This window comes from Microtus oregoni, unplaced genomic scaffold (assembly GCF_018167655.1).
Source record: "Microtus oregoni isolate MIOR12 unplaced genomic scaffold, Mior012 000007F_ref0000211, whole genome shotgun sequence".
Classification (NCBI taxonomy): domain Eukaryota; kingdom Metazoa; phylum Chordata; class Mammalia; order Rodentia; family Cricetidae; genus Microtus; species Microtus oregoni.
Window position 1 is genome coordinate 43,371,933 of NW_024543066.1, and position 132,909 is coordinate 43,504,841.

Below are 132,909 nucleotides of genomic sequence, written 5' to 3' on the forward strand. Positions count from 1 at the left end.
ACATGACCTCAGGGTAGACTGTAACCACACAGTACGTGACCAACTTCACTTGCCAAGTGTGTTTAATCTGTGGAGAAGAGACCAGCTGAGATCCTGTCCTCTCTCCGCAGGCTTTTTCGATCATGTTAAACATACACAGAATTCCCACTGGACACTTACCCTCTTCTGGGAACAGGAGCCGTTCCTAGTTGCAGCAAAATCACGACAATCACAGTTACACATTTTCCCAAATCTTTGGCTGTATTGCAATGCTTGTTTCATTTTGTGATCTCCAACTGAACATTTCCTAACCATGGATTAACAATATAGGTACTGACTGCTTTAACAGTATTTATCCAACATAACAAAATAAACTGCAATTTGTTATACTTTTTTTTTTTACAAAACGTTTTATAAATATTTTTACAAAATGTATACAAAGCAATTTCAAGTGAGACGTACTATACAAATGAAGGTATTTAAGCAAATAAAGCCCACACCACACTGACAGCGAGTGACCGTCCTCTGAGCCAGCCAGCCTGTGAGGCCTCCCTAACCTAACAGAGTCTACTAAGTTCTGCAGAGCTAAAGGATTTCCTTCTCGTAATTGCCAGTTCCAATTTTGCTTCATCTTTAGGCAGTACTTAAGGACACAGAAAATCAATGCGTAATAACAAATCCATACTTTGCCACAACAACAAACAGATTAATAACAAAGGGAAGAAAAGGTGATTTTTGTTACTGAGCGCGACGACTCAACTGACTAATGAACCTGAACCACCAAGGGCTGGCCACTGAGGCAGGGTGCGTGCCTTCACCAGAGGGGGCTCATACACGAGCTATGACCCACGTGGTGGAACCTAATCACAGGGTAAAACACATTCTATAATCTTCATCTGCCATTATCTCGAGTCTTTTCTCCGTGAAAGCGAACTTACATATAAGGACACAAAATTTACAAGTTTCATTTTGGTACGTTAGGCTTTCCATTGTGGGAGCAATGTGAGGGCTCAGAAGCCCTGCGATTTGACAGAGAGAAAAGCTGGGGGTCGGGAGGAAGAAAGAGGTAACAAATATACACGAGACTTTGCTCGTCTCAAGAATTCCACTGATTTGCAATAATTACTGTAATTCATTGTAGCCATGTGCAGGCATCCAGGGGCCATCGTGACTTAGGCAACCAGGAGGCTATGAGAAGAGTCTGTGACATCAGAGGGATAAGGGCAGGCTGTTAGCCCAGGGTGGCCCAAACAGAATCTAACTGGCAAACAACTCATCTTTCTAACGTGTTATAATACAGGAGGGAAGTCAGCAACTTGGACATTGGCACAAATCAGGAAAAAAGGTAACTCTAAGACAGCCCAGATTCTCCTATTCGATTGGCTGGGCCGTGGACTGGGAGAAGGACACTGCTCTGCTGAAGACTGGCTGTCTCACAGGGCTTCTTCCTGTAGTGGACAGTGGGGTGGAAGGGACACACAGTCTGCTGTTGCTCAGTTTCTTTTGTTTTGATTTTAAGACAGGGTGACTTATGTAGCCCAAGCTGGCCTTGAACTCCTGACTCTCTTGGTTCAGCCACCTGACTGCTGGGATTACAGGTGTGTGCCAACATGCCTAGATTTTTGCTCTGCTGTTTGAAAAGAAAAAATCAGAAGCCTTCCTTTCCATTACAGGCCAATCTGGAAAAGAAACGCTCAACATGATGACTGTAGGGGCCACTCCATTCTAGGATCTAGTGAAGTAGAAACCAATGGACGCATTTCTACAGCCAGGGGGACAAACAGAGGGAGCAAACCTTCACAAAAACACAAACAAACTCCAGATCCCAGAGGGTCAAACAGGTGGGCGGGGTGGCAGGAGCACCATGACCTGGCTTTCTCGGCAATGGTTTCCATGATGTAAAGAATGCAAGAAGTATCAGAAACACTGGGCCCTGGGCCAGGCCCACAAGGAGAGAAAACTGGGCAACCTTCCCCAGAAAGGACATAAATAAAGAGGAAGGCTTGCTAACTCAAACATGGGCCACCCGTGGGGGTCCCCCTCTTTCTGGTGGTGACATCTGGCTGCTGCCCTCCCTCGGTTTTCTGTGCTGGGAATGATCAATGCCAGTGTTGACTACTGGTCTCAGAAACAGGAAGCACAAACAAGGCTAAAGTCCCCTCCCAAAGTCTAAACTGATAAAGGAAGCAGTTTCCAGTGACAGCACTCACTGCTGGGCTGTTTGCTGAGGGCAGGGAGACAAAGGTTAAGCAAAACAGAATTCAGCAACAATCAAAAGCACAGGGTGCGTTGACTTCACCCGATTATAAAATGCAAAATTCTTTTAAGTTGCACACTGACCCTGGCGGCTCCAGCAGCCTCCCTAGCCGCTGTCCTTGAACTGGTTCCCGGTGTTCCCTACTGAGCTTGGGTGGACTTTCAAGCTGCATACCTGGGGCTAAGAACAGAGCGTTCTCAGACACAATTCAACATGGACACGCTAAAATTAAAAAAGAAAAACAAAGTTTTGCTTCCTCAGCAGCAGCGTGACGTAAACACTCGGCTGTTCGGCAGGGAAGGCAGGCCTACAAACGGTCTGCGTAGATGCTATGGACGTCTGGGCCAGGGCTGTGGGGTTCCAGGCAGAGCAACTGGCTACCCACTGCTCAGAGAGCACTGAGCCCTGGGGAAAGTCATGCCGACTTCCCTTCACAAATACCCTTTCCCGCAAACAAAAACAAAACCACTAGTTTGAAGCTGCAGTGAGAATTCTGTAAAAAAGTAGCTTCTATAAGTCCTGTTTGATTTTTCTTTAATAAGTCTGTTCTTTTGAAATGACCTATGATTGTCAAAATTTTACCCAGGGTCAAGTGTACTGTGGTCTCGTCGAGTGACAGCGCTAAAAACAAACAAACCACGAAACAAACGAACAACAATGGCCATAAACGCTTTCGGAACACTTGAAATGTGTGGTGCCTATCGGACTGCTTTCTAGCGAGATGGGTTGACTGAGGGTCTCCCTGCAGCCACGACGACGTGTATTGCTCTTCAAAAGAACAGGGTGGAGATTAGAAAGAATAACCTGTGACGGAGGACCAAGCAGGCTGGAGACAGGAGATGTTTCCATTGGCTTTGCTGGGAGCGAATGTAACTGGTCCGGGGTCGGGGAGGGCGGCTGCTACTAACACTCAAGGATACTATTTACAGCTGCTTCTAAAATGGAGTCCGTCTCCACGACGCCTTCACTGTGGTCCGGCATGAACTTTTCCAGGCAGTTTTCTTGCGAAGCCATTGGAGAAAAGCTGGGGAAGTCAAGGTCCACGGCGCCGCTGGCTGCGGGGTCACTCTGTGGCCGCCCCGCCTTCTTGAGCTCCAGAATGTTCTTAAAGGTTTTCTCTAGGCTCTTGGTGAGCTGGAGATCCGGCTGGGGCTCACCCGACCCTTTCATGATGTCTGTGTGTAAAACCTCATTCTTTGGGGAATTCCTCAGGGTTTTGTCCTGGAAGGAGTCGAGGCACGGCATCTCCAGGTGCGAGCTGGCCAGGATGCCCGGGAGCTTGCTCTCGGCGTCATGATCCGGCCTGGCCATAGTCTTGCGGTGGCCATCGGGGCCTGGAGAGCACCCGCTGGCATTGGCAGGGTCCCTCCGGCTGCCCTTGTCCTCAGGTACACCCCGGTATTGGCCTAAGCTCCCTCTGTCATATTTCAGTGTTCTACCGTGGCCTTCCGACTTTTTCAAAACGTTTCCCTCCGCAGAGACCACGATGTGGTTAGGCACTAGATGAAACTGGTCATGATTCGTTGCTTCTGCCATGCCTGGCTTGGCTCGGTCTCTGCTTTGGGCCCTGGGCGCCTGATGGAGCGAGCTGGTTTTGCTGCGATGCTGGTCACTCCTGTCAAGTGGTGTCTCAGGTACAGCCTCGTCAAGTTTGAAGGAACAACAGAAATCGGCCTGAAAACCCTCTGGAAATGAGAGCAGAGAGAGATGAAATGGTCAGAGTGAGGACCAGCCCATGTCAAACCCTCCTAATCAACCCCTAGGCCGCGCCTCTTCCCCTCTGCTCATCCTCCCACCAGCACACCCCACAGGACCACTTCACAGAAACACGCAGAAACAATCTAATGAGGGGCATCTTCTCAAAGTAGCCAAGGCTATGGGGCCAGCTTCCATGTGGGAAGCTTAACCTGGGTTTTGTGCATGCAAAGGAGGTCCTCTATTTACCAAGAGAGCCACACGCCTATCCTCCATTTTTCTTTTGTTAACTGATTTTTTAAATTTTTTTTTAAAAAGATATTTGTTTATAATACATATATTCTGTCTGTGTGTATGCCTGCAGGCCAGAAGAGGGCACCAGACCTCATTACAGATGGTTGTGAGCCACCATGTGGTTGCTGGGAATTGAACCTGGGTCCTTTGGAAGAGCAGACAGTGTTCTTAACCACTGATCCATCTTTCCAGCCCAGCATGTGATTCTCAAATAACTTTTATAGATGGTATAAACACTTATGTTTCATGGACTATGGTGTTTATGATTTGCAGTTTCGAATCTCAGCTACTCGGGACTGAGGCAGGAGCATCGCTTTAGACACATGAACTTGAGATCAACTTGGGCACCTAAGCAAGGCAGAACAAAGTGTTAGAGCTCAGGCTGGTGAGACGGCTCAGAGGCTGAAGTATTTGTCGCACACCTGCCATCCCGAGTCCAACCATGGATCTCACAGAGAACGGAGAGAAGTGACACCCAAAAGCTCTCCTGTGACCCCACACGGGCGCTATGTCCTGGGTGTGTCTAGCCACACAGCCATACATAAATATTCACAATAATGTGTTTTGAAAAAGAAAAAGAAAACTGCTTGTGGGGCTGGAGAGATGGCTCAGTGGTTAAGAGCACTGACTGCTCTTCCAGAGGACCCGGGTTCGATTCCCAGCACCCACATGGCAGCTCACAACTGTCTGAAGATCCAGTCCCAGGGGATCTGACACCTTCACACCAATGCACATAAAATGAGTTAAATAAACCATTAAAAAAGAGAGACAATACATTACTTCTATAACCAGAAAAATTAAACTTAAAAAATAAACTTAAAAAAAGAAAACTGCTTGTTCTATTTATTTTATTTTGAGACAGGGATTCTCTATGTCCTATCTCTTCTAGAACTCACTTTATAGACCAGGGTGACCTCGAACTCAGAGATCCCCCTGCCTCTGCCTCCAAGTACTGGGGTTAAAGGTGTGCACCACCACTGCCCAGACTTTTTGGTCTATTTTAAAATGCTTTTGAGCGGAGTGTGGTAGTATGGTCCTATAATCCCAGCACATGGAGGCAGAGGCAGAGGCAGAGGCAGGAGGATGGAGTTCTCTTCCTTTGGGACCCTCCTCTCTCAGTACTTTTTGTTTGAGACAAAGTTTCACTCATAGCCCAAGGTGGCTAAAAATTTGTAATCTTTCTGCCTGCCTACACCTCCCATTGCTGGGAGTTTGGGGCCAGTGTGATCAACAAAGTGAATCCCAAGCTAGCTAGGACTACATATTAGCGAGGCTCCTGTCTTTAAAAAGAGGAGTGGGCTGGAGATACGGCTCAGCAGTTAAGACCATGTACTACTGGTCAGAGGACCCGAGTACATTTTCCTGAAGCCATGTTTGGTGGATCACAACTGCCTGTAACTCCTGCTCCAGGGACCCAACACCTCTGGCCTCCAGGCACCTTATAACTCAAGTGCACATATCCACACAGGCACACACATAAACACAACTGAAAATTAAGGGTCTGGAAAGATGGCTCAGTAGGTAAGAGTGTGTACTGCTCTTCCAGAGGACCTGAGTTCGTTTCCCAGCAGCTGTCTCAGGGGAGGTCATACTGTTTCTGACTCCAACCCCAAAAAATCCAACACCATTTCTGGCCTCTGAGTATACCCGCACTTGCATAACATAAACATACATGCCCCACTCCCTAATTAAAAATAAAAATAAAATCCTGAAAAAGAGAAAAAAATTAAATCTAATTTAAAAAGGACAGATTTGAAGCTGGGTGTAATGGCTCACACCTTTAACCTCAGCAGACATAGACCCTGTGAGCTTGAGGCCAGCTTGGACTATACAGTGAGTTCCAGGACAGCCAGAGCTACACAATGAGACCTTGTCTCAGCAAACAAAAGCAAGAACGAGGTGGTGAGGGGAGCTCAGGTTTGGGGAAACTCTGGACTGCATGTAGGAGGTGGGACAGAGAAAAGTCTCTGCGTGGGGCACTAGGGCTTCTGGCTCGGGCCCGGGGCCCTGTCTCACTGATGGTTTCCTAACTGTGCCTTTCATTCCCTTACAGGCGGAGAAGCCTCTGGTTTAATTTAGCTCTCAAAGACTAGAACAGGTTTTGAAGTTTAATAGGGGAAACCATCAAAAAAAATTAACTGTTGGTTTTCCCTTCCCAGAATTCACCGCAGGTTGAGTCACTCAGACCCCCAAAGGCCACACTGCTCAGGGACTATTAGCCTCCCCCAACCCCATGTTTCTTACCAGGATCCACGAGCGCCAGACGCTTGTCCCGAGAGAGAGAAGCTCTTTCCTCCTGGTTGAACATCCTGTCGATCATCACAGTCTCGGCAGAGGGGTTGATTCTCTGAGGAGGAGAGAGCCAGTCACTTTGGGTGCTTTGATCAAGGGAATGAAGCACCAAGAAGTGAGTTTGGTGCTCCACATTTGCTGCTGTTTGAAGACAAGGTCCCATGTAGCCTAGGCTAGCCTCAAACTTGGGGTGATCATCCTGCCTCAGCTTCCTCCCTTCCCCCCGGAGACAGGGTTTCTCTGTGTAGCCCTGGCTGTCCTGGAACTGGCAGAGATCCACCCCTACCACCTGGCTAGACCTGGTTTTTAGAGCTAGGGTTTCAATTTGTAAGCCTGGCCAGCTTCAAACTCACAGAGATCTGCCTGCCTCTGCCTCTGAGAGTTGGGATTAAAAGTGTGCCTGGTGAGGCAGTCTTATTAAGATGGCTCAGACTAAGTCTCTCTCTCTCTCTGTCTCTAAAATCAGAAATGGTTGTTGGTGGCTTCTGCCACTGTCACCCTCAGTGATGGCTAACTGGGAAGTTGTCCTCCAACCTCACACATCCCTGCTTTATAAACTATGCTCTGGGTGTGGAAGTCCCTGAACCCTCTCTCTGCGCCTTGGCCTGGCAGACCCACTCAGGCAGCCATGCTGGGAGCACACTTTTACCATGGCGTCTTCTAGGAGCAGGAATCGGTATTTGTTCAGCATCGCTTGGGTCCTTTTGAGGAGCTGAGTGGCAACTTCTTCAAATTCATTGTCCACTTTAAAAAAGAAAAATTGAAAAGAGAAAAACATAGTAAGAGAGACTGGTCTGTTTTCCTGAGACTGGCGGCATGGACTCATTCTCACAGCCTACCCACCCGCAGCAAGGACGTGCTACAGATACCCCCCTTGGATTAGCCTTCTCTGCTCACGCATCCTGCACTGTGCAGTGAGGAACTCAGGCTAACACAGCCCGGGAAACCAACAGCTTATTACCACTGCTCTAAGAAGCCCAGGAAGGAAGGGCACTGCACAGAGCCGACGAACTGGTTCCCTCAGCTCTGTCCCTTCTCAGAAGCAGGGTGGACAGAATGATGGATAAATAAAGTCCATCTGTCTGGCTGGGAGGGACACAAACCAGTCCATGACCCCTTGCAGGTCATGATCTGTGGCTCTGGGTTTTGACTTTTAGTCTCAAGAAATGTCCCATTTTCCAATTCCTTCTGTCTCAGAATCTTCACAGTTTTTTACTGCTGAGCAGGAAGCCACTCATCAGACCTCCCCGGAAGCCCCAGTGGGTCTGGAGACAGAATCTTACTCTGAGGTCAGAAGCCCTGGATCCAAACCAGTGGCAGTGGAGGAAGACGATGTCATGGAGAGTTGGCAGGGGGAGGGAAAGTGGGGTGCTACCAAATCCCTGCAATTGGACTTAGAAAGACAACAGGTACAGGCCAGAATGAGTGGGGTTCTTGGGTTGGAGAAGGGGCCCTGTCCCCAACCTTGTCAGTTTCCTGAAACCCATACAATGACTTAGATTTGCTTTGGGACCTCAGGGAAGTAACTAATTCTTGGGCCTGGTACAACGGCAAGAGTCAAGTTCATGTGCACTGCAAAGTACCTGGAAGAAAGCCACCTCATTTATAGCCAGCAGCCTCACCGTGCGCCCCTTTGGACCAGTCACAGCCCTACCCAGGGGCTGGGGCACTGAGTACACAGCAAACAAGCTACACCGTGGCAAGAGCCACTGGGCTACCGACAGGGGTGCTGTGGGTGGGCAGCGGCGGCTCACCTTTCCGCAGGTCTTCCTCCGTGGGCATGGAGCCCTGGCACACGTGGTAGGACAGCAGTCTCTGCACTGTGTCACTTAGTGATTGGAACTGGCTTTTGTCAGGGGTCACGGCATGGGCTTGGTCCCTCTGCAACTGTTGGAGGATGCTTTCAGAGGAGACAGCGGGTTCAGGTGAGGTCACATCAGGAGAGCATTAGTCAAACCATTTATTAGCAATGCTAGTTCTTTCCTTCCTTCCTTCCTTCCTTCCTTCCTTTTCTTTTTTTTTTATCCCAAGACAGTATTTCTCTGTGTAACAGCCTTAGCTGTCCTGGAACTAGCTCTTACAGATCAGGCTGGCCTTGAAGTCACAGAGATCCACCTGCCTCTGCCTCCCGAGTGCTGGGATTAAAGGCATGCGCCACCACTGCCCGGCAGCAAAGCCATTTCTATAGTACAGTGGCTATGCATTTTCTTCACCTGTATCCTGTACACTATTTCTATGACCCTAACCTCAGAAACACAACGTGTGCACCAGGATCAGAGTGCGGTTGCTCAGAGCAAAAAGAGCAAACAGTGTACTTCATCTGATCTGTTTACTGACTCTGACGAAAGCAAACTGTAGGAAATGATTTTCAAAGTAATCAACATGCCCCACCCCCTGGTGTAAGTGTGCACACGCATCCAGGCACACAGGCAGAGGTCAGAGGACAACCTCACATCTCTCTTTCTGCTGTGTGGGCTCTAGAGACCAAACTCAGACCACCAGGTGTGGTGACAAGCACCTTTCCCTTGCTGAGACATCTCATGGGGCCCTGACCTTGCCTTTTTGAGACTGGTTCTCTCAGTTGCCAACAGCTGGCTAAGCAGGCTAAGCTGGCCAGCCAGAGATTCCCAGGGGTCCACCTGGCTTTGCCTCCCAGTCTGGGATCAGAGGGCTGGCTGCTGTGACTGGCTTGGTTTACACGGGTCAGAGAGTGAACCCTCATCTTCATGCTTGCAGAGCAAGCACTTTGATCTCTCCAGCTCTCACTGTGAGGACCAGGCTGGTCTAGAGCTCACTGTGAGGACCAGGCTGGTCTAGAGCTCACTGTGGAGACCAGGTTGGCCTTTAACTTACAGAAACCCAGAGACCACATGCTGGGATTCAAGGTGTGAGTCCTTCAAAGCCCATTTAGAAAGGCTAACAATAACAGACTCACCATTATAGTAGGGTGTGGGGGTGTATTTAGAGAAAACAAGGGACCCTAAGATACCCTGAGAAAACCCGAGAAGTTTTCCTTTAGAAGCATGACTTACAAAGCTCCTTTAGTCAGCTGTTTGGTGGCGGGCCTCTTCTGTCCTGAATGACCATCCACCTAAAATAAACCACAGGAAAAGTCACAAAACAGATCTAGAGATCAAGGCTGTTGTGCTCCAAGAGCTTCCTGTTATCTATCAACAAATAAGACTTTGAAATGTGTCCTGCTAAAAACCCAAACAAGCCAGCGTGGCCAGCTTCTTTGTAGCCAAGAGCACCAGGGCTAAGTCTACAGGAAGCTGTACAGCACAGCAGCTTCCAGCAGCTTTGGGGAATAAACCAAGGCCTTAGAGAGCTAGACACAAAACAGCTTCCCTTCCTTCATGAGACCAGTAGTTTGAAAAGCCTTGAGATTTACAGGTACAAGATGAGTCAAAGGACCAGGGAAACAGCTGTTTCACGGATTCATAGTTGATCCTCATATACAAACAGAACAAAACAAATCTCCATGTTCGCCATGAACAGACCCACTTTGCTTGGTTTCTGAGTCTTGCTATGAACCCTGGCTGCCCTGGAACTCATAGATTTGTGGGGACAGAACCACCTCTGACAAGACTGTTGTGATTTCCCCTCTGTGCAGTGTTGGGGCCCTTGTGCAAACGCTAGCTACTGAGTGACATCCCTGTAATGGTCACTCTCAACTGTTAACTGGAGAGGATCTAACATCCCTCTGGAAAGAAACCTCTCGGCACATGTGGGAGGGAGTGAGGAGACCGGGCTGAGGTGTGAGGGCAGGCCCTGCCCCATGGCCTAGGGTTCTGGATGAATGAGGAGGACGGGAGCCGAGCACCAGCAATCGCCCTGTTTCCTGACCGCAGAAACAACTCTTTCACACTCCTTTACACTCCGCTACGACGACATTCTTCCCCAAGGGACTGTGCTTTCAAAGTGTGAGCCCCAAACCCCTTCCACCCTTAAGTTGCTTTGTCAAGTATTTTGTCCCATGAATGACAAAAGAACTACAATCCCAACCCTACAAGTGCAGCTTTTTAAGTGTCTAGCATATGTTGGCTGCCGGTGTGTGTGTGTGTGGGCGTGCATGCAGCACTTCTGAAGATCAATCCCAGGGCCTTGCACACACTCCAGGGCCTTGACTATGGTGGATTCATGAGGCACCGGCAACATGTCAGGAACAGCTAAGAAAGATTCATTCTGGAAACATGAATGTGGCCAGCCTGGCCTCCTGGGAAACCTTCAGTGTGGTGTTGCAGCACTTGGAGACTAGCTGTGTGCACAGTGCCTCTGGAGACTGTACACTCATTCCTTTAAAGCCGCGAGGGCACGCAAACACCAGAAGGTCGCCTACCTGCACAGTCGTCTGGCTAGGGGATGATCCAACCGAGTTTTCCTGCTGTGGCTGTGTAGTCCCCAAGGATGCTGGCATCATTTTGCTTCCAGAATCCTGTCCTATTAGGATGAACGCAGAGGACAGTCAGGTCCAGCATGTGCATGAAAGGGCTTCTTTCTTCTTTCTTTTTTCTTATTTTGAGGCAAGGTCTCACTTTATAGCCCTGGCTGACCTGAAACTTGCTAAGTAGACCAGACTGGTCTTGACTGTGCAGTGATTACCCTGCTTCTGCCTCCAGAGTGCTGGGATTAGAGGTGTGGACACCACCCCCAGCCTAAAAGGGATTTCTTGATAAAACCTGTGGGGAGGAAGGGAGCAGGACACTCTGATCTATCAGCTATGGAGGCAGAGATAGGTGCTATTCAACTCTGAGTAGGAATCAATAGAGCAACTTAATCTACGAGAATAAACAGAACTGCACATGCATATGTAGTTCCCAGTGTCTGTGGTCTGAGAACGAGGCCTCAGCCTGCAGTCAGTACTTCAGAACTCCAAATTACACCTGCAGGAAGGAGGCCCAGAGGGGATTCTGAAGGATGCTCAAGCTCCTATATTTGATTATGCACTGAGCTGGCAAGAACGGTTACTATGCGCACAGCTGTGGGCAAAGGCTGCTTTGCCTTAGCACGAGAGGAGTGGAGCAGCTACGGTTAAGCACCATAAGACAGGATGCAACCTACAGGTCTCCAGTTTGGGGGTGGGGCTTCTGAACACGCATGCACATCGCGACATGGGGCTAATGACAAGGTTCTGTGTGTCTTGCTCATCAAACCCAGAGCTCTCCCTTCTCAGAAGCGCCCTTCGCTTTGGGTGGGAGGGGACAGAGGAAGGGGATGACAGGGCAAATTCCAGTTCAGGGAGACTCAGAAGAAAGACTCTGTGAAGACAGAGGGAGGCAGCAGCTCATGTTTCAGGCACTGGGAGGATGGGACAGACTCCGGCAAACTTTCGCAAAGGCTCCTGACCTGGCAGTGCTGTGCTTGAGAGCCCAGGGATCTGCATTGGCCTCAAGCCATCTGTGGTCTTGGACGAGGGAATGGGGGAGGTCTGGTTCAAACACTTTTTCTGAGCCTGTAGACCAAAGAACCAAGAAAAATGTTAGTTTCGCTGTTAAAAGTAGAAAGAGATTGCTTCTTTCTTGAGATGTATTTAATGTGGAAGAGGGCTCTGCTGTGTGCATGTGTTGAGATGTATTTAATGTGGAAGAGGGCTCTGCTGTGTGCATGTGTTGAGATGTATTTAATGTGGAAGAGGGCTCTGCTGTGTGCATGTGTTGTGCACCACATGTGTACCTAGTGGCCAAAGAGGCCAGAAGACATCAGACCCTTTGGAACTGGAGTTATGGATGGTTGTGAGCCACCATGCAGGGGCTGTGAACTGAACCTGGGGCCTTTACAAGAGCAACAACTGCTTTTAACTGTTGAGCCATCTTTCCCGTCCCAATAGATTACTTTAAAATGCCAAACAAGCAATTTGAGGTACTGAACGCCTTTAATCTGAGCAAGAGGGAGAGGCAGGCGGAACCCTGTGAGTTTCAGGCGTCATATACCTCAGATGAAGTTACAGGGAGTGCCAGTCACCAGTCACATGCTGCCTAGGGGACCCCAACTCAGGTCAACCAAATTTTTCTTTCTTTCTTTCTTTCTTTCTTTCTTTCTTTCTTTCTTTTTTTTTTTTTGGTTTTTTGAGACAAGGTTTCTCTGTAGCTTTGAAGCCTGTCTTGGAGCTAGCTGTTGTAGACCAGGCTGGTCTCGAACTCACAGAGATCCACCTGCCTCTGCCTCCTGAGCGCTGGGATTAAAGGCGTGTGCCATACCGCCCAGCCTCAACCAAATTTCTTTCTTTTCTTTCTCTCTCTCTCTTTAAGATTTATTTATTTATTATGTATTCAGTGTTCTGCCTGCATGTATGTATCCCTGTGGGCCAGAAGAGGGCACCAAATCTCATTACAGATGAGAACATGTGGGTGCTGGGAATTGAACTCAGGACTTTTGGAAGAGCAGGCAAAGCTCTTAACCACTGAGCCATCTCTCCAGCCCCATCAACCAAATTTTTTAAAATATTTATTTATTTATTATGTATACAATATTCTGTCTGTGTGTATGCTGCAGGCCAGAAGAGGGCACCAGATCCCATTACAGATGGTTGTGAGCCACCATGTGGGTGCTGGGAATTGAACTCAGGACTTTTGGAAGAGCAGGCAAAGCTCTTAACCTCTGAGTCATCTCTCCAGCCCCATCAACCAAATTTCTTAATGCCTGCTTGGTGTCACTTTCGGGTTAACTATTACAGAAAGAACATTCTAAAAACATTCTTCTATCAAAATGGGAGAGTTTCTGAGTATATCATGGAATTTTTTTTTCTCTCTCTCCCTTCCTCTTTGGTGGGGGCAGGGTCTCACTATGCAGCCCTGGTTGACCTGACACTCACTGTGTAGATCAGGCTGGCTGGGACGTCACAGAGAGATCTGTTTCCACCTGGAGAGTGACATTAAATGCATGTACTACCACACATGCCAATTGTTTTTTCTAAAACAAAACCACGATGCTCCCAGTATCTTAAAGGACTAAATCAGTGCACTGGCCCATCTCAAGCATCCTGACTTCCTGCTCTCACAGCCGTGCAGAGGAGGGGGAGCACTTGCTTCATCTCAGCTACAATGGACCAACCCTGCTTTACCTCACGAGCAGGAAATGAATGGAAAATGATATTTCTTCCTTTTCTTTCTTTCTTTCTTTCTTTTTTCTTTTCTTTTTTTTTTTTTTTCAAAAAACAGCTTCTCTGTGTAGTCCTGGAACTCACTCTGTAGACCAGGCTGGCCCCAAATTCACAGAGATCCACCTGCCTCCCAAGAGTTGCACTCAGCTGGGAAATTATCTTTTATTTATTTATTTTTATTTTTCAAGACAGAGTTTCTTTGTGTAGTCCTGGCTGTCCTGGAACTGGATCTGTAGACTGGTCTCAAACTCAGAGTTCTGACTGCCCCTGCCCCTGAGCGCAGATTAAAGGCCTGTGCCGCCATGCCCAGCCCAGGACAGGATTCTTCTTAGCAGTTCCCGGGTGGGGTCTGTACACAGTTCAAACACCAGGTCTGACCCGATGCCTGTCAACGTCAACATACACTTCTTTTCTGTGTAGAGTGTGCACTGCTCTTAAGCCTGCCTTCTGGTGAAGCCATACTTTGTACAATGTTAGTTTTAGGTGACAAGAAATTAGGATCTGCAAATTCAACTTAATACTAGCCTGAACAAAACAGAATAACAAAAATGAATCTAATCTTTAAACTGTGTCTCCCTCCCTCTGTTCTTTTTCTTCTCCTGTGTTCAGAAAGATTAAACCCAAGGGCCTGCCTGACTACTGCTGGCGACTGTTCCACTCTGAACTCAAGGTCTAAATTACTCCCTCTGACTTTGAATGCGCTCTAGGGCCCAGGCTCCTGCACTCTTGATCCTCCTGCCTCACCTTTATAAGTAGCTGGGATTACAGGTATGTGCTACCCAGCCTGGTTTTCTTTCTTTTTTTTTTTTTTTAAGATTTATTTATTATGTATACAGTATTCTGTCTGCGTGGATGTCTGCAGGTCAGAAGAGGGCACCAGATCTCATTACAGATGGTTGTGAGCCACCATGTGGTTGTTGGGAATTGAACTCAGCCAGTGCTCTTAACCTCTGAGCCATGAGCCATCTCTCCAGCCCCCTTCTTTCTTTTTTCCTTTTCCTTTTTTTTTTTTTTCCCCGAGACAGGGTTTCTCTGTGGCTTTGGAGCCTGTCCTGGAACTAGCTCTGTAGACCAGGCTGGTCTCGAACTCACAGAGATCCGCCTGCCTCTGCCTCCCGAGTGCTGGGATTAAAGGTGTGCACCACCATCGCCCGGCTTTTTTTTTTTTTTTGGTTTTCTGAGATAGGATTTCTCTGTAGCTATGGATCGGAGCCAGTTCTGGAACTCACTCTGTAGACCAGGCTGGCCTTGAATTCATAGAGATCCCCCTGCCTCTGGGATCAGTGTGAGCCACCACCAGCCAGCTTATTTTTGGTTTTCTAAGAGAGGGTCCTATTGTGTAGCTCTGACTATCTTGGAATTCACTGTGTAGACCAGGTTGGCCTTGAACTCAGAGATCTGCCTGCCCTCCCTCGTCCTGGGATTAAAGAAGTGCGCCACAACAATTGGCTATTTTTTATTATTTTTAAATTTATGTGTATGTGTACAACATGCCTCTTCTCTCCTGCATACTTGCATGCATGCGAACACAGTCACAAACACACACGCGCACGCGCACACACACACACACAAAGGTTGGTGTGCTCCGTATTTCATGATTTAACTCTCCTCATGATCTGACAATAATGTACAGGCAGCGCTGGCTCCTGGCTCCCATGCAGACCCCACTGCGCTTTCGTCACAGTTCTCCTTCCCTCCGTGTCATCTGTCTGTCAGCCAGGAGACCCCAGGTCTTGTCTAGTCAGTATGGTAGGAGACGAAGCTGGGGGATGCCATTTTTAAAATTTTTTATAAAAACAAGTTTGCTCCCAGCTGTAAGAATGACCTCACCCACCGCGTGCGCCCCAGCTGTGAGAATGACCTCACCCACCGCGTGCGTCCCAGCTGTGAGAATGACCTCACCCACTGCGCCCCAGAAGTACTACGCTCGCCTCAGGTCACTCATCTCCGCCCTGTTTCTCTCTTCAAGTTTTTTGAGATTTAACTACAACTGCATCACCTCCCCGCCCTCCAGTCCCTCTCATGCTCCTGCCTCTTTGTTCTCTCAAATTCACAGCCTCATTGGCTTAATTCCTTCACTCTCTGCTGCACGCTTTTGGTTGAGGCTGTGGTCTCTCAGCCGTGTTGCTACGCCTGTGTCAGGCCTCCCGGCCTCTCTCGCGCTCCCTCCTATAATCTGCCTTAGCCGTAGCATTCTGTCTCAGCTACAGACAGGGACTAGCACTCAGCCTGCTCAAGTGGGACTAGGCGTTTAAAACTGTGTGGTTTGAATAAGAATGGTCCCCATAGGCTCAGAGATCTGGATCCTTGGACCCCAGGGAGTATGTGGGAGGCGTGGCCTTGCTGGAGGAAGTGTATTGCTGGGGGTGGTTGCAGGATGTGGTGACACAAGCTGTTAACTCCGGCAGAGCCTTCTAGACTAGCCTGGTCTACAGGAGAGCAGTGCTGTGTGGAGAGACCCTGCCTTGAAAAGTTAAAAACTTTTAAAACAAAATAAAACGAACAAACAACAACAACAAAAAAAACACCAAAAAACTATTTACTTCTACTGTATATGTATATGTCAGTGTGTTACGTGTACACATGTGTGAGCATGCAGTGTGTAAGCCTGTGCATGTACTCAGCAGCCAGAAGAGGGCAGCAGGTGTCCTTTCTGCCTGTTGCCTCAAAGCTAGAATTTTCCAGGCTACAAGGGAGCAATCTCCTTTAACGTCAGTTACAGCATGTGACAGACACTAGACTTGTTACTTGGGTACTAAGATTCTAAATCCAGTTCTCAGTTTTGTATAGCAAGTACTCTTAACCACTGAGCCAATTCTCCCCCGTTCTGTTTTCTTCAGAGAAGGTCTTTTTTTTTTTTCCCCGAGACAGGGTTTCTCTGTGGTTTTGGAGCCTGTCCTGGAGCTAGCTCTGTAGATCAGGCTGGTCTCGAACTCACAGAGATCCCCCTGCCTCTGCCTCCCGAGTGCTGGGATTAAAGGCGTGTGCCACCATCGCCCGGCTTCAGAGAAGGTCTTTTTAGAGCCTAGGCTATCCTTGAACTCACAGCAGACCCCTGCCTCAGTCTTCCAAGTGCTGGGATTATAGCCACGACCGACTACACCCAGCTCTTAGTCTATTGCAAGTGACTCTGCACTGCACAGCTCCCAGGCTAGCCCCATCGCACTGCACAGCTCCCAGGCTAGCCTCATCGCACTGCACAACTCCCAGGCTAGCCCCATCGCACTGCACAGCTCCCAGGCTAGCCCCATCGCACTGCACAGCTCCCAGGCTAGCCCCATCGCACTGCACAGCTCCCAGGCTAGCCTCATCGCACTGCACAGCTCCCAGGCTAGCCTCATCGTACTGCACAGCTCCCAGGCTAGCCCCATCGCACTGCACAACTCCCAGGCTAACCCCATCACACTGCACAACTCCCAGGCTAGCCCCATTGCACTGCACAGCTCCCAGGCTAGCCTCATCGCACTGCACAACTCCCAGGCTAGCCTCATCGCACTGCACAGCTCCCAGGCTAGCCTCATCGCACTGCACAGCTCCCAGGCTAGCCTCATCGCACTGCACAACTCCCAGGCTAGCCCCATTGCACTGCACAGCTCCCCAGGCTAGCCCCATCGCACTGCACAGCTCCCCAGGCTAGCCCCATTGCAGGCTAGCTTCCCTCTCTGACTTCTGTGTGTGCTCCCTCTACCATGCTGAGACTGTAGTAGCTTCCCTGCTGACTTCCCTTCTCTGCCTGTTCTCTCCTTGCTCCCTCACAGCCGTGCTGCTCAGTCAATGGCCTTTCGGGCCTCTAACACCCAGCTGTCCTAGGCTGCCTCAGACTTGATGACCACACCTGAAACTCGGCAGCTTCCTTTACAAGTAAAAACTCCCCTCCCTGTTTCTGCTGCTGTCAGCATCTTATGTCGTTCTTAGTCTCCACCACGGCAGCCAATCACAGGTTCTAGCTTCGTTTTAAATCCATGTACTTCCCACCATAGGACACACGAGTCTTCACTATTTCACATTTAGGTTAACACTATGCCTGGACCATGTACAGGTGTGTGTCCATGCCTGGACTATGACACTGACTTTCTTGTTTGTTTTTTGAGACAGGATCTTACTATGTAGCTCTGGTTGTTCTGGAACTCACTATGTAGAACAGGCTGGCCTCAAACTCACCAATATCGTATTGTCACTGCCTGTGTAGTGCTGGGAATGAAGGTGTGTGTCAGAACACCCAGCAACAAGGCTCTATTTTTATTTTTATTTATTTATTTAGGATTTATTTATTTATTTATTTAATTTGGTTTTTCAAGACAGGGTTTTTCTGTGTAGGTTTGCGCAGCCTGTCATGGAACTCGCTCTGTAGACCTGGCTGTCCTTGAATTTAGGAGACTCGCCTGCCTCTGCGTGCCCACTGCCAGCTTTGTTTTGTTTTTTGTGACAGGTTCTCCTGTAGCCCTGGCTGGCCTTGAACTACCAGAAATCTGCCTGCCTCAGCCTCCCAAGTGCTGAGATTTAAGGCGAACCGGGACTGGAGAGATAGCTCGGTGGTTAAGAGCACTTGCTGCTATTCCAGAGGTCTTGAGTTCAACTCCCAGCAACCACAACCATCTGTAATCTGAGATCTGGTGCCCTCTTCTGGCCTACAGGCATACATGCAGAAGGAACACTGTATACATAATAAATAAGCAAAAAAAAAAAAACCTAAAAAAATAAATAAAGGCACACGCTTGGCACAACAACATGGCTCTTAACATGCCAAAGACTAAGACTCGGACACATACCACATACCTTTCCCACCAACATCCTCCTCTGAGCACCTAGGCCTGCTTTCCTTCCCCTATGGTGCATGCTATCTTCTCTCCTGGGCTTTTCTGGACCCTCTGTCTTGTTACCCCTTCCTTCCTTTAGATCAGCAGCCAGTGAGATGGCTTAGCGGGTAAGGCTCCTGCTGCCAAGCCTGAGAGCGACCCACACGGAGGAAGAGAACCAGCTCTTCCAACTTGCATGCTCATGCTGGGACACATGTGGCCACACGCACACACACACACACACACGTTTCTGAAACAGTGTATGTGAACACTTGCTTCTCTGGGTTCCTGCAACAGGGTTTTATCCTCCAGGGACTGCTGTGTGACAATATTCAGTGCTGAGTGTTGATTGAAGTAAACACCTCACACAGACTGGGCTACACACTTGGTGCTCAGTACAGATGGAAAGACAGACACACAAAGACATCAGGGAGGAAAGCAAGGAGCCTGTGAGCTTCTAGGCTTTTGGACGGGAGCCTGAAGAAGTGAGCGACTGAAGCATGGTGGAAAAGGGCAGGCTGCGGTTACCACCAGTGTGGGTTCAAAAGTACCTGTGGGGGACTGGAGACCCCGAGTGCAGGCCATGTATGCTTTCTCCTAGGAGTGGAAAGCTCAGGTCACCGGGCCAATGTTTTAGGATTGGAGTTCTGGAAGCGTGCTGTGAATGAGGGGCTAAAGGCACGTCAATCATTCTGATGGGAAAGCCGTGTCTAAAGAGGCGACATTAGGGCCATAAGGGCTGTGAGCATCAGCCAGCCCTGTGCCCTTCTCCCTCAGCTGCATTTCACAGTCACTTGAGAGTTCTGTAAACACTGGTGCCTGAGGTCCTTGCTCCAGGCCACTTAGATCACAATTTATGGGGATAAGGTCCAGGCATCAACAGTTTTAGAAGCTCCCTAGATGACCTGATTTTTCAGACGAGAAAACTAAAGACGGACAGAGACCACACGCCACTCGCTGACAGGACACAGGCAAGGACGACTCAGCTGGGCTTCCTCACAGAACTCCACTTTCCTGGAGAAGGCGCCCTACAGCCTGCCACAGAGAATGAATACAGAAAAGGAGGGAGGAAAGTACAGTGTGGCGGCCTGTGTGAGCCCACACTGCCTACCGTGGGGCTGCCACAGGAGCGCCGTGTGCACCTCCAAGAAAGGACCAAAAATAATCTGGTTAAGGCCCGGCACCGTCCTGGTTCCTGTCAATATTTCCAACATTCATGGAGTGAACGCATGAGACATTTTCAAAGAAGAATTTAAAGCTGAGTATGGTGGTATACTTTTTAGCATAGGGGAAGCAGAGGCAGGGGGATTTCTGTGAGTCTGAGGCCAACCAGAGCTACATAGTGAGAGACCCTGTCTCAAAAAAATATTTTTTGTTTAAAAACTTTTTCAAGAGAGTTTCTCTGTATGTAGACCAGGCTGGCTTCAAATTCAGAGATCCGCCTGCCTCTGCCTCCTGAGTGCTGGGATTAAAGGTGTGAGACATCACCGCCCAGATAAAAATGTTTTTTTATAGGGTTTGGTGACTTATTAAAAGTATGGGGGAATAAAGCAAGGCCACGGTGCTGGATATCTGCAGACACAGTAAGGCAGGAGAGGGTGGGAACCACAGAGGCGCGGCTGGAGACCTCAACAGACAAATCAGCTCGCTCGCACCTGCAGACACAGTAAGGCAGGAGAGGGTGGGAACCACAGAGGCGCGGCTGGAGACCTCAACAGACAAATCAGCTCGCTCACACCTGCACGCTCATAGACAAGACCAAGAGGGAACATGCTGGCTTTGGTTCTCAAGGAATTTTAAACCTACTACTAAATCTTTTGGAGCACTGAGGAGATTTAGACCCATCAAAGTTTTGTCTGACAAGTTAATGTCTCATAAAAGTCATTTGTTTAATCACTGACTTCATTTCTGATCCATTCACAAGGCAGTGAAAAGCTTTGGAGTTAGTCCTGGCTTAAGCCTCCAGTTCACAGAGCTCCATGAAGGAGACCTGGGTCTGTTTGAGGTCTGGCATTCTCAAACAAGCCTGCAAAGGAAGAAGTGCTCAGCCATGGGAACCTCAGGAGCAGAGGACCTGGCTTGAACTGGCTCCACACAAACTCAGGACAATTTGAGCATCAAAAAGAAGGAAAGCGGGCTGGAGAGAGAACTCAGAGGTTAAGAGCACTGACCGCTCTTCCAGAGGTCCTAAGTTCAATTCCCAGCAACCACATACTGGCTCACAACCATTTCTATCGACATGGGGGCGCACTCTTCTGTTATGGTTGTATTGTATATATAATAAATCTTTAAGAAATAAAAGGAAAGCACGCTAAGTAGGAAGAAACACAACCAGACTGGAGATGCACACTAGACTGCAGATTAGCTTCAAAAGAGCAAGGCGGTGTGTGTGTGCGCGCAGCTGTCAAATCGGTGACAGCAAACAGGAGAGGCAGCCTTGAGGTTACTGGGCCACAGCCAATAGCTAGCTGACTGAAGAGTCAGGCTCATTACAATATTTTGCCTACTTTGTTCAAGGATTTGCTTTATCTTTCTTCTTTTACACTTGTGGAGGGACGAGGATCTCATGCCACAGTGCACACGTGGAGATCAGAGGACAACCCGTGGGACTGGGTTCTCTTTCTATCACATGAGGTCCAGAGATTGAGTTTAGCCTGGCGACAAGCAACTTTACCTGCTAAGCCATCTTGCAGGTCCTTAAGGTTTTTATAAAATGTTGATTACTATTATATTATTGTTTTATTTTTTGAGACAGGGTTTCTCTGTACCTTTGGAGCCTGTCTTGGAACTAGCTCTGTAGACCAGGCTGGTCTTGAACTCACAGAGATCCGCCTACCTATGCCTCCTGAGTGCTGAAATTAATGGTGTGCGCCACCACCGCCTGGCAATTTTTATTGTTTTTAATTATGTATATATGTGTGTCTGTGTGCATGTCAGTGCAGGTGCCCACATAGGCCAGAAGTGCCAGAGCTCCCTGGAGCTGGAGTTAGACAGTTGTGAGTTGTCCCATGTGAGTGCTGGGAGCTGAACTCAGTTCCTCTGCAAAAGCAGCAAGAGTGCTGGGCGGTGGTGCACCCTTTAGTCCGAGCATACAGGAGGCAGAGGCAGGCGGATCTCTGTGAGTTCCAGGCCAACCTGGTCTACAAGAGCTAGTTCCAGGGCAGCTAGGGCTGTTACACAGAGAAACCCTGTCTTGCAAATAATGTTTTCTGATTGAATTTTGAGTGAAAACTATTATGACAACACAGAACGGCAGCAGGTCCTCTCTCGGGAGACGCCTGCTGAAGAAGGGACAGGAGAACAGTCACAGTGTTTATAGAGGACTCTGAGATGGTTCAGAGGAAAAGCCGTGTTTGTATGTGCATGTGTGCACACCACACAGGCACACGGACACAGTACACCAAACAAACACTACAGACAGAGGCTTCGGGGGAACCAGGTGAACGGCTGCTGCGGCCTTCCAGCTTCTGTGGCTCTCGAGTGTCCCCATTAAGGAGAGTGGGAGTGAGGCTCGAAGCCCAGGAAGTCGGCTCCACTGGTCACCCGCGGCAAGTGGTGGCTGGAGAGAGGGGAGGAAAGGACACCTCCCTGTTCTAGGTGAGTGCCTGCGACCAAGCTACTTAAATACAATGCCGAGAAAGCCAGTCCTCTCGAATGTTAAGTGTGTGTGCACGTGTGTGAGTGTGCACGTGTGTGTGGAGGCGAGAGGACACCTTTGCAGAGTGGGCCCTTTCCAGGTTGCCGGGCTTGCTCAATAAGTACTTAACTGCTGAGCTCTCACTGCCCATAATATTAACCATTTATATTATTAAAATTTTGGATTATGGGGCTGGAGAGAGGCTCCGCAGTTAAGGGCACTTACTGCTTTTGAAGAGGACCTGAGTTCAGTTCTTAGCACCGACCCCGGCTGGCTCACAACTGCCTTGGCTCCAGCTTTAGGGGACCAATACCCCTCTTCCTCAGGTACTGGTGCTCATGTGCCCACACAGACTCAAGCATGCACAGAATTAAAAACAATAAGAATAAATCTCTAAAAAGAATACTTGCCAAATTTAAATTTTCACTAATATAAACACTATATGCTTGAATAATGATATTTTGGTTCATTATAACTGCCCAGGATTTCCACAGGAAATTTACAGTGCATTAATAAAGTAGAGAAGTCACTCTTGGTTCTGCACATACATCTGGCAGGTGACCTACATACTACCCTGTAGTGTCTGCCGCCTCCAAAGCCACGTCCTTATTCCTTCCTCCAGATGGAGTTCCTGGAAACTGATGGCAGGAACAGCCTGGGAACCACACCAATGACCTACTTCCCTCATCTTCCTGCATAAAAAGTCACAAAAAACTATTATGGCCAGGCAGTGGTGGCGCACGCCTTTAATCCCAGCACTTGGGAGCAGAGGCAGTTCGAGTTCAGCCTGTGAGTTCGAGGCCAGCCTGGTCTACTGAGTTCCAGGACAACCAGGAATGTTGCACAGAGAAAACCTGTCTTGAAAAACACAAACAAACAAAAAACCCAAAGGAAAAACAAGCAATCAAACAAACAAAAAACAAAAAAAGCTGATCATACATGATAGTAAAGTGTCCACAGTGTCATGAACAGCCTGTCTATTCATGGCGTCTGGCTTTTATGCGCAGAGGTCGCGTGACAGGGAATCTAAGAGCCTCAGGAGGCTGGGGAATGAAGGATTGGTTGCACAGCTCCTGTTTGCTTGTTTAGACCTGAGAAGGGGTCAGGTGGTCTTGAACTTGGAGCACCCACTACTCTCTTAGCAGGGTAGAGGTTGCTGTAATAGCCGCTCCCAGACATCACCACTTCTGGGATGAGGGGACAAGTACCTAGAGCTGAGAGGGCATGAGGCTGACTTCAGTCCCACCACCAGACCCTCTGGGGCTTCATCAGTAGGAGGGGACTCTGTTTCTAGCTCATCATACTGTCTAAAGAGTCTACACTCACACAAACATTTTCACTGAAAATTATCAGCTTTCTCTGAAACTTTTGGAAACCACTTTATTTCTTAAAATTTTATCTTATTTTATTTTGACACAGGGTCTTACTAGGAAGCCTGGCTGACCTGGAATTCACTAAGTAGTCTAAGATCTGCCTGCCTCTGCCTTGAGAATGCTGGAATTAAAGATATGTTTAACCCATCATAATTCTAGAAACATTTGAATGGCTACGTATTATTTCAAAATGTCCAACCCCTTTCTGTACAATTGATATTTGGGATTCTTAGCAAACGTTTTTGCTAGTGAAGGAAGAGCAGGGCCCGAGGTACACACTTACACACTTATAACCTCAGGCGTAGGAAGCTGAGGGAGGAGGACCAGGGCAAGTTTCAGACCAGCCCTGGATATAGTGAGATCCTGTCTCAAAAACAAAAACAAAGAACTTTAAAACACGGCTGGAGATAAGGCTCAGCAGTTAAGAACACTGGCATCCTTCAAGAGGATACTGGTTTGATTCCCAGCACCCACGTAGTGACTCACGCCCATCTGTAACTCTAGTTGCAGGGGATCTGGAGCCATCTTCTGGCCACTGAGGGCACCAGGCACATATACAGTGTACAGACACACATGCAGACAAAACACTGAGGCACATATAAAAATCCTAAAAACAAATGAAGAAACAAACATACAACAGCCTAAAAACAAAGGACACGCTGTCGGAACCTCACTCTGAGTGAGAAAGGGAAGGTGTGAATCTCGGGGGTTTTAGGAAGTACCCAGGTCTCTGTCTGTGCAGTTCCCACTGTGGCCAGCAATGAGATACAAGCAGAAACAAGTAAACTCAATTGTACTTCAACACCAAGGGGATGGGGCAAACCAAATGATTTCCGTATCTTGAGTGGGTCCCACTGTGTGTGCATGGCTCATGTGCACTGTTAAGTAGACCAGCATCAGGTCTAACGAGTACGCTTGTCTTCACAATGGTGAGAACACGGTAACTATAAGATTGGTTTCTGTAAATGCCGGGGTTGAACAATCAATGCACTGTGGCACTGGGATTCTGGCTAATAGGAACGGAATGAAAGCCTGGAAAAGATGGCGGCCTCGTGGGCTAGACCTGAAAGTATACATACAAACTTTCCCATGATACAAACAGAGAAATCCATGTGCAGCTACAAGAAATGGAGCTGACTTATCCTTACATGTGCACAGCCGCCATTTCCCAACTCAGAGAACACCAGCAGCGTGAACATACACACTACTCAGTTTGCTCGGCGGGGCTGGAGATGGAACCCAGGGCCTTCTGCAGGCTAGGCAGGCATGTACAACCAAGCTACACTCCACCTCTCCACACGCATGCACACACATGTCTACCACACTCCCGCAACCAAAGCATCAACTATGCCATATGTGTGCACAGTGCTGGTCACCAAGCCCAGAACTCTATCCCTCTTGACAAGCACTCTGCCGCTGCATCTACTCCCAGCTCCAGATGTCGGTTTTTAGCTACACTGTCTCCATCGGGTTAGGATTCTCCTTTAAAAAAAAAAAAAATCCAGTCAGGTATGGAGATACCAGTTTATAAGCCCAGCACTTGGGAAGCAGGGCTTGGAGGAGGATCAGGAACTCAGGGCTATCTTGACAGTACTACATACAAGTTTGAAGTCAGTCTGGGCTACGTGAGACCTTCTCTCACAGAAAACAAAGTGCTGATTCCAAGGAAGGGGCAGAGGAAGCAAACAACGAACAAGAACAAGAACGGAGTGTTTTGTCAGAAGTTGAAGAGCACTCTAATCATGAAGGACATACGGCAGAAGGCACCGCAGACAATGTGGAGGGAACCATCGGCAGGATCTGGGTGAGCCTGAGATAAAGGCGGCGGCAGCACCAGCGTCTGTGCCCACTGTGTAAAACACCACCAGAGGAGACGGGAAACCACCCAGAGTACAATCACTCGTCAGTGCGGGGCAGCTAGGGATGGGTACTAGGGACGCTGGGTACACTGAACCACCTGGGGAAGCTGCCTCTGGCAGCTCAGGCTAGTGGAGACAATCTGAACAGAACCTGTGTATCTTCAGAGTCTCGAGTATTTCTGTTTTGTGAAAATCAGGATCTGGGGTAGCCGAGGGTGGGTGGCCTCAAGCTCACTATGTAGCCACGGCTAGTTTTGAACTCCTGATAGATCCTCCTGTCTCCATCTGCCAAGTACTGATCACAGCGTGCACCACCACACCCAGAAGAAGGAAACACAATGTAGTGAACACCCAGTGTTCAGAGTTCACGGTACGAGGGACAGGACCAATCACACCAAGAGTTGGGAGCACCCGGCATCTGACAACTCTGAAAATGTACCCCGAGTTTACTCATAGCAATCCAAACCCAGGGCCATTAAAAACACTGCCTCTACTGGGCAGTGGGCATTCAAGAACTCTGTGAGTTCAAGGTCAGCCTGGTCCATAAATCAAGTTCTAGGGCCGAGTGGTGGTGGTGCATGCCTTTAATCCCAGTACTCGGGAGACAGAGACAGGAGGATCTCTGTGAGTTTGAGGCCAGCACGTTCTGCAAGAACCAGTTCCAGGACAGGCTCCAAAGCTACAGAGAAACCCTGTCTCAGCCGGGCGGTGGTGGTGGCGCACGCCTTTAATCCCTAATCCCAGCACTCGGGAGGCAGAGGTAGGCGGATCTCTGTGAGTTCGAGACCAGCCTGGTCTACAAGTGCTAGTTCCAGGACAGGCTCCAAAACCACAGAGAAACCCTGTCTCGAAAAACCAAAAAAAAAAAAAAAAAAAAAAAAAAAAGCAAGTTCCAGGACAGATAGGGCTGCTACACACTGAAACCCTGTCTTGCCCCCTCTTCACACACACACGGACGCACACACAACCACACACATACACAAAAAAATTGTTTCATAGCTTTCCAAAATACAAGGACAAAGAATGATGGGGGAGGGACGTGGTGGCCTATGCCTATAATCCCAGTACTCCAGTACTTAGGAGGCAGAAACAGGACTGCTCAAATCTAAGGCCAGTCTGAGTTACATAGAAAATTTCAGGCCAGTCTAGGCTACCATGTGAGCCTCTGTCTTAACACAAAACACGGGCTCAGCAAGAAAGTTCTGCTTGACGCTGGAGAGATGGCTCAATAGTTAAGAGCTTTTACTGCTCTCGCAGAAGACCAGGGTCTGGTTCCTAGCACCCACATGGTGGCTCATGACCATATGTGACTCCAATTCCAGATGCTAATATTCTCTTGTGGCCTCACTGGGGTGCACAGTCACAGAGGCAAACACCGCACACATAAATAAATGACTCGGCAGCTGAAGGGGCTTGCCTACCAGGACTCGATGACCTGAACTGAATTCCCAGAATTCATATGGTGGAAGGAGAGAACTGACTCCTGCAAACTGTCCTCTGACTGCCCCCGACACACACACACACACACACACACACACATACACACACTCACACAGGAATAAATACATCTAATAAAAACCAGAGTTGGTGAGATGGCTCAGCCAGTTAAGGTACTTGCTGCCAAGCCTGAGCCCCGGTGGGTAAGGGGGAGACTCCCACAGTTTTCCCTTGAACTCCGCGGGTGCTCTGTAACTTATGGTAACTTATGTGTGTCCCACACCCCAAGATAAATGAATGATAAGAAACAAACAGGTACAAACACCAGCAGCGAAGACATGAGACTCTTGTAGGTTTTAAAGCATGCAGTGAGATGAGCCACTGTCTTAGACTACACACACCACAATGAAATGGTTTTCCCTCCCTTCACTATCAGGGGTGTTGCTGAGAAGTGGGACCAACTGTGAACACAGCCTGCATGATCAGGCTTCTTTCCCGATCTGGGAGCTGCCAGGCAAGTGTGGGGAACTGAACTCCAGTCCTTTGCAAAAGCAGTCAGTGTTCTTAACTGTTGAGCCATCTCCCCAGCTCCTATTTTTATGATTTTAAAATCTGTGTGTGTGCCTGTGTATGGATTTGCACACCTGAGATGTACAGATTGGTATCTGTACATTTAAAAGATTGACACTGAATATACTAATATAGAAATGTACGTTCCAGAATCTTTTGCAGGTAGAGAAGGCTGTGGAGATGTGATGGGGGTGGGTGTGTGGGTGGGAGGAGGACCTGCTGTGATCATGTGGACATGCTCTACAGTTGCTGTGCTGAGGCAGGAACCCAGGAACTGAGCCAGGTAAAGCGCACTCTCACTGAGTTTTGTGTCTGACTGAGAAAATGAGGAGGAGAAGAAAGGTAAAAAGCCTGCTAAAGAGAGGACAAGAGCTGAGGATCACATCAAAGTGTTTCAGGAACAATCTCTGTATGGCTTTACCAACTGTGCAGGCTCAGGTACCGGTCAAAGGAGAGTGCTGCTGACCACCCCCATGCCTCCCTCCAGGCAGGGCCAGCGACCACTTCTGAGAGGCAGAGTCTCTGAGCGTCCAGGTGGCTCACAAGCAGCAACCACGTTCATCCAGCTGAAACGTGATGGCGTGGTTGCCAGCTGATGATCCTGAAGGTTCTGCTCTGCCCAATGGATTAACCTTTGATGGATTCATAATCTGATGGGATCACTGGGAGTCTCAGGACAGTACTCGGGGAAGATACCGCTTGTCTCCCAGTAACTCCATGGTACGGCGAATTTATAATTATCCCATTTCACTCACGAAAATGAAGTCCGCAGCATGACTCTACTGGCTGCATGTCATACATCTCATAAAGTCTAGATTCAAATTCAAGAATTGAAAAATACACATACCGCATTTATTTGTGTGTTTATGTGTATGTACAAGTGCATTTATTTGTATGTGTTTATATATGTGTGTGTACAAGTGCATTTATTTGTATGTTTATATATGTGTGTGTACAAGTGCATTTATTTGTATGTGTTTATACATGTGTGTACAAGTGCATTTATTTGTATGTTTATATATGTGTGTGTACAAGTGCATTTATTTGTATGTTTATACATGTGTGTGTACAAGTGCATTTATTTGTATGTTTATATATGTGTGTGTACAAGTGCATTTATTTGTATGTTTATACATGTGTGTGTGTATACAAGTGCATCCTTGTAGTACTTTTATGTCAACTCAACACAAGCTGGAGTCATCTGGGAAGTGGGCGCCTCACTTGAGGAACTGCCTCTGTCAGATGCCTGTGGCATGTCTGTGGGACATTTTCTTAATTGTTAAATTATGTAGAAGGGCCCAGCCCACTGTGGGGGATGCCATCCCTGGGCATGTGGTTCTGGGCATATAGGAAACTAGCTAAAAAACCTTTAATCCCAGAACCCTGGTGGCAGAAGCAAGTGGATCTCTATGAGTTTGAGGCCAGCCTGGTCTCCATAGTCAGTTCCAGGACAGCAAGAGCTATGTAGTGAGACCATGTCTCAAAACAAACAAACAAAGAAAAAATAAAAAGAAAGAAAGGAAGGGAAGAAGGGATGGAGGAAGCTGAGTAGGCCATGGGGAGCACGCCAATAAGCAGCATTCCTCCATGGCCTCTGCACTGATTCCAGTTTCCAGGTTTCTGCTTTGAATTATAACATTGACTTCCCTCAGGGACGGACATGACAGGGAAAGGTGAGCTGAATAAACCGTTTCCTCCTCAGGCTGCCTTTGGTCCTGGTGTCATCTCAGCAACAGTTGGTAAGTCAGTACTGTGTGTCAACATCAGGGGGTGACTTTGTGAGGCAGTTCTCTCCTTCTATGCTGTGGTTGTCAGGCTGACCCATCTCACTGGCCCCAAACCCCAGGATCCTAGGGTCTTCACTCTATACTGCAATGCCCCACTGGCTGGGAGACTCTCCTTAAGAAGGAAAAACAGCCAGGTGTGGGGGAAACTCCACCCAATGGGGGGCATGTTCGCCTCAGGCTAATGTTTACATATAAATCTGGTGACATGAGCCCCACCACTCTTTTTTTTTTTTTGTATCTCCTGCTCATCACTGGATCTCTGGTGTTGTAAGCTATTCCTTCATTAAAATTTGCTGTTTCATATTAAGCTAGCCTGGTTATTACGCCGACTACATTTTGAAATGGTATGTGAATGATTTCTTATTAATAAAGAAACTGCCTAGGCCCATTTGATAGGCCAACCCTTAGGTAGGCAGAGAAAACAAAACAGAATGCTGGGAGAAAAAAGCCGAATCAAAATCGCCATGATTCTTCCACTCCAGACAGACGCAGATTAAGATCTTCCCTGGTACGCCACCTCATGGGCTACACAGATTATTAAAAATGGATTAGATCAATATATAAAAGCTAGCCAAGCCGGGCGATGGTGGCGCACGCCTTTAATCCCAGCACTCGGGAGGCAGAGGCAGGCGGATCTCTGTGAGTTCGAGACCAGCCTGGTCTACAAGAGCTAGTTCCAGGACAGGCTCCAAAGCCACAGAGAAACCCTGTCTCGAAAAACCAAAAAAAAAAAAAAAAAAAAAAAGCTAGCCAATAAGAGGCTAAAACTAATGGGCCAAACAATATTTTAAAAAAATACAATTTCTATATAATTATTTCGGATAAAGCTAGCCAGATGGCAAAAAGCAGTCCGCTGCCCTTATCTCAACAGCCGGGCGGTGGTGGTGCACGCCTTTAAGCCCAGCGCTCGGGAAGCAGAGGCAGGTGGATCTCTGTGAGTTCAAGGCCAACCTGGTCTACAGAGCTAGTTCCAGGACAGGCTCCAAAGCTACAGAGAAACCCTGCCTCGAAAAACGAAAAAAGGTGAACATGAACAATCAATCAACCATAAACTGTGAAGTTAATAGGTAAATTTCACCTAAGGTGAAGCAGCACCTGAGTCAATACAACAGAATTCTGTTTTTCTGTCTCCATGCTGTGGCGGACACTAACCTGACAGAAGAACTGCGGCTGAGCTCCCGGTGTGTTGCTGAAAGTGCTGGTAGGTTTGGAAGAAGAGACGGGAAGACGATGGGGCACACTGACGGGTACCGAAGTCCTGTTTTGTTGTGTCAGCTGGTCTCCCGTAAAGTTTGATCCTGATGTCCCAGACTGCACTGCGGACCCAAGACTGGGATGCGCAGTGCTGGCTGAGCTGACAGCAGGGAACCGGGTAGACCCTGCCATGCTGGTCACCGAGGGCATGGCAGGAAAGCCTGGTCTTCCTTGGGAAGCGCTGCTCTGCCCCGGGGACAGGTGCAATACAGTTGGCGAGGACCGCTGCAAGGGCATCTGCCCTCCGGCCATCTGAGGGGACGCATGATTGACGATCACAGGACTGCCAGAGGTGGCAAAAGTCTGCCCAGACACCAGCTGCACGGCGGTGTTCTGGTTGTTAAGCATCTGTCCAGAGTACGGTTGGTTGGTCCTGAGCATGTTAGAAGAACTCCTATTCAACATGACATGCTCGGAGGCCACTTGGCCAGAGATGAGCTGCGAGGGCTGAGTCTGAAGAAGTTGCCCGTTTATGGTCTGGACATGGTGTACCGAGTTGGAGCTGACGGAAAGGCTTGTAGGTATAAGGAACTGACTTTGGGGGGTGTGAGGCTGGCCCATGGGGGAATGAATGACGATACTGCCCCCTGCACTACTCACGGCCTGGGAGGTGACAGGCTTCCTCGTGTTCTGTTGGTTGACAATGTTCACAGACATGTGTGGACCAACCACGGAGCCCTGGGGCGAGCTTGCAGAGGCGAAGGAGACCCCTTGCTGGACATGGTGCTGCTGAATTCCCAGGCTGTTCACATTGTACGTACTCTGCTGACCCATCTGGATCGGCTTTGGCTGGATATTAATTGGGACTTTATTTGAATTTGGTGCGAGACCCCTTTGAATAATGATGTTATGCACAGGTAAAGATGCCTGAAAATTTGTGCTGTTAAATGGAACGGTGACAGGCTGTGCTACCGGACTGGAAGTGGAGTTCCCAAACAACGAGTTGCCGTTAGGAGTCTGTCTGTGAACCAGAAGTCCTCCGCTCACATTGCTTGGGGTTTGCTGCCCACTGCCTTTTAATATGATCTGCGAGCCATCTAGATTATTAATTGTCATCATGGAAGGCTGATTACCAAATGACCCGATCAATTGTATTTGCCCAGAGCCGCCGATCTGGCTGCTGTTAGGCAAGTGCTGGCTGGGCACGCTGATGCCCACGTGCTGCATGAAGCCATGCTGCACGCCCACTGTATTGCTTGCAAACGACGGTCCCACAGGCACGTGTGTCACCCCGATAGGCTGCAGAGTCTGACCTGAGTAATTAGAAACGTTAGAAGCCTGAGTAAAGGATGCTGATGAAGAAGGATGAAGCTGAGCTTGTGCAAACTGCTGGCTTGAGCCTACACTGGCATCCAGGTATGCCTCTTGGGCCAGCGTCTGCTCAGTGATATTTGCCTCCTGCAAGGACTTCTGAAGAATGTCAAAGGGTTGGTCCTCGCCGAGATCAGGAAGAGGAGAAGACTCAAGTTCATCTTCAAGAAACTGAAGGCTACTTGAAAGTGGCAGTCCATCACTGGGTCCTTCTCCAAGCTGGTCACTTACACCTTTGAGGGACGACTTAGGGTCAGCATTCTGAAAAGCAGAAGCAATGTGTCACAAAACACATGGAACCTTCAGAAGCAAGCACACAAATCTCACGCAGGAATGAATGTAAATACAGCTTAATGAGAGAGGCGGTCAAGGTACACCACGTTTTCGTTTGCTGTCACTTTTAAACAGGTCTTACTCAGGCTGGCCTCGAACCGGCAGTTCTCCTGTAAGACCAACTCTCTCCAAACTGCCTGCCCTGTCTTTCCTATTTTACTTCGTTGCTTTGACAGATTATTTTATAGGGAACATATAAGAAGCAGGATGAGGTGTGGCAAATCACACTTGCAGTCTCAGAACCAAAGCTCAGGACTGCCAAGATTTGAGGTTAGCTTGGACTATGTTAGCAAGTGTGAGGCTAACTGGGGCTAAATTGTGAGACTGTCTCACACATAAAGAAAACCTGGTGGTGGCACAGGCCTTTAATCCCAGCACTCTGGAGGAAACTTCAAGGTCAACCTGACCCATACAGTGAGTTCCAGGTCAGCCAGGACTATAGAGTAAGACTCGCCTCAAAAACACAACAAAAACAGATGCAGACGCGTGGACAGAGATAACAACAAGACATCGTGGCCATCACCTTAATGTTTCTAAGCTACGGCATCATACTTTTCTTTCCGTTTTTTTTTTTTTAATTTTTTTACTTTTATTTTTTTTCTGTTTTTTTTTTTCAAGACAGAGTTGCTCTGTGTAGCCCTGGCTGTTTCTTTTTATTTATTTATTTATTTTTTAAAAATATTTATTTATTTATTTATTATGTATACAATATTCTTTCTGCGTGTATGCCTGAAGGCCAGAAGAGGGCACCAGACCTCCTCATTTCAGATGGTTATGAGCCACCATGTGGTTGCTGGGAATTGAACTCAGGACCTTTGGAAGAGCAGGCAATGCTCTTAACCGCTGAGCCATCTCTCCAGCCCCCTTTTTTTTTTTTAAGATTTATTTATTTATTATGTATACAACATTGTGCCTCGATGTATGCCTGCACGCCAGAGGAGGGCGCCAGATCTCAGTACAGATGGTTGTGAGCCACCATGTGGTTGCTGGGAATTGAGCTCAGGACCTCCGGAAGAGCTCAGTGCTCTTAACCTCTGAGCCATCTCTCCAGCCCACCCTGGCTGTTCTTGAACTCAGACATCCACCTGCCTCTGCCTAAGTGCTGGATTTAAGGAGTGCACCACTACACCCAGCTGGCTTTCTTTTTGGTGTGGGTGTGCTAAAGAGTGAACCTAGGACCTCATGGTATTATATGCAGTTCCAGGAAACTTTGTTTTTGAGATTATTCCCAGACTAAGACCTGAGTGGGACTTAGCCCCAGATCCCATGAAGATGGCAAAGGGGCTTGAGCAGCTCTGGTGTTGCTCTGCTTGCGGTCTAAGGTAAACAAGAAGATCAGACCAGACCAACGTTAGTTCAACGTGACATGGGTGCTGGCTTCATTTCCTGTAAATATTTACTTATCAACACTCAAGTAGTAAGCAAAATTATCTCAAACTAAAAACAAATGAACAAACAAAAACAAACCCAGTTAGCTCAAGTAAAAGCTGTCATTTTCCAGATATGTATGTTTGTGTTAGTTTTGTCCTCAAGGAACCCCTGGGAACAAGCAATCTACATAGAGATTGCAATGCAGACCCAGGAGGAGAAGCTGAAGACACTGACTATGGCCAGTCGTCTTCTGTGGGACAGATGGGGAAAAGCTGTGAGAGAATAGCCATTTAAATAAGAAAAAATATGAAATGCATACACACAGAGAGTTAAGACAGTAATTAATGTATTTATTCATGTTAATTTGCTGCTCTGGGGATGGAACCCAGGGCCTCACGCAAGTGCTCTATCACTGAGCTACCCCTCAGCTTTAGGAAGTAATCCTGCTGTGTGTACTATACTATAATACTAATACTAATACTAATAATAATAGAAAGTTAAAAAATAATTTGATCGGGCTGGAGACATGGCTCAGAGGTTAAGAGCACTGACTGCTCTTCCAGAGGACCTGGGTTCAATTCCCAGCATCCACATGGCAGCTCACAGCTGTCTGCAACTCCAGTTCCAGGTATCCAACACCCTCACACAGACAAATGTGCACATAAAATAAAAAATTAAATATTTTAAAAAAATAATTTGATCAAAAACAAGTATTCTTGGGTGTGATGGTGCACGCCTTTAATCCCAGTCCTTGGGAGGCAGAGGCTAGCAGATGTCTGTGAGTTCAAAGTCAGGCTGATTGACATAGCCAGTTCCAGGAAAGCCAGGACTGTGAATAGAGACCCTGTCTCAAACAAACAAGCAAACAAACAATAAAAAAAAAAGTATTTTGATTTGCAAAATGTTAACAATTCTGAGTCCTTGGCTAATGAGGTGTTAGGGGCCACCTCACAGGGAATCTTCACAAATCACGGGGGCAGCAAGTGAGAGCAACATCAAAGCCCAAGTGGAGCAGCGTGGCTGGCACCCGTGGCTCTAGCATGCAGAAGACGAAGGGCAGAGAACTGCTGAGGTCCTGCAGGAGCGCAGGATGAAATCAACCTCAGCCAAAAAGAGGGGTTGGGGTGTAGCTCAGTGGGGAGAGCGTGTGCCTAGCACACATGACGTCCTGGGTTGAATCCCTAGTACCACAGGAAAAATCAAAAGGTCACGTAGTCACAAGTCTTCCAGTACATGAGCTGTGAGGCCTTGTTGCCACCAGAGCGGGTCAAGGGGTCTTGCATGATGGCATCAGCTAATACCCCAAGAGACCTGAAGACCTGGGCATGCCCACAACTCTGCATGCCACCGGGGTTCTCTAGATGAGGGACAGAAAGACTGTGATGATGGAACAAGCCTGTCTGCTGACTACAGGGACCGCTGTGAGACAGTCTGTCACTGCGCTTTCCTACTGAGAAGAACAGGACCGAGGAGTGGCACAGGACAGACACGGGCAGTCTCACAGCACACCGTCACCTGGAGCAGAAGAATGGAATGGAAAAGACCAAGGTGATAAAGGTTAAACAGTGACTCCCCTTCTGTGCGTGTGTGTGGCGTGTAAACAGTGACTCCCCTTCTGTGTGTGTGTGTGCGTGGCGTGTGCAGCACAAAGGACACGTGGGCCAGGTGTGCATCAACAACAGAAGATGCCTGCTGTCCTGCTCTAGTGCCCTCTGCCTCACTGCCTTGAATGGGGGTCTCTCTCTGAAGCTGGAGCCCAGCTGGCACCAGGAAGTCTCAGCAACCCCAGCACTGGGGTTATTGGCACTTCTACAGCCAAGTCTGGCTTTTTCTGTGGGTCCTGGGGATTTGAACTCAGGTTCTTACTCTGGCACAGCATGCACTCTCACCTACTGAGCCGGCTCCCCAGGCTGCAAAACCCCTCAGTTCCCACCCTGTCGAAATTCTCCTAGAGCTTAACAGCATAGGCTCCAGCTATGGACTTCATAGCTGTGCAATTTTAGACCGAGTAAAAACCTCTCTGTGCCTTAGCCTCCTTGCCTACAAAACAGAACCAATGGTAAAACTTCTTCCTGGAGGTACTGTGAGCGTTCAGTGTAGTTCATACAAGTCCTCAGTGACAGGCACACGCTATACCCTCAATAAGCGTTAGTTATCACTGTCTTCTTGCTTCAGGTTAAAATTATTTGTAAGTAATTATAATGAAAAAGTGTCCTGAAGCTGCCATCCTACTATGCCTTGTTCATATACAACACCGGGGCCATTTCAGAGGCCTGAAAGTTTAGGAAACTGAAATGTAGGCCCAGAGAGACGGTTCTGGGGGTGAACTGCTGCCTCGCCTGAAGAACTGAGTTCGATCCCTGGGACCCACATGGCAGAATGAGAGAACCGACTCACGGTTGGTGTCCTTCTGATCTCTGCATGTACATATGGGCTCACGTATAACCTCTCCCCAATATACATACATAAAAAAATGTTAAAAAAAGAAATTGGTAAAAAAAAAAATAAAAGAAATTTGGTTATTATATAAGCCTGACTTATATAACCAAAGAAAACACTGACGTAATTAACAGATTTTTCCTCTCCTGTAAATTACAATGAGAGGGGATGATTTTTTTTTCTCTAATTTTCGAGACAGGATTTCTCTGTGTAGCTTTGTGTAGTCTGTCCTGGAACTCGCTCTGAAGACCATGCTGGCTTTGAACTCACAGAGATCCATCTGCCTCTGTCTCCCGAGTGCTGGGATTAAAGGCCTGCGCCACCACCGCTGGCCAAGGCACTGATTCTCTGAGACAGAAAGCTTTGGCTATTTCTAATACTCACCGTGGAGTTGGCGAAAATTGAATTTGAATTGGCTGCAGGATAGCCTGTGCTCGCCAGGTCGTCGCTGCTCTGCAGAGGGGAGAAGTCAACACGCTGGTTACTGGCAGGGCTGGAGGAACAGAAGCCATGTCTGTGAGACACTTGAGAGACACTTACTGATTTATTACTAGGTCCGTGCAGAAAATAATTCAATGCTTGTGGGTCTCTAGAACAGAAAGAAAAGGAGGGAAAACAAATAAATACTACTACTTATATTTAAATATGTTGTTGATAGCCGGGCGGTGGTGGTGCACGCCTTCAATCCCAGCACTCGGGAGGCAGAGGCAGGCGGATCTCTGTGAGTTCAAGACCAGCCTGGTCTACAGAGTTAGTTCCAGGACAGGCTCCAAAACCACAGAGAAACCCTGTCTCGAAAAACCAAAAAAAAAAAAAAAAAAAAAGAAGGAGAAGGCAAAAAACAAATGACATTTTTAGCTTTAGCAAATCTCCCTATTTTAAGTAATTTCTTCATTTATGCCTCCTGGAATCAACCTCTGCTTCAGCCCCCGGGACTGAACTCAGGACCTGGTTTGTGCAGGCGAGTCCTCTAGCTGTAAGAAACACCCAGACCTGGCATCTTGGGACTTAAAACAAAACGGGAGTAGATTACTGAATTAAGATGCATATGTGAAACTATCTGTTTTGCCCCTCTGCTATAACCACAATTAATTCTTATCTTTTATGTGAAAAGCCCAGGAGCTTTCAAAATCCCCATGGTACTGTTCTGTGCCTCACCCCCCCCCCCCCAGGGCCACCCTGGGTTCAGAGTCAGCATCTTACCCAATAAGATCGAGGAGACACGAGTCATCATCATCGTCCATGACAACTGCAAGGCAAGGGACAGGGTCAGTCTGAGGAGTGGGCGCCCGGCAGTGAGGACGCAGTCAGAGGAACCGGCACGCTGTGAACTTTCCTTTAGCCAACTAGCACTATGTCATTTGAAAAATGCTGGGGTCGGTGGGCCTTGTGCCAGGAGTCGCAGCTACTCAGATAAGACTGAGGAGACAGGGGAACTTGAGTTCAAGGCCAGCCTGGGCAACAACAAGACCCCAGCTCAGAAATAAATGAAAAGTAAACAAGCCAGCAAGTCAGGCATGGTGTACACCTGTGACCCCAGAAGCTGGGAAGTAGAGAAAGGATCAGGAGGTGAAGGCCAGCCTGGGCTACATGTGACCCTATCTCAAAAACAAAGCCAATAAAAATAAAGGTAAGATATATAAAATTTACAGTTACTTGAACAAGTTTTTGACTGAAATTGCTTTTTCTATAGTTTTCAACTTATGGGTAAAAGGAGTCTAGAAAAATCTAAGCTAGCTGGCAACGACCTTGCACGTGCGGCTTCCCTACCGGACTGTAAGGGATAAAGAATGACTCCATCAAGTGTAGAATGAACACGGTGGGAGGGCAAATTTGCTTTAGTAAAGCTCTCACAGACTCTTGAGTCTTTCCGTTTAGATGCTGCTAAACACGGAGCGCAATCTAGATTTCTCAACATATTTTGGTGATCTCTAGGAAGGCAGGAAGCAGCTTCTCCCCACTTTTGGAGACAGAACAAGAGGCCCTGTAGAGTGGACAGTGATACTGGCTCTGGCCATGGGGCCTGGGTGCTTCCCAGTGCAGCAACACTGTCTAGGTTCAATGCTGAATAATCCATAGCGGGGCTGAGAATGCTTAAAGCAGAAAATCTCCAGCAGTTCACTCCAGCCCAGAGCTCCCTCTCCCTGCCTGCAGCAGCCCCAAGCATGGCCAGCATAGCTCTGGCCCAGACAGTAACAACTGAACAAATTCCAGGAGCGGTTCTCCCCCGAGGGCCAGTCAACTTACACTAGTGATCCGACACCTGGCAACCCTGCTTCTCACCCATTTCAAGCCATGCGTGGAATAATTTACATCACAGAACGCCAGGGCCAAGAATTCTGGAGCGGTTGGAAAGGGCAGTTGTGAACGGCAGTTGGACGGAGGAATGAAATCCTGAAGAGATGCCCAGAGGAGGGGCATGCCCAGCCACAGCAGAGGAAGGAAGAGTCCTACAGGGAGTTTTTTCCCTGTTCAAACTCCCTTCTCCCTTTGGTTCCCCCAGATCAATCACACGGCCTCACAGAGGCAGATTTCCCTCCCGCCCCAGGGAAGGGTACTTTCTCTTTTCTGGAAGAGCACGGAAGGGTAAGTACTCCTGATGAGGGCCCTGCCTGGGTTTGCTGGGTTTGCTGGGTTGCTGGACTGATTACGCCAGCTGAGCAGAACCCAGGGTGAGGAGAGTGAGAGGGAAGAAGGAAGGAAGGAGAGTGGGAGATCTGTCCTGGAGTTCAGCGCCGATGGCTGAAACTAACAACAGCCATGGGAAACGGGCTCTTTAGCACCCGGGCTCAAGTTATTTGAGGTCACGCTGGCACGAATGTTCCTGAACACACGACTTCTGGAAACAGGAAAACTATCATCAAAGGGATATGCCAGTCTGGCACACGAGCCAGGCATGGTGGCACACATCGGTATTCTCAGCACTTGGCAGGCAGAGGCAGCAGACGTAAAGCAAGCTGAAGGACAACCTGGTCTACTTAATGAATACCAGGACAGCCACGGCTGCATAAAAACCACAAAACAGAAAACATACACACCAAAGAGATCCATAATACATCCTGACATCAAACATGCATCAGCTCATATCATAAACCACACCTCATTTCCCAGACATCACTACCACATGGAATAAACTGTCCAATTATTTTATTATCCTTGTGTTTAGTTTTTTTGTTTGTTTTGAGACAGATCTCTCACTGTATCCCTGGCTGATTTAGAACTCAATATGTAGACCAGGTTGGCCTCGAACTCCGCTTGGCCTTCGCCTCAGAGTGCTGAGGTTAAATACATATCACGTATAGTTCTTCTAAACTTAATCTGTAAAGCTGAGAACAGGCCTCAGTGGAACAGCACATGAGAAGCACACGAGATGCTAAGGTTTGTTCTTAGCATCACAAAAAAATGAAGTGTCTAAGGCTCTGTCTGTACAAATGCAAACTGTGAATGAGAGGGCTGAGAGACGGCTCAGCTGGCAAGAGTTTTATTCTTGACACCCACATAACAAGCTGGACATGGTGGCACACTCCAGGTCCCAGTGAGAGACCCTGTCTCAAAAAATAAAGTGGACGACTACACACACACACACACATACAGTATGAGAAAAACCTACCTCCCCAAAGCATGTCCATCCCTTTCCCAGTTTCTCTGCCTCCCTGTTGACACCCTTATCCAGCTCCTCTACTTGAAAGACACTGTGTGGGTAACTTGGTCCTAAGGTGAACCATAGGGGTCACTCCCACCAGCACCAGGAGCACAAGCTGATAATCGGGATGAAACCAGGGGATCTCAAATGTGCTGAGTAAGCACCCTACCCCAGCTCATTGTATATTCTCCCTTACCAAACCAATGGGGTTCATCAAACACTGCCAAGCAGGCAGGCAGCCTCTCTGGCTCACCCTGTGGATAGAATGCTATGAGCCTTCACAGCCAGGGAACCCTGAGAATTCTACTGTGTAAAGGTCAGTGGCTGGGAACAGTGGCCCACACCTGTGCTCCCAGCACTTTCAAGGCAGACTCAGGTGGATCTCTGTGAGTTCAAGGCCAGTCTGAGCATCACAGAGATCCTATCTCAAACAATGCAAAAGAAGGGCTTGAGGGACGTCTCAGTGGGTTGAGGCATCTGTCCCAAGCCTGGTGGCCTGAGTTTGATTCACACAACACACAAAGGTGGAAGGGAGAGCTGACTCCATGCAGCTGTCCTCTGACTTTTCTGTGCACTCCCCAAATAAAAACAAAACAGAGCTTTTTCCCAACAGAAGATTTATATGTATGAATGTTTCCCTACAAGTATACCTGCATGTGTACCACATGTGTGCATGATTCCTGGACAACCAGAAGAGGATGTTGGATTCCTTGGAACTGAAATTAAAGATTTTTTAAAAAAATAATTTATTTTTATTTTATTTGCATTGGTGTTTTGCCTCCATGTATGTCTGTGTGAAGGTGTCAGATTATGGAGTTACAGACAGTTGTTACCCGCCATGTGGGGTCTGGGCATTGAACTCTGGTCCTCTGGAAGAGCAGTCTGTGTTCTTAATTGCTAAACCATCTCTCCAGCCCCCGACAGACGGTTTTGAGTTGTCATGTAAGTGCTAGGAATTGAACCTGGGCCCTCTGAAAGAGCAGCGAGCACTCTTGAGTGCTGAACCATCTCTCTAGCTCCCCAACTAAATTTTTTTTATGTGCATTGGTGTTTTGCCATGGGTGTCAGATCTCCTGGAACTGGAGTTACAGACAGCTGTGAGCTGCCACATAGGTGCTGGGAATTGAACATAGGTCCTCTGGAAGAGTAGTCAATGCTCTTAACCACTGAGCCATCTCTCCAGCCCCACCCCCAATTTAATTTTTTAATTAGTGAATGTATTTTTTTAAAGATTTATTTATTATGTATACAATATTCTCAGTACTCTGCCTACATGTATGCCTGCAGGCCAGAAGAGGGCACCAGATCTCATTATAGATGTCTGTGAGCCACCATGTGGTTGCTGGGAATTGAACTCGGGACCTTTTTGGAAGAGCAGGCAGTGCTCTTAACCACTGAGCCATCTCTCCAGCTCGTGAATGTATTTGTTTAGTATTGTGTATGTATAGTGTGTGCATGCCATGACTTATGTGTGGTTCTTGCCTCCCACCATGTGAATCAAGGGATCAAACATCAGGCTTATCAGAAGGGCCTTGACCCATTGAGCCACCCACCCCAGGACCAGCCGCTGGGCTCACTCCCTTTGGATTCTTCCTTGGCTTCTGTACTTCTGTTGAGGTCTTTCCTCCCGTGTGTACGGCCCCACTGTGACAGGACGGGCCGCTGACACCATGTGAATTCTGTAAGACTGTGTTGTGTGAAAGATGGAACCATCTCTAGGGGAGACTCCCAGACCACTGACTGGAGACTCTTTCTTAGCCCAGGACAGGTGACAGGGCACGACAAAGTCTCGGTGACAGCAGCTCTAAGTGGCAGGACTGGTCCTAGGAGGAAGCAGGGAGGGGGAGGCAGAGGCAGAGGCAGAGGCAGAAGCTCTTACAAAGTTGGCTACATAACAAGTTTAAGGTCAGCCTGGCTACCAGAGGCTCAGTCTCAAAACAACAGCAAAGCAGCATTTCAAGCCCACTAGCGAGTGCACCAGACCCACGAGTTTCAAGCCCACTAGCGAGTGCACCAGACCCACGAGTTTCAAGCCCACTAGCGAGTGCACCAGACTCGCGTGTTTTAAGTCCACTAGCGAGCACACCAGACCCATGAGTTTCAAACCCACTAGCAAGCACACCAGACCCGCGAGTTTCAAGTCCACTAGTGGAGCGCACCAGACCCGTGTGCTTGAGAGTCTATCTAATGGCAGTCAAACAGTATTTAACCTTGGAAGGCTACAAATTTCAACTTCTTCACCAGGTGAACTTTGTAAAGATGAGTGGAACTGTTTCCCTCCCTTATCTTACTCTGCCTGGTGATGTTTTTTGATTTTTTTGTTTTGTTTTGTTTTTTTGGTGACAGGGTCTCAGGCTGCCCTGGCTGTCTTTGAATTTGCCATGGAGCCAAGGTGAATCTGAACTCCTGGTCTTCCTGACTCCACCTCAAGCCACCACACCCAGTTCTCTTTTCCTCCTTCCAAAAATACATCGTAAAGATGGTGACATCAAAAGACCACCACAGAGCCAGCACAGCAGGCTAGCCCGTCAAAGCAGGGAGTTCAGTTCCCTGGCTCACCTCTGGCACTGCCTGAATGGCAGCAGGTGGCACCACTGAGAGACCTTGCTAGGTTGCAAACTGGCAGGACCTGAGTCTTCAGATCAGGTTTCTCAGCTTGCAATGTTTACCCACAGCCTCAGGGTTGTTGCGGCTGTGGTAAAGACCGTGACCAAAAGCACCTCAGGCTTCTGTCGGCCTACACTTCCACATCCCACGACACTGAGAGCAGAAACTCAAGGCAGGACCCTGGAGACAGGAGCTGAAGAAGCCATGGAGGAGTGTGGTCAGTGGCTTGCCCCCTAGTGGCTCGCTCAATCAGCACCAACCTGGAGTGACAGTATCCACAGCGGAGTGCCTAGCCCTCCCACATCAATCATTAACCAAGAAAATACCTACAACCTGATGGGGAACTCTTCTTAACTGAGGCCCCTCTTCCCAGACATTCTAGCTTGTGTCAAACTCACAAAAACAAAACAAGAGCAAAACAAACAAAAAACCAATCAGATGCCATTTCTAATCCCCTTCTCCCCCCCCTCCCCCCGCCTCTCTCTCTCTCTCTCTCTCTCTCTCTCTCTCTCTCTCTCTCTCTCTCTTCCAATTTGAGACAGGATCTCTCTATGTAGCCTTGACTGCCATGGAACCTGATCTGTATGTAGAACAGGCTGGCCTTGAACTAACAGAGATCTGCCTGCCTCTGTTTCCGGAGTGCTGGGATTAGAGCCGTGTGCCACCACAGCCTGTCTTTAAAAATATTTTAAAGGTTTTAAAAATTATTACCATTATTTTATGTCTAAAATTCCTTTGCCTGTATGTATGTGTGTGCACCATGTAGTGACATGTGCCCCAAGAGCTGAGAAGAAGCCGGCATTGATGGCACATGCATCTCAACACTAGGGAGTTATGAGGCCAGCCCAGGCCACACAGAGAAACTCTGTCTTTAAAAAAAAAAAAGAGCTCAGAAGGCAGCATCAGATTCCTGGGACTGGAGTTCTAGGCAGTTGTGAACCACCATGTGGGTGCTGGGAACCAAACTTGGATCCTCTTAAATGCTAAGCCCTTAAGGGGTTTATTTATTTGCTTGTTTGTGTGTGTATGTATATATGCATGTATGCGTGTGCCATATGTGATCAGGAGTCCATGGAGGTTAGAAGAGCACATCAGAACCCTTGGAACTGGAGCAACAGATGGTTGTGAGTTACCACGTGGATGCTGGGAACCAAACCAGGGTCCTCTGCCAAAAAGCAAGTTTAACCACTGGCCCACCTTTTTTTTTCTTTACTATCTTTTCTTTACTCTTTGATAATTTCATAATGCATATATCTTGATTATATCTACCTCAACTCCTCCTTTTCACTCCCTCAAGACTTCCTCACTCCTATCTTCATCTATATGTGTGTGTATGTATGCATATATTAACTCGCTGATTACAATCAATGCTGCTTGCTGGGATGGTCTGGTGTGCTGGGAATCAAACCTGGGTCCTCTGCACAAGCAACCACTGAGTTGTCTCTCTAGCACCTGCTGTTGTTTTGAGATAGGATCTCACTGTGTAGAGCAGGCTGGCCTCAAATTCCTAGCAATCATCCTGTTTCAGACTTTCCAGGACTGGGGTTACAGGCGTGAACCACCACAGCCTATTGTTGTGGTGGTGGTTTTGTTACTGGTTGTGCCAGGGAATCACACTTCAAACCCTGGGTCATTTCTTTCTTCTTTTGTGTGTCTCAGCTGCTAGTCTCACCCAATAGCTTCTCTTGTTTTCTTCCTTTTTTGCCTTCTCTCTTTTCATGAGACGAAGTGTCATGTAGACCAGGCTGGACTCAGATGCAGTTTGTAACCCAGGGTGACCTGGGCTTCTGATCCTACTGCCTCCCCTTGCGAAGAGCTGGGATTACTGGTGCACCCTCGTAACTGGCTCATCGGTGCTGGGGATGGACTGCAGGGCCTCATGACAGGCATTCCACCAACTGAGCTACGTTCCCGGCCTTTTCAAACATTTTGTTTTCATCTCTAGTTTAGAGCTGTGTGTGTATGGAAGGGTTCATGCGTGTGTGCATGAGTGCGTGTAGGCCAGAGGATACCCTCAGGTATTGTTCCTTAGATACTATTGTCTACTTTTATTTATTTTGATAGCATCTTTCACTGTCCTAAGGCTGGCCAAGCAGTTAGGCTGGCTGGAGAAGTCTCAGGGATCTGCCTGTTTCTGCCTCTCTAGGGCTATGATTATAAGTGTGAGCCACTGTGCTTGGCTTTTTTAGGGGTCGTGCATTGAAGATGTAATTCAGGTCCTTGTTTGCACTAGGTCTTTTTATTAAACCAACCTTCCTTTCTTCCTTTCTTTCTTATTTTTGGTTTTTCTTAACAGGATTTCTCTATAGCTTTGCAGCCTGTCCTGGAACTAGCTCTGTAGACCAGGCTGGCCTTGAACTCACAGAGATCCACCTGTCTCTGCCTCCCTAGTACTGGGATTAAAGGCAAGCGCCACCACTGCCTGGCCTAAACCTTCATTGTCCCTCTGTGGTCCCCACCCCACTGTGGTGCTGCAGATAGAAACCATGGCCTCAGACTTGAAGCACTTGCTCTGTCACTGAGCTGCATCCAGGCCCCTCCTCTAGGCTGTGGTTTATGTAAAATAGTGACCACTTCCCTCCACAAATTCTGCCATTTACAGTCTGCTCATTATGAGAGAGACATTTCCTGCTACTTTGACTTCTGTTGACCCTTGCCTGGATGCCAGACACCTGGTTCTTTTTTTATCTTCTTCTTCTTTTTTGTTTTGTTTTTTTGTTTGTTTGTTTTTTTGAGACTGTTTCTGTGTAGTTTTACAGCCTGTGCGGGAACTCGGGAACTCGATCTGTAGACCAGGCTGGCCTCAAACTCACAGAGATCCACCTGCCTCTGCTGGGAGTGCTGGGATAAAGGTGTGTGCCACCACCGCCCAACTCAGACACTTGTTTCTATTACTCTTTTTAAATACAGGGTCTCTAGTATCCAGCCTGGCCTCAAACTCAAATTATCTTCCTGCCTCAGTCTTCTGATTGGCTGGGACTACAGGCAATGACCACCTCAGACGTATACATTAAATTTATATTACCAGGTGCTGAGCGATTTGTAATTAAAGCACTGTTTTTGTGTATGGGTGTTTTTGTGTATGGGTGTTTTTGTGTATGGGTGTTTTGCCTTGTGCATTGTTTGTCAAGAGTGTCTGGTACTAGAGCAGGCCACAGGGACATCTGATGCAGCTCAGATGGTTGTGAGCCATCATTTGGTTTTTTTTTTTTTTTTTGGTTTTTCGAGACAGGGTTTCTCTGTGGTTTTGGAGCCTGTCCTGGAACTAGCTCTTGTAGACCAGGCTGGCCTCGAACTCCCAGAGATCCGCCTGCCTCTGCCTCCCGAGTGCTGGGATTAAAGGCGTGCGCCACCACCGCCCGGCGTGAGCCATCATTTGGGTGCTGAGAACTAAACCTGGGTCCTCTGCAAGAATAACCACTGCTCCTAACCATTGAGTTATCTCTCCAGCCCCTGGTGCTGGGTATTTTTATATCCATATTTTTTGGTCTAGGATATAATAATTTTACTTAAAAACATTTTTATCCTTAATTTTTATTTATTTTGCTTTTTTTTTAATTTTTGCTTTTTTTTCGAGATAGTGTTTCTCTGTGTAATAGCCCTGACTGTCCTGGTAGATTGGCTGGCCTTAAACTCACAGAGGTCCACCTGTCTCTGCTGGGATTACAGGGTGCGCCACCACTGCCCAGCTTTGCTTTTGTCTTTTGAGACAGGGTCCTAGAACTCAGTGTGTAGACCAGGCTGTTCTTGTGCTTACAGAGATCTACCGGTCTCTCTTCCAGAGTGCTAGGTTTAAAGGCATGCACCACTATGTCTGACTACTTTTACATTTTTCAACTGTATGTGTGTGATGTATGTAGACATGTGTAGGTCATGGCATTTATGTGGAGGTCAGAGAATAACTTTGTGGAAGTTTGCTCACTCCTTCTACCTGTAAGTGGATTCTGGGGATCACTTTTAGGTCTCAGGCTTGCACGGTTGATTGGAAGACACCCATCCTATTGAGCTCTTTTCCTTCCTACCCCCCATTTTTTTAAAGGCCTCGTGTAAACTAAGGTGATCTTGAATTTGCTTTGAAGCTGAGGATGGTCTTGACTTCCTGCTTTTCCTGTCTCTACCTCCAAAGTACTGGGATGACAGGTGTGCACCTCCACACCTGGTTCACGAGGTGCTGGGGACCCAGCCCAGGGTTTTACGTATGCTAGTCAGTCTCTCTCCTAACTGAGCCACACTCTCAGCTCAAGCTTTCTTCATTTTAATCTATTTGTTTTCTTAATTCTTACTTAGTTCCTTATTTATTTTCCTGTGTGTGTAGAGGTCAGGGACAGCCTGGGGAATCCACTTTCTTCCCCACTGTGCGGATGCTGGGATGGGTGACAGGTAGGCACCAGTTACTGTTAAGTTTAAGAAAAGGTTAATTCCAACCTAATACTGAGGCCCTTCTGAGTGCTTCACTTGATGCCCAATGAATTTCACATTTTCCTAGGTGCCCTGAGTGAGCTTTAATCCTTTCGGGGCTCTTAAGACGTGTGGGGGATTTTCCAACAGACAGGAACTGACGGGCTGGCTGCTCAGCGGAAGATCGTTTGCCCGGATGTATTAGGAGCCTCTATGTTCAATCCCCAGGAACTGCCAAAAAAAACCCCTATTACCTGAAGAAAGAGGCACTGGAGGAGCTGGAGAGATGGCTCAGCAGTTAAGAGCACTGACTACTCTTCCAGAGGACCCTGGTTCAATTCCCAGCACTCACATGGCAGCTCACAACTGTCTGTAACTCCAGTTACAGAGGATCTGACACCCTTACACAGACATGCATACTGGCAAAACACCAATGCACAAAAAATAAAAATAAATAATTCTTTAAAAAAAAAAAGGAATGGTGGCGCACGCCTTTAATCCCAGCACTCGGGAGGCAGAGGCAGGCGGATCTCTGTGAGTTCGAGACCAGCCTGGTCTATAGAGCTAGTTCCAGGACAGGCTCCAAAGCCACAGAGAAACCCTGTCTCGAAAAACCAAAAAAAAAAAGGAAAAAAAAAGGAAAAAAAGAAAAGAAAAAGGCACCGCAAATGTGCAGTGTGCGCCCTGTGCAGCTCCCTGTGGACTGCAGCCGTCCCTCTGCGCTATGGCTGAATAGTGCCGGGCACCGACGGCCTCATCACATTCATGCCCCCCTTGGGATCACTGCCCTGTGCTGCCTCACATCCAGTGTCTAGAATCATTGTTTCATAGACTATGTCCGGTAAAGAATTACATTAACTTATACGTGCGTGCGTGTGCGCACACCACACCCAATGCTGAGATGTCAGACTCAGCATTGTAAGACTCAGTTCACTCCTTCTACCACGTAGATGGGGGAGACTGAACTCAAGGATTCAGGCTTGGCGGCAAGCACCTATAATGACTAAGCCATCATGCTAGCTCGATTTTGCCCAAATTTTAACTGTTTCTTATGTAGTTAGATAAAGACACCAAGGCACTGCAGTTTTGTTCTTTTAATTTTTTAATACTTTATCTGTCTTTTGGGGGTATGTGTGGTACACACATAAAAGTGTGCACTAATTTGTACACACTTGAAACTAGAGAACAACAGATTTCTTCACGTCTCTCCACCATATTTAAGATGGGTCTCTCACTAGAATTAGGAGCTTGTCATTTGGGCGAGGATGGCTGGCTGAGCTTCCAGGATCGGCCTGTCTCCATTCTGCCACATGCATAACACTTACATGCGTGCTGGGGATTTGAACTCAGGTCCTCATGTTTGCACAGTAAGTGCTCTTATCCACTAAGATCTCTCAGCTCTCTATCCCTGAGTTCAATTTTAAGGTTTCAATGGGGGAAAAAAACACTTCAAGGGAAAAGTACAGGGCTAAACGTGCTGAGCTGCTCCTGTGTACAATCCCCACACTTGGGAGGCCGAGGCAGGAGACTTGTCTAGAATTTGGGGTCAGCCTGGGTTACCTAGAAATGAGTTTGTCTCAAAGAAACAAATGGGAGCTAGTGACCTCTGACCCCTCCCTCAGCAGGTGAGGTATTGGCTGCCAGCCTGAAACCTCCACAGTAGGAGCAGTTCCCTCCTCCTGAAGGAAGTGTGCTACCGTGGAGGTCTCCTATGCTAAAGTCATGTCCAGTGTCTCAGACCATTTCCTGTTGCCTGTGCATCAAGGTGTAAGAACTCTGGGCTCCTTCTCTAGTACTGCAATCTGCATGCATGCTGCCTTGCTTCCCGCATGGGCAACGATGGATTAAACTCTGAAGGTGTAAGCTAACCCCAGCTCAATGTTTTCCTTATAAGCATTGCTGTGGTCATGGTGTCTCTTCACTGCAATAGAATCCTAAGACAAACTTTTTTTTTTTTTTGAGACAGGGTCTCTATATTGCCCTAGCTGTTCTGGAACTCACTATGTAGATCAGGTTGGTCTTGAACTCACAGAGATCCACCTCCTCTGCCTCCTGAGTGCTATGACCAAGGGCGTTCCCACCATCCCAGCATCAGGATAAGCAGCACTTTCATGTTGCTTAGGATAAACCGCTGTCATCGTACTCCCTTGCTATATGGTGGGTCTGTAACTGCAGGACTTCACCTTCTGGGAAGCTCGTTCTAAGGAACTCATTGCCTTTGGGACGAGGAACACGCAGGGACTCACTACCGAAGCAGGCAAGATGGTTCAGTGGGTAAAGGTGCTTACCTCACATGCCTAGCAACCTGAATTCAATCCCCAGAGTCAGCAGGAGGCAGGCGAGCCAACTCCACATAGCTGTCCTCTGGCCTCCACACTGGCACTGTGGCAGGCATGCCATCCGTTCAGGCGCGCATACCAACACTAGCAGTAATATATGTGTTCCTCTTCTCGTCTGTGCTTCCCTCGCTTTCCCGGCGAACTGCTGCGAGCCTCTGGTCTAAGCACTCTATCAGTAGGTGGGGAGGGTAGATGGTCAGGACAGCTCCCGAGAGGCTTCCATCCCGGGCCTAGTGCATATTCTCATCTTACAATCTAAAACTACGAGGGGGCGGGCAAGCAAGCAGGATCTTACAGAAGCTTAGGAGGTAGTCTGTAGGTTGGTGACGGCAACAGCTCATTGTCCCAGCTGTTTCTCTAGGTCATCCCGTTCCAGGCTAAGTGAAGCCATGCTTGGCAAATAGGTAGTCTAAGTCACTAAGTACAGCAATAAATCAGTATCTGGTAGCTGGTATTTCCTACCTCCTTCTACTTCAAACTCACTACTGGCTTTTGTGAAATAATAGCATTGTGTAAGTTAGAAAATAACATGGTTTATAGTTTCAAAATTATAGTCTTCTGTAGTAGAAAGGAAAAATAAGGCCAGGTGGTGGAGCACATGCCTTTAATTCCAACACTCAGGAGGCAGAGGCAGGCAGATCTCAAGAGTTCAAGGCCAGCCTGGTCTACAAAGTGAGTTCCTGAACAGCCGGGGCTCCACAGAGAAACCCTGTCTTGAAAAAAAAATCAAAAATCAAACAAAAAAATAAATAAACAAATGAGTAAATAAATAAAATGAAAGCGTTAGGGCAGGAGAGGTGACTTGGGAGGTGCGGTGGCTGGGATAAGAACGGCCCTATAGGCTCACAGATTTGAATGCTTAGTCACCAGGGAGTGGAACTACTTGAAAAAATTATAAGGATTAGAGTGTGGCTTTGTTGGAGGAAGTGTGTCACTTGGGGTGGGCTTTGAGGTTTTAAAAGTCCATGCTAAGCCCAGCCTCTCTTGGCTTGTGGACGAGGATGTAGCTCTCGGCTACTGCTCCAGCACCACGAGTGCTGCCATATTCCCTGTCAACATGATGATGGACTGAACCTCTGAAACGATAAGCAAGAAATTAAATGCTTCCTTTCCTAAGAGTTGCCTTGGTCAGACTATCGCCTCACAGTAACCAAGCAGAACAGTAACCAAGACAGCAGGAAAAGCGCTTCCCTTATAAGCCCAGTGCCTCGAGCAAATCCCCAGAGCCCTCATGAAAACTAGACACAGCAGCACATACTTCCAGAATCTGTCTCCCTACAGAAGAGACCCTGTGCTCATGCATGCACATGGACGCATGCATGCACACACCTGTACAAGAACCAGAGCGCATATGTGGCAGTCAGAGGATAATCTAAAGGAGTCAGTTCTGTCCTCCTACCATTTAGGACCTAGGTGATGAACTCAAAGTTGGCAGGCTTGGTGGCAGGAGCCCTTCCTAAGTGAGTCATCTCATCAGCTCCAGTTTTCATACTTAAAAAAACATGGGGACAGACACTTGTATGTGATGTCAGTCCTAAGCAGGAAAAGGGAGGGAAATAGTCATCAGCATCCCTATTCAGCTGAGCCTAAGTTCACTGAAACACTGTCAAAACTAAGTTGTTAGGATAATTCCAGAGTGATGGTGGCACAGGTCTTTAATTCCAGCAAAGACAGAGGCAGGCGGATCTCTGTGAGTTCAAGACCAGCCTGGTCTACAGAGTGAGTTCCAGGACAGCCAGGGTTGTTACACAGAGAAACCCTGTCTCAGAAAAACAAAACAAAACAAACTAACAAACAAAAAAATGTAGATACCTGGAGTTTGTTGGCCAGTAAACAAACTTGAAACTTCGGGTTTCAGAGACAGCCTATTTACTAGCCCACATCCGCTGGTCTCTGCACATGCGCCCAACGGTGCACATGCCCACGTATGTGCATATGCACATACACTACTTGTACATACACACAAAATAATTAGGGGCTAGAGAGTTAAGAGTGCTGGCTGCTCTTGCAGAGGACCCAGGTTCAATAGCGCAGTCATGCCAGTCCCAGGGACCTGAAGCCCTCTTCTGAACTGTGGTCACTACATGCACAGAGTGTCCAAAAATACCCGAAGGCAAAACATCCATACACATAAAATAAAATGGGGGAAAATAGAAAATTGGTTATTAAAAAAATAATTCTAACACTTGGGAGGCAGAGGCAGGAGGATTGGCAGTTCGAGGCCAGTCTGGGCTAGAGACCCTGCCTCAGGAGGGAGAAGGCTGGCAATGGGAACCATATAAACAACACTGATTCCCATCACGAGTCTTTGTTTAAGGAGCTGGCTGGTTATGCAAAATCTTCAATCCCAGTGCTTCTTGTCAATGAGTAATATGTAAAATATTTTGGTTTTGCAGTATGTTCCAAGAAAAACAAGTCCTATGAAAACAAGCAGAAACGCTAACAGACAGAATTCCACTCTAGAAAGGCGCTGCCAAGGATTCCCTTCCCGAAGGCAGACTAAGGACAATGTGGGGCAAAAGAAACATAAAAGGACTTAATTTTTTTTATTTTAATGATTTAGTACGCTTGTAATGTAGCATGACAGAGGCCAGGATAATGGTTATGAGTTCCGGGCTAACCTGTGTTGTACAGTGATAATCTGCTTTAAATAAAGAACAGGCTGAGCCTGGTAGCTACACCTTTAATTCCAGCATTCAGGAGGCAGAGGCACCTCTGAGAGAGAGTTCAAGGACAACCTGGACTGTGTAGGGAGCTCCAGTCCAGGCAGGCCTGTGGAAGCTATGGCCCTTCTGGTCATACAGAAGCACTAGGCTTGTCCCGTCAAAGAAAAGGGCGTAGAGCCCATTGTCCATCCTGAAGGCTGGGAGCAGGCGTGGTTAGCAGTCTGGTGACCTTTGCACTATCTATGTGGCAGAGAACACACTGGATTCCCCCCAGACCCTTACCATGAGCTTATCCACCTACAGAACCCGTGTTTAAGGATGGGGTCGCATGCAGTCAATCTATAGATGTCACGCGTGCTCTCCAATGATGGAGTTATGTATTAAGCTTTACTGTGCATGCAGGACTGAGTTATTTACCATCAGGAATTCTTCACCAAATTGGGCTGTGCTTAAATATGCCTAAAATAAACCACTGGGGATCAGACTCCAGAGTTTGAACCAACATTGTGGCTACTTAGTCATATTGAACCTAACTGCCTTCCTGCCTTGGCAGATGTCCCTCTGCAGATATGCCCCCCGCCCCCAGACACAGCGAGACCCTACCTCAAAATAAGCAAACAAATCTAAAATCATGGGGCAGTGGGCAGCAGACGGATGTGCTTGCTTACAAGCTTGACCACGTGAGTTCAATCTCAAAGACCCACACGGTAGAGGACTCCTTCCTGCTATCCTCCAACTTCCCTACTACGTGCATCGAAATAAATAAGTAAAGATAAATAAATGAAAGTATCTGAAAATAAAAATATAATTCAAAGTGCAAGCCTTTAATCCCAGCACCCGGGAGGCAGAAAACAGGCAGATTTCTGTGAGTTTGAGGCCAGCCTGGTCTACAAGAGCTAGTTCCAGGACAGTCCCCAAAGCTACAGAGAAACCCCGTCTCGAAAAACAAAAACAAACAAAAATTCATCTCTACCTTAGCCTGCCTCTCTCCAACTCCACTTTCTCACCTGTCTGCTCCCAGAAGGCCTAGGGTAGCCCTCCTTTCCAACAGAAATGTTACAAGTGAGAGCTGCATGTATCAATTTAAACTTTCTAGCAGCCATTTTGTGTGTGTGCTGGGGTCAAACCCAGGAGTAAGCATGCTACGCACAGGGCCTGCTCGGAATCACCTGTTAGTGTCCCCTTTTAAGTCTATCGAGAGAGGGAAGGGTGTAGAGAGCGCGCTATACAAGTGCATATGCACACAGACATGCACACAGACGTGCAGAGACGTGCACACAGACATCGTGCTGTCTGTGGGAGGCAGGAGTCGGTTATCGCCTTCACCCAGCATGCTGCTGCCCTGCAGACTCCAGGCTAGCTGACCTGTGAGTTTCTGTCCTGTTCTCCTGTTCATGTCCCATCTTCCCCCTGGACTGCTAGGACTGCAGATGCAAGCCACCACATTTTTTTTTTTTTTGTACATGGGTTCAGGCAGCAAGCTCAGTGGTTTTACACTGAGCCACCTCCTAGGTTCAGTGCCCCAAATTTTTAAAAGTATAGCTAACTTTATTATGAATAGCCCAGCATATCTAAGACACTAGTTGGAGCATGTAACTGACGTATTAACCAGATACTCTGCATTCTTGGTTTTCATATAGTCTGCAAACTCTCGTGTGGACTTTAGACTTGGAAAGTGGTATCAACCGCATCCCAGTGCTAACAGCCACATGGAACTACTGGCTACCACATTAAAATTTAGGCCTAGAAACTCAGAGAATCTGGTTTAAGAAAATATTGGGCTGGGCAGTGGTGGTACATGCTCTTAATCTCAATATTTGGGAGGCAGAGGCAGGCAGATCTCTGTGAGTTTGAGGCCATCCTGGTCTACAGAGTAAGTTCCAGAATTGCCAGGGATACACAGAGAAACTCTGTCTCAAAATCAATAACAACGAATCAAAAAGAAAATATTGGCTTAGGTATTATCTCCTAATACCTAAGAAATCTTTTATAAGATTGAAGAATTGAGCTGAGCATGGTGGCACAGGCCAGCAACATAGGAGGCTCACAAAGGAGAGTAAGGCTCAAGGCTAGCCTGGGCTACACAGTGAGACCCTACCTCAAGAGGAGGAGGGCCTGGAGAGATGGCTCAGTGGTTACTCTTAACTTGTTGTTCTTGCAGAGGACCTGGGTTTGGTTCCCAGCACCCACACGGCAGTTCACAACCATCTGTAACTCCAGTTCCAAGGGTGGAACCCTCTACTGGCCTCCATGGTCAGCAGACATGAAAATGTGGCACACACATACATGTAGGCAAAACATTCATACACATAAAATAAATCTAAAATAAAAAGGGGAAGAGGAGGCAGGGAGGAGGGGACTTGTTATAGGGCATAGCAAGGGTGGCGGGCACAGCATAGTGCACAGCACCGTCTGGCAAGCACAAGATCCTGAGTTCCAACCCTTCAACTGCAAGGAAGTGAGGATGAACAGTATTTACCTGAATCACTTCGTGTTGTTCCTGCACACTGAACCCAAGGCCTCGTGTGTGCTAATATGTGCTCTGCCATTGAAACTCCATCTCTAAATGGTTTCCGGGGGCCCTGAAGCCAGGTCAAGTCAGAGAACCATTCAGCCATCACAGAACTAGCATCTGCAGTGTGCCCAACTCTAGAGCTGTTTTGTCTGGTCTGTGCCACCTGAATGCTCCCCATCGACTGGCCTGGAACTTGCTAAATTACCAAGGATGACCTTGAATTTAGAATCCTCCTGCCTCTACTTCCTGGGCACTAGGATTATAGGGATACACCACCACACCCAATTTATGCCATGCTGGGGACTGAACCCAAGGCTCCGAGAATACTAGGAAAGCACTGAGCAACCTCTTGAGCCCTGAGTTTGATTTTGTGCTCTCTGTGTTTGAGGTTTGCATATGTATAGCTGTGTTCACATTTGAGTGCATGCATGTGTGGAAGACGGTGCGTGTGCATGCATGTGTGGAGTGTGAAGTTATTATTCAGATGTCTTCCTTCATTGATAGCCACTTTTACTATTAGAGGTAGTTGAACCCAAAGTTGAAGCAGCTAGCCAGCTTGCTCTGGTAACTGTCCCTGCCTCCTGGGTGTGGGATCACAGGCAGCTGCCAGCCTGCCTGGCTTTTATTTGGGTGCTGGGGATCCCCAAGCTGAGTCCTTGCTAGCGCAGCGAGTGCTTAATTCGTGGAGCCATCTCATCAGCCATGAATCTGACCTGGGGGTGTGTGTGTGTGTGTGTGTGAAATCTACACTGCATTCTACTTAACACGGCAGAAAGCTTGTAACGCATAAAGGAGACACATTCATTCAGAGAGGCGATACGGTGGGCGGACTGAGACCTGCCTGTTCCCCATGCTGCTGACTATACTGGTTTTGTTTAGAGCCCCCAAGGACTGCCTTGCTTGAAAACATTTTGTGACAGGCAAGCACAGTTAACTTTTGCCCTTATGCTTAGCTTGCTTCACAAGGATTGTGACTGACCGGCCTTCCCAGCCTCCTCTCTCCTGCAGACCTTTCCCTTCACCTTCACCCAAAGACGTTCACTCCCCCTGCCTCTTTCAGGCTCTCTCCAGCTCATTTTGGTTTCCCCATCTAAGTTCCTCTGCATGCGCCATCATCTGTCCTGGTTAACAAAACCCTCCTCCTGCCAGGTGGTGGTGCACATCTTTAATCCCAGCACTCAGGAGGCAGAGGCAGGGGGATCTCTGTGAGTTTGAGGCCAGCCTGGTCTGCATAGTGAGTTCTAAGACAACCAGAGCTACACAGTGAAACCCTGTCTGTTAAAACAAAAACAAAAACGAGAGGACAAAAAGCAAAGCAGAAAAACCCAAAAACCCAAAACCTTCCTCCTGACTGTTCCTTCTTATACTGGGCTACCCACTGAGGATGCTCCTGGCTAGCGCTCTAAGGCATAGCCGCCACCACTGACACATCTCTGACAAAAGTTATTTCCATCTCTCAGGTGAAAATAGATGCCGGGCAGTGGTGGCGCACGCCTTTAATCCCAGCACTCGGGAGGCAGAGGCAGACGGATCTCTGTGAGTTCGAGACCAGCCTGGTCTACAAGAGCTAGTTCCAGGACAGGCTCCAAAACCACAGAGAAACCCTGTCTCGAAAAACAAACAAAAAAAAAAAAAAAAAAAAAAGAAGAAGAAAATAGATATAGATAAAGGTCCCTCTGCCTCTGTCTCTTCCCTTTGTCTCACCTCTAGAGTGCCCCTCTAAAACAACCTTCCCCCAAAGAAACTCCATTCTCCTTCCTCTGAAAGCCAGCCTAGCTTTCTCACGCTCAGCCACACATGTCTGTGATGACCTACACTGATGCTTTGTGCATCCTTCTCCCCACCAAGCCAGGACTCACCAGGCATGCACTTCACTCAGGCCCTGTAGTCCACACTGTCTGCCTGGCCCGCCATTCTCCAGAGCTGCGAGCCCACTCCTAGCTGGTCCAGCTCTTACATCCTCTGCCTCTATCTCCCCCACAGCACACTACATATATTTTTTAAACTCAGGTTCTTCTGCTTCTCCCCTGAGAGCAAAAGATGTAGGTAGTGATTCATGGAAACACCCTGAAAGCCCACAAGAGTACCTGGTAAACCTGTTTAACGTTTGCTGAATGAGTGAGTGAGCAGATGGATGCTCCCGTGCCACCTTAATGAAGGCGGTTTCTCTTTGTCCCCACCTGTACCACCACTTAGCCATGTACCCCTGGTTATGTTCCTGACTGGAGCTCTCACCCTCCAGGCTGTCTGTGACCCCAATACTATCTCATGAGATAGATGGGTAAAGGCACCTGCCTCCAGTTAGGCTTCAAACCTGGGTCAATGGCTGAGGTGCCTATTTAATGTATCAAAGCAGATACTGGCTGCCAGGTTCTCCCGGCTTCCCTCGGTCCCTGCTGTCACAGGGCCCTCCTGGCTGGCATACCCGCCTCCTGGCCGCTGTATCTAGTTCCCCTCTCTGCCCTCTCTCTTCCCCTCTCCCTCTCTTCATACGGCACAGCTCAGTCTGCTCATGTCCACTCTGGACTCTCCCAGATGTCCCTGCCTCTGGCTGTGCTCACTCCCCCTTTTAGCTGTAATAACTTTCTCCTTCGCCACACCCAGGAGCACTTGTGTGCTTTCCTTCCCTTTGAGCCTTTTCATTCATCTGGTGCTGACAGCCAGGACTAGCTATGTTCTTTTCTTTTTTTATTTTTTTTCTTCCTGGGTTTCAGCACCGAGAGAAAGAAAGAAAGAAAGAAAGAAAGAAAGGAAGGAAGGAAGAAAGAAGGAAAGCAAGCACATGACTGCTCCTAGGTATGGCGGAGGAGAAAGTCTGTTACAGATAAAAGGGAGAGAGAGCACAGCCAAAGTTAGGAACATCTGGGAGAGTCCAGAGTGGACATGACCAGGCTGAGCTGGGCATGAGGGGAGATGGGGAGACACCCATGGCAAAACCCAATGCACATAAAAAAATAAACTTATAAAAAAAATTCCAATAAATAAGTACCTGATGAGGCTGGGGCTGGGGCTGGGGTTAGAGCTTGGTGGTATAACACTTTCCTGACAATGGTTTGATCCTTGGTAACCAACCAACCAACTAAGAAATCAAAACCCACAGAATAATGTACAAAAGTTAGGCTATTTAGAATTAAACTTAAAAGGATGAAAAGTATTTTTTTCCGGAAGGGTATCAAGCTGAGCTTGATCTCACAGATGCCCTCCTGCTTTGGCCTCCCAAATGCCGGGGTTAAAGGCATGTGCTAAAAATACTTTGAAGATGAATATATATAAAATCAAATTCATTGCCTTGATCGGAGATGGTGTGACCACCAGACGCAGCTAATGCAGTGCTTGAGACAGCATCTGTCCAGAGCTTCAGAGCTTCGTGCACTCCACCAGCACTCCACCCGCTCAACCGCAGCCTCAGTCCTTTACCCTACAAACCTTAGCTCTAGACAGCTTACAAATTCAAACACAGTGTAACTGTTATGTAAACACTTGTTACACTGTATTCCTTAAAAGAGGATGAGTCCCTGGGATTGTTTCCTGAATTATTTCCCACAGCAGTTGAAGCCATATGGATAAGCTGACTTTATAAAGTTTCTCAAATATCAAAGATAAGCTAGTGTCTTTTTGCAGGTGTTCTATGAATGTGTGCATGCATGTGGAATTCAACATTGGAGTCTTCCTGCTCTCTACCTTATTCACTGAAGCGGGGTCTCAACTGAGCTGAGCGCTCAAGAACGTAGTCTTCTAGCTAGCAGGCTGCTCACCTTCCAACAAGTAGAACCATGCGAACCCAGCATTTGCTTGGTTCTGAGGATCCGAACTCTGGCTGACCTATTTGGGCAGCAAGCAGTGTATCCACCTACCCGTTCCCTCAGTCTGTTTTAAGTGATAGCGCATTAAAGGATGTGACACGATCTTGCAGTTTTACATTCAGCCAAGCTTCTTTTTCAACCATCGTGGTTACCCCATTTTTCTTGGTATTATTCTTTCCATTCCCTGGTAAATTGTTTTATGTACATCACATATGCTCTAACAGAAAATGAAAGCTGTGCACGTTATGCAACACAAAAATTCTTGACTTTTTTTCTTGAGACAGGGTTTATAGTCTTAATGAATCTGGAACTTGTCATGTAGACCAGGCTGGCCTCTGCCTGCATGCTGGGGCACAGGTGTGTGTAGCGGCGTAAACGAATGCAGACAGAGTGTAAATATATATATATATAGCTTTAATGTAGAAATAGACTTACAGAACCACCGTTCCCGCGGAGACCAGGAAAGCAGAAGCAAGCGCTCGGAGCTTGCTTGCCAAATTTATAGGCAGACATTAGCCCGAGGCGAACACGCCCCCTAAGGGGCGGGACTTATCCCTACATCTCCCCTTTTTGTCTAAATAAGACAGAACTAAACCAAATACAACTACATACAATAACAACAAATAATAAATATAACAAACAATATTGAGAACAAAAGCTTTGCTAAACATTCTATCTCAAGAAGTCCAAATAATGTAAAGAGTAACTACAATTATATAATCTTCAACTCAGTCAAAGATCTGAGAAGGGAATAAACACTACTCAACAAACGAGATATATCCAAAATGTGCAACAATTGACAGAGACAACTGACTACCTGGGCAATCACCCAAAGTCTCGTTTGCAACGTTGAGTCAACCAATTTTGGCTAAGGCCTAACATAACTGACATACCATTATTAAAGGCAAGGAACTTTTCAAAACTATCTTACCCTGTCTTGGCAGGATATGACAGTCCTGTTTTATCCATTGATGCACGCTCTGTATCTGTGTCAGTGGTTGAGGTATGGGCATTTCTTTCCCCAAAGGCCAGTTCTGCCAAATAGAAAGGCTCCAGATGGAGTGTTTTTGGTGCTCAACATTCTCTCGGGAATAGAGCGGTGTTGCCAGGAGCAATTGTGTCTCACTATCACGAAACTCTGAGTTAGATTAAAGGCCATTTTCTACAGCTCTTTGAAGAGGTTGAAGATTATCTATCTATACTGAGTATAATCTCTATATATCTAAAGAACCTGATTAGTCTAATTATAAATGACAAACTTAGATGACAATTAGTCTATATAATTCTCAATATCTATCTAACTTAAAGAATAAGACAATAAACAACTGTGAAACAAATGAGGACAATGACCTCCAAATATAAACAATGTACAAATATACATTGCAGTAGGTAAATATATATCAATACACAAATATTATATAAGTATCTTAATCAGAGGTAGAAATGTACACTGCAATATGGTAAATATATACAATATATATATCAATACAATATATGTCAATACATAAAAATGTTTTAAACAGAGGTAGAAACATGCATGCGTACAATAGTCCATATAATTTAACTTTGTTTCATTATACAAGAATTGATACCAATATATTTGTCTAAAAGCAGTAACTCACAATTATAAATCTATTATCCCATCATTCCCTCTTTTTTTTTTTTTTTTCAAAATGATCCTTGAGCTTATAAAATTCCTCTCCCAACCCTCAATCATATACTAATTATAATCAACCCCTAAATGATGTCCCTAAACCCAAGGGCAAACTTTACTGGGAGAGGGGACGTCGTTCTCTAGAATTACTTCCTGCTGTCATAGGGGCGACGTTCTTTCTGGGGGATCCTGTGAAAGTAAAATGATGGTTAAATTTCAAGATAATGTCTTTTAAAATTGCAAATAGTCTCTGAGTATTTTCGTGCAGGTCTGGCCAAAATGTTGTATAAGATGTGCACCATTTCAGCTAACCAAGTTGGAACTGTCTTGTGCAGCTGGTATCAAAAGCAGGTCTTGTAGTAGCGCTATCAGTATCATGACGTCATATCAACCAGGTGGAGTTGTTGTTATGGGGCCCCATCTTCTTCCTGGAAACTTAAAATGTCACTTCAGGAAAAACTCATTGTTCATTATGAAAAACTTAAACATTAATCATATAGACATATATATATATATATTCAATGAAAGACATGATAGATATATTCAATGAAAAGTATGATAGATATGAAGAGAAGCAAAGATGTTTTCTAAACTCATATTTCTTTCTGTCCCATATCATGGCTCTTGACATGAGACAGAAACTCCAGAAACTCTGGGTTTTTCTCTTACTAACAGGCTTGGAATTGGAGAGGGACTGAGCCAGAGTCCAACTTCAAAACCAGCTTTATAAATTTAGAAATATGGTTTAATATTACTTACACAACCCATTCAGTTGTCTTGATATTTCCTATTGGGCAGGTATTTTTCCATCTGTCAGTATCCAAACATCCAGGGTCCCTTGAATTTCTCAAAGATGAGTGTTTTCCTGTGGAGATAAGAACAGAACCCTGCCCCCATTCTATATGTTTTTCTTACCACCTGTATGAATATCATCGTTGTGGATGAGTTGTCATTTCTCCTTTCCAAGAGGTTTCTCCTCTTCAAATCGAAACTTTATTAATTTTGATGGTATCCACAATTTTTCTTCTCCTGTGGAAACAAGAGCAAAACCCCTTCCCCAACGTAGCACATCTCCTGGCTTCCACTGAGAGGTCAGCACATCTTTGAAATAAATCGGTTGATTTAGTTCAGCAGACTTTTCCATTATCCAATGTCTTTCTGCTGCTGTCGTTCCTTTCTCATTAGCGTTAAGAAAATTCAAGGTTAGTAAAGCATTATGTAATCTATTTCTGGGGGTATTTTCAGTCCCTTTCTGTTTGTTCAGCATATCCTTTATAGTACGATTTGATCTTTCTATAACTGCCTGACCTGTAGGATTATTTGGTATACCTGTAATGTGTTTTATATTATAATAATCAAAAAAGCATTTCATTTTCTTAGATACATATGCTGGACCATTATCTGTCTTTATTTGCGCAGGTATACCCATGATGGCCATAACTTCCAATAAATGTGTGATTACTGAATCAGCCTTTTCTGAGCTCAGGGCAGTAGCCCATTGAAAACCTGAATACGTGTCTATGGTGTGGTGTACATATTTTAATTTGCCAAATTCTGCAAAGTGGAACACATCCATCTGCCAGATTTCATTCCTTTGGGTGCCCTTTGGATTAGCCCCTGCAGGCAGTGGCGTTTGGTTATAGAAAGAGCAAGTAGGGCATTTCTTTACAATCTCCTTAGCTTGTTGCCATGTAATTGAAAACTCTTTCTTCAAACCTTTGCTATTAACATGATGTTTTTTATGAAATTCAGAGGCTTGTAGCACACTACCAATCAATAATTGATCAATTTCTGCATTACCTTGTGCTAGAGGACCTGGCAGACCCGTATGGGATCGGATGTGTGTTATGTACATAGGGCAAAGCCTGTTCCTGATCAAATCTTGAACCTGGAGGAACAATGAGGTTAGTTCAGTATCATCAGGTATAAATTCAGCAGTTTCAATATGTAAAATAACTCTTTCTGCGTATTGTGAATCTGTAACTATATTAATAGGTTCTTTAAAATCCCTTAGCACCATAAGAATGGCATATAATTCCGCCTTCTGGACAGAATTATACGGACTTTGTTCCACCTTATCCAAGTCTTCTGATTTGTAACCTGCCTTCCCTGATTTATTGGCATCAGTATAGAATGTACGGGCTCCAGTTATTGGAGCATCACGGACGATTCGAGGAAGAATCCAAGAAGTTCTCTTTATGAAGTTAAGCCGCTTGCTTTTTGGATAGTTGTTATTAATGTCTCCCAAAAAATTAGCACAAGCTCTTTGCCATGGTTCATTATCTTCCCATAATTTCTTTAGTTCATCAGCAGTGAAAGGCACTATAATTTCTGCTGGGTCTATGCCTGCTAGTTGACGAAGTCTCAGCTTGCCTTTTATAATTAACTCAGAGACTTTTTCCACATAAGTTTTCAGTTTCTTACTTGGTTTATGTGGTAAAAAGATCCATTCCAAAATAATATCATCTCTCTGCATTAAAATTCCTGTAGGAGAAATTTTTGATGGTAGTATGACGAGAATACAATCGAGCTCTGGATTCACCCTGTCCACATGTGCCTGTTGTAATTTTTCCTCAATCATTGTCAGTTCCTTTTCTGCTTCAGCTGTTAATTCTCTGGGACTGTTTAAATCTTTATCACCATCCAAGGTTTTGTTCAAATGAATTATTAAATCAGGTGTTATTCCAATAGCTGGTCGTAGACTGGAAATGTCTCCTAACAGTCTTTGAAAGTCATTAAGAGTCCGTAGGCGATCTCTCCTAATTTGTGCTTTTTGTGTCTTAATTTTTTGCAAACCTATTTTATAACCTAAATAATTAACAGAATCTCCCTTCTGAATCTTTTCAGGAGCTAATTGCAATCCCCATTTAGGTAAAAGTATCTTTATTTCTTCAAACAGTCTGTTCAAGGTATCCATGTTTGAATCGGATAACAAGATGTCGTCCATGTAATGGTATACTATAGATTTGGGAAATTTCTTGCGTATTATTTGCAATGGTTGGTTCACAAAATATTGGCACAGGGAGGGGCTATTTAACATACCCTGGGGGAGAACGGTCCAGTGGTACCTCCTCGAAGGTTGAGAATTGTTATAACTAGGCACTGTGAAGGCAAATTTTTCTCTATCTTCTTTTTGCAAAGGTATAGTGAAAAAACAATCCTTTAAATCAATAACTATGAGAGGCCATCCTTTTGGTAATAAAGAGGGCAAAGGAATTCCAGATTGCAGAGGGCCCATAGGTTGAATAACCTTGTTGATGGCCCTGAGATCTGTCACCATTCTCCATTTACCTGATTTTTTCTTAACCACAAATACAGGAGAATTCCAAGGGCTGGTAGATTCTTCTATATGTCCAGCATCTAATTGTTCTTGTACCAGCTGTTCTAAAGCCTGTAACTTTTCCTCAGCTAAAGGCCATTGCTTTGTCCATATTGGTTTCTCAGTCAACCATTTTAGAGGCAAGGCTGTTGGTATCTCTGAAGGGACATCAATTGCTTGTTCTTTTACAGCCCGAATGGCCGGTTTTCTCAGTTTGTAATATCTTTTAATATTATTCTCAGAAATATAGGCTCTAGATTTAGCAGGAATGTTAATTTCAGTATTCCATTGTTGTAATAGGTCACGACCCCATAAATTCATTGCGATATTGGCTACATATGGCTTTAATTTTCCTATTTGTCCCTCTGGCCCTATACATTCAACCCATCTCGTGCTCTGCCTTACTCGAGATAGGGTTCCAATTCCCAGGAGCTGAACATTTACATTTTGAAGAGGCCAATACGGATGCCAAGATTCTGGGGTAATGATACTTACATCAGCACCTGTGTCCAGCAGGCCAGTAATAAAAATGCCATTTACACACACTCTCAGTTTAGGTCTTTGATCATTTATAGAAGTTTGCCAAAACACACGTAACTTATCTTTCTGATCATTATTGCTTGTAACAGTAGGCATGGGGCTTCCTAATTGTCCTGATGAGGCACGTTCTCTGCAGAAACTGGATATGACTGAACCATGTTTGCCATGGGGGCCTGTGAGGCCCCCCCTCTCACGTTTCCCGGCTGTATCAGGTTGCCTTGTCTATCTCTTGTAGACCTGCATTCATTCGTCCAATGTCTGCCCTTTCCACATCTTCTACATAAACCTGAAGGCTGAGTCCTCCTATTTCTGTTATTTCTAGAAGATGCATTATTATTATTATTTCTGAAAGATGCATTATTATTATTATTATTATTATTATTATTATTATTATTATTTCTGAAAACCCGTTGTTTACAATTCCTTTTAATATGACCCATTTTTCCACAATTAAAACATTTGGTATTCTGGTGTCTCCTTTTACCATTGGAAATTGCTTCTTCTACCCATGCTTCAGTGCCATAATCAAATGTATCAACATTGAGTGTATGCAAGACCCATTCTTCCAACGGCGCTGATCTGAGCTTTAAAGGACCCAAAATCCTTTTGCATTCCACATTTGCATTTTCATAAGCCAAAGACTCAATCATTATACGTCTTGCTTCTGGGTCAGATATTCCTATTTGTACAGCCTTAGTTAATCTTTGTAAAAAGTCACTAAAGGGTTCTCTCTGACCCTGTTTAACTCTGACAAATGATTCCATTCTCTGTCCTGGGTCTTGTACCCTGTCCCAAGCCCTTAAGGCTGCTGTAGTACACATGGAGAGTGTGTTTTCATCCAAATTAGCTTGTTCCTGAGGATCGGAAAAGGGCCCTTCACCTAGAATTTGATCTAGGGAAATGTCAATTCCCTTCGCTTTTTCCTGCTGTTCTAAGAGTCTAGCCTCTTGCCTGAATAAGCATTTCCATTTCAATTGCGGTCCACTCTCGAGTACCGCAGAGCTCAGCTGGAGCCAGTCTGAGGGGGTTGCTCTGCTTGTCGTGGCCCAAGATCTTAGCATCTCTTTAACAAAAGAGGCTTGCATCCCAAAAGTCATGACAGCCTGTTTTATTTCCTTGAGATCATTCATACGCACAGGCTCCCATGTATCCTCCTTGATGACCCTAGGGTTTTTGGAACCAATCACCTTCTCTGTTGTTATTACTGGAAAGGCAGGTAGAGCTGTAGGTAGAGCTTTGTGGAAATTGTCCCGGAGAGACTTACCCACAGATGTAGTTAAAATTTGCCTTTCTACCCTTTGCTCTTCTTCATCAGAATTTAGAAATTCCTCAATCTTTTCAATTCTGTTCACCATTGCCTTCTGCAATGTCTGAAACTCCTGTCCAGAATTATGTTCCAAAGCCTTCATTGAGGATTCTAATGTATGAAGTTTGTCCGTTAGAGATAACATCTCATCTTTGGACATAATTTTTATGGCATAAACCGTGCCTTCTTGTATTGACAATCTTTCCGTCAATCTGTCATAAGCTTTAGACAAAATCCGATTGTCACATTCAGCAGTTTTGATTCTCTCAGTTAATGTTTCCTTTCCAACAGAAAGGGACTGAATCTTATGGTCCAGATCAGCTGTTCCCTCTTCCATACTAATGAATTTCTCCTTAACATCAGCCTGAAGAACTTCAACCTGATTCTTGAGAAGATTGTTATCAGCCTGGAGAACTTCAAACTGATTCTTGATAAGATTGTTATCAGCCTGGAGAACTTCAAACTGATTCTTGAGAAGATTGTTGTCATTCTCAATTGTTTTTAAGCGTTCAATCTCTACCTTAAGAATCCTGGATTCGTCTCGTAAAGACTTTATCATATTTCTATTATCAAACCATTTGGTGCCAATGAAAACTACGACTCCCAGAAGGATCCATATATGTGGGGTGATAGACACCTCTTGTAAAATCTCCCACATGGTACAATTAAAAAAATCATTGAATTCTTGAACAGTAATGTGTTCAGACATTTTATTTATAAAAGAAAATTTTTTTACCTGCAAAGATCGGTTCCTGACAGTGGTGGTCTCTGTGTTTTTGGAGCCTGTCCTAGAACTAGCTCTTGTAGACCAGGCTGGCCTTGAACTCACAGAGATCCGCCTGTCTCTGCCTCCCAAGTGCTGGGATTGAAGGCGTGCACTACCAAGGCCTGGCAGGCCTCAAACTCACAGAGATCTGCCTGCCTCTGCTTCCCAAGTGCTGGGATTAAAGGCGTGCTCTACCACTGCCTGGCCGGCCTCAAACTTGTGATCCTCCTGCCTCTGCCTCCTTCAGCAAATCCTACTGCGTGCGCCACCACAACCGGCCAAGTCACTTTGTAACAGACCAAATCTGACACTGTGGCAGCTTTTGTTGCAAAACCGCAAGTACTTGAGCTTCTGCTAATTCAGGCAGTGGGGTTCCGCTGCAAAACTTAGCCAAGGCAGGCAGAATGGGCCTGTGTCGCCGAGTGTGTCTCGGACTCGGCACTGGGGCCGGAGTCACGAACTGAAAAACAGCACCCGGGAGGGTGCTGTGTTAGCTAGCGGCTACCCGCTTGAGTCGGGGGCAAAATAGCCCGACGTTGGACGCCAAAATGTAGCGGCGTAAACGAATGCAGACAGAGTGTAAATATATATATATATAGCTTTAATGTAGAAATAGACTTACAGAACCACCGTTCCCGCGGAGACCAGGAAAGCAGAAGCAAGCGCTTCTTGCTTGCCAAATTTATAGGCAGACATTAGCCCGAGGCGAACACGCCCCCTAAGGGGCGGGACTTATCCCTACAGGTGTGTGCCACTACAACTGGCTAAAAGTCCACCTTGTAAAGAGAAGCAGACCTCTAAAGTAAAATAGCATTTTTTTAAAAAATCATTTTTTTGGACAGGGTTTATCTGTGTAACAGTCCTGGCTGTCCGGGAACTACTATGTAGACCAAGCTGGCCTCAAATTTACAGAGATCTGACCGCCTCTGCCTCCCTAAGTACTGGGATTAAAAGTGTGTGCCACCATGCCCAGCTTAAAAGAGAGAGACGGGGGGGGGGGGGAGTGGGGGGGAAGCTATCTGGAAAGTCAGGTGCGCTGGCACATGCTTGTGATCCCAGCCCTTGGGGCTCAGGCAGGGTTGCCAATGGCTCAAGGGCAGCCTAGCAGGACAGACTCTCAAAGAAAAAAGGCAAAGAGAGGATGGAGAGCAGACACCACTCCACACACCTCGGTGGTGAGCCTTTTTCTCACCTGTGATCACACCTAGAGGAACCCAGGCTGGACTCCCACAATTCTGAAGTCACGTGTTCACAGGTCTGCAGAATCAGAACATCAACGCAGGGAAGAATTAATTAGCCTATTTCTAAGTATGCGTATTTGCACTTCTAGGAAATTCCTGAGTTCAAAGAAAAATATAAATGTAGTTTGCTTCATTTATTAAATGCTAAAAGTAACTTCAAATCAAAACCAGAAAACCAGGCTGGAGAGATGGCTCAGTGGTTAAGAGCTCTGGCTGCATCCACATGGCAGTTCAGAAATGCCTGTGACTCCAGTTTCAAAGGATCTGATGAACTTTCTGGCCTCCAAGGGCACTGTATGAATGTGGTGTGCATACATAAATGCAGGCAAAATATCTATACACTTAAGATTAAAATAAAACCTAAAAACAAAACAGAACCACAAAACCAAGATAGAATTTCAATCAAAAGCAATCCCAGCATTCAGGAAGCTGGGGCAGGACTTCTGTGAGTTTGAGTCCAGTCTCTGGTAGGAAATGAGCTCTAGGCCAGCCAGAGCTACATAGTGAGACCCTGTCTAAAAGCAATAAAATAGGGCTGGGAATGAATGTGACAAGCATGCCTAACGCCCTGGGTGATGCCCGGCACCAGTACTCTGTGTTGGTGACTCTCTGCCGGGGAGAACTGACTCCTCCAAAGAGCTCGGGACATAAACCGTCATTATTATCCCATGAGAGCCTACTGTGGCATGTGTGCTGAAGCTGGGCTCAGCTGTCCCCTTCCACCCTGGCATCTACGAAGGGATCAGGTTTGCATGGTAACCGGTTTCACCACGGAACCATCTCAGCAGCCTTGATTTTACTTTTTTTTTTTTTTAAACTCTTGCCCAGGCTGGACTGAAATTCTTGGTCTCAAGTGGTCCTCCTACTTCAATCGCCCAAGCATCCAGTACCACAGGAAAGTACCACAGGCCTGGTTAAGGTCAATTTTAATTTGTAAGACCTGAAAATTCTCAGTTACTAGCTCTAGGTCTAGATTAAGCAGTTTAACATGAATGGCAAAATGTAGTAATGCAGGGGCCTCAGGCAAGCCACTTGTCCTTTCACAATGTAGGAACTGGGGACAGAACCAGAGTGCTCTTGTGAGACCTTAGCAATGTATGTTTTTGAGACAGGCCTAGCACCCACATTGTAGAACAATCACACTAGCCTCATTTCTCTCTCTCTTATTATGTATACAGTGTTCTATCTGCATGATAGATCTAACTACAGAGGGTTGTGAGCCACCATGTGGTTGCTGGGAACTAAACTCAGGACCTCTGGAAGAGCAGCCAGTGCTCCTAACCTCTGAGCTATCTCTCCAGCCCCTACACTAGCCTCAAACTCAAAGATCCTCCTGCTTGTGCCTTGCAGAGCTGGGATCAGAGGGATGTGCCGCCATACCCAGCCACGGGAGCATCTATTAACAGGCGAGAGGCTGGAGTAAAGTCTAACAAATCATGTTTCTGGCTCTCTCGTGAAACGTTTAAGTTCTAGCTGGGAACAAAGTTGAATTCCTGATTATTTACGGAAGTTGGATTTTGGTGGACCTGAAATAAGTCACGTCAATGCAACAGACTTCTGCGCTTTGGTTTCTGCTAATTCAGTGTTTATGTGTTTGCAGCCAGTGAGCCAAAGAAGCCACAAGAACAGGGAGTGTTCAATTTACAACTTTATTAAGAAACTGATAATTAAACAAATCAAGACTTTATTTTATTTATTTATTTATTTATTTATTTATTTATTGTTTTTTTGAGACAGGGTTTCTCTGTGGTTTTGGAGCCTGTCCTGGAACTAGCTCTTGTAGACCAGGCTGGTCTCGAACTCACAGAGATCTGCCTGCCTCTGCCTCTGCCTCCCGAGTGCTGGGATTAAAGGCGTGCGCCACCACCGCCCGGCCACAAATCAAGACTTTAAAGAATTGGTTAAGACATTTCCCTCCTAATTTCCCTCTACTATTATTTTTATTTTTATTTTTTGGATTTTCGAGACAGGGTTTCTCTGTAGTTTTTGGAGCCTGTCCTGGAACTAGCTCTTGTAGACCAGGCTGGTCTCAAACTCACAGAGATCCACCTGCCTCTGCCTCCCGAGTGCTGGGATTAAAGGCATGCGCCACCACCGCCTGGCCCCTCTACTATTATTTTGTAGCCACTTCAGGGGACAGGAACCTGAAGAAAAATTAACAACAGCTGACTCAAGAGAAAGCAAAAAGTTAAGGGGTTTCACACATCTCCCTTGCTACCTTCAGATACTAATTTTTTTCACCACACCACTCTTCCCCTAGTGTGACTGCACAAAGACAGAGTCAAACATGGGGCTGGAGAGACGGCACAGCAATCCAGAGCACGTCACTGTCAGACTCACAGCTCCAGGCCTGTCACACAGCTGACTCTCCCAGCAACACAAAGCCTGAGATGACCAACAGATTTCCTTCTGGAGCCAGTCACTTGTTTTCACTTTCTCACATAGAAACCCAAGAGGACACAACAGCCCTTGCTACCCAGGCAGCCTTTAATCTGTGCTCACTTTTCTGCCTTCCACTCTGTTGTCTGCCTCCCATGCCCACAAGCCAGCTCTTAGGTTGGGAATTCTTTGTTCTGCCCTTTTATCGGACTTGCTTATTTTCTTTATTACTCTCCCCCTTTCTGCTTATGTGAAGAACTTCTGGGTCAGCAGGATGGTTCAGGACAAGTGCTTGCTGCCCAAGCCTGATGATGGGTTTGATGATCCCCAGGACCATGTTAAAGGTGGAGGGAGAACTGCCTCTGACCTCCACACCCACTCCCCCCACCATGGTCCAAGTGTTCTCTCCTCTTACCACATACACACAAGAACGTAACTTGACCTCCCACCATTCACACCCCGCACACTCTCTTCTTCCAGCCCTTCTTTCCCCAGGCGCTGCTGGACTTTCTCCCACTAAGCGCTCTCTCCATCCTGTAAAATTTAGGTCTTAGAAAGTGCTGTGACCACAGATGAACTTGGCTAGTCCCAGGACACACCCACCACCTATAAAAGCTAGTGACTCTCAACAGCTAGGAACACTACAGGTTCCACAGAATCCTCGCTACCACCCCGTCTAGTCCTCTTTAAGTGGCACCGTCAGTCACCCCAGAGTCAAGCCCCAAAATGAAGGCACTCCAGAGCCAGCCTGTGATGCAAGCCTTTCTAACTCTGCCTTGTGCACAGCAGCCAATGGTGTCTATAAAGACCTGAGCCTCTGCACCAGGACACAGCAAGGAAGTTGAGGCAGGAGGATCACGTGATCACAGGAGTTTGAGACCATCTAAATATTACAACAATACTGTGAAACCTTGTCTCAAAACAAAAAACAAACTGGGCGTCTAAACCTTTAATCTCAGCACTTGGGAGGCATCTGAGTTCAAGGCCAGCCTGATCTACAGAGTGAGTTCCAAGATGTCCACGCTTTTACACAGAGGAACCTTGTCTCCAAAAACAAACAAACAAACAAAAAAACAAAAGTCAAGGATTTGGTACATAGCACAGTAGTGGAATGCTCTCTAGCGTGCGTGAAGCCCTGCGTTCAAATCCCCATCCCACCCCACACACCCGTGCTGTAGTTAAAACAATAGCTTCTCACTGCCATTAGGACAAAACTCTGAAAGTTTCCCATATGGCCTAATCGAGGCCCCAAAGCAGCTTTGCAATGTTCTCCTTTTCCTCACTGGACTCAGTGTAACACTCTGCCCTCCACATAGGCGGGGAATGTCAACCCAGCTAACAGGAGCTCATTCAGATGTTCAGTCATCTCTACTGGAGAAAATGGTCATCTCCAATTCCTCTGTCAGGGCTCACTGTCTCCTGCCGCTGGCTGTAGCCCACTAAGACTGCTCTAAAAGTAACTGCTCTTTCCCTAGGAGATAGTTGGTTTAGAGAAACCACTGTTTTAAAGCTTCACTGAATTTCTGCCGAAGACTAGAGTCACTCTGAAGCAAATTTGTTTACATACTTTTGGCTTTTTGTTTTTTGAGGCAGGGTTTCTCTGTGCAACAGCTCTGGCTGTCCTGGAACTCAGAGATCCACCTGCCTCTGCTGGGATTAAAGGAGTGTGCCACCAGGCCTGGCTTCTTCTGGCTTTTTGTTTAAGTCTTGCTGTTTTCTCGGTGGCATGGGTATCTTGCCTGTTTGGCCTGTCCTGACTTGAAGGGGGGCAAGTGCTGGCCTAACTTTCTCTGGTTTCTCTCTGGATCTGTGACATTCTTATCTTTCCTCTGGAGTTGCCTTGAGCCCCAGGAACAAAGAGGATCCACTGACAACCATCTTTGTGGTTGGGCCCCCAACTCCCCGAAAAGCAGTGTAGGTCTGCCTAAAGCCAGTGACTGTGGTGGGAGGCAGCTACCTGAAGCAGAAGAAACTCCTCTCTTCAGAACCAGACAACAACCTGACCAGATCTCTGTAATTCTACCCCCACCTCTTGCTTTCCTGACCCAGTTCTTCCTGTTTAACCTCAAACCTGGCTGGCAGAGGTGGGTGGAGCTCAGTGGGTGGTGTCAGCACCTGGAAAATGGAGTTTGTGGTCACAAGGAATACGTTTTCACTGCCACTGTCTCTTTTATTGGTGTCCAAGAGGCTAGTGTGTTGGGACTGCCGGGCTTTTGCCCTAAGAACTTCAGTAACAAGACTGCTGAGAGGCTGAAGGAAAAGGGAATCTGTTGCTAAGCCTGACAACCTGAGCTCAATCCTCAGAACCCACATGGTGGAAGGAGGGGACTTCCTCTGCCCTCCATGCCTGCACTTCACATACATGATCCTACACACATACAAAAAAACCCTCCGGTAACAAAACTCAGAAGCCAGCTCTAGTCATAAGATTTTAAAGTCTCAGGATATCTAAGCTTGCTTTCTACAAGGACATGTTTTCAATGACTAATTAATTAATTAAAATAAATGGCAGGAAGAGAAAAATAATCAGTAACAAACTAAAATAATATGGACCTCAATTGTGATGTTGCAACACACCCCACCTCCCCAATAAAACAAAGCAACACAGTGTACAGTCTCGTTACAGGATGCTCCAAATCTGCACTGTGCTAGGCTCTCCGCGGGGCTCTGGACAATGAACCCTTATTCAGACTATTCCCTGGTGAGTACGCCCGAATTTCAGTCCTGGAGGTGGAAGTAGCACGTTCAAACTCAAGCTCCCTACCACATTACTGAAGGACACAGCTGGTCTGGGCAAACAACAGAGATGGCAAGTCTGTAATTTAAAACATCTCCCAGTTAATTTTTATAGTAAAGATGCAGAAATCATAGGTGTGGGGGTTTTTGTGGAATGCAAATTTTGCTGCTTAAAATGGCACAACCCTGGACAACTAGATTAGTAAAGCAGTACTTTGGGATAAAATAACAAACAGGACGTATTTAAAGAACCGAACAGTCCCTGGACTAGCAGTGTTCACTATGTGGCAGGACTTGTGGCTGGGCCCCTACCATCCACCACCTACACGATTGTATTCGGAAACACAAAGAAACCAAGGCCACTATGTTGCCTTTAACCATTAGAAAATTAACTATTTCCATCTCTGAGTACTCCTGACCTTTCCAGACTGCGCTCCTGTAACAATTTAAGAAGGCTACACTCCTCCCGGTATATCTATATAAGGAAACAATCTTTGTCTTTTAGAAAGTGAAAAAGTGCATTTGAATTTCTTCACGGCAGTTTAAAAGAGACTTATTTTTGGAGTACTATGAAGGCCCAAACCAGAAATTACTTGTAACCGTCACGTTCCCACAATCTGAACCAGGTATTCTCCGGACTGTTTTACAATACAACCAACTAAACATAAACGGATAAAATGAAGAGTCCAGGAGGAGCATGAAAGGCACACCGGCCCTGTCCTTGGCTTTATAAACTGGGACCCTAACCCTAATAATCCAGGGGACAGAGTAAGAGGTCTCAAAACCCTGCCCTCGGCCGGGGCCTGGAAGACTAAACCGTCCAGCCCGAGGTAAAAGGAGAAAAACCCAGCAGGCTGCAGGGCGTCAGGGCGGGAGCCCGTGCACCCCGGAAGCCGACCGCATCCCACTGTTTTCGGCCTGAGACAAAAGATCGAAAGCAAGGCGCCGCCGCCCCTTTGCGCCCAACCCAGCGAGCCAGCCTTTGGGTCTGGGGTCGCGGTGGCCGCGCGGGCTCCATCCACAGGACCCGGCGGCCCGCGCGTGGCTCCGGCTCGGCAGCGCCGGGCCCGGCCTGCCTCCCGGCACACAGGGCGCCGCCCGCCGCGAGGGAAGATGGCGGCCGCCGAGCAACTGCGCCACCAGCCCTGGCCGCAGGCCAGGCCCAGCGCCATCTTAGCGCCCTCCAGCCCGCCGCCCCCACCCTGAGAAGCCGCTGTCGGGGTGACTCGGGAGGGGGGGGGGGCGCGAAGACCTCTCGGCTAAAAAAGTTAAAAATAAGACCAAAGACAAGAACAAAAAAATTAAGCAAAAAGCCACTCTCAAAAGCCACCGTCCGCCTCGGTCCTTCGTCTCCCGGCCCGCCGGCTGACACCGGCCTCAAGCGGCCCCGCACGGCCGAGCGAGCGCGGAGGGGAGGCTCGTCCCGGCTCGGGGCCGCGGGTCCCCGGCAATGCCTCGCCGGCCGCCGGCGACCGAGTGCGGGCTGGCGCCGCGGCCCAGGCCGGGGATGAGGCCCAGGAGGCCGGGCGGCCCGCGCTGTCCCGGGCCCGGCCTCGACCCCGGCTTCTCCCGCGCGCAGATGCCGTGGAAGGGAGGGAGCCTCCCGGCTGATAATGTAGCCGGCTCCTGGCCGTCCCCGGCGTCCCCGGCGCCTCCCTCCCCGCGCCTCGGCCAACGCCGGACCCATTTTGCTGAGAAGCAAGAAAAGGCGATTCAAACCCAAGAGCTTCCGAGGAAGGGAGTGGGAGAGAAGGGACCGCAGGGGTGTGTGAAGAAGCGAGGGGAGGAGATTGGGAAAGCTGATTTTTCTTGCTTGGCCGCCGTCACGCCAGGCCCTCCCTCGCCCCCTGCTCGCGGCCCCGCCGAGCCCCGCTCCCTCCTCCGCGGCACCCGGGCGGCTCCGGGGGGCGGAATACACACACTCGCACACACTCCGCGCACACAACTAATTTGAAAGCGGCTCAATCAATGAGTCATTAAAAGGCTTCCCTCCCCTCCCCTCCCCACCGCCAACCGCCACGCCGCCACCTCCCCTCCTTTTTTATCCCACACCCCCCCCTTCCCGAGCTCTCCCACTCCCCGCTCCAGAAATTTGCATCCGCGGATAGGAAAAAAAAAAAGGAAGAAAAAGGAAGGGGGAAAAAAAGGCAGGCGCCAGGCCCCCCACGCGGCCGCGGCGCCCCCCGGCCCGGCGCCGCCGCCCCCGGTCCACCCGCGCCCCCGCCCGAGACACTGAACTTGGTCTTCCCAGGGCCCCGGCGGCGCTGGGAGAAGCATCCACACTACATTCCCCTTTTCTCCGTGTCCATTAAACATCCACCCACCACCACCATCACCCACCCACAAACCCACCCCCCCCCCAAAAAAAAACACAGCCTTAGCCAATAGCTCTCTGGGCTGAAACCTAATATCCTGGTTTTGGCAACTCGGTGTTTAATTTGCTCCTCTTTCTTTTCTGTCTGGCTGGAGATCTATCTCCAGCTCCCCCCACTTCTCCTTCTTCCCTCGCTTCTCCCCTCCCCGAAGGAAAAAAGAGGCAGAGGAAGGAGGTTGTGTTTTTTTTTCTCCTTGAAATTTTTATCACAAAATTATAATACACTCAAAGGGAAACTCACCGTCATGAAAAAGCAGTGCCTTGTCAACGGGGTTTCTGCGCCATCGCACCAGGGGCGGCGGCGGCGGCGGCGGGCGCGGGGCGCGGGGCGCGGGCGCGGGAGCTCCAGGCCGAGCGGCGCCGGCCACACGCGCTCCGCTCTCTCTCTCGCTCACCCCCGCGCCGGGCGGCGGGCGCCCGCTCCCCGCGCCCGCCCGGCCTTCATGCTCTGCGCCCGGGCAAACGGCTCGCCTGCTCGTCTACCTCAAACTTCGGTTCTTGCCTAGTGAAGGAAAAAAAAAAAAAAAAGCAAAGATGAGGATTTCTTTAATTAAAAATTTTAATTTTTTTTTCAAAAACAACAAAACCAAACCAAAAAACACAAGCTCCCAGCCTGGTGATTTCTGTTTCTTTTGGATTTTTTTTGGGGGGGGGTATTGGAATGTATTGGGGGTTTATTTAAGAAACATTTATTTGTGTACCCGCCCTCCTCCCCCATCTACAAGATGTGAGTGAGCTGATTCTCCTCAGGGGCCCTGTACACACAAAACACACACACACACACACACACACACACATTTTAGCTTAACTTGGAGGGGAGGGTAAGGAAAAAATAAAAATTGGTTTATAACTTAAGTTAGCGCCAGTCACAGTTTTAAAAAAAATTGCATATTTTTAAAAACTAAAGCCTCCCTTAGTTACTTGGCAGATAACTGGGTTAGCCTTAAGTTTCTCATGTACTACTAACTTTATAATACCCCTTTCCACTCTGCAATGCTGTGAAATCTTATCTGTGAAACCCTGAGATTAAAAGGAAAACAAAACTAGTGCCTATGGAGAGAATCTGAGTACCCCCTCCGCCCGCTTTATTTATGTGGCTGTCTTTTATCTCCATGTTTGGGAAGTCTGCATTAAGTAACTCCCATTCTTAAAAAGGAAGCTAAGAACCCTTTAGCACCCCTTGGCCCAACCATAATTACCACCTGTTTTAAATTTCAAATTGTTGAGACTTCTTAAACCACCTAGTAGCAAGAAAAGCATTTAAATAACCGTTCCATAAGAGTTCTTTGTAGCCCTAATTACCAATACCCACAAAATATAGCGGGGGGGGGGGGGTGTCACTTGTTTTAAATATCAGAAATGGGTGAGATATGAATTCTATGTGAATGTAATTCAAGCTTAAAGATACAGATTTAAGCCTACAAAGTCTTCTAAGGATATCTGAAGTTGGTGAGGTCTTGTTGATAAATATGTGAGTTCTAAATAAAATTATCCCCATATTTAAATTCTTTAAAATATTGTCTGGTTTCTATATCCTTTAGTACAAAACACATCTAAACCTTAATGGCAGAATTGGGGCCTGGGAGTGGTAAATCAAGAACATGTTCTACGAATGTGTGACCTAACACACACGCGCGCACACGCACACACACACACACACACGCGCGCGCGCACACGCACACACACACACACGCACACACGCGCGCACACGCGCACACACACACACACGCACACACACGCGCGCACACGCGCACACACACACACAAATACCTTGCTTACTAATAATAAGCATGTAATTAAACTACACTTCACAAAATAAATGTGTCAGAGCTGCCATATTCACCATCTTTTTCAAAAGCAAGTCACCCCATGTGTCAGCAATCGCCACTCGACCGCTCTATAGAATGTGTCTTTGTATTGAGACCTGATGGAAGACACACTCAGTAGTGTCACACAGTAGCTATCACTGGGCTGGATTTTTCTTAGAAGCCTTTTATTTATTTATCTGTTTTCTATTCAGCCGAGGCCCTCCTGGACCAGGAGTCCTTGCATAAATTAGCATATTTCTCTATACTCGCCGGTTGGGCCAACCAGTTTTCTAATTGGCTTGGGAAAATTTTAACATGTTTTAAAGTGCCTTTGGATTGGTGGGAATTTAATTAGAACACCCATTTGGAAGAGAAGCATTTCCGAAGAGTCCATGGATGATGCATTGCCACCAGGGCATAGCAAGCCTTGCAGCTGGTGCTCACAGCGCCAATGAAACACCAATGGATTTCAGAAAGACAGCCCTCCTCATTGGCCAAAATCCCAAGGAAATCTGAAATCTCATTTTAGATCTGACCTACCATTGCCCTGATTTGATCATTACACAATGAATGTATAATATATAAACATATTGCACCTCATAAATTATGCATTGATTATGTAGCCTTCGAGAACAAGATTAATTTTTAAAACAGTGACCTAGGGCACCGCAGTCTTTTAGTATAAGAACTATGCAGAGTGGCTGGGGGGCTCCAGGCACCGTGGTATTTAATCACGTGGTCCATCCCAAGACCTTCCCTGGAACCTAAGGAACGATGAACCTAAGGTTTAATGACCCTGATTTTGCAGACAGGCTCTCTGGCTTTCAGAGAGTTGTCTGAAGGCATTAGTCTAATAAGGGCTGACAGAAGAAACCCTGGCTGGTGGGTTCCAGAACTTACCCTCTGCAGGGCCTGACAAGTATCTTGGGAACCTGCTGTGGCAATGTCATGCATGCCACAGTCCAGAGGAGAGGCACAGGCCAAGGGGCAACCCCTTAATTGGTCAAGACCTACCCAGAGACTGCCAGTTGTCAAATCTAATTTTAAATCTGGGGGAGGGGTTTGCAAAATACTGGGACAGCAGTGGGGTGAATGCCAGGCTCCAGACAACTGAAGAAACTGAGTGCGGAGAACCAGAGGCAGCTTTTCAAGCTCTTCCCCATAGGACTTTGAAAGCAACTTAAATAAGGGGCGTGCTTTTGCAAAAAACATTTAAAACCCAGTTGTAGGGTTTGGAATCTGAATGAAGATTAGGAAGCCTTTTAAGAGGACTTCATTTTTTTTTTTCAAGAAGAACCATTTTTTAAAATGTTTTATTTTATGCACATGGGTGTTTGCTTGCACGTTTGCCTGCACCGTGGGTGTGCCTTGAGTTCGAGGAAGCCACTGGATCCTCTGGAAAGGAATTACAGATGGCTGATTATCTCCATAAGGGTGCTGGGAACCAAACCTGGGTCCTCTGCAAGGGTAGCAGGTGCTCCTAACCTCTGAGCAGAAACCCCAGGACCTTTTCATTTCTGGGGTGTGGGGTTAGAGAAAGGGTTTCTTGAGGACCTCACCCTGTCCTAGAACTCGCTCTGTAGCCCAGGATGGCCTTGAACTCAGAGATTCACCCACCTCTGGGATTAAAGGGGTGTGCCACCACTGCCTGGTGCTAGAACATTCTTTATTCTTTTAAAATTTATTTTATTTCATGTGCATTGGTGTGAAGGTGTCAGAGTCCCTGGAACTGGAGTTACAGACAGTTGTGAGCTGCCATGTGGGTGCTGGGACTTGAATCTGGGTCCTCTGGAAGAGCAGCTAGTGCTCTTAACCATGGAGCCATCTCTCCAGTCCCCTGGTAGAACATTCTTAAAATGGCTTAACTTTATGTTAATGACCTTGATTGTACTATCAACAACTTAGTCGTGTACACAGATTCCCTTCTGTGTAAGCTACTATAAACAAGGGAAATTGGACAGGTGTGTGTGGGGGTTCACATAATAGCTATAACAGCTAAGAGCGAAAGGTCGGGAATATAGCTCAACCTAATATAAACCCTATCACTAGAAGAAAAAAACAGTGAACCATTGCCTAGCTGGCTTTTCTTAGAAGAGATACAGGCCAGAGAGATGGCTCAGTTGGTAGCTGGGCTATCCACCAGGTCTCAGGTCCTAAGTTAGTTTCTGGGGCCCACATGATGAAAGGAAAAAACCAGAAATGCCTCTGACCCCATGACATGTTAACACACACACACACACACACACCAAATAAAGCATAGTTAAGAAAAGAAGATGCAAATGGTGGAGCTATGTAGCACTGTGCATATGAGTATGATGGCCAGATGTGCCCACTGCAGGGTACAGGGGCACCACCAAGAAAGGCAGCGAGTGTGCAAGAACCATTCTAAATTCTCAGACTGGCAGATGGCTCCAGGGAAAGGCATCTGCCACCAAGCCTGATGACAACACTTCTCATGGTGAAGGAGAGAACTGACTCCCACAAGTTGTCGTCTGGCCTTCACAAGTGTGCCCCAGTATGTGTGTGCCCAATATAAATACATGCACACACATAAAAATGTAATTAAAGTAAAATTTTAGCTGGTCTGTGGTGGTGCATGCCTTTAATCCCAACACTCTGGAGGCAGAAGCAGGTGGAGGATCTCTTGTGAGATTGAGGCTAGCCTGGTCTACAAATTGAGTTCCAGAACAGCCAGGACTATTGAAAAGAGAAATCCTGTCTTGAAAAAACAAAATAATAATAATAATATTAATTTAAATTCTCAACATGTATCAATAAGGTTCATATCCTTATTCATAAATATTTGAGAGCTCTGTCATCAGTCAGTCCGAGTGGGCTCAGATTCCACCTCTATGGCTCACAAAGGGAGGCACTTGGCGGGTCATCCTCCCTCTTCTATAAAATGAGGCTAATTATAGTGTTCACCACTGAGGGTTATTTTAGGGCGTGACGAACTAGTGCATGAAGGATGTTTTAGCAGGGCACTAGGAACCAGATAAGCCTGTACAACTCTTCCTGTGTGAGCAGCCAGGGACAGTCTTCTGTTGCTTATGGTGTGATTTGAGTCTACCTTATTTGTTTGAGACAGGATCTCATTATGTATCCCTAGCTGACCTGGAACTCTCTATGAAGACTAGGCTGGCCTCACAAGATCTGCCTGCCTCTGCCTCATGAGTGCTGGGATAAAATATATGGGTCACTGTGCGGGCCACTGTTACATTTTATACATGTGACTTTTGGGGGTGGTGCTGAAACAGGATCTATGTAGCCCTGGTTAGCATAGAACTTACTATATAGACCAGGCTAACCAGGAACTCAGAGATCTGCCTCTCTGTGCCTCCAGAGTGCTGGTATTAAAGGCACACGCCATCTCATCCTACCTTTCCCCGCCTTTTCCACACCTTGGTGCATATGTGTTTGTGGGTGTGTGCACAGGCACGTGACACGCCATTAGGCTTGGCAGCAAGTGCTTTCTCTACCTGCTGAGCCGGCTCACTGACCCCTTGGCCAGCCTTTTAAATGTTTCTCAGTTTCCTGCCTGTAAAAAATGAGATAAGCAAAACATGTCTCTGAGGTTGCTATGTGAGTTTTAAAAATAAAAGAAAGGTAATTATCACATGTACTCACTCATAGGTGTTTTTTTTTAATATTTATTTATTTATTATGTATACAATATTCTGTCTGTGTGTATGCCTGCAGGCCAGAAGAGGGCACCAGACCTCATTACAGATGGTTGTGAGCCACCATGTGGTTGCTGGGAATTAAACTCAGGACCTTTGGAAGAGCAGGCAATGTTCTTAACCTCTGAGCCATCTCTCCAGCCCCTCATAGGTGTTTTTTTAAATATAAAGCAAAGAAAGCCAGCCTACAAACCACAATCCCAGAGAACTTAGACAACAATGCAGACACTAAGAGAGACTTACATAGATATAATCTACATGGGAAGTAGAAAGTATAAAAAGACAAGATCTCCTGAGTAAACTGGGAGCATGGGGACCTTGGGGGAGGGTTGAAGGAGGGAGGGGAGAGGCAGGGAGGGGATCAGAGAAAAATGTAGAGCTCAATAAATATCAATTAAAAAAATAAGATGGGCAGAGGTGGCGCACGTCTTTAATCCCAATACTCAGGAGGCAGAGGCAGGCGGATCTCTGTGAGTTTGAGTTCAACCTGGTCTACAAAGCAATTTCCAGGACAGCCAGGGTTACACAGAGAAACCCTGTCTTGTAAAACTAGAGATAGATAGATAGATAGATAGATAGATAGATAGATAGATAGATAGATGAGGTGACTGAATAATCAAATGAGTGAAAAATAAAAATACACAGTGAAAGGCCTGTGGTGTGGCAAATTGACAGAGCACCTACTAAGCACGCTGAAGGTCCTAGGTCCCAGGACCCCCCCCCCCGCCAAAAAAGTAATAAATAAGCAACTTACTGGGACACTGGCAGCGCTTCCACTGTCTTGCCTACGTTAGTACTCTGTGAAGTGAATGGCTATGAACACTTTAAAGCACCTTCTAGATGCTCAGGCTATTTAAGTCACGCCATAGTTTTCAAGCTGGTCGTTTTCCTTGACAGACTTTTCAAAAACAGTCTAAACTCCTAGAAGCTTCTAGTCCAAAGACCAGGAATAACAGAACCCAGACGAGCTGACGAGCACTCCCACTGTCTCCCGTCTCACACTCCCAGCCTGTTTCCCCACAGAGAAAACGAGGGGGAGGACAGCACTGGGGTAGAGGCTATCACATGCTGCTGGAAGACAGACACCTCTCAGTGCTCAGGCCCCGCGTGCCCTACCTCTCTTAAGCAGAGTCTTCAACTCCAGGCACCCAAGAGGATGGGGATGGCAGAAGGAGGATAAGGCCAAACGGTATACAATGCTGCTCTGAAGGGAAAATGTCCGCAGCCAGCAGCAGCCAGGCCTGGTGGCAGGTGAGCCCTGCACTTGGGGGATTTGGAGCTAGAGGCAGAATGCCATACAGTAGGGTTGCTACACAGTGAGTTCGAGGACAGCCTGGGTTACACAGGACTTTGTTGTGAAGAAGAGAAAAAGGGAGGGTGTCCACGTCAAGGGGCTGGTCCAATCATCGTGCCCTTGTGAAAATGAGACTAGTAAGCCTGACAAAGCTGAGCGTGGGAGCACATGCCTGAGATACCAGTGGCAGAGGCAGGAAGGCTGTTACATGTTCAAGAAAAGCCAGGGCGCTATCTCAAGACCCTATCTCAAAAAAACAAGGGGCTGGAGAGGTGGCTCAGAGATTAAGAGCACTGGAGATTTACAAGTTGGTGTAAATCTTGGCTGTAAACCAAATTTATAAGTTGTTCCTCTGCTCTTCCAGAGGACCTGGGTTTCTTCTTCAGAACCCACATGGCAGCTCACCTGTATTTAACTCTAGTTCCAGGGGATCTAACATCCTCTTCTGCCTCCTCAGGCACCAGACACACACCTGGTACCGACACATATGCCAGCAAAACACTTAAAAATTAAAAAGAAAATGAAAACAAAAAAGACCTAAGATAGCCAGGCCCAGTAGTTCCCACCTTTCGTCTCAGCACTTGGAGTCTAGGGCAGGAGGAGCTCTGAGAGCTCTGGGCCAGTCTGGTCTACAGAGCAAGTCCAGGCATGCCAGGGCAAAGTGTTAAGACCTTGTCTCAAGACAAAACAAGGGCTGGAGAGATGGCTCAGTGGTTAAGAGCACTGACTGCTCTTCCAGAGGACCCAGGTTCAGTTCTCAGAACCCACATGGCAGCTCACAACTGTCTGAAGATCCAGTTTCAGGGGATCTGACACCTTCACACCAGTGCACATAAAATAAAGTAAATAAACAATAAGAAATATTTGGGGGTTGGAGAGATGGCTCAGCAGTTAATAGCATTGCCTGCTCTTCCAAAGGGCCTGAGTTCAATTCCCAGCAACACAACTATCTGTAATGGGGTCTGGTGCCCTCTTCTGGCCTGCAGGCACACATGCAGACAGAATATTGTATACATAATAAATAAATAAATAAATATTTAAAAGACAAAACAAATATGAAAACACAACAGCACAGAACTGAGACGGCTAAAAGGAGACTATCAGTCTGTTAGAAATGGGAAAGAGGACAAGAGTGTGAGCAAGCCTGGGAGACACACTCGCAACAGTCACGAGAAAACTGAGGCGGCTGCATACACAAGCGTAAGGACCTGCATTCCGTTCCCAGGAGCTGCGTTAAGAAGACAGGTGTTAAATGGCGCACACCTTTAAACCCAGCACCTGGGAGGCAGAGGCAGGGGCATCTTGAGTTTGAGGCCAGCCTGGTCTACAAAGTGAGTTCACGGACAGCTAGGACTGCTACACAGAGAAATCCTATCTCAAAAAAACCAAAGCCAAAAAACAAAACAAAACAAACACCCAGGTGTTGGTGGCATGAGCTTGTAACCTAGCACTAGGCCTAAAGCAGAATTAGGAGACCAGCTAGGCTAGCCTATTTGATAAGTTCCAGCACAGTGAGAAAGACCTTGTCTCCAAAAGGTCTTTCTCACTGTGCTGGAACACACAGCATGGCAGCATCTGACAAATGACACACAAGGTTGTCTTCTGACCTCTATGGGTATGTGCACACGTGTGTGCACACACATGTACTCATGGACACACACATACATGCACATAAAATAAAAAGAGAGAAACCAAGAAGAGGTACTGCCTGTCTAATATCCATGACCATTAAAAGCCACATGGTAAAAAGGTCCATCATTATTGGAACAGAATAGTTAACCAGGCATCGCTGGACGACCTTGCGAGCAAAGGTACAAATACCCTCACACCTCATAAGGCTTGCACTTACTCTTTATGAATCTCACCAATCAGATACCAGCTGGCTGTATGTGTCAGCTCCTTGTGAGCTGAGTTAACGTGAGTCATATCTAACACAACCAGGAGGCTGCTCAGAAGTCGACACGGCAAAGGGCATGGGTGTTCACATGGGCCCGGCACACAAGCTGATGAGATAATCCTACCCACCACAAGCAGGAAGTGCCAGGACTCAAGGAGCCATCGCTTCCGAGTTTGTTCTTTCTCTCCGGTCTTCACATTTGCAGTTCAAACCTTCCACCTTGACCCATTCTTTCCTCCAAAGGATGAGCCCACCCCAGGCCACCCCCAAAGCCAGCCCCTCCTCTCCACAGACATTCAGACCTCCGCCTCTTGCTCTGTATCCCACCAGTCTTGTATCTAAATGTACAGCCTCCTCTCTAAATCTCAAAGCTGAATGTGTTCCACTTCCACCAGCTCCTCACTAGCCAGAGTTGCTAAAAACACAAACTCCCTAGCTGGGGTGCAGCTCAGTGCAGGCTCCTGCTGGGCCTGGCTCCAGCCCCTAGCAGGCCATAATGATGATACAGGTGCCTAAACCCAAGGCCAGTTTAGGCTTCTGTCTGTAAGTTCATCTTCAGTATAGAAAGTCTTAGGTCATCCTGGGCTACATGTCTCAAAACAAACAAACAAACAACAAATGGAGGATGAGGCAGGGGAATAACCGGACCTTCAGTGTCATCAATGGCCAGAGCGAGTTTCAGGGGAACAGAATGGGAGGTCACTTCTACACAGCCTGTCAGGTGTCTGTGAAAGGGTTTCAAAGTCACTGATGAAGGTCACTCTCATTTGGAAAACACTGCTTCAAGTCAGCAACTGAGGAGGCTGGAGAGATGGCTCAGCGGTTAAGAACACTGACTGCTCTTCCAGAGATACCCAGGTTCGATTCCCAGTATCCACATGGCAGCTCACAACTATCTGTAATTTCAGGATCCAACACCCTCACATAGACATACAAACAGGCAAAACAATAAAATAAAAATAAATTAGAAGAAATCAGTAACTTGTAGTGATATTTTATTTGTGTTTTTAATAAATAAAGCTTGCCTGAAGATGAGAGTGCAGACCTAGGCCACGAGAGGCCAGGGAGTGGTGGCTCGTACCTTTAATCCCAGGACTCTAGCCACCCTGGGCTACATGAGATTGAATCTGTTTAAAAGAGAAACAGAGTTCCTGCAAAGGTGACTTTAATCCCAGCACCAGGGAGGTGGAGACAGGAGTGCCATGGCTGGGTGGAGAGAGGAATAGAAGGCAGGAGGAGACAGGAGCTCAGTGCAGTCTGCAGTCACCCTGAGGGCAGGATCGCCCTTTAGTTTGTCTGAGCCTTGATAGGGTCAAGAACTCTCTAGTGACTTGGCTGCTTTGCTTTTCTGATCTTCAGCCTGAACCCCAATATCTGTCTCTGGGTTTTTATTATTTGTGCTACAGTAACTGAGAGTCGGTGTGGCAGACACAGTAATTCCAGTACTTGGGAAGTAGAGGAAGGAGTTGAAGGTCAGCCTCAGATACATAGTGAGGTCTGGGCCAGCCTGAGCTACAGGAGTCTACCTCAAATAAACAAACAAAAAATACAATGACAAATATTAATAATGACTTTTCTGTATCCACCTGACATTTACATATACTCTACAGCCTACGGCAACAATCTGTTACACCTGCCCCCTAATGCAACTGCACAGCCTCTGGTCCTTACACAGCTGTTAACAGCTGCAGAAGTGAAACTATTGGAAAAGGGATACTTTGTTTCTGCTTGTATGAAGTGTGAGTGTGTGTGCATATTTTTTTCCTGGTTAGAGCATATTGACAACTCTCCAGTTATCTGAGTATTATATTACATTAAACCCTGAGGTTAACAGCAATTTTTTAAAGATTATTTTTATGTGTGGTATGGGTATTTCCCTGCATGTGTGTCTGTGCATTGTGTGCATGCCTGGTTCCTGTGGCGGCCAGGAGAGGAAGTTAGATGTACTAGGACTGGAGTTGCAGGTGGTTATGAGCAGCTGAGTAGTGCTAGGGACTGAAGCTGGATCCTTTGGAAGAGCAGCCAGGACTTTCCACCGTGGGCCATCTCTCCAGCTCTCCAGCTCCTTCACAGTAAGTTTTTAAAAATTAAAAAAAAAATAATAAAGACGAAAAGAAGGACTCTAGCTCAGCATAATTTCACCATGGCATAAATTCTTCTCCCCTTAAAAGTAAAAACCACACACAAAGCCAACCAGAGAGCATCTTCTGAGGTTGCTAGCTTGCCAAGATATCACAAATGTGGGCAAGCAATCTTTCGCTCACATCCTTAGAAGCAATATTCAAAAACCTCAAAACCTCCTTCCTGCCACTTCAGAAAGGAAGCCCCCCTGGGCGGGTGCGGCCAAGGCCTCTCTGCTGTGCTGACGAAAGATCTACTGTCATTACGCTGCCCCATCACCACAAACAAATGAGTGAGAAACGGGGAAGAAACGAGAGCAGCCTAAGGGAACCGCAACAGCGAAGTTTGTGGCCAGTTCTGGGTACCTGTGTGGATGGACGGACGGACGGACGGACGACAGATGGATGTGGTCTTGGGGAGGGGGGCAGCTCCACAGACAGGAAGCGCGCCTGCTAACACCGCCAGCTCTCCACACCACTCATCTTCAGCACCGTCATTTGTACCACCTGCTCTGCGCAACGTCCTTACAAATGTTCTGATGAAAAACAACAGGAAAACAATATATGGGGCTTGAAGGAGGCTCCCAGTGTGATGCTCTGGGTACCAGGGGAGAGGGAGGCATTCTGTGCAGGCAGGCAGGTGGCGGGAAAAAGCTTAAAGCTGGGGTTTTCTTCCTCCTTTTCTTTTCTTTTCAAGATTTATTTTATTATGTGTACAGTGTTCTGCCTGCATGCATGCCTGCAGGCCAAAAGAGGGCACCAGATCTCATCTGGGATGGCTGTGAGTCACCATGTATTTGCTGGGGATTGAACTCAGGGCCTCTGGCAGGGCAGCCAACTCAGCTCTTAACGGCTGAGCCAATTCTCCGGATCCCTTTTTTTGGTTTTGGGACAGGGTTTCTGTGTATAGCTCTGGCTATCCTGGAACTCACTTTGTAGACCAGACTGAAAATTTTGCTTATTTTATCTTATGTGTATGACTGTTTTGACTACATGTATGCATGAGCACCACATTCATGCCTAGTCCTCTCAGAGGTCAGTAGAGGGAGCTGGATTCCCTGGAACTGGAGTTATGAATGGTTCTGAGCCACCAAGTGGGTGCTTAGATCCAAACTCAAGTCTTCAGATACTCTTAACCGCTTAGCCATCCCTCCAGTCCCAAGGGTGGGTTTAAAAGATGACAATAGGAAAGGAAGGGAGCATGTCGGCTAGAGGCCCCTGGGAGGGGAGGCAGACCCTAAAAAAGGAGGAACTATAGCAAGTGCTGGGTGGAGAGAGGATGGGGTGCTGGCAGGCAGTCTGGGTGGAGAGAGGATGGGGTGCTGGCAGGCAGTCTGGGTGGAGAGAGGATGGGGTGCTGGCAGGCAGTCTGGGTGGAGAGAGGATGGGGTGCTGGCAGGCAGTCTGGGTGGAGAGAGGATGGGGTGCTGGCAGGCAGTCTGGGTGGAGAGAGGATTGGGGTGCTGGCAGGCAGTCTGGGTGGAGAGAGGATTGGGGTGCTGGCAGGCAGTCTGGGTGGAGAGAGGATTGGGGTGCTGGCAGGCAGTCTGGGGAATCTCTGAGCTGCAAACGTGGGTCTACACTCCTTGCACTCATGATAATGTGGAACCTTGTGAGATCAAGAGACTGCGACAGGTGGTTATGAAAAAAATCCAGCAGAGGCTGGGGAAATGGAAAGTACTTGCTTTGTAAGCCTGGGGACCTGGGTTCAGATCTACAGTACACATGTAAAAACAACCAGGTCTCGGCACAGGCCTGTAAACCCGGTTCTGGGGAGGTAGAGACAGAAAGATACCTAGCCAGCTAGGCTAGCCAAATCAATGAGTTCCAGGTTCAATGTGGGATCTTGTCTCAAAAATAAAGTTCAGACTGGAGAGATGGCTTAGCATTTAACAGCCTGTTGCTCTTGTGTGTAGGAGGTGTGGTTGTGTACGCCTTTAATCCCAACTCTTAGGATGAAAAGGCAGGCAGATTTTTGTGAGTTCAAGCCCAGTCTGATCTACACAGGGAGTTCTGGGGCTATCCAGAGCACCATAGCGAGACCAATAAATACACAGACAGTGTGATGCTCTTGCGGAGGACCTGAGCTCTGTCCCCACCGAGCACACTGAGTGGCTCACATCTGTAACAACAGCTTCAAAACATCCACTGCCTCCATCTCCCTGGGCACCTGCACACACCCGCGCACACGTGAATCATCCCCCAACACATTATACATACTTAAAATAAAAAAATAAAGTGAAGAAGGCCAGCAAGGCGGCTCCATAGGTAAAGACGCCCACTACACACACCTGCAGCTTGAGTCTGGCCCCTTGAGCCCAAGTAAAGGTGGCAGGAGACAATATACCAAAGTTGCTCTCTGACCTCCACATGCCCCCCAACACATAAAATAAGATATAAATAAACTGGGTTGGGCAAGATAGCTCACCCAGTAAAAGATGCTTGTCCCAAGCCTAGGGACCTGAGTTCAATCCCCAGGACCCACACGTGAGAAAACTGACTCCGGTACATTTTCCCGAGTTCCCTCCACGCATGTGCCATTTGGCATGTATGCACACACATAAGTAAATATCTGTGGAATTTGTCCTTCAAAAAGGTCAAGAGCAAATGAGGATGACACCTATGCTGACCTCTGGTCACCACGTGAACACAAGAGCACACAGAGTAGGGGACAAGGCCACCATCTTAGAGCAGAGAAGAGGCAGATCCTGAGTGTAGAAGGGGACAGAAAAATACTGTGCCCAGTGGCACTCCACAATGGCACACCAGGCTCTCTGGGCCTGCCCACCTTTCTAGCTGTGGGTTGGGGACTGAGCCTTATTCTCACGCCTCTAAGTTCCCTCTCTCTTTTTAAGACTTATTTTTATCTTACAAGCGTTTGTCCTGCACGTATGTATGTGTACTATTGTTTATGTTTGGTATTGGAGGAGGCCAGAAGAGGGTGTCACATCCCCTGGAACAGAAGTTACACAATTGTGAGCCATCATGTAGGTACAGGGAATCCAACCTGGGTCCTCTGCAAGAGCAGCTAGTGCTCTTACTCACCGAGCCACCCCTCATTCTCTCCCTTTCTTTTTAAAATTATTTATTTTTAGATGAAGCTAGAGTCTCAAGATATAGCCCAGGTTGGGCTTGAACTTGTGGGAATCTTTCCGCCTCCACCTTCCAGGTGCTGGGATTACAAACTTGCATGATCACACACAACGAATTTGACCTTTTCTCACTCAAGCACGCTGGCCTCTCCAGTGCAAGTCAAAGCAGCTGCGCATCTCTGCAGGGGAGTGACAGCTCACTGGGGAGCAGCTTCATTTGTGGAACTGTGCAGAAGCGCCCGGGGACTGAGTAAAATGCCTCTTGGATCATCCCATTTCTGTCACCTCACTGCTTTGCCCACCGAGCAATCCTTTGGTTATGCAGTTCAGTTTTAAAACTTGTGTTTTGAGGGCTGGAGAGATGGCTCAGTGCTTAAGAGCATTGCCTGCTCTTCCAAAGGTCCTGAGTTGAATTCCCAACAACCACATGGTGGCTCACAACCATCTGTAATAAGGTCTGGTGCCCTCTTCTGGCCTGCAGGCATACACATAGATAAAATATTGTATACATAATAAATAAATATTTAAAAATTTATTTATTTTTCCCCAACAGAGGTTGGGGAAGTTTGTGTCTACTATAAATTCACAGATTGGCCTGTGAATCTGGAGCACCAATCATTCTTAAGTGGCCTCCATTTCATTTCCACTGCCCTCTGTTTGGCGGGGTCGTCTATCCAGGGATCCAGGGCGGCAGTCTTTCCCAGGCACTACCCAGCTCCGACCCTTCTCTTCCCCTTCCTGAACACAGATGCCAGGAGCTCCTGCTGAAAACCCTGTCAGCTCTCCAGAGCCCCCAGGAAGCCTGCAGGATTCTTGGTGCCAGCGCTGTTCCAGCCCCTCTTCTTTTGTGACACTCATTTCCTCCTGCACCTCCCCTGCCTGCCCTCCCCTCACTCCTCTTTCCTTTGCGTGTCCAAACAACTTCCTCTTCTTTGATAACACACACTGCCTCGCGTGACTCATAATTAGTCATGTTTATCCCCGGACTGCGAGCCTCTGAGAGACCAGACTTGGTCTATTTTTATACCTCCCCATCTCCCCAGGGACAGACACGGCATCTTGCATGGGTACGCTAAGTGGCCATTTATTGAGTCTATGTTGTGCCAAGGCACCTGGCTGGTGCTGGAGGTAGCAGATACTTAACATGTCCCTGACAAAAGGGACATCAAAGTGCTCTCTTGTCTTAGGATGTTCAGGCGAGATGCCTTCTTTGGCCTGTGTGTGTGGAGCTGAGAACGCAAGCAGGCTCATGGTGGCAGCCTACAGGAGCAATGCCTGAATTATTTCAATGTTCCTGTTTCACCCCTCCCCCAAAAAACTGAGGCATAGGGTCGACAAGATGGCTCAGCGGCAGAGTTGCTTGCCAGCAGGCCTGTAGTCCTGAATTTGATCCCCGGAACCCACAGGGAAGGAGTACGACAGACAAGCAGTCCTCAGACTTCCACATAACTGCTGTGGCATGGCTACCTGTACACACACAGAAAATAAATAATGTTTTTAATTGAGGCATGTCTTATATCCCAACTAACACAGTTCTCTTCTTTTCCTCTTCGTAACTGTTTTTCTCCCTCCTTGTATAACTGTTTAAAAAAAAAAATACTGGAGAGATTGCCCAGTGGTTAAGAGCACTGGCTGTTCTTCCAGGTCTTGAGTTCAATTCCCAGCAACCACATAGTGACTCACAACCATCTGTAATGAGATCTGGTGCCCTCCTCTGGTCTGCAGGCACACATGCAGACAGAACACCGTATACATAATAAAATAAATCTTTAAAAAAAATAAACAAAGGTGCCGGGCGGTGGTGGCGCACGCCTGTAATCCTAGCACTCGGGAGGCAGAGGCAGGCGGATCTCTGTGAGTTCGAGGCCAGCCTGGTCTACAAAGGGAGTTCCATGACAGGCTCCAAAGCTACAGAGAAACCCTGTCTCGAAAAACCAAAAATAAATAAATAAATACATAAAATAAACAAAGAACAACAAACAGAGTTTCACTCTGTAACTCAGGCTGGTCTCAAACTCTTAATTCCCCTGCCTCAGCCTCTAAAACACTGGAGTTCCAAGCGTGAACCTGACTAGTTTGTGGGGTGGAGAGGAAAAGGCAATGCCAAGTGTCACTCCTCCTCAGGCGCCATCCACCATGGTGCGTTTGTGTGTGTACACGAGAACAGGTGTGTGCGTAGATACACACCATCAGATTGTGTCTGGAAGTATTCAGAGGACAGCCACAGGTGTTGTTTTTCAGGGACCCCCACCCACCTTGTCGTTTGAGATGTGATTTCCCACAGACCAGGACTCACCAGGTAGGCTAGGCTGGCCAGTCAGCAAGGTCTAGGCATCCACTACCCCTGCCTTCCCAGCGCTGGGATTTTAAGTGTGGACTACCATGACAAGCCCCACCCCCTCTTCTTTTCTATAACTCGAACTCAGTTCTTCATGTTTGCACAGCACATAAGCCCTCCCACTCCAACAGACACGAACAAATAAAACAACGTAATACAAATTTTAAAATAAAGAGAAATGATTTAAAGAAGACGCTGGCTGTTCTTGGTTGTCAACTTGACCACATCTGGAACCAACTAAAACCCAAATAAATGGATGGGCACACCTGGGAAGGATTTTTTCTTAATTCAATCATTTGAAGCAGGAAGACTCACTTTAACCCAGATCTCCTGAGGGGGAAGATCCTCCTTTAACTTGGACCACACCTTCTGCTGGAAGCCTACATAAGGACAGGGAAGAAGGAAGCTCTACTCTCTGCCCGCTTGTTCTCGCCTGTCTTCCTAGCACGTCCATCCCTGGCATTAGAGCCTACTTCTTCAAGATTCTGGAACATACTGAAGACAGCTGGGACACCTGGCCTGGTGCACTGAACAACTACTGGATTCCCGGGCCTTCTATTCATAGGGTGCCGTTGATGGATTGGCTGGACTCCAGCCTGTAAGCTGTTCTAGCAAATACTGTTACACACACACACACACACTTATTCTATAGGTTTGGTTACTCTAGCGAGCCCTGACCAACACAGAAGTACTGGCATTATAAGCAGAAAACAAGCGTCCATCCCTTACGATATTTGGTCTTGCCTCTTTCTCGCTTACACGCTTACTCACGGTGTGCGCGTGTGTGTGCGTGTGTGTGCGCCTGCAGATGCTGTAACTTCTGGGAATGGGTTCTAGCTTTCACCTCTTACCATGGGGCTCTAGGAACTGAACTATGTCATCAAGCTTGACAGCAAAAGCTCCCTTACCCACTGAGTCATCTCACCAGCCCTGTTTCTGCCTCTTGTTAAGCAAAGATTTTTTTCAATTTATTTTAATTTTACATATATTGATGCATTGCCTACATGTATGCCTGTGTGATGGGGTCAGATCGCTTGGAACGAGTTTACAGGCAGTTGTGAGCTGCCATGTGGGTGCTGGGAGTCGAACCTGGGTCCTCTGGAAGAGCAGTCACTGCTCTTAACTGCTGAGCCATCTCTCCAGCCCTGCAGAAGAAGATCTGTATACACTATACCTTGCATAGCCTGTGCAATAAACTAACACTGCCTCAAATCAATGCTAACTCCTCATGTTCTAAAAGAGCAGCAAAGAATATACTATGACAGGCTCACCTTGATCCTAGTGGGTGGGGAGCCAAGTCAGAGGCTAACAAGATGGAGGACAACCAGAGTCACACAGAGAGAACCTGTCTCAAACACAAACGAACTGTAACAGAAACGGGGTGGGTGGGACATAGCTCAGACAGTAAAGGGCTCGAGACACAAGCGTGAGGATCTTGGTTTGACTCCCAGCACTCACATAAAAAGCCAAGTATGGACGCGCATGCGCACCATTGCTGCACTGCTGGGGCTGAAGGGCCCTCGGGCTCTCTGGAAGCCGAGTTATTCAGCCTCTGATCCTAGTGAGATTGTCTCTAAGAATACGGTAGGGCCTGGGAGATGGCTCAGTAAGCAAAAGTTAGTCAAGCAGGTGGGACCGAGTTTGATCTCCAGAATCATGTAAAAGGCCCAGTGTGGGGGCTGGAGAGATGATGGCTCAGTGGTTAAAAGCACTGACTGCTCTTCCAGAGGGCCTGGGTTCGATTCCCAGCACCCACATGGCAGCTCACAACTGTCTGAAGATGCAGTTCCACGAGATTTGACACCTTCACACCAATGCACATAAAATAAAGATAAAAAAAAAAAAAAAAAAAGCTCAGTGTGGAGGCAAACCACCTCTAACCCTAGAATTCCTACAGAAAAGGCTAGAGGCAGAGGCAGGAGAAATACCAAGTACAGCCCCTGGTCAGCTAGCCTGCAGTGCTCAGCAACAGAAACAAGAGACCCCACCTCAACCTGAAAGTTGCCCTCTGACCTCTGCGTGGATGCCCCCCACCACAGTAAATACTGAAAGGAAGGAAAGAAGAGAGGGAGGGAGGATGGGGAAAGGGAGGAAAAGGGCTGAAGAGATGGCTCTTGCAGAAGACCTGAGTTCAGTTCCCAGCCCTATGTCAACTCCCTGGAACTTAGGCTCCTCCAGGGTATCTGATCTCATCTGTGTGCTCCTGCACCCACAAGCAGAGGCACAATTACACATCATTAAAACAGAAAAATAAAGCCTGGGGGGAAATAAATAAAAACAAGGCAGACAGTACTGAGGAATTCACCTGATACTGAGCTCTGGCCTGCACACACATGCACACACAAAAGGACATGGCAGGGCATGGCTATCCTCTCAAGTTCCCAAGGAATCAGACTTTTGTCACAAGTCATCTGCTGTCCTTGGCGTCACCTCCCCTCAAAATGTCCACCCTCACTACAGCCTTTGTTTCATGGTTGTTCTTTGTCACCTGAGGAAATTAATTCATGACAAAGGGGAGGGAAAACAGCAAGCCATGTTCACACACAGACACCAGTGCAATGCTCACACCGGAGACTCCTAGGAAAGAGAAACACATGCCTGTTGCATCCCTCCCTTCTTTCCTTTCCCCTTCTTTCTTTTGGTGCCAGGGGCTTGAACTAAGTGTCTGACTATTAAGCCTTAGACAAACTTTTTTTCATATGATAACCTATACAAAGAAACACAGTTGGGCTGTGGTGGCACGCACCTTTAATCCCAGCATTCAGGAGGCAGAGGCAGGAGGATCTCTGTGAGTTCAACTTAAAATGCATTCCAGGACAGCTAGGGCTACACAGAGAAACCTTGTCTCGAAAAAACAAACAAACAAAAAGAACGATTTATTTTATTGTATGTGCATGTGTGTTTGCTATGTATGTGTTTTTGCAACATGTGTGTCTGTGTCCTTGAATGCCAGGAGTTGGAGTTACAGCTGTGAACCACCATGTGGGTGCTGGAAACTGAACCCAGGTCTGCTTAGTGAGCATGTCAGCCTACCTGTAATTCTAGATCTCAAAACTGGTGTCAGGAATCCCTAGGGCAAGCTGATTAACCAGGCCAGCCCTTTCTGAGAGACCCTGCCTCAAAGAATAAAGTGGAGAGCTATCCCAGAAGACTCCTGATGCCAACTTCCAAATACAGATGCAAACACATATGCAAACACACCAATACAAATGTGCATACACGCAAGCATGCGTACCACATATATATATACATGGGGAAATGATAACTACATGCAGACAGTGGCTTCCCTACTGACAAACACCAGTGACAAAGAAGGCGGAACACAGTCTCTCCAGAAACAAGGTTCATGACAGGTCACATAGGAGGCAAGTGTCTTGTCACGTGGGGAAGGTAAGTCATGCTGTCCCGGTAGAGGGACATAGGAGCACGCATGTCCAACATGAACCTGCTGGCTCTCTCAAAATCTCTGCCTCCTGATTCACAGCTTCAAGCGTCATGATCCTCACAGACTCAACTCCCCCAGTGGAAGCTTCCCATTATCACTGTGTGGGGTCTAGTCCCCTCTCCCACCATTCCCTCAGCTCCTGCAATAGTCTCTGAACTGACAACTATTTGCTCTGGCTCAGGCCTGAAAGGGGCTGCCTGGGGCTTCCAGCCTGACCCTGTGTTAGGGTGTGAAGGGGGAGATAATGGAGCTTTTATTATTCAGCCGAAATCCTCCAGGTGAAGGAGCGTGAAGTGCAAAGTGTCCCCTGTGATTTCTAAAACCCAGGGTGGTGGGACTCTGCTCACCCCCAAACCTTACTCCAACCTTCACATTGGGCCCGGGAACGTAGACTCCTGAGAGGCGCTGCAGCACTGCTGGTGTGAAGGACCACCTGGAGCCCTGGGATGAGGAGATCACAGCCAGTGTGCTAAGCAGCAAGTTTGAAGCCAACCTGGGCTACATGAGAGCTTGTCTCAGAAAAAAAAAACCAAACCACTGATGGATGGGTTGTGCATTTCCACAGTAGAACACCTGTCTGCCATGTACAAGACCCTGGCTTTCGTCCCTAGCAACACTCAGGCCTCGCTCCAAAAGATCCAGGGTTAATGTCCCCAGGGAAATACCTGGCATCATGATGTCATTAAGTCACCACGTGACATGGCAGGGTTGAGAATCCTGCTATGGACTGGCTCGTCTTTCCCGCAGATACGAGTTCCCTGCACTTGCTGTCTGTTGCTAGGAACACTAACGCTGTCCACTTCTGGCCATGAAGCCAGACTTCCTGACCTCTCTTGTCCACTGCTATGTTCCCAGCACCCAGCACTGGAATGAAATATTTGCCACCAGCGAAGAGGCAGAGGAGTAGACAACTGTTCCTCCTCTCACCCAGCTAGCCCTTCACCCCGCACTGACTCCAGTCTTCTCTTAGCCACATGCTCGACAGGAGACCTGCCTCCGCGTTCCCCTATGCCTGCATGCCTAGCAGGGTGGCCAGTACAGCCAGCAATGAGTTAAAAAGTACAACAGGATACTCAGAGGTATACAGACAGATGTGGAGAGCTGGCCAAGGAGGGTGACAGTGTGGTTAGGGGCAATGGTGGGAAATGAGGCTGGGGAGGCATACTGCCCATGCTTATGAAAGGCCTTGTGGCCACACAAGGAGGCTGGACACAGTGAACAATCAGCCAGGGGAGGTCTAAGGAGAGTGACTCGATCAGCTTGCATTAGCATGGACGACCGCAGGCACTTAGGGCAGCACAGGGAAGACCAGAGGGAGCTAAGGCACCAGAAGGGGAGAGGGAGCCAGAACAGAGAGGTAGAGAGAGACAGAACCTGACAGGGGCCCGAGATAAGATGCACCGTGTTTGCAGTGTTTGCAGTTGGAGCCGTGAGAGAGGGACGTGCTGCGGATGACTCTGATGTCCTGTCTGTGGTGGTAGCACAAGAAGACGTGGCATTGGGATTAGACAGGCAATGCTGACCGCTTGAGCGCAGGAGCCACTGACTTGATTCAAATCTTAGTACTTGAAAAGGGCTTAAGTCCCTGGAAAAAGTAAGCTTGCCAAATGGGAAGGCAAGACAGACAAGAAGAGGTACAGAACATAGAGTGGAATCCTGTATTCCCCTGCAGATGTCTACAGGAAGGAGAGGAAGTCTGTGAAGGAGACAGACAGATCAGGGACGTGCAAGCCAAAGCGAGAGCAGCAGTCGCAGATTACTTCAGGTCACACAGAGCGTCGGGCTCAGCGAGGAGGCTTGGCGGAGAGAGGCACTGGCGTATATCCCTGAATCTACAAAAAGTCGGACATGGTAGTTTGCACTGGCAAGGTTAGGCAGAAGGTGGAGACAGGAAAACTGCCCTGGAAGCTCATGGGCTCCTTAGTGTGTCTGAAACACAGTCCCCAAAACGGGGGGAGCTGGTGACACGGTGGTGGGCAAAGGCACCTGCCATCAAGTCTGATAACAGGACAAATCTATGGCGTGTGTCTCCTACCACTGCATGGGTTTCTGAGATCAACTCAGTTGTCATTGGGCTTGCTTGGCAAACCCTTTCTCCACTCTAGCACAGTCAGTTCTGATAAGCAGGCACTAGATAAGGCAAGAGAGCAGTGTCTTCCGAAGACACAATGGGAAAAGTTTCTTAGTGTAATAGTGTTGAGGGGGAGGAAAGAGCTAGGAGAAGCAGCAGAAGGAAGCGGCTGCCAGGCCTCCCGATAAGTATGGAGCCTTTTAAGAACAGGACAAACTCTCACAGCTGTCCTTCACTGTCCCTGTGCCAAAAAAGTCAGCATTAGAGGTGGGAAAACTGGCCTCCCCTCCGATAAGAGAGGAACAGATCTCTTCAGCGAACACTTCACAAGCCATGCACGCGCACAGCTTGCTCGCTGACAGATGAGCAGGCAAATGTCCCCTCTGGCTACAGACCATTAGAAAGCAGGGTTCAGGTGCACCTTGGTGCATCTGGCTTCTGCCCTTTGCGCAGCACCCCTGACAAACCCCACTGCACAGCAGGAGGTCGCGTTCCTGTGCAGTCCAGGCACAGGCCTTTCAGTCCTTTCATTCAGTGTTTCACCGTTTGCTTATTTCCCAAGGCATATACTACAAATATGAGATTTTCCTTTTCTTCTTTAAACACAGGATCTTGCTATGTAGCCCAGGCTAGCAGTAATTATTGATCCTACTGCTTCTGCTTCCGGAATGCTGAGGTTACAAGCATGAACCACCAACCTGGTATAAGATTTACTTTTTAAGGCATTAAAAGATCAAATAGGAACTGGAGAGATGGCTCAGTGGTTATAGTACACGCTGCTCTTACAGGGACCTGGGTTCAATGCCCAGCACCCACACAGTGGCTCAGTAACGCCACCCTCTCCTGGTGCACATAGACACAGGCCAAACAATCGTGTACATAAGAAGAAAGAAAAGAGATCTATAAAACAAAAAAGTAAACCCAACATTGAGAACCATAAAATATCCAAACCACTGTTAAGTATACGCTAAGGCTGGGCAGACAAGCTTGCTGAACTGGTGAAATATTTACCTAAAGCCTGAGCCTGCATGAAGGTAGAAAGAACCAATTCCTGAAAGCTGCCCTCTGACCTCTACACCTGCGGTGAGGTGTGTACCTGTGTGTGTTCCACCCCCTCGTAAATAAAGAAAAGTTAAAGTCCACCAAGTAGTGGTAGCGCACGCCTTTAATCCCAGCACTCAAGAAGCAGAGGCAGGTGGATCTCTGTGAGCTTGAGGCCAGCCTAGGCTACAGAGCGAGTTCCAAGGACAGCCAGGGCTTCTACAGTCTCCATTCACTTTGGAAGACGTGGGCAAGATTCGGCAGCCTCCCCGAATTTTTTTTTTTGTCCTCCTGCACACCGCCCCTCCTTCCAATAGGGTGGCCACTTACCTCTGTGGAGCTGGATTCTGTCAGGAACGCACTCTCAATCCACCGCCCTCACACATTAGAACGAGGAGCAACATGGTCTGGCAATGCCAGCATTTAGCAGCCTTCCTATGGCTTTTAACTCAGAAATCAGACACATAGCTTGACAACTGCCTTGGCCACCTACTCCAGCCCGAGGATAGAAAACCTCACCCCAGTGCTCCAAGGCAGCCCCAAGTCGGTCCCTTTCAGGCCTCACACTAGTCTCTACAAACTGTCCCCGAAATACCGAGTCAGTTGCAGGACCATCCATCTCTGTCCTTTCTGCTTAAACGTTAAGCTAAACCACAGGCAATTTCTGTCACCTTCCGTCAGGTAGACAGCAGAAAGACGACCCTGAGAACACTGACTCCTATTTGCATAAAGTCCACACTTCGAACCACTAACAGACTCACCATAGCTGACAGCCCCAACTCCTAGCTCAAGGAACCTTTCACCACCAGCTTTCTTAATTAGAACGGGAGACCTAAGCAAAGCAAGTCTGGGTTGTTGCTGTTTCCAGTAGCAAAATCAGTCTTCTTTTAATCTGGGTAGGTGAAATCTTTCAACGGGGCTGGAGAGATGGATCAGTGGTTACCTACAAAGCAGCGCATTAACTGTCTGTAACTCCAGTTCCAGGGATCGGATGCCCTCTTCTGGCCTCCATGAACATGGCACACTCATGGTGCACACAAAACACTCATAGACATAAAATATAAATACCCGCCCCCACATCTATCACGAAAGAAAACAGCTATTACATTCCTCTAGGAAATATGAACAAAGCCATCAGCTAAATTTCAATAGTCTCAAATTCACACTTTTGTGAAATAAAACTACTTTAAAAAATAAAGTAGAAAACAGGAAGCAAAACTAACATAAAGAAGGCCAACCTAAGTGACCATCGACCTATCTTTTCTGTGGGCGCATGGGTACATCAGGTGCACAGATATGAACACGCGAACACGACTCCCCTTCCCGCCCTCCACCTCGCAGGGAATTTGCCACCCAGTGACACCTGTCTGGACTCAGTAGAGGAATGCACTCTTTTCAATCAAGAATTTGTGCTTGAGGTTTGGATTGTTTTGTTTTGTTTTTAATGGTTAGGAAAGGAGGCGAGTGGGTCGTGAAGATTTGGAACTCAATTCTTAATTCCAACTAATTGAATGGTTCTCGTTTCCTCCCATCTTTTTCTGCAGAAAACGCAGGTATATGGGTTAAATTTCGAGTGAGGTTTTTTGGCAGTTAAGAAAAAAATCCCAACTAAAAGAACAAAAATGGAGGTTGGCAATCAGGATGGAGATGGGGCTGAAATCGAAGACGGCATGGGCTGCCCGGGTCCAGAAGGCCTCGTGGCTGAAGACAGCCTACGAGGACGCCACCCGGGTGCTTGTCAGCGGCCGCCTTGGGCTTCTGCCAGGGACTGCGCGGTCTTGGCTGCCCACTCGCACCTCGGGTTGGTCCGGACTTTAGGCTAGGCTCGTTCACTTCCGGTGACAAATCCCTCCCACCACCTCTAGAAATAATGTACCGTTTCCCCATCGCCCTCCTAAAGACGGTCGGCCCTATAGAGAGAGGCGTCGCGCCCGGCCTGGGGTCTTAGCCCCGCGCGGCCATAGGCCGCGGCTGCGCAGGGAGTGGCTGCCACCGCACTGGGGAGAAAGGGTTGGGGGTGGCATGTCATCCTCCCCCGCCCCCCTCCGACTGCAGGAGTGGGCCAAAAATAAATAATAATAATAATAATCTGTTTTTAGTCTCCTCCAGGAACCCCGGAACCCGCTCCAGCGAGGAACTCAGTTTCTCTTATAGCGGGGCTTCGCGCCAGCTTCCCGCCCCAATAAACTGCCCACGGGGACCCAGGCGCCCCCAGGCCGCGCGGAGCTGCAGTGGTTGGGGGAGGGCAGGAAGGATGAGGGTTACCGAGGCGGCAGGGACCGGCTGAGCAAAGAGGTGATGGAAGGGAAAAGGGGAAGAAGAAAAAAAAAAGAAGAAAAAACCAGAGGCATGCAAGCGGCTCCCTGGCCAGCTGTTCCAGCTGCAGCTTCCTCCGGCGCGGCCCGGGAGGTGCAATAACACCCCCCTCCATCTTTCTCGCACTACCTGTCCCCACCACCACGACAAGCACACATTCCTCCCCACCACCCTGGAGCAGATCTCTGGCCTGTTAGGGGGTAGTAGGGAGGAGCTGGGGGGAGGGGGAGGCCTGCGAGTTTCTAACCTTGTTCTTATAAACAAACCCACATGTGCAGCTACCGCTGCTGCAACTCACCCCACAATCCCGGATATAAGTCCTGCCCCTTTAAGAAGAAAAAAAAGCTTCACCCGTTTGCCTCCCACCCCACCCATCCACCAGGACCTTTGTCTCCCCACCCCCTCCTGTCAACAGCCCCGCCCTCGTCCCCGCCCCTCCAGCGCGGAGAAACCAATAGGCGAAGAGGATACGGCGGGACCTGACGTCACCGCGGTCGACCAATCACGGGGCGCCTTGGTGGGAGGCCTTGCGGAGGGCGCCGGGAAGAAAGGCGGCGGGTGAGGAAGCCTGGAGTCATGATGGAGGGTGTGGGCTGCCCCGCGGCTCTGGGCGACGCGGCCGCTGGGTCCCCGCGGGACCTGAGCCTGGTGCCGGAGCGAATTCAGAGGCGCGAGCAGGAGCGGCAGATGGAGGTGGAGAGGCGCAAGCAGAAGCGGCAGGACCAGGAGGTGGAGGAGGAGAAGAGCGGCTTCTTCGCCGCCACCTTCGCTTGTGAGCGCGCGGCGGCCGAGGAGCTGCTGCGGGGCGAGGCGTCGGCCGAGCGGCTGGAAGAGGCGGCCAACCGACTGCAGGGGCTGCGGAAGCTCCTGAACGACTCGGTTCTCTTCCTGGCGCCCTACGATCTGCGGCAGGGCCAGGCGGCGCTGGCGCAGCTGCAGACGGCCCTCGCCGAGCGGCGCCAGGAGCTGCAGCCCAAGAAGCGCTTCGCCTTCAAGGCGCGGAAGAAGGTTGCTGCTGGGGCCACCCAGGTAGACGCCGCACCCGGCGCTTCGGCGGCCCCTTCGCCGCCCTTGGCCACGGAGGAGGGAGCTCCCGGCCTCAGTTGGGCCTGTGGCTTCTCCAACCTGGAGTCCCAAGATTTGGAGAAGAACGCCGACGAGCTGCACCAGCGCGACATCCTTTTGAGCGACCTGACCAACTGCACTGTTAGACTACGTGGCAACCCCAACACCCTGCGGCTGGCAAAGGCCCGCGGCTGCAAGGTCCTCTGCGGCCCGGTGTCCACCTCGGTGTTCCTGGAGGACTGTTGTGATTGCGTACTGGCCGTAGCTTGCCAACAGCTCCGCGTACACACCACCAAAGACACGCGCATCTTCCTGCAGGTAACCAGCAGGGCCATCGTGGAGGACTGCAGCGGCATCCAGTTCGCCCCGTACACCTGGAGCTACCAGGGGATCGACAAGGACTTCCAGGACTCCGGTTTAGATAGAGGCAGAAATAACTGGAACCACATAGACGATTTCAACTGGCTGGCCCGAAACGTGGCCTCTCCGAACTGGAGTATTCTCCCTGAAGAGGACCGGGACATCCAGTGGGACTGAGCACGGGCCACGCTCAGAGAGATCCCGTTCAGTTTCCTTAATGTCGTCACATTGTTTATGTTTGCGGTATGAGGGGCTTGAAACGGTTGAACCTCCCCTCCTTGTGAGTTCCATTAAATTCATGACAGCCGACAGGGGCTCTTGCTACTTCGATGACACTTGCTTGCCTGCCTTTGAGTGTGACGGTTTGAAGAAGGAGGGGAAGAACGGTTAGGCTTTGAGGGATTTGCCGTTCTTATGGTTGACCACAGAGCGTGATAAAGTAGGTCTTCAATAAATAATAGGGGTGTCAGGAGAGCTCCGTTAGGGCACAGTTTGAAATGGAAGTGGCAAGCCTGCACAAGCTCCATTAACAGAGCTGACCTTTTCCCTCACGCTTTGCCCTGTGTGTTTTTCTGCGGGCTTTTAAGACTCCTTCCTGGACTTTGGAATCCAGTGCTGTGCTAGGTCTGAGGTTTTGAATGGACTCCAGGAGGCATATGAACCTTCTGGCTGTAAGACTGAGATAGTCACTACGTGTGCATCCCCACCCCCATCTTCCTTTTCCCTTTTTGCAGCCCTGGCTGGTGTCGAACTCACAGATTTCCGTGTTAATGCCTCTGACTCCACACCAAAACTCACATATATTTTGTACGCTTACATTACTGAACTCTCACAGTCTACTGTTGGCACCATGTTTTACATGAGAAAGCATGTGATTGGCATAAGGTCACAGCTCACATGATAAACTGCTGGAATTTGAGACTAATATGGACCCCCCCCTTTTTTTAAATATTTATTATGTATACAATATTCTGTCTGTGTGTATGCCTGCAGGCCAGAAGAGGGCACCAGACCTCATTACAGATGGTTGTGAGCCACCATGTGGTTGCTGGGAATTGAACTCAGGACCTCTGGAAGGGCAGCCAGTACTCTTAACCACTGAGCCATCTCTCCAGTCCCAACCCTATATTTTCTTAAAGGCCAGCTCCCATGCTGATCTGGATCTTACTCTGTAATCTGGCCTCAGAACATAGGGAGCCTCACACTTCAGTCTCCTACTTCCCAGGATTTTGGAGTTTGAGGCTACGCTCCCAGTGGGACCCCACTTAACAGCATGCTGACGGTGCGTACTGAGCATGGAGTCTGAAGGAAGGCTTCTGAATCTAGGCCAAATTCAGTTCTCAGTCCTACGCTGCTAGTGGAGGGAAACATCCTGCCGAGATTTAATTTCCCCACTCATTTTGCTCTAATACCCTCCAGTACAGCCTGTCTTCTCTAGAAACCACGGCCCAGCATTCTTAGATGTAAAGCTTTGGTTGTCTCACTATGCAGCCCTGGGCCTGACTCTTGCTGTCCTCACAGATTACCTGCCTGTCTCTCCAGTGCACCATCATACTTGACCTGAAACTTAGTTTTAGGTCATGCTTTTTAGATTCTAACATGCCTTTTATTTTTAAATTTTTATACCTCAAGGATTAAGATACTAGAAATACCTTACACACTTATGTTTAAAGTATGTAAAATGTTATGTCTTACTCCAAGAGGATAAGCGAAATTGGACAGGGTGACAAAAGCCGGTGGGACGGAGCACAGGTCACTCAGACAGAAGCCAGGTTTTCTTTCCCACTAGCCTTGGAGTGGAATACTAGTCAGGATCTGCACCGAGTCAGGTCATCAAGCTGCTATACTGCAGGAAGCACCCTGCCAGTAGGGGACACTAATGGCCTTGAAGATTGCTCATTTTTACAGAAAGGCTCACTTAATTTAGAAAAATCCTGGCATTTGGTAAGTCTTTGTGTAGGTTGGATTTGATCTCCATTACCACTAGGAAAAAAAGACACAAGTATAAATAAAATATTGGGGCTGGGGAGATGGCTCAGTGTGGAGAGAGCCTGATAAGCAAGCTTGAAGACCTGAGTTCAGAACCCTTTCTAGTCCTTTTCCTTTAAACCCAGTGCTGGGAGGTGGAGACAGGAGGATCAGGGGGCTCATGGCACTGATGGCCAGCCAGTCTAGTCACAAAGACCGCAGGTTCTGTGATAGAAACTAGGATGGGAAGGCCTTCACATAGCAGGCAACGGAGAGCTCACACCAAATCCACTAAATGCCTTGAGGTCCCTTAGATCTTAGAAACGTCATTTAGTTTTTAGCTTATTTTTCCTTCAGATGGTTTCATGTATAGCCCAGGCTATCCTGGAACTCCTGATCTCCCTGCCTCAACCTCCCCAGCAATGCTATTAGAAGTATCTACCAACACACCTAGCCACAAACCAGCAAGTGTAATAGACCTCAGAATGACAGAGCCGTTAGTGCTGGCTGTCTTGGCTGAGCTGTCCCTGCTCAGCAAGCCCTCCTTGCCTCTCTGAGTGACCCCCAGACCTCCTGCCACCTACTCACACCTGACTGCAAACCCCACCAGAACAGTTTGAAAAAAAGCATCTCCAGTCTTTCTTCAAGAGTCTGGATCCCCAGCACCCTCGGGGCAGTTTACAACAATCTGTAACTCCAGTTCTGGGGGGACGGGTGGTGTTGACGCCCTCTTCTGGCTTCCCTGGGCACTGTCTGCAAGAGTGCGCAGGCTTACATGTAGGCAAACCGCCCATAGACATACAATAAAAGGGGGGGAAAGGATTAGTGTAAAATTAATCTCCCTCTGGTTTTTTATTTTGTCTATACATTTATAAACATGCTACACTGAATAGCTTTCTCTTCCTGAGTCCTAGTGGAAGCACGCCCCTGGTCTTGTGGCGGATATACTGGGAGGTCTCTCGTGAGTGTAGGGAGTGGGATCTTGCTCTTTAATGATTATGCAGTGTTCGTTTGCACAGGGAACCCCCCGGTTACTTAATCAGTGTCTAATGAACAATAAAGTTTGTCAACAGCGCCACATGCACTACCAAAGACACCCATATCTTACAGGTGACCATCAGGGTTACAGTGGCACACGCCTTTAATTCCAGTCCTTGGGGAGCAGAAGCAGGTGGATCTCTGAGTTTGAGGCTACCCTGGTCTACAAAACGAGTTCCAGGACAGCCAAGGCTACACAGAGAAACCCTGTCTTGAAAGTAAACAAAAAAGTTGTCAATTAATAGCCATGTGTAAGAATGATTCAGCAATGTGCCGCTCTGTCTCTAGGCTAAGTACCTAGGACGGAAATCACTGCATTAACAGGCTATGAGCATCTAGAATATGACATCAGTAGAATGCCGGGGGGTTGTCAATTTCCAGCTGCACGGTCTGCTACCAGACTTCTGGGTCTTCTTGTAATCTAACTCTAATCGCTCCACCTCCCTTGTTTAAGTCATTCCATGCTACTACCAAATTGGTCTTCTTAAACTGTGTCACTTTTCCTAGGCTCTTGTTCTCGCGGGACTCACTCCTACCTCCATCTTTTCACAGCCTCCTGTTCTTACAGCTTGTGTCATTTCCTCACGCATGATGTGTTCCAGCTTGTCTGAACTAACACCCATCAGTCACACACACACACTCACGCACAGGTGCGCGCAGCCCTGGCGGGAAGAGCTTCACACGGGAGCTATTACCAAGATGTAGGCAGAGTTCAGGAAACACAATGAGATGGTGTGGGACCTGTGTCTTCCCTAGGGCTGAAGCTGTTATCTGAGGCGGGAAGCAGTAGGGGAGAACACCAAGAGTTGTAGGTTCCTGTAGGAGAATGCAGCCTATCAGGGTGCAGGCAACTGGGGGCCTCCTGGGGACAGGATCTTTTGCTACCTGCCACTGACTGGACCCAATTGGGAATGTCAGAGCAATGACATTTTTTTTACAGATTTATTTATTTATTATGTATAGTGTTCTGCCTGCATGTATGCCTGCAGGCCAGAAGAGGGCATCAGATCTCATTACAGATGGTTGGAGATGTGGTTGCTGGGAATTGAACTCAAGACCTCTGGAAGAACAGCCAGCACTCTTAACGACATAGCCATCTCTCAAGCCCTAAATAAACTTTTTTGTTTGGTTGGATTTTTTTTGTTATTTTTTATTTTTTTTTAAATTTTTTTTTTTTTATTGAGAAAAGGAAAAAAAAGTTTCAGCCTCTTCCCAGCCTCCCATTTCCCTCCCCCTCCTCCCACCCTTCTTCCCCTCCCCCCACTACTCTCCCCCTCCCTCTCCAGTCCAAAGAGCAGTCAGGGTTCCCTGCCCTGTGGAAAGTCCAAGGTCCTCCCCCCACCGTCCATGTCTAGGAAGGTGAGCATCCAAACTGGCTAGGCTCCCACAAAGCCAGAACATGAAGTAGGAACAAAACCCCGTGCCATTGTCCTTGGCTTCTCATCTGTTTTTTATTTTTTTAAGATAAGGTTTCTCGGGGGCTGGAGAGATGGCTCAGCGGTTAAGAGCATTGCCTGCTCTTCCAAAGGTCCTGAGTTCAATTCCCGGCAACCACATGGTGGCTCACAACCATCTGTAATGAGGTCTGGTGCCCTCTTCTGGCCTACAGACATACACACAGACAGAATATTGTATACATAACAAATAAATAAATAAATAGAAAAAAATTTAAAAAAAAAAAAAAAAGATAAGGTTTCTCTGTAGCTTTGGGGCCTGTCCTGGAACTCGCCCTGTAGACCAGGCTGGTCTCGAACTCACAGAGCCTCCCAAGTGCTGGGATTAAAGATTAAAGGTGTGCACCACCACTGCCTGGTGTTCAGTTCTCATTAATCAGCTTCCAGGCCACATGGCAGGTGGGAGAAAGGAAGACAGCATCTAGAGGGCAAATGGGAGATAATTTGGCTACAAAGATTTTCTTCCAAATCACTTAGGCTCTGTTTCATCAAATTCCATTCAGTTTGGGTCCGTGTGCACTGTATAACTCAAATGTCACTTCCTCTGAGTTGTCCTCAGTCTCTGAAAATGAAGCACAATGTGTACACACACATACTCTCTGTCTCTTTCACATGCATGTGCACGCTCATGCACACACACACACACACACACACACACACACACTCTTTGTGCAGTGCTGGGGATGGAAGCCAGGGTCTTGGCACACACTAGGCAAATGCTCTACCACAGAGCTTCTTTGCTGATCAAAATGTTTGTTTGCTCTAAGACAGTGTCTGTCTGTTGTCTGTTTAACTCTGATTGGCCTTGAACTTGAGATCTGCCTGCCTCTGTTTCAAGAGTGCTGAGATTAAAGTTGTGTGCCACCATCCCCAGCCAGAATTATTATATCCTGAGGCAATATTGTAATGGATTATTAAATTATTAAAAATTGCTGCAGGATCCCTGGCAGCAGGCAGTGGGCAGGGGGTCCCAAGAACAGCCAGTCCTAGGCAGGGACTGCACATGAGACCATGCCACAGGTCTCCAAAGGTGCTCATGTGGGTGGCAGGTGAGAGACAGACAGGCACACCATGCAGAGTGAGGCTGGATATTTATTAAGTGAGTTATGGAAGTATGGAACGGAAGGGGGAGAAGAACAGAGAGAGAGAAAGAGAGATGGAAAAAAGAGAGAGAGAGAGAACTCAGGCTGGAAGCTGAAGATCAATCAGCTTGCCTCAGCGGCTGAGGGAGGGAGTGGGCGTGGCTTGTCTCTTAAAGAGACAGGACAATCATTACAAACATGAACAAGAAAGGAAAGCAAATGAGCCAGTCTCTGAGGTAGAGTTGTTGGGTTCTCTAGTAGCTACATTAAACAAACAAAAACTCTGAGACAGGATCTCATGTAGCCCAGGCTGGCCTCAAACTTGCTCTGTAGCCAAGGTTAATGTTGAACTCCTGATGGCCTGCCTTTACCTCCCTTATGCTGACATTACAGTGACACGCCACTGTGCCTGGCTGCTGCAGTCCTGGGACTCAAGCCCAGGTTCTTCTGCATGCTGGGTCTTCTACCCACTGAGCTGCATCTCTGGTCCACTTATTTGACTTTTATTTCCTAGAGATAAGTCTCACTGTGTAGGTAGAATGGCTTCCAACTCACGAACCCTCTGTCTGACCATTCAGAGTGGTGGGGGTATAGATGTGCATCACCCGCTTGTTTAGCAGGCTTGATTTCAGAGGGGAAAAATGGAAGAACATGGACAGTGCAGGCAAACTCAGTCAACATTTCCTGGACTCCATGGGCCTCTGAGTCAGATGGACTCGCACGTGACTTCAGCAAAGTCAGTGAAGATGAGTCATCACCCCAGAGAGACCGAAGAATGACGGCTACGGGGTCTGGACAGAAATATGGTTCTTGTCTCCGAGGATCACAGAGCGAGGTGTCCTCAAAACAGTGTGTCCACGAGGAAGTGATTTCATGAGTTTTATATAGTAACAGAGAAAAAGAAGTCAGATACCAGTTCCAGTGAAGCAGAGACTGCTCTGCTGTGGCCCAAGCTGTCTGTCACAGGCGGCTTTGACTGGTGGAGCCAGAGGTCTGTTTGTGCATTACAAAGAATTTATCTAGTGGCCACAAAAGATCGGGAACAGAGGAGAGAACTAAGTGGCTATCAAAGGGGCCAATGATGTCCTATGATAATATGGCTCTGAACCTGCAACATCCCAGCCTCTCCATGTCACTGATGTGCTAATCGATCAGCCTTTCAGACACAGCTTCCTTCCAAGGAATCTAGTTCACAGTGTACAGAATAGAGAGCCTCCAGTGTTAGCTGTGAGCAAGGAGATGAAAAAGGGGGAGGAACTGCCTCTTCCTAGCCTGGGTTACTGAACCCTTGCAGGGAGGGAAATTTGTTTGTGTCCTACCATAATGAAAATTTCCAAAAGAGAGCACAGGACTGTTGACTGTGAGCACACAGGACTGTCGACTGTGAACACGGGACTCTCGATTGTGAGAACACGGGACTGTTGACTGTGAGAACACGGGACTGTTGACTGTGAGAACACGGGACTGTTGACTGTGAGAACACGGGACTGTTGACTGTGAGAACACAGGACTGTTGACTGAGAACACGGGACTGTTGACTGTGAGAACACGGGACTGTTGACTGTGAGAACACGGGACTGTTGACTGTGAACACGGGACTGTTGACTGTGAACACGGGACTGTTGACAGTTAACACAGGACTATTGACTGAACACGGGACTCTCGACTGTGAGAACACGGGACTGTTGACTGAAAACACAGGACTGTTGACTTGAGAACACGGGACTGTTGACTGTGAACACGGGACTGTTGACTGTGAACACAGGACTGTTGACTTGAGAACACGGGACTGTTGACTGTGAACACAGGACTGTTGACTTGAGAACACGGGACTGTTGACTGTGAACACGGGACTGTTGACTGTGAACACAGGACTGTTGACTTGAGAACACGGGACTGTTGACTGAAAACACGGGACTGTTGACTAAGAACACTGGACTGTTGACTGTGAACACGGGACTGTTGACTGAGAACACGGAACTGTTGACTGAGAACACAGGACTGTTGACTGAGAACACAGGACTGTTGACTGTGAACACAGGACTGTTGACTCTGAGAACACGGGACTGTTGACTGTGAACACGGGACTGTTGACTTGAGAACACGGGACTGTTGACTTGAGAACACGGGACTGTTGACTTGAGAACACGGGACTGTTGACTGTGAACACGGGACTGTTGACTGTGAACACGGGACTGTTGACTGTGAACACGGGACTGTTGACTTGAGAACACGGGACTGTTGACTCTGAGAACACGGGACTGTTGACTGTGAACACGGGACTGTTGACTGTGAGAACACGGGACTGTTGACTGAGAACACGGGACTGTTGACTGAGAACACAGGACTGTTGACTCTGAGAACACGGGACTGTAGACTGTGAGAACATGGGACTGTTGACTGAGAACACGGGACTGTTGACTGAGAACACGGGACTGTTGACTGAGAAGACAGGACTGTTGACTGTGAACACGGGACTGTTGACTCTGAGAACACGGGACTGTTGACTGAACACGGGACTGTTGACTGTGAGAACACCGGACTGTTGACAGTGAGAACATGGGACTGTTGACTGAGAACACGGGACTGTTGACTGAGAACACAGGACTGTTGACAGTGAGAACACGGGATTGTTGACTGTGAACATGGGATTGTTGACTGTGAACACGGGACTGTTGACTTGAGAACACGGGACTGTTGACTGTGAACACGGGGCTGTCGACTGTGAGAACACGGGACTGTCGACTGTGAACACGGGGCTGTCGACTGTGAGAACACGGGACTGTTGACTGTGAACACGGGACTGTTGACTGAGAACATAGGACTGTTGACTGTGAACACGGGACTGTTGACTGTGAACACAGGACTGTTGACTCTGAGAACACGGGACTGTTGACTGTGAACACGGGACTGTTGACTCTGAGAACACGGGACTGTTGACTGTGAACACGGGACTGTTGACTGTGAACACAGGACTGTTGACTGTGAACATGGGATTGTTGACTGTGAACACGGGACTGTTGACTGTGAACACGGGACTGTTGACTGTGAACACGGGACTGTTGACAGTGAGAACACGGGACTGTTGACTGACTCAGCTTCCAGAGAACTAGGAGTTAGATCCCTCACAGTCAGACAAAGCCGCCATGGGTAGGTAGATTAATGGAGATGGCAAACTTCCATTTTCTTCCCTAGCCTCCTGATGAGACAAATGCCTGGTAGGCTTTTCTTCCTGCCAGCACAGCTCCCCTTCCAATCAACTGGTCTAGGCTGGCCAGATGTGCTCAAGGCTAGCATTGAACAGTCTACCCAAAGCTATGCATCTCTCAGCTCCTGATTCTTTGTTTAAGCTGATCCACCCAAAATGAGGGAAGGGGCCTACCCCATGCCACCAAAAACAGTCACTGATCTCAGAACTCAGGCAGACACAGGCAGATATCTGAAAACTCAAGGCCAGCCTGGCCCACATAGTGTGTTCCAGGTCAGCCAGAGCTTCATAGTGAGGTTTGGTCTCAAAAACAAAACTAAACAAGGAGCCTGGCGATGGTGGCGCAGGCCTTTAATCCCAGCCACTCGGGAGGCAGAGGCAGGTGGATCTCTGTGAGTTCGAGACCAGCCTGGTCTACAGAGCTAGTTCCAGAACAGGCTCCAAAGCCACAGAGAAACCCTGTCTCGAAAAAAAAAAAAAAAAAAAACTAAACAAGGATGACACACAGACATGTTCAGAAAGAAATAAAACCACACAGCTGTCTGGTGTGGTGATCATGCCACAGCACCTGGGAGGCAGAGGCAGCAGATCTCGATGAGTTGGAGGTCAGTCTGGTCTACAGAGTGAGTTCAAGGCCAGGCAGGGCTGCATAGTGAGATATGGTCTCAACAACAACACAACAAAAAGCAAAATAAGCAAACAAAATTTTAAAAAATTAAAACCGTAAGCATAAGTTCATCATACAGGAACAGATATTGAAAAAGGCCGTATGCCTCCATGGTTCCTGGCACCAAGTTCAGGTACCCAGAATTGTGTATTCAGTGCCTTCACTGGCGGAGCCATTGGGCCAGCCCCCATGTTTTTATGTTTTAAATATAACATGGGTAACATTTACCAATATTTAATCATAGCATGATATCCTGATGAAAGTGACATGTTTCCTCTCATGGGTCCATTTCTAGTTTCCTTTTGCTTTCCTTGATAATTTGACCTCAGGGATGCTGGCCTCTCAAGAGCCGAGCATTCCTTTCCATCCATTGAAGCCCTTCTCTTATGGCCACCAGGGGGCGCACACAGCCGCAACATAGGCTCAGCGCTATCCAGCGCAGCTAATCCACTGCTGCGCCCTCCTGTTTTCTCTCATTGGTCTCCGTCTGCAAGCTTCCCACAGCCACCTAAATCCCGTTTCAGGACAGCTTCTAGATGCTTGAGCGAGGGAGGCAGAGTCTTTTTTGGGGAAGTCTGCGCTAAAGCTTCGCAACTCCAGCAAGCAAAATTGGTTCTTTCCAATGTCTCTGGTGACCAAAACTTGAAATGTTCTGAAGTTCCAAAGTTGTGAGGAGCCAAGGTGGGACCCTAGGTAATGTAAAAAACAAAACTAAAAGGCTTTGCCCAAACTGTATGACCATAACAACATGAGACTGTTCCTATACGCCCCGAGTCTGCCTCCGGAGATGCCATGCGCTCACGCTTCTTGCCAACGGGGAAACAAGGGTTATTTTCTAAGGTGACTTCGTTGGAGGAAAAACAGTCTTTGTTTAGTGGCTTTGCTTTCATACCTCCTCTGTGGATTTTGATTTGATTTTTCTTAAAGACCTGAAAACAAAAATATTGGAGACAGCCGGGCAGTGGTGGCGCATGCCTTTAATCCCAGCACTGGAGGCAGAGACAGGCGGATCTCCGTGAGGTCGAGGCCAGCCTGGTCTACAGAGCAAGTTCCAGGACAGGCTGCAAAACTACAGAGAAACCCTGTCTTGAAAAATAAAGCAAAACAAAATTAAAAAAAAATTGGAGACAGAGTTTGGCTATGTCTGGTCCCAAACTCACAATCCTCTATAGTACGGGGATTACAGGCATGCAGTAAGCACTCTGGTTACCTGGAAATTAAAACACAAACAAACAAACGTTGTAGTGTGTCCGTCCATCTATTCATGCCACAACGTGTGAGTAGAAGTCGGAGGACAACTTCTAGGCGTTGGCTCTCTCCTTCCAGCACGAGACTCCTGGGGATGCAACGCAGGTTGTTAGGAGTGGCAGGCAGCACCTTTATCTCATGGGCATCTCATTGTCCTTGATCCCAAAGTCTTCTTTTTTTGGAGTAGGGGGTGCAGCAGGGGTATTTTGCAGACAGGGTTTCTCTGTGTAGCCCTGACTGTCCTGGAACTCACTCTGTAATCCAGGCTGGCCTCGACCTCAGAGATCTGCCTGCCTTTAACCCATGAGTGCTGAGCTTAAAGGCACGCGCCACCACCGCAGTAGAAATTACTTTTTAAGCAGAAGGTGATGCTGACTAGCTGAATGTGACAGAGGTGTAGAAAAACCCGGATGGTCATAGGCCATGGTAAACTGGTTGGAAATTGGTTTAACAATGATAGTAAAACACAACTTTGAAATTACAGAGGATTGTGAGCTGGCATGTGGGTGCTGGGAATTGAACCCAGGTCCTCTGGAAGAGCAGTCAGTACTTTTAACCGCTGAACCATCTCTCCAACCCCTACACTGTATACTCTTAAAACTGGTGAAAATTGCTGGACATAGTGGCACCCAACTTTAATCCCAAAACTCAGGAGGCAGTAAGTTCCAGGACAGCCAGGACTACCTAGAGAGACACTGTCTTAAAATTGGGGCAGGGGGCTGGAGAGATGGCTCAGAGGTTAAGAGCATTGCCTGCTCTTCCAAAGGTCCTGAGTTCAATTCCCAGCAACCACATGGTGGCTCACAACCATCTGTAATGAGGTCTGGTGCCCTCTTCTGGCCAGCAGGCATACACACAGACAGAATATTGTATACATAATAAATAAATATTTAAAAATAAAATAAAATAAAATAAAATTGGGGCAGGAGAGACCGCCCTTGCTGCTCTTGCAGAGAACTGGGGTTTGGTTTCTAGCAACCTATATCAGACAGCTCCCACCTGCCTGAACTTCAGCCCCAGAAGATCAGATGCCCTCTTCTGACCTCTGTAGGTACTGTACCCATGTGTGCACTTCCCCATATACACATACACATGTGATTAAAAACACATCTTTTTAAAAAATGCATACTCATTTAATCCCAGCACTCAGGATGCAGAAGCAGGCAGATCTCCGAGCTCAAGGCCAGCCTGGTCTACAGAGTGAGTTCCAGGACAGATAGGACTACACAGAGAAACCCTGTCTTGAAATCCCATAGATAGATAGATAGATAGATAGATGACAGATAGATAAATGTATACTCGAGCAGTTGAGGCAGAAAGAGGGATAATTCAAGACTAGCCTTGGCTACCTGGCAAAGAACTGTCTCAAACAAAACAGTATAAAAATATAAGCCGGGCGATGGTGGCACACACCTTTAATCCCAGCACTCGGGAGGCAGAGGCAGGCGGATCTCTGTGAGTTCGAGACCAGCCTGGTCTACAGAGCTAGTTCCAGGACAGGCTCCAAAGCCACAGAGAAACCCTGTCTCGAAAAACAAAAACAAAAACAAAAAAAAAACAAAACTTAACAATAATATAACACAGTCTTGTAAGATATTACTGGTTGGGATAGTAACTCTGTATTTTCTTCCTTCCTTCCTCCCTCCTCTCTCTCTTTCTTTCTTTCTTTCTTTCTTTCCTCTCTCTCTCCCTCCCTTCCTTCCTTCTCCTTCTTTTTGTGTTTTTTCAAGACAGGTTTTCTCTGTGTAACAAATTAAAGGTGTGTACCACTGCACCCAGTTTAACTCTGTAGTTTCTGTTCAAATTTTTTATAAACCTAAAATTGCTTTTTAAATATCTACTAATTAGAAATAACAATAAGTAGCTAGGTAGTGGTGGTGCACACCTTTAATCCCAACACTTGGGAGGTAGAGGCAGGTGGATCTCTGTGAATTCTAAGCCAGCTTGGTCTACAAAGCAAGTTCCAGGACAACCAGGGCTGTTACACAAGGAAACCCTGTCTCGAAAAAGCAAAAAGAAAGAAAAAAGAAGAGGAGGAAGAGGAAGAAGAAGAAGAAGAAGAAGAAGAAGAAGAAGAAGAAGAAGAAAGTAAAACAAAAAACAAAACAAAACTATAAGCTAAGCTGGCTTAGTGGTGATGAGACTAGAAAGTTTCTTCAATTTTGAAGCCAGTCTGGGATGCATAGCAATATAAGGGCTATAGAGAGTCTGTCTTAACAATGAAAAACAGAAGACAGAAAAACAAACCCCAAGACAGTAACAAAAAACAACAAATCCTTACAGACTCACTAAAGTCGTACTGCTGGGCAGTGGTGGTGCCCGCCTTTAATTCCAGCACTCAGGAGGCAGAGACAGGCAGATCTCTGTGAGTTGAAGGTCAGCCTGGTCTACATATCAAGTTCCAGTGCAGGCTCCAAAACTACAGAGAAACCTTGTCTGGAAAAACAAAACAAAACAAACAAACAAACAAAAACAAAACTTCCCATTTCTTTCTTTTTTTCTTTTTGTTTTTTCCAGACAGGGTTTCTTTGTGTATCCCTGTCTGTCCTGGAACTTATTCTGTAGACCAGGCTGGCCTTGAACTCGTAGATCGCCTGCCGCTGCCTCTGCTTCTGGGGTGCTGGGATTAAAGGCGTGCACTGACACTTAAATGTCCCATGTCTTTCTTTGTGACCATGGTGACAGATGTTTAATGCAATTGCTGTTTGGGTAGGTTTTTTTATTGTTTGTTTGTTTGAGATAGGGCCTCATGTAGCTCACACTGGCTTTGAACCAAGTGTGTGTCTTTAATCATATCTCTGTGCTTGAGGTAGCCTAGTCTACACAGTAAGTTCCAGGCCAGCCAGAGCTACACAGTCAAAGATAAGAACAAAATAAAAAACCTCCCAACCCTCAAGATGAGGAGGGCATCTGGGATTACTCCTTTGTGATCTCATCACATGTGAGTGGGTGTTTTGCCTGAAGTACCACTTAAATTCTGGCCCATGGAAGTCAGAAGCGGGTGTCGGATCCCTTGGAGTTACAGATGATTGTGAGCCTCTATGTGGGTGCTGGGATCCTGGGTGAGCTCTCTGCAAGGGCAGTGTTCTTAATCACTGAGCCACTCCAGCAGCAAATGCTCAACCTCTCTTCTCTCAGACTCACAGACCCGACCCCGACAACCTCACTGTGGCTTGCAGGAACTGTCCAGCCTGTTCTAGCCAGCTTGAGTCCTTTTGGTTCTGGACTTTTGAGCCGAGCTGGATCCGGCAAGCACACACACACACACACACACACACACACCCACACACACACACACGGGAGCTCCTCCCAGCCATGTTTTGAATCGGCATGGCTTTCTCTAATGGGATGACCCTGGCTAAAGAGATTAACAACTGCACTGTGGATCCCACTTTTAATCCACAGTGTTCGGGCTGTCCCTCCTGGGCTGGGAAGGACACTGCAGAAACGGCGGCCTAGACTAGCTCCTGCTACCATTACTGAGTTAACGAGGATTCTAGGCTAGGGAGGCCCCAAGATGGGCAACTCCCAGCTGCTTGGGTCCATAGTGCTCTTCCTAAGGCCCTAAGTGGTCTAGCCCCTGACCTCACTAGGGTTAGGAGTGGAAGCTGAACTGTGGGAGGCTGCCTGGACCCCACTTGGTAAGCATGGCACTGCTCAAAGTCAAGTTTGACCAGAAGAAGCGGGTCAAGTTGGCCCAGGGGCTCTGGCTTATGAACTGGCTGTCTGTGTTGGCTGGCATCATCCTCTTCAGCCTGGGGCTCTTCCTGAAGATTGAGCTCCGCAAGAGGAGCGAAGTGATGAATAACTCTGAAAGCCACTTTGTCCCCAATTCCCTGATAGCGGTGGGGGTGTTGTCCTGTGTCCTCAATTCTCTGGCTGGCAAGATCTGCTATGACGCTCTGGACCCTGCCAAGTACGCCAAGTGGAAGCCTTGGCTGAAGCTGTACCTGGCCGTCTGCGTCCTCTTCAACATCATCCTTTTCCTCGTGGCTCTTTGCTGCTTCCTGCTGCGGGGCTCCCTGGAGAGCACCCTGGCTTCCGGGCTCAAGAATGGGATGAAGTACTACCGGGACACTGACACCCCAGGTAGATGCTTCATGAAGAAGACCATCGACATGCTTCAGATCGAGTTCAGGTGTTGTGGCAACAACGGCTTCCGGGACTGGTTCGAGATTCAGTGGATCAGTAATCGCTACCTGGACTTTTCCTCCAAGGAAGTCAAAGAGTGAGTAGCCGCCGCTCCAGGGTGGGAGACCCAGGGTTTGATTGCTCAGCCTGCACAGGGCATTTTCCTCTCTGTTGGGTATAGAATCGATCAGGTTTTGAGGTGTGTGTGGGGAGGGGGTTCGGGGGCGTTATGCTGGACCATGTGCAGTTGCCAGCATCTGGGCCCTCTGGCCCTCAACGATGGCAGCTTCGTCTGGCTCAGCCTCGTGTTCTAGCCGAGGTGGGGAAAGGTGTGGAGTGAGGTGAAGATGCTTAGGTGAGTTGGAGTTACTAGGAGGAGAGCTGTAATGTGGAGCCTGTCACACAGTAAGAATGGGGCCCTCAGAGCTCACTTGGACTCAGATAGTTCTTGGTACTTATCCTGTCCCCTCGAATTTCCTGGTTTGCACCTTGGTTTGCCAAGTTTTCAGCACTTGAAAAGGCCAAAGTGTCGGCAAAGAGTCTGTCCTTGGTTATGGCAGAATTTGAGGTAAACCATGTTCCTGTGACTTTCAGGGAACAGATCAGCTTGGGACTGTACTTTGTTCTCAACTGCTCTGTGACTTTAGCCAGGTCGCACACCCCTGGACTTCTCTCTCCATCTTTCGAGGGAAGATACTGGAATATGTGATTTGTCTATGTCTGGTATACAGCAGGTGCTAGTTAAATGCCGCTTGTTCTGTTTTTCTTTCTTCCTTTTTGTTTTGAGTCAGGATCTTACTGTGTAGTTTGGCTGCCTGGAACTTCTTACGTAGACTAGGCTGGACTTAACTCGGAGAGATACTTCTATTTTTGCCTTTCTTTTCTTTCTTTCTTTCTTTTTTTTTTTTTTTTTGTTTTTCGAGACAGGGTTTCTCTGTGGCTTTGGAGCCTGTCCTGGAACTAGCTCTGGCCTGGTCTCGAACTCACAGAGATCTGCCTGCCTCTGCCTCCCGAGTGCTGGGATTAAAGGCGTGCGCCACCACCGCCAGGCTTATTTTTGCCTTTCAAGTGCATGTGAACCATGCCCAGCGCGTTTTTATCTGTGTGCAGGTATACAGTGTGCCACAGTGCACGTGCAGAGGGAGCCGGGTCTTTCTCTCCACTGTGAACCCGGTGTTCATACTCTGGTTGTCAGGTGTGGCAAGCGTATGGCGAAGCATATGGCGAGCATGGCAAGTGCTTTTATTCACAGTCTTTAGCACAACAGTTTTCCAAAATATTCTTCATCAAGCCGGGCGATGGTGGCGCACGCCTTTAATCCCAGCACTCGGGAGGCAGAGGCAGGCGGATCTCTGTGAGTTCGAGACCAGCCTGGTCTACAGAGCTAGTTCCAGGACAGGCTCCAAAGCCACAGAGAAACCCTATCTCGAAAAACCAAAAAAAAAAAAAAAAAAAAAAAAAAAATCTTTGTCGTGTGTGAAAATGAAGTCCTGTGGGGGGTGGGTGCTGGTGAGAACAGGCCCTGGCCTTAGCTCAGGCTGCTCTTCCCCATGGATGATCTCCAGGGAGGGGGCTGACGTTCCAGGGCGGTGCCTTGCCCAGCTGCCCTTTTCTCTGAGTAACTCTGGCAAATCTCAGGGTGTACTGAACTGATGGGTACCCAGCAGCAGAATGCGCTTGAAGCCCGAGGTTCCAGGACGGCTGATAGCTTAGACGAGGCTTTGCTCTCAGGTGGAAGGAAGCCCAAGAGAAGGTCACTGCTTGAGATGTTGTTTTCTCTGTGGAAGGAGATTATGGCCACAAATCCCCAGCCAAGGAGAGGATTGTGACCAGCTCTGCCCTTTCTAGATGGAAGGTCTGTGGGGACAGGCTAGGAAGGCATGATTTGCATAAGCTGCCTCAGGAGGATGGGTAGCCAGGGGCCAAGCAGAACTCTTGGGACTATGAGAGGCCAATGTAAAACCAGATGAATAAGGCTTTCGTTCATCTCTTTCGCGTTTCTTTCTTTCCTTTTCTAATGTGCTCTCTGAACGGGAACCTTTCCTTTTTCCTCCTTTTCAAATTGATTGTGTAAAGTGTTTTGAGCAGGTCCACTCCCTCCCCTCTGACCCTAGTCCCCACTGTTATTTCCTCCCAATTTCATGTGTTCTCTCTCTCTCTCTCTCTCTCTCTCTCTCTCTCTCTCTCTCTGTGTGTGTGTGTGTGTGTCTCTCTCTCTCTCCTTTCTCCTAAATAAATGGAGTCCAGTTAAACCATGGTGTCTGGCCATCTGCCAGAGCGTGGATAGTTTTTCAGGGTCCACCTCCCTGAGGAAAACTGACCCTCCCTCCCTGAGGGCCATCAGTTGCTAATGGCTCCTTAGTTAGAGTTGGGAATTCCTGACTACTTCTCCATCCATGCTGGGCTCTTTCTGGCTTGATTTTGTGCAGATCTGACGCCTGTGGTCAACAGCTGCTACCATCTCGTGTGCAACTGCCCTGTTGCACCTGGAAAGCACTGTTTATCTGTAACATTGGCTCGCAAACGCTCTACCCACTTCTCCCGAGATGACGCCTGCGCATGGGGAGGAGGGCTGTGATACAGGCGACCCATTTATGGCTGAACAGTCTCGCATTCCCTGCCCACTGGCCGGTTGTGAGCCTCGGTGTTAATCATCAACTGCTGTAAAAAGAAGCGTCTCTGGTGGAGAGGGACAGCGCTGTGGACGGTGTAATAAGTCAGTAGGAGCTGTTTGGTACTGCGGCCATTTACACAGTAACAGTAAGTCTCCCAGGGAACCTTCCCTCTCCCCACTTAGTGCTAGGGATCAGCACGATGCAGGGCCTTGGGCACGCTAAGCAAGTGCTTGACCACGCGACACCTGCCCATCTGCCTCCCTACCTCCCTCCCTTTACCTGGAGGCAGGTGCTGTCCTTTCAGCTGCCCCCCAAAGCTGGCCTGGAACTCACAAAGATCTTCCTGTCTCTGCTTCCCAAGTGCTGGGATTAAAGATGTGTGCCACCACTGCCCAGTGGGATGCAATTATCTTAATTCCATTGTCCTGGAAAAATTTTCACTATTGTACACACAGAAAATATCATTGGCAATGGTAGGAGGCACAGCAGTAGAAAACCAGCAGGGTGTGGCAGTGCACTCTGGAGTACCCTAGCAGAGGTAGGCCAGCATGGTCTATAGATCAAGTTCTAGACAGCCAGGGCTACACAGAGAAACCCTGTCTTGAAAAATCAAATAAATAATTTAAAAAAAACCAGAAAATATAAAAAAAAATTCAAGAAAGATTCTCATCCATAATTGACAGGTGGCTTTACATTTTCTACATTTTATTCTAGTATTGTTCATATTTTCTTTTATTTTTACTTTTTTTTTAAAGATTTATTTATTATGTACACAACAGTCTGCCTCCATGTATGCCCGCACGCCAGAGGAGGGCACCAGATCTCATTACAGATGGTTGTGAGCCACCATGTGGTTGCTGGGAATTGAACTCAGGACTTCTGGAAGAGCAGGCAATGCTCTTAACCACTGAGCCATCTCTCCAGCCCTACTTTTTTTTTTTTTTTTGAGATAGGGTTTCTCTGTAGCTTTGGAGCCTGTCCTGAAACTAGCTCTGTAGACCAAGCTGGCCTCGAACTCATGAAGATCCGCCTGCCTCTGCCTCCTGAGTGCTGGGAATAAAGGCCTGTGCCACCACCGCCTAGCTCATGATCTTTTTTAACCACTGTGTACTATTCCCTGAAGAAGGACACTCTCAGGCAGGATCCTAGCTGCTCTCACCCTATTGCTGTCACCAGAGCAGTTTTCTTTCAGCCCTTTGCCCTTTGTCTGCTCTCTTAGCGCCCCAAGGCCAGGTTTGACTTTTCTGCACAAAGCTGGTGTTAAGGTACAACTATAACAGAAGGCAGAGGGGCGGATCTCTGTGAGTTCGAGGCCAGCCTGGTCTACAAGAGCTAGTTCCAGGACAGGAACCAAAAGCTACGGAGAAACCCTGTCTCGAAAAATCAAAAAAAAAAAAAAAAAAAACAGAAGGCAGAGGCAGGCAGGTCTCTGAGTTCAAGGCCAATCTGGTCTATGGATTTATTTCCAGGACAGTCAGTGCTACACAAAGAAACCCTGTCTCGAAAAACAAACAAACAAATGATACAACTGGGGGAATGAAACACCTCTAAGGACCTCATACCATAGTGGGATAGCCTGTGCTACCTTGGGCAGCGCTACCAGGGGATATCCCACCATCACTTTCCACAGGCGACCAGTACGGAGATCTTCCAGAGTCACATTTGCCTGAGATTGCGGTGTTGGGTCCCAAAGGAAGAATCAAGTTTAGCACGGGGGAGGAAGGGCCAAGCTCAAGGTGGAACTTTCCTGGTCCCTCTTGGTTCCCTATCCGGGGTATCACCTTGTTCACTTAGGGGCTGCCCTCCTTCCAAGCACAGATCAGGGCCTCTTAAGACAGCCAGGTGGCCCAGAGCTCCTTAGGTGCTGAGCCGGCTATTTATATCATCTGTTTCCCAGGCTGTGGAAGTACTGTGCCTGGGGGAACTGGGTCTTAGGGTCTTAAGGGAAAGCTTGTGTTCTAGGCTAGCCCCCCACAGCAAGGTGAATCTAGCCTTGTCAGGGCATCCTGCAGACTCTCCTGGAAAACGTGTCATTTGGTGGGTGAATTGATAAACCATAGGGAAAGACAGGAAAGCAGGCGGAGAGGGTCACAGGCATCCCGCGCATTGTGACTTCACCCTACTAGGTGCGGTGCACAGAGGGACAGCCGGGGAAGGGCCATTCCCTTGACTTCTGAACTTTGATAACCTACCTAAAAAGCTAGAATCTAAGACACTTTGGTGGAGAGTTGATCCAGGTAGGGGGCCCTTTAGGGCACGGGGCTTCCAGCCAGGACTTAGAACCAGCTTTCTTTGCCTCCCGCCCCACTTCCTCCCTCCTCTCTGGTACCTGATTTTTTTTTTTTATTTCTTTCTTGAGTATGTCAGGCACAATTCACTTCAGATGGTGATGTGTGTTGTCAAGGGGCGCCCTGTTAGGGAGACATGGCTACACCCTGTGGACACCAGTAGGGTATCTTGCTTACTGAAGTTTAGGAAGGGGAAGCGGGGAGATGTGAACACTCTAGGGTCTCTGCTGGCCTTGACCCCAAGACTGTCGACCTGACCCTCACTTCAGATGCACTGAGAGCGGGTGTGCTGGCTTCATTCCAGCTGGGGACGCCTGGGGACATCTGGGGTGATGTGGGTTGGGGTGTGGTGGTGTAGTGTTGTGGGGTGTGGGGTGGGGGTGTGGTGTGGGATGGGGTGTGGTGGTGTGGTGGTGTAGGGAGTGGTGGGGGGTGTGCTGGTGTGGGGGTGGTGTGGGGTGTGATGTGGTGGGGTGTAGTGTGGTGGGGTGTGGTGGTGTGGGGGGTGGTGGTGTGGTGTGGGATGGGGTGGTGTGGTGTGATGGGGTGGTGTGGTGTGGTGTGATGGGGTGGTGTGGTGTGGTGGTGTGGGGGTGGTGTAGGGTGGAGTGGGGTGTGGTGGTGTGCAGTGTGGTGTGGTGTGGGATGGGTTGATGGCATGAGGCAGTGGTCCTGAGATACAGACTAGGTAGAGGATCACCTTTTCTTCTGTTTTTGTTTTTGGTTTTTAGAGACAGGGTTTCTCTGTAGCTTTGGAACCTCTCCTGGAGCTGCTCTGTAGACCAGGCTGGCCTTGAACTCACAGAGATCCACCCCACCTGCCTTTCTTCCCCAAGTGCTGGGATCAAAGGCACGTGCTGGCTGCCATCACCACCCGTTTCTTTCATACTTAAGTCTCCCCAGGTAGAAGCCCCTAGAAGTGGGCTGGGATGGAACTCAGATGCTAGAATGTGCACCTAGCCTGGTGGAAGCCTTGGGTTCCTTTGCTGGCTCCACATATACAATGTGGTTGCTCATGCCTGTAATCTTAGCACTTGGGAGGAAAAGATGGGAATCAGAAATTCAAAGTCATCCTCAGATACTTGGCGAGTTCAAGGCCAGCCAGCCTAGGATAGAGGCCTCCCCTCCCTGGGAAGCAGGTAGATTCCAGGCTAATAGGGAAGTCAGCGGGTAACTGCTGTGGTTGTTGTTAATTACCTGTGTGGTTTTAGATGAGAAGCTGTCCTGCCCAGAACCCCACTTCCTCCTCTCCAGAACAATCTGGTGGTTTCCAAGGTCCTCTTCAAAGGCCTGAGATGGAGAGAAGCCAAGGAAGCAGTGTGCTACTTGTATTGGCTCCTGCCACCTCACACAGGCCCAGGAAGGCCTGGCCTCACAGTAACAAGTGGCCCTGAGATCTGTTCTTTGCCATACCCACACTGTCCCTGGGGACTTAGAAATGGCTTCGGAGAATATATGTGCTTGGAGAGAGGGCTCAAGGGGCAGCCTGCGAGTCAGAAGCAGGACAAACGGCACCTAAGTGTGGACGCCCTCAGGTTTGAGTAAAGTCCTTTGACGGTCCGGGGTGCTTGAAGAGAGGGATCATCCCAGAGACTAAATTCTGCTCAGTGTTCCCAGGGCCCCTGGCCTTCAGGAGGGAAAGGGTAGACAGATGGGGACCTCTGCTGGCCTCAGCCTTAGGACCACTGCTCTGACCCTCATTTTAGATATCCTTGGGGCATACCTGAGGCGAGTGTTCAGGCTTCACCCCAACTCAGGGACATGTGAAGGTCCTGCCAACACCCCTCCAACCTGTCTTCCTGCCCTACCAAGGGCCCCCCAACCAGCACTGATTCAGCACCGCATAGGACAGGCACTGAGCTCAATTCAAGCTCCAGGAGCTTAGGAGCCAAGCGAGGCCTGGCTCATGCTGTCCCGTGCGCAATGGCGCCGGCAGGCAGATGGCTCCTGTGGCAGCCCGGGGTTATGCAGTCTGTCTCCTCCACGGCAGCGAGCCTTACTCTGCAGCTGCCCTCAAAGGCCAAGCACCACAGCCACTAGCTCACAAGTGACCGTGTCCCCGTGAGGTCCTCTGGTCTGTTGGTTTCAAAGCCCGATAGAGGCTTCCCAGGTGCTCAGGATGGCTCCTACTTAGCCTCTGCCCAGTGAGGCGCCATTTGTGTGCTCGGCATTTCCTGCGCACCACGCCCTCTTTAAGCGCACGATCCTCACGTCGCCCCCGTTGTGCAGCTGAGGTAGCGGGTCTGTGCAGGGCAGAAGTCAAAGTCAGTGGTCCCCTCTTCCCCCCCTCATGCCCTCGCCACCTAGTGCCATCTATTCTTTAGGCAGTGCACCCTGCCCACGAATAGATGTCAGGGCTGAAGGACGCGGAGGGTGGAGGTGCGTCATAACTCAGGCCACCGTGTGCAGTCTTCCCACAGCCCTAACCCGTACGGGTGGAAAGCGGCAGGCGTCTCGTGGAAATGGCCCCACAGCTGTGTCTACACACAAGGGTGCTCAGCTTATCCTGGAAAGAGAAACACGGAAATTCAGATAAGTTGAAGGTTGCGAGTGAGGGGGGCAGGGGAAACCAGCTCCTCCAAGTTGTCCTCTGATCTGTCTCCACGTGGCGCCATGATACATGCGTGTGCCCACGATAATAAGTGTCCCCTCAAGTAAGATATCGATGAAGTCCCTTAAAGCAAAGCAAAACTCAAGGTGCGAGTTTCCATCCACTGGGTCTGCAGGGAGCAAAGCTTGGACTACCGTGGGCGTGGCCGGGAGGGGCGTGGCTGGGAGGGGCAGGTTATCTCCCGTGACTGACTGGACGTGTGACACAGCCTCTCAAGGGAGAAGGATGATGAGGACAGGGCAGGATCACCCATAGGCACAGGGCACTTCTACAGATTCTCCGTCTGTATTCTACACAAACAAACCTATGGACCACATGGTCCATCCCCACATCAGGCTGCCACAGATATAGCTCACTGAAACAAGAAAACAAAACAAAACAAAATCCAGGACGCTCTCCATCAGCAGATGCGAAAAGACGCCTAAGTCTAGTATGTAAAGCTACCATGTGGACTTTCCATTTTGAAAAACAATTATTATTGTTATTATTATTACTGGTGTGTGTGTGTTGCGTGCATATAGGCATGTGTTCTGTCGCGTGCCCGTGGAGGTCAGAAGACACCCTGTGGAACTGTTTTCTCCTCCTACTGTGTGGTCCTAGTGACGAGAATCAGCCTTCAGGCTTGGCAAGCCCCTTTACCCACTGAGCCATCTTGCCAGCCCCGATGTGGGCTCTGACAGATGAGCGTGCGAAGGCAGGCTTGATTCATTTTATGTGTATGAGGGTGCATGGACTCGTGTGCTCATGTGTCTGTGGACACGAGGACGCACGGGTGTGTGGAGGGCTGAGGGCGACCTTAGGTGTCCTCAGGTGTGGTCAAGCAGGTTGCGCTGGCTAGCCAGTGACTTCCAGGAATCTATCTGTTTGGTTCCCTAAAGCCCAAGCCCTCAGGGCAGTAGATGGAATTGGGGTCCTTCTGCCTGTGTGGTCAAGCACTTCACCGATCTGAGCTGTCTCTTTAGCCTTTATCTATGCATTTTTGGAGACAGAATCTTAAGTAACCTGAGCTGGCCCTGACTGCACTATGTAGCCAAGGATGCCCTTAAACTCCTAATCCTCCTGCCTGTACCTCCTAAGGGCTGGGACCACAGGGTGCCCCTCTGTGCCCAGAGAGCACACACACCTTAAGTGTGCTGCTGGAGGAATCTTGTCACCCCTGGTCAGGAGGCACGGATAGCCTGTGGAGGTGGGAAGGAATCACCGTGAAGATTCCTTTTGGATTTTGGATCCCTGTGAAGGCACAGCATACCCTAAGGAAACCAACACAGACACACAGAGTGGCTGCGAGCCTCGCTTGGCAGTTCGGGAGTCGAGGATTCAGTCTTGTCTTTCAAAGTGGGTAGGAAGGTTTCTCTGCTGTGAGGTTAGAGGTGGGGGCTGCGTCTGTCCCCAGTCTTCATGTCCTGCCTCTGCACAGGTCCTGGGCCAGAATAGGCCTTCCGGAAACATCTTTCTAGAAAGGGCCTTGCTCACGAATGGCCTGTGAAAGGGAAAGATGGCTGCCGAAGGGGTGAGGGGTTAAATTCTAACAGTGGGAAAGATGGCTGCCGAAGGGGTGAGGGGTTAAATTCTAACAGTAGCAGCAGTCACCTCAATCCTAGGTCCTTAATTCCTACTGGCCTGGAGTGGATCCAAGAAGTCCCTGCAAGCTGGGGGCCTGCCCGGCAACATAGGGTGCCTGCGTACATTTCTGTGTTCCCTCTGCCTCCATCTTATGGACCATGCACTCCAGGAGGACAGGGATGGGGGCAGAGCTCACTGCTCTGTCTCTAGCCCCAGCACAGAGGCTGCTATGTGGTGGGTGCTGGTGGGCTGTGAGGACTGAAAAGCAGTTTTCAGTGGGTGGGGGGGTGGGGGGGGCGATACCATGAGATGTCCTGAACCAGGCTGTTTCTCTTTCAGTCGCATCAAGAGCAACGTGGATGGGCGGTACCTGGTGGACGGCGTCCCTTTCAGCTGCTGCAACCCCAACTCACCACGGCCCTGCATCCAGTACCAGCTTACCAACAACTCGGCACACTACAGCTATGACCACCAAACCGAGGAGCTCAACCTCTGGCTGCGGGGTTGCAGGGCCTCCCTGCTGAGTTACTACAGCGGCCTCATGAACTCCATGGGTGTGGTCACATTCCTTGTCTGGCTCTTTGAGGTAGGCCACAGAGGACAGGGAGAGGGAGCCTGCCTGACTTGGCTGTACATGGTGAAGCCAGACCTGGGGAGCAAACCTTCAGGGTCTCATGTAATCTAGGCTGGTCTTGAACTTGATACATAGCCAAGGCTAGCCCTGAATTCCTTATCCTGTTGACACTGCCTCCCAAGTGCCAGGAAACGTGTCCATCACTATGTCTGACTTCTTTTTATTGTTGAGACAGTCTTACTATGTTGCCCATGCTGGCCTTGAACTTACTTTCTCCAGCCTCAGCTTCCCCGCTAAAGCTGGGACAGTAGTATGTGCCACCATGCCTGGCATCATTGCTTACAAAATTATTTAGATAAAACCAACATAAAATTAACCTTTTTTTCTTTATTTTACTTTCTTTTTTATTTTCCTTTTTTTGTTTTTTTGTTTTTTTTTTTCAAGACAGGGTTTCTCTGTAACTTTGGAGCCTGTCCTGGAACTAGTTCTTGTAGACCAGGCTGGCTTTGAACTCATAGAGATCTGCCTGCCTCTGCCTCCCGAGTGCTGGGATTAAGGGCATGTGCCACCACTGTCCAGTTCTTCTTTTTTCTTTTTGACATAGGGTCTTTCTCTAGATAGTCCTGACTATTCTAGAACTCTCCATGTAGACCAGGTTGGCCCCAAACTCAGAGATCAGCCTGCGCCTGCCTGCTAAGTGCTGGGATTAAGGGTGTGCGCTACCATGCCCTGCAAAAATCAAGCCACTTAGTGTATTCATAGTAACGCCTGTCTGCCCCCTCAGTCTAGTTCTAAAACACTTCATAGCCCCCCAAGGAAACTCAGCACCACAAGTCTGTGGCAGCTATCCGTCTCTGTGCTGTGTTGGGCCCTTGCACTACGCAACCTTTTATGTTTGGCTTTCCACTTAGATCAACTTGGGGTTCCTCTTGTGCTTCTGCTTTTTGTTCTGAGGTCTTAGATGGTTATAGTGACATCACATGGGGACAGCGGCATTACCTCTGGGGACATAGACAGTGACGTCACTGGGCCCTTCAGTCAACAGGATCTGCGTGGACTTGTGCTTCGTGTGTTGTGTGCAATGTTGGTCTAACAGTCTAACTGTCAGCGGGTCCACTTTATGTCACCCGCAATACGTAGTTCCTCTTTCTGAAGCTCTGGAGCCCCATCCTCTCCCCCGTCCAATTCCTCCTTGGAAGGGCATTTGTAACCATTGCTGGGAGCTGTTCCGGGTGCTGAACACTCCACAAGGTTCTCAGGTGTGACTCAGGTGTGACTCAGGGCGCCTGCACTGAGCAATTCCTGCCCCAGAAAACCCAGGCTCCAAAATCCAAATGTACCAAGACAGAAACATTAACTGAGACAGTTTCCTTCTATCAGAGACGAGTCCTTGAATCTCTCATGTAGTCCGTGGAGGAGGACAAGGGGGTATCTACCTAGGTCTAAACCATACGTGAAATGACATCGCGGCTGGACCACATCCAAGGCTTTTGATATTGAGGCAAAGGCAGCACCTCATGGCCATTTATTAGCTGACGATGCTTTGAGGTAGTCTTGGGAATGATGGCTTGAGGGGAGCAGCCTATCCCCAGGGTGACGGTCAGCACCGTTTAAACCCATGATGGGATGCCTGTCCTTGAAGACTGTAGAGGAGCACCTGGTCTCCTAGGTCACTGCTGCTGGACACCCGCTCACAGGGACTGGTTCACTGGGAACAGGGAATCTGAACACCCCAACTTCTAGTGAGCAGACCTGCTATAGACCCTGGGCTGCCAGAGCTCCTGGCTGAGTTGTGACCTTGGCCATGACCTCCTTGCATCACAGGTGAGGAGATGAGCAAACGCAATGCACAAAAGGGCAGATGCAGAGTCCACGGTGCAGCTCCTTCAGCAGGAGGCTGTCACGGTGCAGCAGGCTGCTCTCAGGAGGAGGTCGCTTTTCCCATTGTAGAACGTGTTATTAGCTTTCAACATACAGCAATCCCTAAGATTGGCTGCTCCTACAGTTAAATTCTCCCCAGTGCACTCACTAGCAGCTGTGTCGGTGAGATGCTGACCCACCCTGTGTCGTCTGGGCTGGGGCGCTGGATGAACCAGGTGTATGGGGTAGGGGGACACTCCTACTCCTAGGGAGCAGCCTGGAGCTGCAGGTTTCCATCACTGAAATCTGGAAGCCAGAAGGTGCAGCCATTGTCTCCTAGTCTCCCAGTCAGGCAAGTACAAGGCTGCGCTGCCAATCCAGGCGCCTTTGGCTCTAGGGGCCGCCATAGCGGATGCTAGTGCAGATATGCAAGCAGCCGGTGACAGACATCCGTTCATCACCACACGCATGACAACAGATGACCCCACACTGCAGGGTTTGCAGACAAGGAGGTAGCTTTAATTTTTTCCATATTTTTGTGTGTGTGTTGTCTGCATGTATGTCTGTGCATCGCGCACATGCATGGTGCCAGTGGAGGTCAGAAGATGCCGTCGGATCCCCTGGAAGTGGAGTTATAGATAGTTATGAGCTGCCCTGTGGCTGAGGGAACCAAGCCTGGATGCTTGACAAGAGATCTTGACTGCTTAGTCTCTTCCAGGATCAGAAATGACTTCTTTGGTTTGGTTGGTTGAGACAGGATCTCTCTACATAGTCCTGACTGTTCTGGAGTTCTTTGGTAGACCAGGCTGGCCTTGAACTCACAGAGATCCATCTGCCTCTGCCTCCCCAGCACTGGGATTCAAGGTGTGAGTTACTGAGCCTGACCTAGGAGTAACTTTTTCAAAAATTATGTTTGTTTTTTGTTTGTATTTTGTGTGTATGTGTGAGCATGTGTGTGCCACAGCACACTTGTGGAGGTCAGAGGACATCCTGTGGTAGCCAGTTGTCTCCTTTCACCATGGGGAATCAACCTCAGGTTGGTTCTTGGCAGCAAATACCTACCTGTCAATCCACCTTGGTTGCCAAACCAGGAGGTGACTTTGTGACCCTATCCATGAAGCTGCTGACATTCTAATGGGCCAAGAAACACACTGTGAAAGGGTGGGAGGGCTGGTGTGTCCAGCAAGGTGGAGGCAGGAAGAAGGGGAAGGAGGGGGCGGCAGGGCACTCACTCAGGGTTGGCTCTGGATTAACAGGTAACCATGGAGAGCCATGATGATCTAGGCAAAGGATATTACATGTTCTACCAGCTGCAGGGAGTGGATGGGATGGGGCACTGGAGAGGGAGGCCAGGGTGGGATGGGTCCGGCCTTTACCAACCCAGGTTTGGTGCCACCATCAGCTTTAGTGCCGCACCTGGGGAGATGTGTGTTGCTGGCGCTCACATTTTCCTAATAGCCCAACCCTTAGCTATGCCCCATGTCTGCTCTAAGTCTTGGCTCTCCCCATCAGGTGAGCATTACTGCCGGACTCCGCTACCTGCACACGGCGCTGGAAAGTGTGTCCAACCCCGAGGACCCTGAGTGCGAGAGTGAGGGCTGGCTGCTGGAGAAAAGTGTGCCCGAGACCTGGAAGGCCTTTGTGGAGAGCTTTAAGAGGCTGGGCAAGAGCAATCAGGTGGAGGTCGAAGGCGCAGATGCAGGCCAGGCCCCAGAGGCTGGCTGATGGCTTGGGATCTCTCCCCTCGTCAACACTTAGCGGACTCCAGGAAATGTGGATACCCCCTTGTCCAGCTGAAAGCCCGAATTTCCTAAGAAAGCCGGGTACCTACTGACTCTCCTTGACAGTGGGCTTTGAAGTTCAGGGTCCTTAGGGCATGCGACAAACATTTGTGAAATGACTGCGTTCACATGTGTGTGAGTGAACCCTTCACCATAGACATGCAGTCTCACGGGCCGGCCGGCCCAGGATTCATCTCCGCCCTGTGAGTCCAGCTCTCCCACAGGTGACTGGCCACACCAAGGCCCCTGCCCCGGTAGTGCCCACCTCTTCTCAGTTCCAAGTTCTGCATCCGAATCATCAATCACTTGATACATAAACACAAGGGTGAAAAAAACCTAAGGGCCATGTTGTCTTTTCTTAAAGACAGGGTTAACAGTCATGTTTTGCTTGTTAGATAATGGGGGAGGGGCAATGGACCCCCCCCCCCTGCAGAGGGTTACCTCCACATAGGATTCAGGGATGGTGAAAAGTGGGGCTTCCTTCTCTTTAGCTTCACTAATTCCAGCTCGAACCATGGGCTGCTGGCATATCCCAGCATCCCCTCCACTCACAAAGTGCTGGGTGAGCCACCACCTGCGGCTCGTCTGAGAAAGAACAGAGAGAGCTTGCTGTCCTGTGGAAGAGGAGGAACGACTAAACAAAGGTCCACTTGGGGACCAGGCCTTGGTGGGCGTGGGGACATAGGCTCAGGTGGCCAGGACAGTCCTGTCCAGAGGAGGGTAAGAGCCTCTGGAAACTTCTGTTTCTCTCCACAAAGTGTTGTGGGAGTGCTGGAGACAGGTTTTCTTCCCACACTAGATTTACCTGCAGAAGTTGCCATTTCTTCTGGGAAAGACAGGCGAGCCCTCGGGGGAAGGGAAACGAAGCAGAATTTTGCTGGCACCCAGGCTGGGGGTGGCCAGTTTGGCATAGGAGCGCACTGTGTGGTTCGAACCCCTCTCCGGGGGAAGACCCAATCAGAGATGCTGATACACCCAACATTTTGCCCTCAGTGTAGTCTTTTGAGCCCCTCAGAGCAAGGGCTGGCCCAGAGGCTGAGGCAGGCACCTGTGGTGAGGACCCTGAGTTTCCCACCATCCTTCAGGAGGGCTGAGAACCATGGTGAAAGCTGCTTTAGACCCATGTGTAACTATGCTGTCAAGAGCCGTATTAAGAGACATTAAAAGCTATATTGTATGAAACTCACTGTTGTTAAGTGACTGTCTCAGTCCATTCAACAGCACGTACCACAGGATGTCCAGTTCTAGCCGGTACCTGTCCAAAAGGTAGAAACCAGGCCTGGCAGCGCATGCCTATGAGCCTGGCATTTGGAAGGATCAGGAGTTCAGCGTCATCTTCTACTCCAAAGTAAGTTCCAGCCAGGTGGTGGCGGAGGCGCACACCTTTAATCTCAGCACTCAAAAGGTAGAGGCAGGTGAATCTCTGCGAGTTCAAGACCACCCTTATCTACAAGTGAGTTCCAGGACATACCCCAAAGCTACAGAGAAACCCTGTTTCTTAAAACCAAAAAAAAAAAAAAAATGAAAAAGAAAAGAAAAAAAGTTTCAAGGCTAGCCTGGGCTACATGAGACTGTCTTATAAATAGGGGAGGGGTTGGAGGCTAGAAAGATTGACTCAGTAATTAAGAGCGCTTGCTATTCTTCCAGAGGACACATGTTCGGTTCCCAGCACCCACAGGTACATACTCACTGTAACTCCAGCTCCAGATCGGGTGTCTTTTTCTGGCCTCCATGAACACCCACACACATGGCACCCTCCCACAGATCCATAAATAATAACTTTAAAAAATCAAGTCTTAACCGGGTGGTGGTGGCACACACCTTTAATCCCAGCACTTTGGAGGCAGAAGCAGACAGATTTCTGAGTTTGAAGCCAGCCTGGTGTACAGAGTGAGTTTCAGGACAGCCAGGGTTATACAGGGAAACCCTGTTTTGAGTCTCCTCTCTCCAAAAAAGAATCTTTTTTTCCATTCTGGATTCTTTAAAAACAAACAAACAAGTTTTCCCAAATAGGTAAATATAAACCTTCTTGGGCCAGGTTATGGGCAGGTGTGGTTCAGAGAAGACAGGGTTAACTTGGTGATCTAACAGTGCCCAGTTACACAGCGGCACAAGGCCCCTCAAGTTTGTGTAAACTCACCAACAGGTGTGTCGCCCAGTCTCAGGCAGGGTCACTGGTAATGACAGAACCATGGACTTTCTTCTTCAGTGGTGTGATGGGTTAGACCCTGTCTTGTGTGTATGAAGGCTTTTCCCATCGAGCCACACCCCAGCCCAGAGTTCTGCTTAAACTGTGGCCCAAGTTGGTCTGGAACTTCCTATGTAAACCAGGCTAGCCTCAAACCCAGCCTCTTTTTATTTTTTTTAAGTTTTTGAGATGCGGTCTCACTGTGTAATCTTGATAGGCCTGGAACTTTCTATATAGACCAGACTGGCCTTGAACTCACAGAGATCCGCCAGCTTCTGCCTCCTGAGTGCTGGGGTTAAAGGCCTGCATCACTATTATCTTGACCCAGACTTCTGAAGTAACAGTTGGTGGCTTCTTATGCTGACTGCCCAGAGAGGCAGGACTCCTTGGAGTTTGTAGTCTCAGCTCAGATAAGAGCCCACAACTCCCTTCCACATGGCTTCAAGCTCAAGACTAAGCCACCGACAAATAAACCCCAAGTAACCTCAATATGGGCTAAGAAGATTAGTGAGCTCCTGCCGGGCGGGCACCTGCTAGGCCAGCAGGTCTGCAGCTTAGCTGGAACAATGAGGTCCTCTAACCCACAGTGTGGTGAGTTCTTGCTGTCAGTGGCAGAGATGAACCCGTGGAAGAGACAGTGGGAGAGATGCTTGCCCACTTCTCAGTGGACGTGGATTGGCTGAGGACGGGGACAGCATAATGGAAGGAACGCACAGCCAAACAGGAAATAAAAACCTGCGTCCACACAAACTCTACACAGGAGTGTTTGAAAGCCCGGGCTGCTCCCCAACAATCACCCAGTCCTTTAGATGGTGACCGCATTAACCTTGGCAGAGTGGACTCCACCAGCACCCAGAGACCTGTGTGACTCTCAAATGTCTGTGCCCTGGCTTGTGAGGCCATGTTAGCTGTGCCCCCCTTCCATGGAAGGTCTCCACAGGCTGGACGTGCCCTGGGGAGCCGAGTCCCAGTCTGGCTTCCCCAAGGCCACTCCTGCTTTTAATACTTTTATTTTATAAACTGTATCTCATATATTGCAGGCCTCAGACTCACTGTGTACCTGAGATGACCTTGAACTCCTGATCCCGCTAAGTGCTGGTGTTGTAGGTTACACGCCACAGCAGTTTTTGTCCTGGGATGAAACTCAGGGCTTCGTGTATGCAAGGCAGCTATGTTCTTCGGGTTTAAAATGTATCAGTCCGCAAAACAGCAGGCTGGGGAGGCACCTGATGTGAGGCCAGTCACCTGACATTCTGGAAGGAGTGCAGGACAGAGGAGTGAGCCAGCATTCAGGGCAGGGGGAGGAGAGGAGGGCATGAAGGGACAGTCTGGGGAGACAGGAGCATGCTCATTCTTAGTTGTGGTGGTTCTCAAACACTGTGTACATTTGTCAAAACGTAAACAACAATCCTGTCTTCTAGGAAGGATTACTTGTGTACTGTTTGTAAAGAAGACCTCAGTAAACACCACTCCCTAAGAGTGGGGATAGAGCATCTGGGCAGTGGCGACCCATGCCTTTAATCTCAGCACTTGGAGGCCAGAGCCAGGCAATCCCTGAGTTCAAGGCCAGCCTGTCCCCGTGGAGAGCCTGAGTGGAGAGGCTGACCCCTGACAGTGTCCCCGTGGAGAGGCTGACCCCTGACAGTGTCCCCGTGGAGAGGCTGACCCCTGACAGTGTCCCCGTGGAGAGGCTGACCTCTGACAGTGTCCCCGTGGAGAGGCTGACCTCTGACAGTGTCCCCGTGGAGAGGCTGACCCCTGACAGTGTCCCCGTGGAGAGGCTGACCCCTGACAGTGTCCCCATGGAGAGGCTGACCTCTGACAGTGTCCCTGTGGAGAGGCTGACCCCTGACAGTGTCCCCATGGAGAGGCTGACCTCTGACAGTGTCCTCGTGGAGAGGCTGACCTCTGACAGTGTCCCTGGGGAGAGGCTGACCTCTGACAGTGTCCCCGTGGAGAGCCTGACCCCTGACAGTGTCCCTGTGGAGAGGCTGATGCCTGACAGTGTCCCCGTGGAGAGCCTGAGTGGAGAGGCTG

The 132,909-nt window shown here is 48.2% G+C and overlaps 3 protein-coding genes across 5 annotated transcripts; 2 read left to right on the forward strand and 1 right to left on the reverse strand.

The window, feature by feature from the left end:
- Window positions 1-221: 221 nt before the first annotated feature.
- On the reverse strand, window positions 222-99,495 carry Bicral (BRD4 interacting chromatin remodeling complex associated protein like). 3 transcript variants are annotated; one of them, XM_041655289.1, is made up of 14 exons: window positions 99,470-99,482; window positions 85,235-85,404; window positions 74,311-74,571; window positions 36,987-37,032; window positions 36,324-36,372; window positions 36,168-36,236; window positions 30,228-31,901; window positions 11,864-11,969; window positions 10,857-10,957; window positions 9,550-9,608; window positions 8,272-8,417; window positions 7,167-7,261; window positions 6,470-6,572; window positions 222-3,921 (listed from the first exon to the last, which is right to left on the reverse strand). In XM_041655289.1, the coding sequence occupies exons 4-14, from the start codon at window positions 37,025-37,027 to the stop codon at window positions 3,140-3,142; spliced, it is 3,225 nt and encodes a 1,074-aa protein (XP_041511223.1). In that variant the 5' UTR covers window positions 37,028-37,032; window positions 74,311-74,571; window positions 85,235-85,404; window positions 99,470-99,482; the 3' UTR covers window positions 222-3,139. The 3 variants fall into 3 exon arrangements, with proteins under 3 accessions (XP_041511223.1, XP_041511224.1, XP_041511225.1); XM_041655290.1 differs by lacking the exon at window positions 85,235-85,404 and having other exon boundaries at window positions 99,470-99,495; XM_041655291.1 differs by lacking the exons at window positions 74,311-74,571; window positions 85,235-85,404; window positions 99,470-99,482 and adding an exon at window positions 74,100-74,120.
- A 201-nt stretch (window positions 99,496-99,696) lies between these two features.
- Window positions 99,697-100,905, forward strand: Tbcc (tubulin folding cofactor C). The gene has a single exon (XM_041655993.1). The coding sequence runs from the start codon at window positions 99,748-99,750 to the stop codon at window positions 100,771-100,773; it is 1,026 nt and encodes a 341-aa protein (XP_041511927.1). The 5' UTR covers window positions 99,697-99,747; the 3' UTR covers window positions 100,774-100,905.
- Window positions 100,906-114,830: 13,925 nt separating this feature from the next.
- Window positions 114,831-129,967, forward strand: Prph2 (peripherin 2). Its single transcript, XM_041656399.1, has 3 exons — window positions 114,831-115,489; window positions 124,809-125,055; window positions 128,416-129,967. The coding sequence occupies exons 1-3, from the start codon at window positions 114,909-114,911 to the stop codon at window positions 128,626-128,628; spliced, it is 1,041 nt and encodes a 346-aa protein (XP_041512333.1). The 5' UTR covers window positions 114,831-114,908; the 3' UTR covers window positions 128,629-129,967.
- Window positions 129,968-132,909: the final 2,942 nt, after the last annotated feature.

What these genes read in the sequence shown, in the direction of transcription:
- Bicral (XM_041655290.1), bottom strand. Translation starts at nt 37,027, where the DNA reads ATGGACGATGATGATGACTCGTGTCTCCTCGATCTTATTGG. An exon ending in TGTCTCCTCGATCTTATTGG is followed by an intron (nt 36,373 to 36,986) that starts GTAAGATGCTGA and finishes TTTCTGTTCTAG; the next exon opens with AGACCCACAAGCATTGAATT. An exon ending in CAGCTGACTAAAGGAGCTTT is followed by an intron (nt 8,418 to 9,549) that starts GTAAGTCATGCT and finishes CTCCTCTGAAAG; the next exon opens with CATCCTCCAACAGTTGCAGA.
- Tbcc (XM_041655993.1), top strand. Translation starts at nt 99,748, where the DNA reads ATGATGGAGGGTGTGGGCTGCCCCGCGGCTCTGGGCGACGCGGCCGCT.
- Prph2 (XM_041656399.1), top strand. Translation starts at nt 114,909, where the DNA reads ATGGCACTGCTCAAAGTCAAGTTTGACCAGAAGAAGCGGGTCAAGTTG. An exon ending in TCCTCCAAGGAAGTCAAAGA is followed by an intron (nt 115,490 to 124,808) that starts GTGAGTAGCCGC and finishes TTTCTCTTTCAG; the next exon opens with TCGCATCAAGAGCAACGTGG. An exon ending in TCCTTGTCTGGCTCTTTGAG is followed by an intron (nt 125,056 to 128,415) that starts GTAGGCCACAGA and finishes TCTCCCCATCAG; the next exon opens with GTGAGCATTACTGCCGGACT.